The sequence below is a fragment of the Maylandia zebra genome, linkage group LG19 (genome assembly GCF_041146795.1).
Source record: "Maylandia zebra isolate NMK-2024a linkage group LG19, Mzebra_GT3a, whole genome shotgun sequence".
Taxonomy (NCBI): domain Eukaryota; kingdom Metazoa; phylum Chordata; class Actinopteri; order Cichliformes; family Cichlidae; genus Maylandia; species Maylandia zebra.
The window spans coordinates 12,274,601-12,396,809 of record NC_135185.1 but is presented as its reverse complement, the minus strand read 5'-3'; the positions used below and the strand labels follow the sequence as shown (position 1 = coordinate 12,396,809).

The 122,209-nt window shown below is 41.4% G+C and overlaps 8 protein-coding genes across 17 annotated transcripts; 2 read left to right on the top strand and 6 right to left on the bottom strand.

Moving 5' to 3' along the window:
- Nucleotides 1-4,254: 4,254 nt before the first annotated feature.
- Nucleotides 4,255-51,320, bottom strand: ldlrap1b (low density lipoprotein receptor adaptor protein 1b). Of its 4 annotated transcripts, none has more exons than XM_023153849.3 (10): nt 50,839-51,320; nt 27,271-27,413; nt 25,700-25,812; nt 21,865-21,979; nt 20,277-20,349; nt 13,517-13,612; nt 9,524-9,657; nt 9,089-9,123; nt 6,404-6,435; nt 4,255-5,393 (listed from the first exon to the last, which is right to left on the bottom strand). In XM_023153849.3, the coding sequence occupies exons 1-10, from the start codon at nt 50,921-50,923 to the stop codon at nt 5,347-5,349; spliced, it is 873 nt and encodes a 290-aa protein (XP_023009617.1). In that variant the 5' UTR covers nt 50,924-51,320; the 3' UTR covers nt 4,255-5,346. The 4 variants fall into 4 exon arrangements, with proteins under 4 accessions (XP_023009617.1, XP_023009618.1, XP_004566639.1 ...); XM_023153850.3 differs by having other exon boundaries at nt 9,563-9,657; XM_004566582.4 differs by lacking the exon at nt 6,404-6,435 and having other exon boundaries at nt 9,563-9,657; nt 50,839-51,318.
- An 8,129-nt stretch (nt 51,321-59,449) lies between these two features.
- Nucleotides 59,450-79,146, bottom strand: maco1b (macoilin 1b). Its single transcript, XM_014410612.3, has 11 exons — nt 78,834-79,146; nt 76,547-76,688; nt 71,239-71,365; nt 69,822-69,945; nt 68,796-68,974; nt 65,070-65,613; nt 63,972-64,130; nt 63,254-63,436; nt 63,038-63,158; nt 61,445-61,619; nt 59,450-61,357 (listed from the first exon to the last, which is right to left on the bottom strand). Exons 1-11 carry the CDS (start codon nt 78,911-78,913, stop codon nt 61,155-61,157), a joined length of 2,037 nt encoding a protein of 678 aa, XP_014266098.2. The 5' UTR covers nt 78,914-79,146; the 3' UTR covers nt 59,450-61,154.
- A 690-nt stretch (nt 79,147-79,836) lies between these two features.
- rhd (Rh blood group, D antigen) lies at nt 79,837-84,175 on the top strand. The gene is made up of 10 exons (XM_004566578.5): nt 79,837-80,056; nt 80,724-80,910; nt 80,992-81,142; nt 81,233-81,380; nt 81,471-81,643; nt 82,979-83,116; nt 83,205-83,332; nt 83,430-83,509; nt 83,594-83,667; nt 83,804-84,175. The coding sequence occupies exons 1-10, from the start codon at nt 79,912-79,914 to the stop codon at nt 83,828-83,830; spliced, it is 1,251 nt and encodes a 416-aa protein (XP_004566635.1). The 5' UTR covers nt 79,837-79,911; the 3' UTR covers nt 83,831-84,175.
- A 195-nt stretch (nt 84,176-84,370) lies between these two features.
- Nucleotides 84,371-90,800, bottom strand: tmem50a (transmembrane protein 50A). Its single transcript, XM_004566579.5, has 7 exons — nt 90,650-90,800; nt 89,127-89,232; nt 88,917-89,029; nt 85,760-85,827; nt 85,481-85,573; nt 84,821-84,881; nt 84,371-84,740 (listed from the first exon to the last, which is right to left on the bottom strand). The coding sequence occupies exons 2-7, from the start codon at nt 89,226-89,228 to the stop codon at nt 84,695-84,697; spliced, it is 483 nt and encodes a 160-aa protein (XP_004566636.1). The 5' UTR covers nt 89,229-89,232; nt 90,650-90,800; the 3' UTR covers nt 84,371-84,694.
- Nucleotides 90,801-92,365: 1,565 nt separating this feature from the next.
- Nucleotides 92,366-95,464, bottom strand: mgst3b (microsomal glutathione S-transferase 3b). The gene is made up of 4 exons (XM_004566576.4): nt 95,237-95,464; nt 95,033-95,155; nt 93,164-93,236; nt 92,366-92,697 (listed from the first exon to the last, which is right to left on the bottom strand). The coding sequence occupies exons 1-4, from the start codon at nt 95,360-95,362 to the stop codon at nt 92,597-92,599; spliced, it is 423 nt and encodes a 140-aa protein (XP_004566633.2). The 5' UTR covers nt 95,363-95,464; the 3' UTR covers nt 92,366-92,596.
- Nucleotides 95,465-99,598: 4,134 nt separating this feature from the next.
- On the bottom strand, nt 99,599-102,556 carry LOC143414112 (uncharacterized). Of its 3 annotated transcripts, none has more exons than XR_013094659.1 (5): nt 101,932-102,556; nt 100,988-101,121; nt 100,395-100,569; nt 100,085-100,250; nt 99,599-99,932 (listed from the first exon to the last, which is right to left on the bottom strand). XR_013094659.1 is itself a non-coding variant. In XM_076877780.1 (5 exons), exons 2-4 carry the CDS (start codon nt 101,027-101,029, stop codon nt 100,085-100,087), a joined length of 396 nt encoding a protein of 131 aa, XP_076733895.1. In that variant the 5' UTR covers nt 101,030-101,076; nt 101,932-102,549; the 3' UTR covers nt 99,600-99,932. The 3 variants fall into 3 exon arrangements, 2 of the variants coding, with proteins under 2 accessions (XP_076733895.1, XP_076733894.1); XM_076877780.1 differs by having other exon boundaries at nt 99,600-99,932; nt 100,975-101,076; nt 101,932-102,549; XM_076877779.1 differs by having other exon boundaries at nt 99,600-99,932; nt 100,975-101,121; nt 101,932-102,548.
- A 1,739-nt stretch (nt 102,557-104,295) lies between these two features.
- Nucleotides 104,296-109,464, top strand: rsrp1 (arginine/serine-rich protein 1). 4 transcript variants are annotated; one of them, XR_013094678.1, is made up of 5 exons: nt 104,296-104,526; nt 107,065-107,656; nt 107,746-108,307; nt 108,528-109,021; nt 109,116-109,464. XR_013094678.1 is itself a non-coding variant. In XM_004566575.4 (5 exons), the coding sequence occupies exons 2-5, from the start codon at nt 107,086-107,088 to the stop codon at nt 109,257-109,259; spliced, it is 948 nt and encodes a 315-aa protein (XP_004566632.3). In that variant the 5' UTR covers nt 104,298-104,526; nt 107,065-107,085; the 3' UTR covers nt 109,260-109,464. The 4 variants fall into 4 exon arrangements, 2 of the variants coding, with proteins under 2 accessions (XP_004566632.3, XP_004566630.4); XR_013094677.1 differs by having other exon boundaries at nt 108,525-109,021; XM_004566575.4 differs by having other exon boundaries at nt 104,298-104,526; nt 107,746-107,903; nt 108,947-109,021.
- Nucleotides 109,465-112,496: 3,032 nt separating this feature from the next.
- Nucleotides 112,497-121,176, bottom strand: syf2 (SYF2 pre-mRNA-splicing factor). 2 transcript variants are annotated; one of them, XM_004566572.4, is made up of 7 exons: nt 121,034-121,176; nt 120,641-120,739; nt 119,323-119,448; nt 118,794-118,911; nt 116,762-116,852; nt 114,984-115,082; nt 112,497-112,854 (listed from the first exon to the last, which is right to left on the bottom strand). In XM_004566572.4, exons 1-7 carry the CDS (start codon nt 121,049-121,051, stop codon nt 112,689-112,691), a joined length of 717 nt encoding a protein of 238 aa, XP_004566629.1. In that variant the 5' UTR covers nt 121,052-121,176; the 3' UTR covers nt 112,497-112,688. The 2 variants fall into 2 exon arrangements, with proteins under 2 accessions (XP_004566629.1, XP_004566628.1); XM_004566571.6 differs by having other exon boundaries at nt 120,641-120,742; nt 121,034-121,094.
- Between the last annotated feature and the right edge of the window lie 1,033 nt (nt 121,177-122,209).

The window sequence follows — 122,209 nt, the reverse complement described above, 5'->3', positions numbered from 1 at the left end:
CAATCAAATATTTACTGATAACTGTCAGTGAGTCTTTCACACCACTGTGGAGGAAATTTGGTTCACTGTTCTTTGCAGGATTGTTTTAACTCAGGTCCACTGGAGGGGTTTCCAGCATGAACGACCTTTTTAAGGTCATAAACAGGCCTTAAACATACTGTGAGACCTGTGTCCTTAAAAATGTCTACATTGGATTTTTTTTTTTTTAAAGTGTGAGGTTGAAATTTGGAAAAAGGTCAACTGGACGTCTCCCAGATGGCCACAGCTCACCCCACAGTACTAGGCTGAACGCATGACCGAAGCACATTGGTGAGTCGGGCTGTGGAGAGCACCTGAGCAGAGATGTTTAAAGGATGTTGGATTATACAGTGCAGGTCTAATTGGACTGTTCAGAAATGCCAGGAGAGACTCCTGTCTACAGGAGAGCTGCTGGATCCACAGCCAGGCTGCTGTTGTGCTCATTTCTAATCTCGTCCATCCCGGTTTCTCCCAAAGAAAATCATCTTCAGCTCGGCCTCCTGTCTCCAAACCAAACACCACAGCAGGTCTCACTGCCATCTTGTAAACTCTCCTTTTCACACCTGCTGCTATCCTTCTGTCACGCATTACCTCTGACAATCGTCTCCACCTGCTCCACCCATCCTGCACTGTCTGTTGCTTTGGATGGTTGACACCAGATACTGAAACTATTCTACTTTCAATACTTCAGCTTAGGGCTGGGCGATATATTGAGTTTTTTAAAAATATCGATATATTTTCATACGAGATATAAGATGTGACAATATCGTTTATATCGATATAGTCTTTGTTACGTTATAATTATACTTGTGGAGCCGCAGGTTTGCCTCTCTTTCGTCCACTTTTGTCTACGCAACTTTACTCGGCCTCCCCTCCCCCATAGCTTTACCTGCAGGCAATGACAAGATGAAAGAGGAAAATCTCCGTTAGCGAGTTACCTCGGATCGCCCCGTGCGTGGGGCTGGACGGTGTCAACGTGTTAGCGAGCTAACCGCGCTAACGAGCTAACCGCGCTAACGAGCTAACCGCGCTAACGACATGCAGCCAGGAGGGCTGCACGGCCTAAAATCCTTTCATTTTCTCAAAAATCGACAGTGCGCCTTATGTATGAATTCTGGTTGTGCTTACTGACCGCGAACCGATTTTATGTGGTACACAGCGCTCAGCAATCTGTCAAAAAATGTTTTAATATGACTTTGCTAAGCTACGGAGCTGCACCGCTTGATGGAGCCGCCTCGCGGAGTGATACGTACTGTGCTTCAACATAATATTACCGTACTGTGTGTGTATAAGGACCACAAATGGCACCTGTTCAGAGACGTGGTGCAGCTGTGAAATCTGTCTCTTTGTTATTACGCTCAGCGTCTATTAGTTTACATTTTGACCATAGCTGGACGATTTTTTGTTTTTATGGGCCTAAGGATTTTTTTTTTTTTTTTTTTTTAGGAAGAGTGTATATAATGACAGGTGTTGGATTGGCCAATTGGTCATGATCGACTCTGGCCTGGACCAATTACAGCCGAGGAGGCCGAATGCACCCGCCCCCTTGTTTAGCAATCACGTGATTTTCGCGCATTGCATGCCGGGAACTCGTGGCAAAACAATCCAAGTACCGCATCAAATGCAAGCATTTGCAGCACCGCAAAACGTTCATTCTCCGGTTACATTGCCTTCTTGTTTTTTCTTTGCCGCACAAAAAAGGAATGTACAAAACAAAAGGAGAACAATGCCGGTCCGTACAAAGACAGACTCGACGAAAAGACAAAGAAAAGATACGAGGAAAAAATCAAAGGTGTGAAAGGGTCAGACCCTTACGAGCACACAGAGTGGACAAAGGACGTTAGCATGCTGCCCAACTTTCACCACGCTCAGATTTATAATTACACGGTTCTTGGAGTGAGTGCATACACTCATGAAGTTTAGTAACTTCAGGTCACTGCAACAAGCCCAGGTACAGTTTACCGACGGATGAGTACAGGACCTTGAAATGCACCGTGTAGAACGAAAGACCATCGTACGAACAAAGGTAAGTTTACCAGTCTCACAAATCGTCGTCATAAATACACATTCGTTAACCGTTTATTAATAGGACCTTTGAGCTCAACGGTAATTAATTAGTAGTGGAAATAATTTCTGGTTCATTACAGAAATGTAGCAGTGACAATAATATTGTATGCTGTAATCGCACTGGACAATTAGTGATACAAAACAACTGTTTTATCCTGTGAATAAAAGTATATGTTTTTGTCAATGTACCATGGTAATAACAGAAGTGAAACGCAATATTGTGTCAGGACAATTCACTATTTATGCACAATAAACAAAGGAGCATAGCGCGACAATTTCTGTTCAGCGCCAGACTTGCTTGTAACCTATATCACCAGTTATGTTAAGAAAAATGACGTATTAACTACTACAAAATTCTGACCTTTGTGGGAATGCTTGGAGCAGACTAACATGTGAGCTGGAGTGTTCTGGGACGTTATATTTGGTATATCCAGACCATCCGTCGGCTCTTACTTCGGAAACATGGCTTAAAACATTTCTCTTCAACGACGTAATCCGATTGGAAAAAAAAACGATCGGCTTCCCGTGGCTGTCATGCGACCGGCTGTTGCAGTTAATAATACAACAGCTTCTTGCCATTTTTTGTGTTTCTTTTTATCACTGTGTAACTGAGTTCAATTGAAAGCCTGCACGCGCTAGTACCTCTTGCCACAAGTTCCCAGAATCCTTTGCGGTTTTACCCCTGAATGATGTCACATTTTCAATCTTTATCCTGGTGGGCCGGTCTCTAGTCAAAATGCCCGGGCCGATTTTTTGTCCCAGTCCAGCCTTGATTTTGACTGCACAATTGTGAGCTTTTCGTTATGCACAAAAACAACATTGTTTTCTTTTATTTATGGACCATGATTATTTAATAAATGCTGATAATTTATTTTTGAGTAATTTCTTCATGTACATCTACGCTGTATGTAAAGAAAAGTGCCCGTGTGACATCTGGGACACAGTGTGACTAAGAACTCTTTTTGTTCTTAACTTATGGCTTTAAAAAAAAAAAATCGAGATATATATCTTATATCGCCATCCAGCTAAAAAATATCGAGATATGAATTTTGGGTAATATCACCCAGCCCTACTTCAGCTCAATGTGTCTTCTCCTTTCTGCCTGCCGTCAACTCTCAGCAGAGATCAATGTTTTCTGTGAACATGAGAGCCCACGGTGACTCATACCTGGCCTCATCTCTCAGGCCGTCCATTGTTAATAATAATTACTGTTATAATTATTATCATCACAGTAGAAAAAGCAGTATTACACCCACTTTAACAAAACAATTTCCAAAATATGGGATATTTGATGCATGACGTAACTTATAGTTAAACAGCTTTCAAAATGTATTTAAAAGAAGAAAATAAAAAATCGGCTGTATGTTCTTGTATGTTCCACACGATGGCGCACTGAGACAGCTTCTTTTACCCAGGCGACGGCTGGAGCTCTTTGAGAAGTGGACCACACAATAAGTAAACGAATAAAAGACGTAAATACACGACCCATATTTCGACCTTTGGCTCGACGAAGCAGTGAAATAACCGAGATCCGTCTGTAATCCTGTGCGCATGCGTCTCCAAATGCAGAAAAAACATGAGGATTTGGCGCCACCTTCTGAGTTTTGCTAGTTAAATGTACACATTTATCTTAAGGAAAAAGAAACTTACAATTACAAGCTACAAGTATTTAAATATTTTTAAATAAGAGGGTTGACTCATTGAAATAAGCCGATCTGTGAGCGCGCAGTCTCAGAAACAACAAATGTTACCTGTGAGGCTCACCACCCCCTCCTTCTTGGACGCTGACAGATGTCGTCTCAGGACTCCGACAAGCAACAGCATCAAACTCTCCTGAGCGGTCATGATCATAAACTTTATTTTTAGTCATTCAATTTTTTAATTAAAATTTTAGATTTGTGCAGATTTGCCTCACGCCACTGTGCGAACAAAGGTATTTCTATTACGATGTCTACAAACAATTTGTGATTATTTTATTATTTCTTTTATCTATAAATAAAAAAATATACATGCAAAAGCAAGCAGAGTTTTATGAGCTCTGAATTAGACAAATCAGTCCAAAAAAAAAGAAAGAGAAAAGAAAACAGGCAGCAAATCCCCACAGTGGAGAAGACATGACATAAAAATAATATTCAACATTTAGATTTCAGAATAAAACGTGACACACACTGATAATTGGATTTTTATTGAAAACCAATGAATTAAATTAAATGAATATATTAACAAATGCTAAAATAACACTGGGATCCATCCCTGGGAAAAATATAGTAAACTGGTGGAGTGAACATAATTTAACATATGGTGATGGAGCGCCGCGTAACACCTGCATCCTCTCACACTGCTTGTTTTTTATAACTCTTTTCAGGTCATCTTCACCGATGGTGAAGTCTCACCGAGGGTCAAATATTTAAGGATGAGGAGGAAAGGCGAACAGAGGCACTGCATATAGTCCTAAATGATGAGGCTGACACGTGTGGACATTAAATTCCCTTACATGAAATGTGTGCTTTCGAACACGGATGAATGCAGAGTGCAAAAATAGATTTTGCAATACAAAAAAAAAAAAAAAAGAAAAAGATTGTCACTTTGTTCTTATTACACAAACACTCTCTGACCAACACATACACACTGTTTTTTTTAAAGCTTTTGGTGCCCAACAAAAGGCCGAAGCACGCAGGATTCTAACCTCACCAGTGAGTTTCCCTCAAATCCAGTTACAGTGCTCCATGTTCAGGTATATAAAACACTCACCAGCACCCTCTGTGACCTCACTATGACACAAACAGCACTCGGCTCACTTTGCACACATATACACTGCACATTCACACAAACACGTGGTGTACACAAGCACAAACACAACAGTAAACAGACACAGGAGTGACACACAGACTGCAACGCACATTAACTGACTGCATGTTTTTCTTTTTAAAAAAAGGAATAAATGGTTTGTATTGCTTTGGCCTGTTCTGTGAGCAGCCTGCTCGTGTCGCCTTCCTCCTCCGGTCACGCAACTACGCATGCATCAGAGAGAAGACGACAGCAGGGAGGCGGTGGGGAACATGGCGGATGTCACAGTGTCCGTTTCGTCACTGCAGTGTTCGGACACGTTTACCACCGGGATCCTCGTTTTCCTGGTTTTCCCTTCTTGGCCCGAGGCTTCACGTTAGAACCCCCACGTGTCTTTTTGTGCCGTGAAGTCCGACTCCTCTTGGTCCCATTTGCCGGGGGACAGGCACTCTTCAGTGCTGAAGTCCTGAGGGTTCACCCCAATGTCCAGGACCTGGGGGTTAGTGCGAGACTCAGCGAGTCTGTAGCGACAAAGGGGAAGAAAAAAAAAAGAAAAGACATTTTATTAGCGGCTTTGGTAAAACTATAGACTGTACATAAAAGATGGACATGGCTTCCATCTGAAGCTCTAAAGATGACTGGGGTGCAGGGCAGAATCGCTGAGATGGAGTCGGCAACGTCTGGAGGAAGCTCAAAGGAGAGATGTTTATCCTCTGTGCTGATAGGACCCAGTTGAGCTTGCTCGGGGTCTAATTAGGCTTCCTGGACTATTTTTGAGGTTCCACACAACTGGGAGGAGTTCCCCGCAGAGATCGCATCCGGTTTGGGAATGTCTAAGGAAGCAGTGCTTTCAAGTTCCCAGAAGGAACTTGAAAGCACTGCTGAAGAAAAGGACATCTGGAACACTTCAAAGGATAATGTCCATCTTTTGTATACAGTCTATAAAATCTGATTTTCTGTTTGCAATGTTTACAGATCTTTGATAATGGTCAGTACAGCGTGCACAAAAAACAGGAACATAAAAATGGACATCACATTTTTAATGAAAATGATTAGAAAATAATAACAATGTGGCCAGATGTGGAAATGAAACAAATCCCGTATTTGATCAACCATAACAATCTAACACGAGCTCCTCTGATCATAAACAGAAGGGCTTTTTTTTTACTTCGTATGAACGTGCCACTCTCCGTCTCTGTGTTAAAGCTGACGGATGTGAGGCAAACACTCAAACATCTGTGATGACGGCGTGGACAAAGTAGAGGAAACATCAGGATCTGTGGCAGAAACGTCCCTCATACTTTTTTTAAACAGTGAAATGGTAAAAGAGTGAAGGCTTCCTCCTCACTGTGCTCTAAAGTTAGTCGACTGGCTACCGTTCTGTGCTATGTTAATGGTTCCTGTCATGAAACATGATGCGGAGACACGTGGGGTGGTTGATCACGGCTACCCGCACAGATGAGCAGGCTTAAACAGTGAGGTTGACGACAGGACGATGAGGTCACAACATCCAGTGACATGATATTATTACCTGAGTAGGATTCAAAGCTATCCAGACTGCGGCTGAGGGTGCAAAGAAAACATCACAAGTCAGGCAACAAACTCTCCTGAAAGGCCTAATTATAAAGCAACTGGACTGATCCAGCCAGCAGAGGGCAGTGCAGAATCTCAAATCCCAACAACAGTCAGAGCTGACAACAGAGACAGTGGACAGGCTGGTGACAAATTAAAGGAAAGCTCTGAAAGCTTGTTGTGGCTCTGTTACTCTGTGTGAGGGCATCTTGGCAGCTTTGTTTAGAACCACCGAGCTCACCTTCAGCCTAGCAGGAAACACTGCTGTGCTGATGGGAGGCTGACAACACAGCGACATGAAATGCAAGTGAAAGCCACATGACGGCCTCGATCGGTTCAACAGATTTTGGAACGACACGTCCATCACTGCCCTCGAGCACCGACGAGGGGTGCTGCATCCCTTCAGTAGAACTCTGAGACTCTTTCAGACGCGCTTTTAAAAACCATCACTGTGGGAAATGTTACCGAGTCTGAATGCATGCTCTCACTTTAAGAGTGAGCGTGTTTCTGAGCTCAGTAAAAAGCACGATTATTTAGGAGCATGAGAAAAAAGAAATGAAACAAAAAGTTCAAGCATTGCTTGTTACTTTATGAACTGTGAAACATCCTGCAGTTTCACAACACTGTATACTTTGGCTCATTCTGGGGATCAAAATCGGGCCTTTAAGGGAACAATCCAGCAAACCATAGGGCATAAATTTAGCACTTATAGCAGTACTTCTGTCAGCTTTACACCCTTCTTACTGACATCACCTATGGCCATCTAAAAGATAAACTATTAAATAACAGGAAGGTTCCAAAAGAGTCATACGGATGCGTTTCTTTTATTTAAGACAGCAAAATGTCTTTAAAATGCAGAAAACCTTGACTTATCCTCTGAGATGAACCTCACTGACAGTGAAGATAGGGGAACAACTCAAAGGTGCTTTTTTTTTTTTTAAATTAAAAATGTTTACCAGAAAATACTTTGACTAATCGACATCAGGGAGACTAATATTTTTAACTACTGTCTAACAAAGTTTATTGATAACACTTTCCTGAAACAGTTCAAATGTCCTGGATCACAAACAACAAGTTTATTTAACGCATTAAGAAACTCTTAATTTGTGCCTGTGTGCAAAGCAGCTACATATGGTGCGTGTGCTGCTCGCCCCTAATAATGAGTTACAGACCCTCTGACCACTAATCTCTGCTGCTGCTGTTTCTTTAATCTGAAATAATACCGAGCTGTTTCTTAATCAGACAGAACAGTGATTAAAAAGTCACATTTACTGTGCTGTAAACAATCCATTAATCTGGAGCTTATTTCACTCCTCGTGCTAAACTGTAAACTGTAAATAACTTCATTACTCAGTGACATCCTCATTCACAGACTCATAAATTGCCTCTAATTTTTTCACTCTCTCGCTCTGACCCCTCATCAACCAGCACAATCAGCTCCTCCTGACAGACAAAGAAGTCGACCTTTCCCTCGGGGAATCCGAACTTCCAGTTAGCGGATGCATCTCTGCTGATGCTGGGAGCATCCTCGTTAATCACAGAGAGGGCAGCTAATGGTGCTAGGGTGTAATTACAGTGTGTGCAGACAAATAATCATCTGATAACGGGGCTAAAATGGCCTCTTAGTGCTTGATTACAGAGACTGAGCCGCCCATTCGCCCGCCACTAAATGAAAAGTGAGAGGATGTGAGGCCCACTGCAGAATTAAGAGGGAATGAAAAGCGGAGCCAAAGGAAATAAACGCAGTCGTAAAAAGCTGAACGAGTCTTTATGGCAGTAAAATGAAAAGCTGTAAACATTTGCAGAGTGCAAACTTGACAGCAGACCACCGCCGCTTATCAGAGAGGCCTGCCGATGGAACCCAAATTGAAGCATCGGTCACAGCGGCCTCCAGCTCCACTCTGACCAGTTTGTTGATGGTACAGACAGAAGTTAAGCAGAGACAACCGACTTCCCAGTCAACCTTGAACCTGAAGACCTCGTGTTTCCTGTGCTTCATATTCAAGTTCCTAGTTTGATGTACAGTCATGAAAACATTCAGTTTCAACAAACAGCCTCAAACTAAACAAACTTTCTCCACATTTGTGTTTCGAGGCAGTTTTCCAAGTACAAATTATCCTTTCATTTTCATTCCTTCCAAAGAGCTTTTGTTTTTTATAGCAGTTAACTATTTTTGTCCTGCATCCACTTTTTTAAATTTCGTTTTTGGTTTATTTGAACTATAAAAGCCTCGCTCGGTATGCACTCAGACGTCTGCTCTGTTGAAAGTGTCATGTGTAAATGTTCCTGTGGTCCAACCTAGTAAGATATCAGAGTTAGATTATCAGCTGTGAGGGCAAAAAGACTTTCCTATACTGCAAATAACAACATCTTCATTGAGCTTGGGATATAAATACCAAGCAATCAGTCTTCTTTTCCCCCCTCGTAGGAAATCAGTGTGTGGCAATCAAAGCCTAGAAAGGCAGCATGACTCAGGGAGGGTGTCAGCTGAGTCAGGGCCTGTAAACTGAGCCGGGGTGAGTCAAGCGGAGGGAGAGGCAGTGTTTACTACAAGTGCAGCCCAAACTACAGACTCCTGATCCCAAAACAGCAGCTCATTAGAGCCTGAGCTTCAGGGAAAACCCAAATTAACTCATCTCCTCACCTTGAGAAAGCCTCGTCCAGACCGTCCTCCAACTCCTGCCAGACAGAAAAAACACACACACACACACACACACACACACACACACACACACACACACACACACACACAGGTTAAATTCAGAGTTCTTGTCTTATGAGGTGATAACAGTCCTTACTTATTATACATTAACATGCACAAAGTCTCCTCTATGCTCTCAGGAGGTTGAGTTATGCTGTTTGCAGCCCCACACCCTCGCCAGTTATGTGATAAGGCCCGTTCTGTTCAATAGGCTATTGTGTGCTTCATCACGGCAGCGGCTCGGCTGTAGAATACACTCCTTTGAATACAACAGGTACAGTACATCACTCGGACGCTTAATCACCATTTCCAGCACGGCAGTCTTCTTATCAAGCTGAAACAGCTGAAACGTACTGACCAGCCCTTCTCTCGTCTTACCCATACAGTATTGTTGTTCTCTGTTGCGTGATTATGCACCGTAAAGGGATCCGACTGGGTCTGCTTTGTTCCTGAGTGGGTCAGCGCCGCGTTCGCTCCCTCAGCCAAATCCAAAAGTTTCCCCGTGGCGACCTCTGAAAATCAAAACAAAGTTCGTAACATTAATTTACTCCTAAAAACCACACGGGCACCTGTGATGGTCAACAAACACGAAGAAGCAGGAAGTCAAGTGGCTAAAGTGGGCACATGAGGTTCTCCTCATGTTCGAGGCCGAGGGCTGGATTGATCTCTGTAAAAGTTTGTGCTGAAGGTCGACAATGGGCAGCGACGAACACAATCATATCCAAATAAACTAAAAAGCACAGAAGCAAATTAAAAGATGAGACTCTCGTCCAACACAGGAGGCGGTTGGAACTCAAACACAGCTGATGCTGAACAGATTACATGCGGTCAAAGTTTCAAATCAACGTGCTCAGCCTTAAAAATAGTTTGTTATGATGTCATAGAGCGTTCCATCTGTCCATCTCCCACTTATCCGAAGATGTTACAAAGATCTCAGGATCATTGAACTCTCTCCCTGCTAATCCAGAGTGAGAATTGCACCTTTTTCGTACAGAACCATGACAACCTGACGAATCGCCACCTTATCATAATGGCGGTGTTTGTGCATTCCTGGTTCCTGGTGTGATCCTGGCAGCAAGAGCTCCTGTTAGGGTCTCCCATGCCAAACTGGTCCCAGGCGACACAAAGGGACCCTCAGTAGCTTCTTGGGCCATAGAGACATGGTCATCTCAGTCTCTGTGAGCACAGAAGCCCCACCCCTTTCTGTTTCTGAGGGGCAACCAATCAGAAGACAGTTGATTTAAAGTAAAGGCCATAACAGCTTGTTTGTCGGGGGCCTGTGTAGCAGCTCAGTATGAAATAAAAGCTGGTTTAAAATGTGAATAATGCAAAGAATGAAAATATGGAGCTGGGAACAGGCAGAACAGCCCCACACTTCTCTTTATCAAGCTTCTAATGCATCTCATCAATTCAGCCATATGTGGCACGTCACTTAGTGATAAGTGAGCACGCAGTAACCCCACGCCTGACTACAGCGGCACTGCTGAACTGTAATGGGATTGGCTCGTAATGGCCCTGCCTGATGATTAATGCGTGTCAATAATGTGTGTCAACACTAATTTCAGTCGAGTCTTTAGGCTAATGTCACCCTCTGAGAACAGTAAAACTACAGTAACTCTTCTAATGGTGGGATATAAATACTCTTCAGTCCTTAGCTGACCTTTTTACTAGATTTTATGCTCCTTAAGGGAAAATGGTCCCGTATAACTGAGTCAGCATGCAATAAGATTTTCATGCAGTCTGTCCTGTGTGTCAACAGAAGGCATTCAGACCTTCTGCTGTTATGAAAAAGGCAATACTGTGAGACAGACCTTCACGGGGAGGGGAAGGACTCATCTGATGATTAATGCTGCTCACTTAAAAGCTTATTTATTACTATAGTGAAAGACAGGGTCTGTGAACAAACAAGGTAGAACTAATTCATCAATCAATTACCTGAAAGGTGATTAACAAGCAAACTTTTTTTAAAGTGGATAAATATTTAAGATGATACCAAAAGTTTTTTGTTTCTTTTGATTTTAAACTGACAGTCGTCTTTTTGACGTCTAAGGTTTTATAGATCAGGATACAACAACAAAAAAATCATCTATTCTTCGATGAACAACAGCGTCGCAGTCAGGCTGAGGTCTGGATTTCGTCTGGGCCACTGCAGCACCTCCATTCTTTTCTTTTTCAGCTAATCTGCAGATTTGCTGCTGTGTTTGGGATCACTGTCCTGTTGCATAACACAATTTGGATCAAGCACATCTAACTCTGGAATACTTTAAAGTTCACGAGAGAGAAGAAGCTTTCTCCCAGTAATCCTTCCAAACAAGCTATACTTTGTAACTGTGCTGTCATGAACTTTAAACCTTAAGCGCTAACTGAGGCCTGCAGAGTCTAAGATGGAGTGATCTGGGGGTTTTGTTGGCTCTTAGTCTTTTTGCATTGTTTGACCTTGGGGTGACTTTGCTGTGGTATCCACTCCTGGGAAGATTGGCAGCTTCCTGAATGTTCGCCGCTTGTGAATAATCGTTGTCACTGCAGAATGATGGACTTGAAATTGTTTGAAAGTGCAACACTTCGCAGCAAAACCTGCTTATTTAAGACCACTGTTGATGTTTTTCCTCCTTTTCCTCCTTGGCATTACGTTCCCACACCTGAAAGCTTCCAATCAGCCTTTTATAGATGTGCTCACACTTGCTGATGATCAATTAATCGAGTACATTTGACAAGCAGCACCTGGCTGCTGCTTACCCTCTTAATTCCTACAGAAGCAGTGAGAGTTGACTTTTTCCACACTGCTTCTTGCATTTTAACTTAGTTTGATTAAAATACATGTTTTATTGTTCAGTTCCATACTTTTAGGACCAGATTAATTTGTATTACACCTTGATACGTCAAGCCCTGGAATAAGCATGTACTGACTGCACATGCTTGTTTAATGCTGCCTATCTCTTAATCACAGCTGTTTTACTTCCTGTTGAAATAAAGACTAAAGTTTTTAATTTGCTGCTTCATATCGTGTCACAGAACTATGCATAAACACTTGAGTGCTGAAACTTTTAACCAAGAAAATGATCATCATCTCCTCCATCAGATTAAATTATAAGGAAACTAAGCTCTACTTTTAACCTTGTGAAGAGGAAGAGACTGAGAGGCTGATTCATCTCCTGCAGGCAAAATCCCCCAACAATCAGGTTATGGCAGGACGTGGCATTTACAGGCCTGGCGCTGGGAGAAAGTCGAGGGTATCGTGTGTCACGAATAAAGCTGACTCACCTCCGACAACGCCACTGATCCCGAGAGTCTCTGACACGCTGCTAGTGCATCAGCCACACAGTGAAGAGCAGATAAATGTAAGAGCTCTGCTGTCCCTGATCACTGCTTCAGGGCTGGCAGCGAAAACTCCAGAGCACCGAGCTTTACTCTGCTGTGAAATTATGCTAATTTGCCTCACAGAAACGCAGTCCACTGGCAGCTAAATGACCCACCAGGGGGTCAGTAGGATAATGTTAGTCCAAAAAAAAGCCTCTCTGCTTGCAAAATCTCTGCTTTGTTGAGTCTTCTCACAGAGGATCATCTTTAAAGCCCGTGTTGACCATGAAGCGCTGCACGTGTAGCACTGCAGAGCCAAATAAAGCATCAGAACACATTTAGGGAGCTGCGCTTCTCTGACGGGAGGCCTGCTGGCTGAGCAGAGGAGCACAAAGCTGATGTTTTTAAGACTTTCCTGTAAAAAAAATGGCCACTCCAAACAAATATCGAAAGGATCGGGTCGGGACAGGGAAAGGCATGCGCAAACACAACATGCACAAAAATAAAGCATCGTATAACAACATGATGCTTTTCGTGTAATTTATTCCCTGGATGTGGACATGTATGGGATTAATAATGCCTTCAGGTCGTCTGGCTCAGCGGATGTTTAGGGTCTGATCGAACAATGGGGGCAATAGAAATGTGAAATTCTTTCATGCTTTCTAAACAAACAGGGCTGTAATTGTGCTTCCAGAGTCAGGCGGAATAACTGCATGATAGCAGTCCTTTGTTTTCATAAAAATGTCAGGGGAATCGCTGAACCAAGATTCAGTTTAATGCATCCACAATGACTGCAGTGTGGCTTTTATGTGTTCAAATTAACCAGATCATCAGCAGCACCATTATCACCGCATGTAACTGCCTTAAACAGTCACCTACTGTTAACTTTTGTGATGTTAGTGAGAAATGGTAGACTGTCATCAGCTGACCTGCAGCCTCCATGTAGGCCAACCTTTGACAAGTGGCTGAACACTCTTCCGTCCCTTGAGGCTACGATCGCTGCGACACGGAGAGAGAGAGACCGAGAGAAAGAGGAAGAGAGAAAAAGATGTGATGATGGGCGACGTGACTCACCTCCTCCCTTCAGGCTGCCCTGGCTGGCCGAGCTGTCCGACTGAGAGCTGCTGGCTCCTTCCCCATCTGAGCTCGACTTTACTCGTTTCTCTTTCTCTGAACAGAAACACAGAGCAGGACAACAAAAAGGAAAAGAAAGAAAATGAAAACAGTGCAGTCAGTGAGGACAATCTGTGATTCAGGAAGTTCTAACCACAGGGCCAGAGTGGTTGTGCTGCAAAGAACAGTTTGCCTTCATGCAGCTCAGATGTGGTTAAAAGTTTCACTCAACAAGCATACATTCAGTGTTAAATGTTCACAAATTCTATATTCATTATGTGCAAAGTGAAATATCCCAGGGCGTCTTTTGCTTCAATTTTGATGATTATCAACATGCTCCATGAGGACAGTAAGACACAGAAGGTCACTGCTGAAGAGCCTGAAAGCTGTATTGAAGAATATTAAGCAGCAAGCGCAACAGGAAAAGGTGCAAAAACAACAGAGACGACCGCAGACTTTAAATGGTTGTAAAGAACAGCTGAAGAAATTTTGAGAGCATCACACAAGCAGACTCAGGCTGGCATCACAGCATCAAGAGCAACAACGCACAGTTGTTTTCAGGAAGCTACAACCACATCATTCCCAACATCACCAATCCTAAACCAGACATTACATCAGAAGTGTTTGGTTTAAAAAAAATAAACATGATGGTTTCTCTGTGGCTCTAAATCCTCTTTTCAGATAAAAGATGCAGTTTGGAAACTGAGGTCCTGCAGTCTGGAGGATGAGGCTCAGAAGCCAAAGTCAACACAGCGTGACCCGGGAGGTTTTAGAAAGTGTCACGCTTCCGTCTGCAGACAAGCTCTCTGGAGATGCAGATTTCTTTTCCCATCAGTAGAGGAAATTTGCAGTAGTACCAAATGTGTCCGGCCTACCAACTTGTCTGACCTGAGCCCCACAGAGAATCTATGAGAAACCTCGAGGAGCAACAACTTTCAACAGAGCGTATAAATGAGCATATTTTTCAGACATTTGATATTTCAGTGTTGAAAATCATGTTTGGTTGATCTTCTCAGAATCAGAGACACTAGATTTGTGATTTTCATTGGCTATAAGCAATGATCAGCAAAAAAAAGCTTGAAAGATTTCATTCAAAGCTTAATTAATGAATATTTTCAAAACTTCTGCTGCTGTACGTTATACAATCCCCCCCCCCAAAAAAAGGAGAGAAATCTTTGAACATGTTAAGACTATTACTGAAATCATCTGCCAGCTACAGCAGGGTGTGTAACCGTAGCCTTTAAACAGGGAGCGCCTGGGTCTGTGTTTGGCCCGGGCGTTCCGCTGAAAAGTTTCTCCATGCAGAGCAACAGCTCCCTGCGACTTCCTGCACAACATTTCTGTTAATCTCAGTCCAGCAGAGCAGTTTCAGGCCCTGTATTATTCACACGTCAGAGCCACAACTTCAAACTGCATGCAGAGTTAACTGAGGACAGAAAACACTTCCTTTAGGCAAACCCTGGGTGCACTGGGTGCATGTCTGTGACGCCATGTCTCAGACACATCTTTGTCCCACTCTTTGCACGGCTTTAAGTCACACCAGAAGCATTTTAGCAGTACAGGATCTTTTAGTGTTTCATTTTCTGCCCTCCTCAAGTGCTCTGTGCAGCTCGAAGCAGAAAACTTCTGTGGGGCTTTTAATGTGGACCCGAGTAGATCTGATCGGCTCCAGGATAGCTCCTGAATAGAATCAAGGACTTTCAAGTAATTTATTAGGCTTACAGAGCTGTACTGGACACAGAGTTTGACCTGAAACAAAAGGAACAGAGACGCGACTAAATAAATCCTGGTCGATGATCTATGCGGGGGGACTGGAGATGATGGTTGTCCTGCAGCCCCAGAAGAGCCAATCAACGGTCAAAGCAGGAAACATGTTAGTAGCTGTTTGACTGGCACGTTTCTGCATTTGCAAACGGAAACATGGCTGCAGAGTGGCAAAGCTCGCTTCTAGAGGGACTCTGAAGGTAGTGCTGTGCAATAGTAGTGGTACAGATATCACACTTTGTGGCAAACTGTGGTTTTACACATAACAACAACAACAACAGCCATATAAATATTTACAGACATCAGACGGTAATTAGTCAGTAATCTGCCTGAGCTGTGTCACATACGACCACATATTTCACCAGTTCTTTGAGGGCGCTGCTGCAGCTTGCACAAGCGCATGTTGCAACTCCTCTCTGGCATGCCATTTAATGAGCAACATGAAATCTCTCGCTTCCACTGATACGCCTTTGAGCTGCATCCTTTGTTCACTCCTATGGCCTATATGTGGAGGAACAAGAGAGGATCCACCAACCCGAGCAAAGCACAGCGGCTCACAGAAATCTCTTTCCCACAACATCACATTACAGAACCGTACACGCAGCTACAAGCTCAAACTGATCTCACACGCTTTGAGTTTCACAAGTGTTTTTGAATTGTGTTAAAATATTTTAAAACTTGCTGTTTAAGCATGAATCATCAGAATTACACAACTACATGTGAAACACTGCACGGAAATCCGTCTGTGCAGAGACGGAAAGTACTCGTGTGCAGTTTGAGAAATCTTTCAATGAGCCCAGTGTCGTCACACGAGCGCTAGCATCACTCCCTGATTTTCACACCTCCGTTTATTTGGGGCCAATCACAGCGATTGATTAAGTTAAGAAAGCCAAAATATTTTTTTTGCCACTTGTTAAGCAATTCTGTCCAAAGTTTCAGTTCACAGTCTCTCCTGCTCTTTTACCTTACATGTGTATTCATGTCATACATGAGGAAAGGTGTGCATTTTCTATTCACAGATTCGTGATTGACCGCGCAGCCCATGACCACTTCTCTTCAGCCCACTGTAATCTGGTTTTCTTCCATTTAAGTGTCCGTCCTGGTTTTTGTTTGGAGTTTCTCTGCCAAAAACACTGATGCCCGCTTTCATTTATTTCGTGGATTTTCTGTTTTCGGGGCAGACTGCGTTGAGTTTTCAGTCTTGCAGCTTTGATGTGTTTCATAAAAACAGCCGTTTGTTAAGAAATATTTGTGAGTCATATCTGTGATTTGTGCATTTTCTACAGTTTCCCAAAAAAAAGAAAAGAAAAAAAGGAAGCTGAAGGAGAATCCTCGAGGTTTATCGATTCCACCGTTTTTGTGGGTCGGCAAAACATCCATAAGGCTCGATAAAATTTTTAGTTCAGTCCAATTTGATTAAATTGGTCAGAAAAAAACTAATAAAATTATCACGTTGTGAAATTTACCAAAAACAACTGCAGCTTTGAAGTTTTAAAAATGCAAAAAAAGAGAATAAAGTTCATTAATAAGAGGATTTACTTGGTCTTTTTCATGTTGTTATACAGCATTTTTACATTTCTATATACAAGCTTGTTTATTTTTTAATAATTTTTCTGCCCTTTTAAACTTATTGAGCCATTTTATATCTGTATGTTTTATTTTATTGAGTTATTCCACTTTGTTTATAGGCTGTGTTTAATGTTTTGGTTGTTATAAATCAAACTTTCAGCATGAATAAAGTTCTACAGCTCGTCTTAAAAATAGATTATAGAGCTTTATTCCCGCCTCACTGCTTGAGATGAAATGTCGCTTTCTGCTTTTCTAACCACAACTTTCTTATACGCACCGTCATTCTTGGTGCAGTGAAAATAACATTTCCCATGAGCCCGGGTCGCTTGGTAATGGCAGCCTTAGAAAAATTTCCCAGGGCACCCGTTTTTTTCTCTCCTGCAGATCCTCACGTGTGCACTTTTCAGTCGGCTGCTAAACATGGAGCCAACTCACAGATACGGCAGTTCAAAGCTTGCTGTAGTGTTTGCAGTGAATATTCTATGAAGGCAGATTTATGAGCAGAGATGGGATCTGTAATATACAGAGGAATGTGGGTCAGGAATGTGCAGAACCACGGTGGGTGGTGGTGGTGGTGGAGAGCTTGTAAGAAACAAGCAAACCACACAGACATGCGGTGGATATCTCCCTTCCTGCCCTCATCCCCGGGGTCTTGCAACTTTAATGAAAACAGACTCCAAAGGATTTTTTTTTTTCCTTCTCCCCATCTCTCTTTCTTCTTCCCTGTCACAAGAGAGCACCACGGCTTCTTTATAAAAAAATATATATATATATTCCCCTCCATAACCCCACAGAACAGATAACAACTCGTTCAATTAAGCGACTTCGCCCACATTAAAAATTCGAGGTGAAAAGTATAGAGCGAGGGAAGGAGAAGGATGGGGCGAGTGAGGCTGTACTAAATTGTACTCTTTAATATTCGACTCAGAAATACAAAAAAAGACAAACGAAGAGGCGTGAGGCGAGGAGTCCGTGGCCTTGATTTTGATGGGGGGAAAATAAAATAATCCCTCGTCAAAATGGAAATGTGGCCACAGTGGAATCTCCACAGTAAGAGCAGAGGAAGCTGTGGAAATGTTGCAGGAAAGAAAGAGGCGGCTGGATTTTCAAATAGAGCAAGCGTGCGTCTCGAAAGGACTGAATAAATAAGCACGCCGTCGCTTGAGACGGGATCAATGACACTGACACTGAATCTGTCAGGAGGCTGAGCTCCCGCCGACACACACACACACACACACACACACACACACACACACACACAATCATTTTCCTTTCTCTCTCACACACTCGCCATCCAAACACCCCTCCCTACCCTGCCTTTCATGCTTTCTTGCCCCTCTCTTCTCCTCATCCCCATCCCCCTCAGTCGCTCTTCTCCACTCCTTCGGAAAAGAACCAAAAACAGAAGAAGCGATGGATTTGGATGGAGAGGGAATAGAAAACAACTAAACTGTGCATGCACGGGGAAGGCAGGTGTAAGACAAGACGACAAAGGATAATCACAAAATTCAAAGAGCACTCACAGGGCGATACAAACGTAAAGATTAGAGAAAATGGTTGAGGGGGTGCCGATGCAGAAACTGATATTATGTAGCAAGAATTGCTCATTTACGCTGGAGTCATACGTGCAGAAAATTACATGCATGTTTCTGCTGAGCTGCAGAAACACCGGCCTCACACAGCTCTCTGATTGGCTGCCGCCTCCACGGTTCCTTTGACACTCACACCAACTGTTCAACTGGGTTTTAGAGAGGCTCAACACAACTCAACAAAAATATAAATATACTTTGTTAGCTTCCAGCTAAATTTCTATTTTCTTAATTAGTTTTGGTGGAATTTCTCAGCTTTGATGGCAGGTTTGTTGATGGAGAGTCGCAGGCAGCTTAGAAAATTGATGGATGGTTTTATTAATACCTAAAGGTTTATACATTTTTTTCTGTATTAAATGTGTACTGTTTGTGTATTTTCCCCACTGCCATCTTCCCAAGCTCAATCTTTCTGTGTTTTTATTTTTTACATTCAGAGTCAGGTCCATAAATATTTAACTTTGGTAATATTGCCTGTGTTCTCCACCACAGTGGATTTTAAATCAGACGGTCCAGATGTGGTTGAAGTGCAGACTTTCAGCTTTGATTCAAGAGGTTTAATAAAAACATGCAATGAACCGTTTAGAATTAGGGATTTTAACTGGACAAAGTTTTTAAAAAGAAACACGTTTGAACTCAATGACTTACTGAAATCTAGAACTCGTATTCATCACCAAATGCTGTGTTTCCTCCCTTGAGCCCCTCTGCATTTACATTCATGAAGGCATTTCCTGAATGTAGACTTTGACAATGATGTGCTTTCCTCTTCGAGGGTGTTCTTGACTTGGTTAGATGCTGTGCAGTTGTTGTGCAACTCTGTTTTCATGCACTTGTCTTCCTTGAGCTGTTCGGTGCATTTACTATTTTTTCAAAACTACCTGATTACAACTACTAAAAATGAGTGCTTGGAATCAACTCAGCTTTTCTCTACTTTGTCATGTAACATCTGTCACCTGTCCAATTAACTTTTAACCTCTGTGAATAAAAATGGTTGTAATTTTTAAACAGTGCAATGCTTTTATTAAACCTCTTGAATTAAAGCTGAAAGTCTGGATTTTTGATTTAAACTCCACTGTGGTTGTATGCAGATGCAAGATTTGCATCTCTGTCCGAACACTCACTGACCTAACTGTATGACTTCATGCTTTGCTATGCAAAGTGTGTCATGGGGTCAACTTTGCATGAAAAAAAGAGCCCAACAGTTAATCCAGCAACTAGCCTTTTTGCATAGTAAAGCAGAAATGCACATGGAAGTGAAGTAAATGCAAAATAAATTGCATTTACAGAGGAAAATATGGAAAATTGACTGCAATGTAATGTTAATCCAAAGTAAAAAAAAAAAAAAAAAAACATTGGTGCATTTAACAGCTTCCACATTTGAGTTATGTCTCAGTTTGGCACTTTTGTTCTTCCATATAATAAACTACATGAGAAAAATCCCACTTCCCGCACATCTGAGTCTTTATTTTGTTGTAAAGGGAACAGAGAAGATCTATTCTAGTCACCCCACCTCTGCCCCAGGCTAATCCTCCTGTCCACCCCTCCTCACACTGATACCTTTAACTGTGAGACTCTCTAACCATGACTAAGTTGCCTTTAATAAACTGAACCAGGTGCCTTTGGCTGGTGATTTCACCGCTGTGCAGGGAATCGACGAGGACATCACTCTGTGAGTGAGAGAGATCACAGGGAAAGCCAAGCAGATCTCCAGTATTTCACGTGACCTCTCTGGAGGGTGTAAAAGCCAAGAGCAGAAGAAAGAGAGGAAATTTTCTGTGGTGATGAAGAGCGACCATGCGTACCTTCTTTGGCAGCCTGCCAGAATTCAAACGCCACTTTGAACGCCTGAGCCACCGTTAGAGTTACCGCCTGGGCCTGTTGGGACGGAGGAAGAGACAGAGACAGGAATGAGGGATGAATAATACACGATACGCATCTCATGCATTACAGGAAGGAAGGGAAGGTATGGCTGTGACACAAACAGGAAACGACCATCGACATAAGAAGGATTTTCTTCACAGATACTCGGAGAGAGGGAAGAGAAACTCGCGGACAACACGACGAGTTGTTTATGCAACTGGGAGGATACGTGGCCTTTTGACCACAATGAAATTAGTGAAGGGAAGGAAGAGGAGGGAGCGGCTCTTTCGGCAGAACTCCAGGGATGGTGAGAAAGCCGAGAGAGGGATGACAACCTGCTCGCCTTTCATGCTCCCGCTCCTTTCTTTTCCCGATTTAATATTTACACATTTGCATAAATACAAGTAAAGTGTCAGCGCGGCGACTCTCAGGTCTCTGAATAAACTGTTCTTCATGTGTGGCCAGGTGCAGAAGCTGCATGTTTTACCTGAATCCAAAATTGTATTAAGGCTCTGAAGCTGCAATGTGTGTCATAGCTCACATTGCATTTATTCATAGAAAACATTTCGCAGTAGATTTCTTTGCATTATGAGAAATCTGCCTCTTTAATTTCAGTTCCTTCACTCAGGGATTACATTATATTTGTTACATTATTACATTTATAACCCTATCATGTCATTTCCTGTATCCCAGCTGGGTAAGCTTTAGTCTGATCAGCAGTGGTACTGCTGGTTACAACAGTGCTTGTTTTTTTAACAGACCAAAAAACAGATTTGCCAAAATGTTCAATTTACCTTTAAAATAAAGGGAAAGACAGGAAGTGTTTCATACAGAAAGTAAGTGCATATAAGTCACCTACACTTGTGTAAACTGGAGGCTGATTCTGTTATTTTTTGTGTGTGCCGGGGAAAAGAAAGAAACCTTCATTATAAAAACTAATTGCTATGACAGATTAACCTTTTATTAAACCTTCTCTTATGTCATTACTTGTCGAGCAGATTAGCACAATGACCCCGCTGAATAAGGTTTTCGCCTTTTTTACAGTGATGGGGAGCTTTGTCCTTCCTTTATCCACCCCAAAAGTTGTTTTAATTATAGTGTGAACATTAAGTTATGGATCAGGCTTTTTTCCTGGGCGAGCGATCCAAACCACACAGTAACATATTGATGACTAACCTGTGGATCATCTCCAATCCTGTCTTTTCTGAGGTTTGGTTTATTTTTTGCATCTTCTTCCTGCCGTACGATGGTGCCATCAACATGAACGACATCTTCATTATGCTAATGTGTGTATATTAGCCTAACTGTAGCTCAGTTGCTGGCATTTATTTATTGCAGTGCTGTTAAACCCTGTGGGCAATACCTGAGCAAACAGACATTTTATTGAAGCTGAATCTGGACTGTTTTGGGGCTCAAAGAAGAACAGGACTCAGACGTCCTGTCGCCCAGCGACAGTCGACAAGCTAACGTCAGCGACCACGTCGACTCTTCACACAGCAGGAGGCGTTTGAAAAATATCAACTTACTCACCATTTTCCTCTTAGCGCAGAGGAAGGCGTGACACTCGAGGGTCTCGTTGTGCTGACTCTGGACGATGTAGGCAAACACTTTGTCGTGCATTTTGTCCGCAGTGCAATATGATATTCTGAAACAAACACACACATTCAGAAAGCCTTTAATTTAAGACTCATCTGGGATTAAATGAAACTTTATCTGCTCTAAGCCCTTAAGCTATTCCAGAAATCTGACTTAAAACTGCACACGTGATCAAACACACACACACACACACACACACACACACACACACACACACACACACACACACACACACACACACACACACCAGCTGTGTGCAGGTACACAGCTGGACAAAGTCATAAATCTGAAAAGGAACGTGTGCAGTGGACATCTGGGCTGTTTGGTTTCTGTTACTACACACACCCACAGTGTCAACCCATAAATCACAGTGGGGACATTCCATATAAAAAACAGTTTAATCTGGAAAACAATCAGCTGCTAATAACTCCAGTATGTTTAATGATGCCACGCAAAATTTACCATGAATATTTTCCGATCTTGTAAGCCATCCGTGTTGAAATTTATGCCGTTTAATTTCAGCACTTTTGAGCCATCCTAACTTCATAAATACAGGAGATATCTACATGGATTTTTATAGGGCTGAATCGGATGAATTTAACTCCCGCTGCAAGCATCACAATCTAAAATCAAAAACTCAACTTTGTTCAAACAGGTGTCATTTAACCCTGCTGGTACCCTGTATGTTTGATGGGATTTCTGATCATTCACCAGAGAAAACTTTCAAGTCTCATATCACCGTGTGATTGAAGGAGCAGCCATCAATCTTAAAACCTCTCTTTTTTTACCCGGGGCACTTTTGGAGCCATGATTCCTTCTGTGTTCAAATAACTTTCTAATTTTCTTTTGACAAAGAGCCGTCATGCTAATAATTTCTCTAACATAGTTTGGACCTAACATATCACCCCTGAGCTAAAACTGAAGGTTCAAGAATCCTAAAACTCTGAGCTCACAGATGAGCCTCAATCACAGAAGTACAAGCCAGGAGCTCAAGAAACTGCAGCAGCATGTTCCCCTCCAAAAATTATTAAGAGTGTAAAAGATCTTACAGCAAAAATAAATAAATAAATCAGAAATGCTGGAAAAACTAGAGCAAAAATTTCACCCTGCCTTAATGTAACTGGAGGAGCTTTAATTTCACTGTATGCTGGTAAAATTTTGCATAGCTTTGTGAAATAGGCTAAAGTTACTTTAATAAATTACAAGAATTCGCCTGGACTCTGTGCAGACCATGGGGAAAACGTGCACACGCAGAAGGTCATCTTGATGTGCGAATCCTCTGCATCGTCTGTCGCTCTGGCTCGTCAGTCTCAGGTGCAGAGTACGCTTTCAAATTAAGCCATAATAGCTTTGCTCCACTATTTGATCATGATGCCATCACTCTAACGCCAAAGACTCGAGCGCGACGGCCAGTCGGGGAGGGGATACCCAAGATGATGGAAGAAGGATATAATGAATTTCTGCCATCTGTCCTTCCTTTCTCCTTCGTGCATCATCTTCACTGTGCGATAGTCACACAGTCTGCTAACCAATGACAGACATAAAAAACTTTGGAGGGGTGAAGAATCACAGCTGTGATCTGAGGAACACAACCGAGATTTACGGGCAAATGTTTAGGCGGGAGGGCGTCGGGGAAAATTGGGTGTCAGGCAAATCTGTTTATTGGCCGTTCATCTTCTTTACGTCTGAGCTCTATGCTGAGGTCACAGCTGGACTCGCCCGGTACAGCTTTTTAATTACTATAAACTATTTATTTCTTCAAATAAGCAAGTTCATAATTAACGCAGTGTTTTTCTGGAGTAGAGGGTTGGTGCTGAACAATGACGCCAACACGGACGTGTCAGCTTCCTCTGATATCCACTTGAGTTCACGTGGACATTTTAACAAGTAAGATCGCTTACAGCCTGCAACCCAACTTCTTTATGGCCTCTTCTTAACATCTCAAATAAGGTTGAACTCATCCACCTGGATACTGCAGTTACAGCTGGAGCTGGGACATGCCCATGACTTGTCTTAGGTCCTTTTAAAACAAAACAGTAGCAACCACTCCATGGACCTGGTGGTGGAGGGATTTGGGTGCCCGAGAGATGCCAGGAGCTATAGCAAATCAGTCGTGAGCGAAGAGCAGCACCAAGCTTGACTCACGAGCACGCTATAGAGACGACAACTAGTAGGTCCAGAAACCTGGCCTGCACCAGAGACACCTCAACCTCCAGGCTCAGTGAAAACGAGCCACATGAACTCATTTTCCTGTAGCACACCACCTGCGGGTGGAGCTGCAGATGTGAAGTGCTTTGTGGCAGTTGAAGGCGGACGCCTTGGAGGTCGAATCCCGGCTACTTAAACTAGCTTTAATGGAGTAAGGAGGGTTGTTTTGTGGACATAAAGGTTTATGCTGCATTTTTGGGCCTGATTTCACTTTTCAGACCTGGAAGCTCTGTTTTATATGGAGTCTATTAGTTAAATAGCGAGGGAAAGATATGAAACAAAAGAAGTTAGCTGTTCTAGCTCCACCCTGTTATTTGGCTCTCCTATCACCAGCTTTAACAACACCCACACAGCCCACGGGAATAGGAGTGTCTACTCCTGCATCTCCCCAAATCCCACAGTGTATAAATTGCTGAAAATCAGCTCAGAAATCACAACTTTCAGGTTTTCTTCAGTATCCAGTTAATCCAGTGATAACAGGACATGCTGTCAGCTCTTCCTGCATCATTTTAATTTGAACAAATATGGAGCTCGGGGCTAAAACTGTAGATCCCTGCATAATTTTCTGAAGCCCATTTCGCTCACTTCCTCCAGAACGTCCTTGGTTAAAAAAAACAAAAAGAAAAAAAAACATTGCTCACAAAAAAATGATGCAAATAAAAGAAATTCTTACAGAGCAAATGAAGAATTGATCTTAATGTGTTTGGATACACTTACAGCTTCCAGCAACACAATTAATCAGCTGAGTTTTATCTCCACCCAACCCTGTGACATCTGTCATTCTGCCTCACCCTCCCTTTGCACAACAGTGAAAATGTTAGCCAAGTTTAGTCCCCCAAAAAAAAAGAAAAAGAAAAACAGCCTGGAGATGGAGAGACGAGATTTTTAATATAGATAAATGGTGCATGCTGGAAAATTAGCTCCATCTTGCACAGCTAGGCGACAGTTGTTCAGTGATAAGCGATGCAAAATTGAGCAGGTGGGGAGACTTTCCTCTCAAATACAGGCAGAAACACGACTTGTCCATCACATGGCTCCATGATACCTTGAGAAAACGGTCAATAATTTAAATGTTGTCCTCAATCTGCCAGCTTTGAAAAGAAATTAGTGTACACAGCCCACATTCGTGCTGGGAAAAACGCTGGAAAGTCCCAACTCTCCTTGATTTGTCAACTCATATAAGTGGAATTTGAGAAAAGTGAATCCAGCTCGGGGCCAGCATATGCAAGCTCTGGCAGGCAAGTGAGCTCTTAAGACAAGTGTGTGTAAGACACATCTGAGGTAAAAGCTCAGACACACAGCTCCCGAGAGCACCGAGACTGATTAGATACAGCGCTGATAGACTCCTACCCTCCCTGCCTCTCCCACCGCCTTGGGAGCGCCACACCTCCTAACACACATCTATCCAGTGATAAATGACAGCAAGAGGCGGATAACAACTTTTGCTTTATTGTGAATGATAAAGACAAGCTTAGGGTGAAACTATTTCACAAATCCAGACAACCTGGTCAGGTCAGCGGCACACAATGTTTGCCTGAGGAGGTGAAAGAGGCAGACTGACCTGTATATGGAGACGTTTTCTATCAGCTGGTTTGAGGCACTGTCACGCAGGATGATTCCACGAGGGGAGACCGTTAACGAGACTTTCTGGAGCTTTTTTCCACTGGCTTTGGCCTGGAGAAAGGAACATGTAGAGAGAGGAAAGGGTGGAAAGAGAAAGGGTGGAGGCCACAAAAACAAAAAGAGGGAGAGAGAGTTAGCTAACAGAAGGAAAAAGAGGCTAAAACCTCAGGTGCTAATCTTCATTCAGCATGGTTAAAAATAAAAACTACATAAAACATTAAAGTGGCATGTTAGACCCACTCTATCTGGAGTGGGCTGGAACAACCAACCTATTAAATGATAACTTGTATCTCTCGTAGCAGTTTTATTCATAAAAAGAATATTTTAGCTAAAAAGAAAAAAATGTGTTTTATATCCTCAAGTTTAAAATTACTCTGAGGTTGAGATGTAGAAATGCTTTAAACCTTCCCTCCGTTTCACTTTAGTGTAGTAATGTGAAGATCATTTTAACCTGGGCCTAACTGGGCCTAACTGGGCACGGAGTTCATTTCCAGCTCCACATTTTCATTCCTGGATTTATCAAAGTAGCTTCGCATGATTTCACTACATTTCACTACATATCGTACTGTGTATGACTGTGTACGTGACAAATAAAAAATTTGAATTTGAATTTGAATTTGATGCACTGCTCAAAACAATCCTTCTTTATCATTTACCAAGGCTTGATGGAAACAAACTATTTTAGCTCTTCCACCTTTAAACATACTTGCATCTAATTGGCTGCCCATTGCACACACAAGGTTTGAATGGCAGGTGGGCGGAGCTTCTGTGTCCATCTCAGGGACATCATCAAGTTTAGAAAAAGCACCTGAAACTGTGCGCTTAGAAGAGTCTAAAGCCTGAACTTGTGGCTCTCAGGATTACTTGTACAAAGGCCTGTCATGTAATACTTCAGCCATGTTTAATATGAGCACCTCTCGTGGTTAGAGCGCCTATGTGACAGCAAATAATTCAGGGTATCATATACAATCTATGTGGTGTCTATCGTTAGACAAAAGCACTGTCACACAAACCTGTGCGATAAAGATTATTTACTTTATCAAGTCTATTGCTTAAAATCACTCAATTCCCATTCAGGAGTAAGCATCCTCTGCAGGGGGGCATTAAGGGCAGGCAGCAGATTAGACCCAATCAGAGGCTGTGACTTCATTCACCGTGTCCCACTATTCTGCCACCGCTAACTTCATTATCCACTGAGCTGCCAGATCCAATAACATTAAGCTCTCCACCATGATAAAGCTGACTGAGTCACACAGTGTCCACATACTAATTGCATCCTCCTCTAAATGTCAACCTGGGCCTCAGGGAAGCAGCCAACCAGTCACTTTTCACCGAGGTGTCGGCGAGGTCAGGTCATAACGGAGCACGCTTCTGAATGACTAAAATATTTAAGCGGCAGAGGTGATGATGAAGAAAACGTCACGTATGCTCGAGAGAAACTCATTTTCTTGGAACCGTTTTCTGAACATTAAAAAGAGATTTTAAACTACTCGTGCGTGCGTGTCTCACCGTTGCCACTATCCTCTTGACAGCTGCTGCTGAGAGCTCCTCTCCTTTGGGCTGCTCGACCATCGTGACCCCCAGATACTTGAGCTGGAACGACATGCCCTCCAGTAGGGTCTCTCTCGTGTCCGTCCAGTTCTCCGGCAGCTCTGCAACATGAGACACACACCATTGACACTTCTGCTCACCACCATTACTAGCCGTTTGCACGGCAGGCTGCAAATCCCCCCGTCAGACATGTCACCACAGCTTGCAGGCTGGCAGAACGTGTCCTTATCATGGGTCTGTACACCCTCCTTTCACAATGGTAAGATTATGCTCTTGTATGGAGTATATTACACTTGCTACATTAAAGACCGTGAGCTCAACTTAGGTGAGTAACAGGAAAAGCAAGGCCTTCAACCTGACCCTCACGGATCAACTGATTTGTTTACTAATAAACAAAACCTTAATACTAAGAATAGTTTTTGATTTAAGGGCCCTCAAGGGCAATTTACTCAGCAGCAAAACTGCACAATTTCATGTCTATGTTGTAGAGGAACAGAAACAAGCACTGGTGCCCTCCATGTTAGAGCTGTTTCCTGATTTAAAAAAAACCACTTCGGGCAAACTTTCAGTGGCGTTACCACCATGTGGTATATGCGGCTAGTCATAATAAAAGAAAAGGTTTGCTGTTCACCAACATTCAGATAGCAGACTCATGTTCTACCTATGAGTTCTTCTGTGCTTTTCAGTATCGTCACATTTTAACACTAATATAACGTAGCTGTGTGATCTTGTAAGACCAGCAGAAGAGGTTCGCAACTGTTGCTTCACTGCCTCAGATTGCAACAGTTTTCTTTTTGCATAAGACGGGATGTCCTCATCTGTGGCCTCACATTCAAATTGCATGAAATTAACAGTAGATTAAAAGCACAAAATATTCTGCTAATTCTGAGGGGGATGTGGGGAACCCACAAGGATGAATGCATAACTTTATATCATAAAATTATACATCCATTTTTTGCATCTCTTTATACTTCATCAGTAATCAAAGAAGAAGCAGCTGTAGTTTCTTTTTAATCATGCAATAAACATTTTTCCATTCATAAAGAAAAGGTGGTTTTGGCCTCACTGATACTAGTTTCAGTGTTTCTTTTAGTTTTATCTGATTCAGTGTGTGTCAGGGACAAAACCTGAGCAGTTCAGATTAGACACGACAACAAAAACAGCCGTTGAAGGCAGCTGACTCGGAGTCATGCAAACGTCCCCAAGCCTCGAGAAACATGTGCATCCATGCCTCCATAAGCTGTCTGTGATGGCGCATGTGACCAACACGAGGAGGACTAAAGCTAAAGACAAGCTTGGTTAACTGAACTGTTTTTCATACTTTGTTTTGGTGAACTATAATGACCTCTAGTTAAAAAAAACAAAAAACAAAATCTATGTGCTTCATAAGGTGCCACAAAGGCTTTACCCAGACGTCACTGCTGTCACCCCAACTACATGGAGTATTTCCATCAGTAAAAATGACTCCATCAGCAAATCTCCTGTTGTTTGGTACACGGGAGAAAAGGGAAACTTCAGACAATGAAACAATGGTGATAAAGTACCTTTCAAAGGAAAAGAGCTTTATCATGAAGCTGGAAGTGTGTAGAGGAAATGTGGAGCTGCAGTTACTGACAGCCAAAGACTTTAGTTTGTTTAATTTGCATGAATCACACATTAGCAAAGCATAACGGCAGTTTTTTTAATTACTCTTCACTGCATCTGTTCTCTGCTTTCGCACTTCAAATCCGTTTCAATATCAGTAAATACACACAATTATACACACAATTAAGCACAGCCTCAGTTTCACAGTTATCCCGTTCTTTCCCATCATCAACCTTTATTCTGTTAAAAACACTGATTACAAAAACACCTACATTTAAGGGGAAAACAACATGAGCAGCGCTGTGTAGATCATACATCTCTTGCAGATTCAAGAGGAAAAACTAGTCGCTCTTTCCTGTTTGCCACATTTCATTTATAATTCTGCCAACTCCTGACGGTGAAGCTATTCATAAAAGACGGCTCAGGGCGAATTTGTTTCGTCTTATTGTGCCATTATGAATAAAGCTTCTGCATCTGGTCAAGTAGTGCCAAATCCCCGACACCTATGTTCAACTTATGCCAGCACATCGCATTAGATACCCAACAAAGCAGAGCAAAACTGAGTAAATTAGAAACCAGCTGCATAAACAGCAGGAAAAAAGTTTCTGAGTGGAAGTTCACACAAGTAAACAACTGCTGTCACTGTTCAGCCATTCGCTCCAACAACAAACAAGCCGAGCTCTCCTTGAAGCTTGTAAAAGGTTTAGGGCTTGCCTCTGTGTGGTGTGATTGAGTGAGGGGCAGAGGGAATCCATTTCCCCCTTCAAAAGGTCCATCAGAAAACATTATCAACGACAGCACTAACCCAGGGTCTTCGACGTGATCGGCTGTCAGTGCCACAGTGTTTCTGTCCAAGATGTGCAAACAGGTGTAAGTGGGAAGAGTTTAGGCCTTTCTAAGGGCTTCAAATGTAACGTTTGTTAACCTAACGTTTCTCCTACTGGTATTGGTCTTCTCTAAAAGGAATTTCACCCAGACTGAAAATAAAAATATACAATTCAGCCATTTTTTACACCAAGTTTAATTAAATGAAGAAAAGGGATTGGTGGTGTTAAATACAGTAACACAGACTGCTTGTCTACATGCAGACTAATCGTTACGTACACTGTCACGCTCGAAAGTCCCAAATGAGCAGCAAACATCTTATTAGACATGCAGCATTTAAAAGATTCTGGGCCACACCGATGCTGAAAATACCAGTATGGGATATAACACTGTTATAAACAATAACAAGATTGAAACTTTACGTCATACTTGCTTTAAACACTTCCATTCCATAAAACTGACACACCAAAAGCCGATAGGATGATGGTCGCCAAGAAGGCAGATAGCACTGTACAAAATATTGTGATTCCAATCATTTAGAATGTTTAATGTGAGGGGTTTCTTTGACCCCATTGATCAAAATAAATAAATAAAATCACACCAATCCATTAACACTGATACTGGTGTTTAAAGCAAGCTGCAGTCTAGTCCTGAGCAGTAGCTTATGCAACCCAAAGGTCCCTGCATCAGTGCTGATATAGGAAGTGAGGAAGTCAAAACAGGAAACAAAGTGATTGCAAAGAATTATTCAAAGTTTCTGCAGAAGGTCATTTCCAAATTTCCCTCTGAGCTCCGGCGCTGATTTATCTTTGAAATGCCAGTAAAGACCAACCCACGCATGCACGACACCAGTGACATTAGTTTTGGCGCACGGCTCCCTTGGCAAGGGTGTCAGTGGCGAGCGTAAACTGCCAGTTAGGTCGAGACCAGCTGATGGGGCTTTGATCATAAAGCCCATTTCACAAGGGCAACCGCCCGTCCCTGCGTGCCTGAGCCTCCACCACAGGCTGTGGGTGCAGATGGCGACAAAGAAAAGCCCAGGCTGCGGGGGACTTGGCAGCCGCAGCGAGACACCGAGGGATGAAGCCAGCCGTGGACGGATACCATTAACTATGAAAACGCTGTGAGTTCTTCCCTTGTTGACCAGTGGCTCACTTTTACACCATGTTGGCTCGAGCCGAACTAAACAGAGAGTGAGACTGGGCTTTTTAACCGAAAACACGTAGCTGTACAGGACAGGGGTTCAACTGATTTTATTAAAAAATAAAAATTAAAAAATCGTATTGATTTTGTTTTCATTATATCATGGAGCAAAAACGGTAACTGATATAAAAATGTAGTTAATGGCACAGCACGAAACAATGTTATGCCTTTTCTGAGGAACATTTTAACTAGTTCCCATTTTGTAAATGTAAATAAGTACTTAATTTAAAAACTGCTGAACAAATATAAAAGGAGACCATTGATGTGCAAAAAACTATTTCAGTTTTCCAAAGCTTTTTGAACACAGTTACTGTAAACAGCAATTTAAGACACCATATAATTTAGGGAACATAAACCATTTGGAAACAGCTGCTAGCCTATAATATTCCTTTGTTCTCCAGCCAAACCAACCCAGTGCGAGTGGTTATGGAGAATGGTTTTTAATGGTCTAAAAGCAGCTCCAACCAAACCGACACTTAAGTAATGGGCGAGTCTGACAGTGAACGCCCCACTCCAAGGTCGAGCTCTTTGAGCTCCTGAGTGGGGGGGGGCAGATGAAGCTCTCCTGCTGAGCTGATCCTGCAGTTACATTAGTGCCTGGATAAGAAAAACACTCACTATAATAGAATCTGTGGTGGAGAATCACTAGCTGCTATTCATCACTGAAACCAAGTTACAAGGAGTCGCTCGAGATGTTTGCATACAAACGCAGCATCCATCTGTTCTCTCATGTTAATACAGTTTATTTCACTGTTAATCTGAGACGCTGTAATCTCATCTCATATCTGCTGTGCTTGTTTTTGGTTCGTTTTTCTTTTACTACCCACAGTAAGCTTTTTATACTGCATTATAAAGCCACTTTGCTGTGCTATATTCTGCTTTTATATAACTAAAGTGAATCATCGTTTAATATTTTGTTTAAATTTTACTTTTCATTGTGTTTTATTTAAGTTTTAAATTATTCCGCTCCATACTGTTTTATGTTTAACTTCCCTCCCCTCGCCTTTCCCTACCTCTCCTCGTCTTTTTCACTCCTTGCTTTGGCTCACCTTTCATTTCCTTACATTCCCTCTCCATTCCTTTTCTTTCTTTGCCTCACCTTACTTCTCCTTATCACTCTTCTTTTTCTTACCTCATCTCACCTTTTCTGTAATGGATAGAAACACAGGCTTAACCTGCACGGTCATAACATCTCTAACCTTGGATGCCTGCTGGTGTTTGTAGAAGAGACAGCGAAGCTTCAGCTGAGAGACATTCAGTGTTTACACAAAAGTCACGCCGCTGACAGGTCTGCTCCAATGAATTTCAACAAACTGTCAGACATGCTCAGTAAATGCTCCGAGTGATTCAAGGATGAGGAGAGATGCCAATCACAGAATACGCACAGGCTCTGAAAGGCGAGCCGCTGAGCCACGCGTGACCAGCAGTTCACCCTGACTGCAGGGACTCAGGAATCCCTTATCGAGGGAGGATCTGGGAAGGCAATCGTAAGACAAGACTGCACAGATAACAAGCCGAGACTTCAAGTTCAGCAGATGAGACAAATGAGAACGAAACAACAGCTTTCTTCAAAAGCTGGCACGATAGCGGTTCAAATGAGCAACTCTGGAACTGGAGCTATTTTTAGCCTGGTGCATACACCCAGAGTACTACTTCATATGCAATAATAATCCATTTTCATATTGGTCACATTTGCATTAGCACAACTAACACCCCCACCAGCAGCAGCCTCTGTGCAGCTGCGGTGCTGATTAGAGCAAACTTCAAAGGCTTCTCGGCCGGTCAGTGAGAGCTGCTCATGGGTGACACTGCCTGTAAATAAGCCTGAGAGAGCAGGTGATGGAGAGCTGCTGTTAGCTGAGAGGAGGGGGACAGGACAGGTAGAGCCTGTGCTTATCAGTGAGCACGATGGTCTAATTAAGCAATCTTCTTCAAAGGATGGAGCGGATAAATAAAGCAGGGTGCTACATTTTCGTGCCTTTCTGGGTCAGATGGTCATGTGCTGCAAACACAGCTGGTTCTGTCCAAAGGATATAAGTATAATTAGCTGCCAGTGTGTTTTCTTTATATGTAGCTCTCAGTCACAGAGGTCTAGAGACCAGCCAGTGATCGGGGAATACAAACTCTTCGATAGTAACCTGTGGCTGCAAGGTAAAAATGTGTATTGCCCAGCAAAATAGCGAGTTGATGCTGGAGGTTACTGGGAGTCACTAGGTAAAACTGGTCACGAAGACGTATACTGCACTGCTCTAAGAACCTCCTCCTTACAATGGCTTTGGTTGCAAGCAGGTTGCAGAGTTTGTAGCTTTCCTGGAAACTATGACTGACTGCAGCAAACTCACATCAACTACTCACTGAACTTGATGTGAAACTGAACAGTGTGACGCATACTGACAGCAGAGACCGTTTGCCTTCAAAGTAAAAGTTGCACCAGTAAGACACGACTTTTACTTTTACGGAGAACAGTCTCCATTTTCAGTATGCGTCTTTCGTGCAATCTGCCTGCAACCAAAGCAATAACAAAGCAGACTTTTAGAGCTTCTTTTCGACACATTTCACCCAGCAACCACTCACCAAGCAGTCTGTCTCCAGTGGCCTGTGGTTGTCTAGGCATGTGTGACGTTTACATCACGTACATTATCATACGTTTACATCATCTGCAGCGTTCACATTATAAGGAACAAAGACTGGGAAACTGAAATCTCAGCACAGGAATGGAAATCAGATTGTGACTTATAGTTACACTTTAACTCATTCATTAATTTCAATGTCCCTCCTCTGAAGTTAAATCATTACAATAGGCATAAACCAGACATATGCACCAAATGCATACCAAGGAACTCTTTGATTGATTGTCATAAAAACACAGCTCATTTTTCCCGGTTTTCCTGCTGCACTGAAAGTTGAAACAAAGTTATCCTTGGAAATAAAACAGGTTTGACAGAGTCGCCCACACAGTTCATGTTGAATCCACACATTTCTTTACATGTTTACATTTTGATATGACAAAGGTTAAAGCAACAGTATCACAGACTCGTAATAACCCTTAATAAAGGAGCCTCTGACAATCAGTCACTGAGGCGTATGCAGCCCATAATCACACAGTTCACTCTGCCAATCAAATCCTGCTGCCATCCCCTCAGTCTCTTCCTGCCTCGGACAAGTTTCAACACTCCCAGCTGCAGAAGAAGAGGCGAACCAGGAAAAATGTACTGCTGCTTCATCGCTCAACTGCTGATGTGAGAAACCTCTAAAAAAAACACAACAGCTCACAGTAAACTGAGAAGAACGTAATGTGTGTGATGTCTGGATCAAATGTTCCTGTAACCAACTGTGATAACAGGTCATTAAAGTGATGAGATTTCTGCACAAAGAGCATCTCTGACGCATTTCGCAATGTATGACAATGTCAGATTGTGTTCAGCTCACACTTCAAGCTCCTGAAATCTGTGGTTATTTCACTGAATTTCAGTTTTATAGCCAGTCTGCATATCAAAAACTGGAGCACAGAAAGAATTATTCATGACTGAGTCTTTGTCACGTCTTACAACCTTTTCCATCACCTCTGTTATTTTACTTTGTCTAATATCTAAAAGTTGAATAATCTTCCATTTATCCATCCATCCACCTTCTGCTGCTTATTCCCAGTCCGGATTGCAGCACTGGCAGTCTAAGCAGAGACGCCCACACATCTCTTTCCCAGAATGCACCATCCAGCTCTTCTGGTGAAACCCTGAGGCTTTCCCAATCTCACCAGTGTGGACATGCCCAAAACACCTCACCTACAAGGCACTCACGAGGCACCTGATGAGGAGAAGAATTGGCTCGACTCTCAGCCCCTCCTTAATGGTTTCACAGGAAGCTCATCTTTGCTGCTTGTCTCTGTAATGCTTATTCTTTTGGTCATTTCCCACAGCTCATGGCCACGAGGGGAAGGAAATCAGATCAACCAGGAACATTAATAGCATCACATTTACACTCAGCTCTCTCTTCAAAATAATTGGAGACGTTACACTAATCCTTCTGCCAGTTCCTGCTCCAGTCTCCTCTACCCGGGAACAAGAATCCCATTCCAGATAATCCTTGTCCAAATTCATTCATAAACATACAGCTTTTTCCCTCCATGTTTTACTCCAGGCAAACCAAAATGTGTCACTATTAACCATGAGAGGACGTCCGGTCCTCTTACTGTCTGGGGACAGCAGCAGCAAAAGTAAAAACAGGAAGAAGCCGCTCTGTTCTAAAGCCGCGAGCCCCCACTTACTTTTACACCTATTTGCTACATGTTGTGTACTGTGCACATATACTGCACTCATATCAGAGTAGACATATCCCAGAAAGCAATAGATACGTGGCTAGAGCAAGGTGATTAGCTTAAACTTGCAGAGTGCACCTGGTAGTTGGGTCAGATGAAGGTTAAATCATGTGCAATCACTTGGCATCAAGGGTTTGGTCTCAGTCTGGTTGATCTGGTCCACGCCTGAGTGCAATTACTGTGTTCACACCTGCATAAACAAACCCACTGGGGAGGGAGATCCATTTAAACTGACAAAACACCGCAGGAGTGAAAACACAAAAAATAGGGTTAACCTATAACAACTGAACAACTGTTAGGAGTGTAATGCTGAATCACAATATCAACATACACACACTAACAGATACATCTATGGTATCCATCTCAAACTTCCACATCGCCTTGTTCCCGAGTTATCACATTCACAAACTTGGGTGTCCACACTCCCCACCCAACCGCTGCTTGCCCAACAATCATTATCCCATCAGGTTAAATTAGAACTCATAGTGTATTTATACACTATGTCTCCGCCTAAATTTTAAGATTAGGTCTGAAGGGTTAACCAAACATGCTATTAGTGAGATATGGCAGCAAGGCCCAGCTGCAGCTGTCCATCTCCTCTAGTGGTAAAAGGCAGAAAACATAACGTGATGGTCTTGGCCGCTACTTTAAGATTCGATCATTACCCAGAAGTTTTCATGAAGTTTTAATGAAGCTAAAACTACAGAGGGAGATGGGTCCTTTTGATGCAACAAGAGATTAGGAGAGGCAAGACGGCACAGAAGTCTTGGGAATTATAATCAAAGGGATTTGGTCGATGAGCCTGTGCAGAAGTGGTAAAGCAGTGGTGATGGTGCCGAGTCTTTTGGTCAAAGCCAACACAGAGGAAGGTCAGAAAGGATGAGTATCACTCTGCTCTTTCTGGCCATGCTTCTATTTTCAGATGGACAGAGGGTGACAAAGGACAGATGGAGGCATCGAGACATTTTAAGACAAATAAAGACTGAAGACGATGAAAGAGAAAAGGGAAGTGAAATATTTGTAAAATATTTTTAAACGAAGTTAAAAATCTGCAAATGAAGGCAGCAGGCGCACGTAAGTGCCGCCTTTGTATGACAAATGTAATGGCCAATTAGGGAGATGCAACAGTTTAATCACTGTGGAAACAGCAGGACCACTCCGCTGCGCCGCGAGTGCAGACTAAATAATTCAGTTCATACGGTGGAGCTCCCAAAGAGGGAGAGAGGTGCAGCCATACAGGCACAAAAAACACAAATCACCACCAGAGCCATGCTGTCAACAGAGTCATTTTGTCACTGCGATCTATTCTGCTTCCAGCTGACATTAATAGTGTTTCTCTGCTTGAAAATGGATGAAAGCTCATCTCCAAATACAAGACATGATTGCACAAGCGCTGAGAACAAATAAAAGATAAATAACAGTAACAGTCTTTTCAGCCCGAGGGTCGCATGATTTGTGTTTGGCCCCGACAGCTTTATTAAGGAGGGCGGCCACAAAATTGGTCCCCCTCGCCTGCGACGTCAAATCAGCTGCTAAGAATGACGGAATTATTGTTCGGAAACATTTCAACTTACATCTGTAAACTCATCCAGTCTGGTTTCTTTTATCTAAAAAAAAAAAAAAAAACCCCACAACACACAACAGAATTCAAGCCTTTACCATCAGCCTGTAACTTGGAACACACACACAGGTAATTTTCTTCTCCTAGATTACTGTGAGCTATTTTTCACACGAACTGCTCCAGATGACACAGCAAGGCCACTAAATTCTGCGATCCAAAGTGTCCACATTCCAGCTCAGGTCGAACACCCTCGAGGTGATGCTTGCAATGCCATTTAAAATAACTGTGTCGAATTTTTTACAGAACTTCACGCGGTAACTCAACAACAATGTGACCTGGCTTTGTGAGTCACGAGCGGTGGGCAAAGGATAGCAATGTTGCTGTTGCTATGGAACAACAGCATCGACTGTGTCTCTGAGGTCATCTTTGTTGTGGTTGTATTTATCTGAAATGAATACAGAGAATTTCCAAAGGGATAATAAACACTACTAACTCACTCTCTAACCAGGTAGCCTGTGATTCCACATCACCCCTACGCTTGTTTCCCTTCACTGGCTTCCAGTGAAATTTAGAAGGTGTTTTACAATTTTAATGGAAGTACATACAAATGGCTCCTGCTTACAGACTACTGTAGTCAGCCTCTCTGGCCCTGGGATCAATGGTTTTTCTTTAATCATTTCCTTTTGAATATGGGTCACACTAAATGCCTGAATGAAACTATATATAAGAATGTATGCCTGAATCTGTGTTTGTATCAACTCTAGGTTTTACAAAATGCTATACAGGTAAAGTTACTGTAACTTTGGAGTGACTGAGTCAGATCTCCTTCATCTTTGTGTGAAGGAGATCTGACTGATCACAATCAGTTCCACCAGTGGGAGTTAATGTTCCAACAGGATGTGGGAAAATCCTTTTAAATTCCCGTTATTGACATCATCCAACAAGTTGTTTGCCTGTGAGTAATCTGTTGTAGTGTCAAAATGCAACAGGTATTTATTCCCCCATGTTTGCTATGAATCATTATTTCAGATTGCAGAAAGTGGGGAAGGGCAACTAGCAGCCAGTGTGACACAGTTTGGTTTGACACAAGCACAGATAAAGATGTCACCACCAAAGCAGAGTGCACGGGTCGAGCCTGCAGCACTGACAGTTTGCTCCTTTGTTAGGCTCAGAAAGGAGCTTCACAGCACTGAGAACTCTCTGCATGGTGCCGCGTGAGAGGAAAGGATCCCAGTGCACACGTCTGTAACCTCTGGACTCAAACTGTGAATGACTCATTGTTTTGGCTTGGCTGGACACACTCCGGCACACCTGCATATCTTCTCATGAGCAAAATGGGAAATTCAATCTTCTCTGCAGTTTCAACTGGTTTAAAAACACATTTTATTGTCATACAGAGGAATCTGCACAGGAAAAAATTAAAAAAATAAAAATCTGGCAACCCACAGGGTTTCAGTCTTGCTATGGTTGGAGATGTGCGTCACCCTGGGATACTGGGAAAGGCTGCACTGCCTGGCTGCCTTTTTATATGGTCCTCCAGACAATCATGGTTTAACAGAGGTGCTGTTAAACACCACTGCTCTACAGACAGCGAGGGAAGTCAAAGCCAGCTGTCAACCTAAACAAACTGGCACAGATGTCTCCTGCAAAATGTCAGGGAGCATTTAAACCACCACGATTAACATGATACTGTACAACAATTAAATAAAAAGGGCCAAACACAGCAGTTTAACAGTCAGATTCAATCTTCACAGCCCATTATTCACACGCATTATGAAAATTTATAAAAACATCACATGCAGACTTCACATGGACTGACTTTAAAAAACACACTACAGCCTGTCACCACGACGGGCCTCATTTACACAAAGTCATGTTTATAGTTTTAAGACCTGCAGGAATAATAAAAATACCCATTAATCAAAGCACATATACTGTGGTGTCCTCAATGAAAGCACACGGCCTCTAGTGACTTATTAAATAAATGCAAATACAGTGACATATTTTATTTGCCAAATATTTTATACCAAAAAAGAAAAATAACATCCAGTTTCTCATCTCCCAGATAAACTACAAATCCACAATTTCTGCAGTAGTACTTGTTCTGTTCTGCAGCTTCGGTGAGATCACTGCAGGCTCTGGTTTGAGTTAGAGTACATTCAACTGCAGGTCGTCTCTGGGGAACAAGCTGAATAAATGTCACAGAGCGCCACAGGAACAACCCAGGCCTCCAAGCCAGCCAACAGGAAAAAGAGATGGGAAGTGCAGGTACACGCTGATTGGCACGCCTTACTAAATTAGACAGGGGACTGTCCATGAGTGAATCAATCGCAGGTGGCATCATTTTTTATTTAAGTGGTGGGTGAACAGCACTATATTAACAGGTTGCACTTAAGACTACAGAGCAGATCCCACAATCCCATCTCTGATCCTTTGGGTCCTCCAGGTTGAGGTGTGGGTCCTCCAAGAATCGAGCTTAACCATCAAACTGTTCCTGAGCAGTTTGAGTCAAAGCTGCATCAGGAGACCACTGTCATTGGGGAGTAACGCTGCCATAAGACTGTGTCAGTTTACAATGTTAAAACTGTCTGAAACAAGAGCTGCATAATTGCCAGGACCAGCTTCCTCTGTAGCGCTTTGAATTATTCATCGTTTTACTTTCAGTAAAAAATTAAAAAATGCCTCACCATCTCATGCATTAATACCTGTGCTCCAATTACAAAATCTTAAACTTGTGAGAAAATAGTGTAACATGGATCCTTTGAGACCTCAAGTGACCCATATCTCTTGTGAGATGACTTTTTTTTTTTTTTTTTTTTAAGTCTCACAGCAACAAGACGTGTTCAAAAAAAGCCCAATTCCAGCGTTATTAGATTCCAATCAGGACTTTCTGGGCTAATTTAGAAACTGCTGACTGACGCAAGGAAAGATGCCTGAAGGTATAAGCAGAGACAAAAAGCCCAGAGCTTGTTGAGAAAGAAACATTCAACTTCTAAGTGTGCCCAAAATAAAAGAAAGTTCTACATCTAAGCCAATATGTTCTTTTCAGCCTTTTGATTCCAAGTGTAGAGTAAAATCATCACTCACAGAGCTGGGCATTATGGGAAAAGGCTGAGAGGGAGCATTGTTAAGAAAAGAAAGACTGAGTGTTAGTCAAAGGGAAAAACTGTGTTAGACCACATGGGACAATTATCATTGTCTGTCTCGGCTGCGTACAAAAACTGATACGCTACTATTGTCCCGTCTTCCTTTGAGCTCCAGCTTCAGTGGAAACTGTTTAAGAAATGACTGAAAACCCAGGTCAAAGACTCTAAATGGTAAATGGCCTGTATTTATATAGCGCTTTACTAGTCCCTAAGGACCCCAAAGCGCTTTACATATCCAGTCATCCACCCATTCACACACACATTCACACACTGGTGATGGCAAGCTACATTGTAGCCACAGCCGCCCTGGGGCGCACTGACAGAGGCGAGGCTGCCGGACACTGGCGCCACCGGGCCCTCTGACCACCACCAGTAGGCAACGGGTGAAGTGTCTTGCCCAAGGACACAACGACCGAGACTGTCCGAGCCGGGGCTCGAACCGGCAACCTTCCGATTACAAGGCGAACTCCCAACTCTTGAGCCACGATCGCCCCCACACGATCGAGTGGATGTCACTCTATGTGACATCCACAAATAAAACCATTAAGCACAAATGACCACAGAGGCATAAACAGACCAGTTCACTAAGGGAGCAATCGATACGAAACGAGATCAAATGAACAGTCAGCGAGGATCCATTTAGCCCAGGGGTGCCCAATCCCGGTCCTCGAGAGCTACCGTCCTGCAGCTTTTAGATGCATCCTTGTTCCCACACACCTGAATCAAATGAATGGCTTGTTATCAGGCCTTTGCCAAACATGATGGCATGCTGAAGAGATCAAACCATTTGATTCAGCTGTGTTGGAGTAGGGATGCATCTAAAAGCTGCAGGATAGTAGCTCTCGAGGACCGGGATTGGGCACCCCTGATTTAGCCCATCAGCATGTGACCTCGTCTGTCTGTCCCTGAGCTTCAAGATGCTTCTCTACTTTCATCCTCCAAACCTGTGGGTTAATCATAATAATCATAATCAATATCAGACGGTGCACGTGTTGCATGAGCGTGCAGCCATCAGCGTTTAATTTTTAGGCCCGTCTGAAACAACGTTCAGTGTGAAGGGAAGGATTTGTAGAAAATAAGAGTCTTATAATTGATGCCTTAACATTGAGACACATGTCACTCAGTATTGGCCAAATCCACTCAATGAAGGAAAGTGAGGAGATGAGAGGAGAAATGAAAGGTCATGCCAGTCAGGGATTACAGCGGATGACCAGCTGAGGCCAGAATGTACTCTCAGCGGGAATCTGGGTTATGAAAGTGATCCTTAAAGCGCTCTGCGCGGAGTCACGGCTAACAGGAGCGGCTGCACTCCAACGCAGCTCAAATCACTCTCACTGAAAGCGATGCAGTCTCCACAAAATCGAGGGATGCACGGTGCACCTTGTAGTCTATGCAGATAAATATACCACCAAATCTCTAAATTATTAAAGACAGGTTTGCTCTTACATCAGGCATGATAAAAATCCTTGAAAAACTGGTGAGAAATTTGAAGGCAAACAGAGTGTGCCTGACCCCTACATACATTACACATACACTAGGCTAATGTTACTTGATTTTTCTTATACGAGTTCAGCCTCATATTTCAACCAGCAGGTCTTTAGAACAATTTTGTGGAGTGGATTCTTGGCTTCCTCATAAATGGAAGTTTTCTCCTCACAAGGATTCATTTTTATCTCATTTGTGCACAAATGAGCCCGAGCAGGTATGAAAACAGCCCTATGTTAAAATGGACTGATTCAAATAAACATATCTAAATTAAAAGATATAACCACTGCGTTTAGAAAATGCTCTCATACGCTAAAGATCATTAAAGGTGTGATACTGGAATGTGCAATCATTTATTCATAACTGAACTTTGAAGCAAACTGGAGCTGTGTTTAAAAGGACGCCAGCATCTCAAGATTCAAAAACCATGATTACCTTATTTTTACTGTGCTTCTATCGAGTCTGTTTTGTCTTCCTTGGTGTTGTGGTTTGGACGCTTATCTGTAAAGAACAGAAACTCCACAGCCGACAGTTTCAGCAGTTGGTTAGATTGATTGCACTCTACTCCTTTGCATAGAGTTCCAGTTTCTTTTTTCTTGCTTAGGGCTCATAGCACCAAAACGCAGGCAGCTTTTTCCAGTAGCCCTCACTCAAAAGAACAGGTTGGAGGTTTTATATCCAACAACAATGTGCTGTAATTGTTTTGAAAAATCTAGGTGTGGGATGGATGGCTCATCCACAGCAAAACAACAGAATAAGATAATCGAGTAAAGTCTGCCTAAAGTGCAGATCGATGTTTGTCTTGTTTAACACATCAGCATTTCACACCCGGGACCACAGATCTACAGCATGACCCTGAAATTTATGCAGTATGCAGGTCAACCCCTCTACTAGTGTACTCTCTGCACACGACTCCAGTGCGTTTGGGTGTTTCTTTGCAGATGTCTTTCAACTTCTGGCACCAGCACAGACACGCAGATCCAAGCAGGATTGAGGAATCCTGAGGCATTTTCAGCACAGCAACAGTTTTCCAAAAGGTTTAGATTTAATAAAAAGGTCAGAGATATAAACCAAACAGAACCTGCACCAACCCGAACCCACATGTGCCTTAAACTAAAGCAACAGTCAAACCAAAGCAAATGATAACTAATCTGAAAGACATGAGCCTCCCAGGAGAAACGAGACAGACATCTTGGGAGGAAACAAGTTCATACAGATGCAAAGCAGGTGAAGTAATTTCCTGTATAAGCCTTGGATTGTTAACCAGTAGAAAAATTCAGGTTCAGCAGCCAAAATGGACACGAGGCTAAGGGCCACAGGACAGTACAGTGACTCTAGATTTTGGACTGCTGGGTGGACAAAACAAGTCATTTAAAAACACGTTGGAAGAATGTAATTATTCGCTGCCCAGTGTTTCCTCCAGGACAGCTCTGACGGGTAAAGCCAAGAAAAATTCAGGGCTGCAGTGTTGTGTGAAAATAGCTTCACATTCATAAATAATCCTCTTTCCAGTCCCACAGACTTCATATATAGAATGAGTTAATGGTAAAGAGGAAGCGTGAAATGTGAGGATTGTGCTGATGCTGAACAGGGATGGAGGGGGTGGGGAAAGGCAGGGTGTTTGATTCCTTCCTCCTGGCTGAACACTCAAAAGAGATCCATAAATCATTACAGATACACTCAGTCAAGTTACAGAAAGGAGGACTGTCTCTAGTGTAGGTGCACAGTAATGCTTGAGGACTTGTGTAGCTATTTAAGTATTACTGACACCATTGCTCGACAGATTAAACAGAAGGAGCTGTAACTGTGGACTGGAGCACTAACTGCTAACAAAGAGAAGGCTATCCAAATACACTTAATTGGTATTTTAGGCTCTCTTCTTGCCTCAAGTGGTGTTTATTAGGCACCAACACGGCCTACTAACAATGAACCAAAGCAACACTGACCATATGTCTAGACATATGGCTAAAGGAGATTACATGAACTATTTCTTTCCTCGAAGTCATGCTGTTTAGACCCAGACGTCCTTACTGGTGTCTCGGAATGACAGAGTAAACTGGAAGCACCCTGCACTGTTAAAAGCAGGTGTAAATGTGTTACATCCTATTATTTAAAATAGAACGTGAAACAAAAGACAGAGTTAGTGACTCAAGACTTCATTTTCTAGCTTTTTTGCCATAAATAGACTTATGCTTTCATTAAAAGATGCACTTTGGAGAACTAACAGTGGTTAGTCCAAAATAACGCCACATAGAAAAAGTTCTACTTTTCTGATCACAAACTCAAAGCAGCCAGTTTCACCAACACTGAATACCATGTTTAAGTCCAATAATTCATTTTCATCTATTGCCCTGACAGCATCTATTTTTAATATCGTTCTCTGGGAGAAACAGTGACGAAGCATAGTTGTGCAGCCCTACCAGCACATGCTCACACATGACCAAACACAGAAGCAGCTTATAGATACAGATCACAGTAAATCAGTAAGGATTTTACACTCCATAAAGGAAGCCAGCAGGATGTGATCTCTATTACAGCCTGGCAGATACTTTTGGATGACTTTGCACCGGGTGACCAGGGCTGGAGCAGGGATGATGGTACTTTTACAGTTTATGGAAACAGCTCGCCGGGTTTGGCTGATAACTTGGCACACCACCCTCTTACATAAACATGGGTGGTGTCTGAGGTCATGTCTTTACTCACCACACCCTATACAGACAATTATATATTGATCACTAAAATATGTTTAAAACTACTTTTGGACACTGATTAATGAGTCAGTATCTTGTATTGCATTTGCGGCAATAACTTGAAAATCTCTGACAGCATGTCGCAATTACACCAGTAAAGTCCAGACCTAAACCTGGCTACACTCACACAAGGGAAAAAACTGGTTAGAGACCCTGTTGCAACCAGGATTATTGTGACATGTGGAATAAACTTCTGATCACATTGCCTTTGAAATGGTTGTTTTAAAGAAAGGCATGTCAGGTGCTGTCTTCAATGCTATTTTGATGCATAAAGTTGGCAATAAATTGGCAACAAAACAGTCTCGTATCAGTCTGTGATTAAATGTGGTCAAGCAGACAATTGCATGCAATCTGCTTGCAATAACACAACGATTAACTAGCCTGTAACCATCTGCGTAAACAAAAAATTCATATTATTTTATAAATTCTGTATTCACAGTCCAGACAGAACCTCAGAGATCTGGAAAAATAAACAAATTCCTCCACAGTTACATGCAAACCTTCACTGATCCAACTCAGAGGGATTGCAGTCAGTTCAAGTCAGACCGCGCTTCTTTGGAGAAAGGCTGCCTCTCACCAGGAGAGATATACAGTCAAAAGTTTCAAGGTTGCCCATTTGGTTGCCATAACTACTTGTAAGTGTAGAGAAAAACATTCAATGCAATCATCAGTCACAATGAAGTTGATGTGAGAGACTGATAAACTCCAACAGAAAGCAAATACTTCAAGTTGTTCCTGCTTTATGTGAATCTACAAGCAACTGAATCATGAGACGGGTGGCTTCCTCAAACCAACAAGGCAGCTGACATTAATCCACGATAATAACAGTTTAACATGCAGTACTATCTGAAAAAGGTGTAGAAATACACATCATGATAACTTTGATCAACATCAACTTTGGTTTCCACATAAAGGTCTTAAATGAAACGTAGTCCACACTCTCACACACACAAGTCTGGTCAACTCAGACATTCGGTAATCTAGCAGTGTCAGTACCAATAACCTCAGAGGAGACAGCCTCTTGACCATGAGAAGAAAATGTTTTAGTCATATAGGTGGGGATTTCCTGTCTCACTCACACATGCACACAAACACGTTGCTTTCATGACCTAAAAAGAGGTCTAATGTTACATACCACTCTACCACCTACCAGAAAAAAAAAATCCAAACTATGTCGATGTAATGAGAGGGCAGCGCAGGAAAGCCAAGAAAGAAAGCATGCTCTTTAAAGATATGCAGGAAACGAATGCAAAAAGGAGAGCAAAGGGAACGAAGCAAGCACTGACGTCAGGCTATTCTAAAAGGCTGACGAACAGCAAGCATTCAAAGACACAGGAGCTTAATGAAAACAATAACAGCACCTGTTATGATCTACCACTGACAGTAGGAGAAGAGGAATTCAGTGTTGATGCATGCCAATGCTGTGAATAGGCTGCTCTGACAAGGCCAAGCCCACACACGGGAGGAACAAGACTGTAAAAAGGCAAAACTTTACCCTAATTGCATATACAGACTGAAATGTTGTGCCTTTAAGGCAATACAATCCAAGCCAGAGGGCACGAGGTTAAGTGAACTTTTAATTCTTACCCTGCATGAATGTCATGTTTAAAAGCAGGGTACACTTTAGAGAAGCTATCAACACCACAGGATGACAAGTTGCTTTTTACTCACAGCACCAAAACAGCCAAGTGTAAGATTATATTAACAGATTGGGGAAAAAAGGGGAAGGTGACGCATTGTTTGATCATACACAAAAACAGGAACCCCAAATAAATTAGTAATGTAGGTAAAAGAATCAAACAATATAAACAGCTGCTCTAAAAAGGCTGACTACACTGTGTGAGAAATGCCTTCAACTTAATACAAAGTTTAAAGTATACTTACTTATGTTCAGAGGTTTTTTAACCACACTAATGAGTAAAGATTTGCGTACTTGTTTCTAAAAATGTAACATATGCATTAGTAAGAACAAAGACCTGTGGTTTGAACTCTTACCTTCAAAATCTTAAGTTAGCAGTGTTATTATTTTGGTACATATTGTGTTTAGATTTTGAGTTTGGTGGATGTCTAATTTGGTTTCCAGTGTTTGTGTGGTTGAAAACAGCACAGTAACAGCCCTCCATGACCGAGTCTCTTGTAGTGATTAAAGATCCAAATCAATGGTGCTGTTCAGATATTACCGATAGCTGTACAGTATACGGGGTACATCAACGTGACAGAAAGTGAGATCTTGAGACTTATCTGGATGCGGCTTCTGGTGTTTGTGTATCCAAGAACAGTGTACAGTTTGAACGCTCCGAAATGATTAATAACTTCAGGTCAGTGCTCAGATGTTAATAAAAAGTAACCGTCTAGTGCAGGGGTGCTCAATACGTCGATCGCGATCGACCAGTCGATCGCAAAGGTAGTATTGGTAGATCGCATGGCATTATAAAAAAAAAAGATGCCAGCCTATCATCCATCCCGTCACTTGATTGATACAGGGAAGCCAGTCAGATGACAGCAGATTTTTTCTGACGCTTAGGTCGCTGCGCATGCGCAAACAGCGGCGCGAAGTGTAGTAAAACTGACAAGCTAGTCAGCGAGTTAACTCCAATTTTTAGCTCTCGGTTTTTTCTCTTAAACCTGGCCGTCAGCAGCTACTGTCCGGACTATGCATCCCTGGCTGATTCAATTCAGTGCAAGTCATCAGAGTAAACTCAGGTAATGACAAAAAATTTACATAGTTAATTGTGTTGTGAAATATTGGATATTGCGGTTATGCATGTATATACATTGTAGATATAAAGAATCCTCAATATATTTATAAATAAGTATATGTTTTGGATTTTTGTAGTGGGTAGATCATTTTGACTTGGTCATTTTATAAGTAGCTCACATGCGGAAAAAGTGTGAGCACCCCTGGTCTAGTGTATGGGACACATTAAAGCAACAAAACTTGATGTGAATTGACAGAAATACATGTTGGGCAAGATAAATGAAACAATTCTGCTTTGGTCATATATTCACTTCAAACTGGGTGGTGGCTGTGAACATCAGGTTGATCTTCTAACACCATCTAACATCAGTAAAGAAGAGCAAGCTCACAGTTTGTCATGCACAGATAGGAAAGAATAAGAAAGTGTTGTGGTAGGTAGGGCTGGGTGATATATCGAGTTTTTAAAACGTATCGATATATCTTTATACGAGATATAAGATGTGACAATATCCTTTATATCGATATAGTCTATGTTACGTTATAATTATAGTTGTGGAGCCGCAAGTTTGCCTCTTTTTCATCCACTTTTGTCTCTACGCAACGTTACTCCGCCTCGCCTCTCTCCTTCACAGAACACAACTCCCCCTCCTCCCCCATCGCTTCACCTGCAGGCAGCAACAAGATGGACACAGCAAATCTCTGTTAACGAGTTACTGCGCATCGCCCCGTGCGTGGGGCTGGACGGCGTCAATGTGTTAACGAGCTAACCGCGCTAACGCTATGCAGCCCGGAGGGGCTGCACAGCCTAAAATCCTTTCATTCTCTCAAAAGTTGACAGCGCGCCTTATGTATGAATTCTGGTTGTGCTTGATGGCCGCGAACCGCTTTTATGTGGTACACGGCGCTCAGCAATCTGTCAAAAATGTTGGAGTACGACTTTGGTCAGCTACGGAGCTGCACCGCTTGATAGATTGTCGGCGCATTACGGCTACTGAGGAGCCTCGCGGAGTGATACGTACTGTGCTTCAACGTAATATTACCGTATTGTGTGTGTATAAGGACCATAAATGGCACCTGTTAAGGGACGTGGTTATGAAGCGGATTTCAAACTCCAGGCTGTCAGTCACGCAGTAAAACTTGGGAATAGAGCTGCTGTGACATCTGTCTGTCTTTGTTACTATGTTCAGCATCTTTTAGTTTACATTTTGACTGCACAATTGTGAGCTCTATGTTATGCACAAAAACAACATTGTTTTCTTTTATTTATGGAGCATTATTATTTAATGAATGCTCATAATTTATTTTTGAGTAATTTTTTATGTGCATCTGTGTTAATAAAAGTGCCTGTGTGACATCTGGGACACAGCTTTAACTAAGAACTCTCTTTTTGTTCTTACTTTATGGCTTAAAAAAATATCGAGATATATATCTTATATCGCCATCCAGCTAAAAAATATCGAGTGGTAGGTTTCAAAAATAATTTTACTGGATTCCAGATATAGGTTGTAGTCCTCCTCCTTGGCTGTTAGAAGCAATAAGCACTCCAGCGACTGTGTTCACAAACATTACTCTAATTGTTCGGTGTATGGGGCAGATTCAAGCAAACAAAAACAGAGATGTCTGTCACTTAACACAAACACACAAACTAGAAATTCTGCTAACATATTTTGAGTTTGTGAGTTTATTCCTTTTTGATTTAAATTATTTTTTTAATTCACTCCTATTTTGTAGATTAATTAAGTATCATTTCACAGTACCCATTCATATTACATGCATCTGCTGATATTGTTGCATCCAGAGTTAGAGTATCTTCGTATGGACACTGGCTAATATATTAAGCCCACTTTATATCAATTATATTTTCTGTTTGTTTCATTATGTTTACAGTTGTGGGGTTTATTTACTGTCATGTTAGAACAGTAAAGCTGTAAAGCGAGGGGCTAGGTTAATGACCATCAGTGTGGTAGCAACATAGGAGAGTGCAGAGCTTGCTGAGAGTGGGTAATCACTCACAGAGACAAGAGTGATAAATAATGATTATATTTAAATATCAGTAATTACAGTATTTAATGCGAGATGCTTAGCTGGTGCCATAAACTCAGCTCCTGGTCCCACAGGAAAGACAGGATTATGCAGCATTATACTAAAAGCAAGGTACACTGATAGGTGCTCAAATATAATTATATCCAAAATTCATTTTAAGACAGAAGTGATCACGCCTAAAGGATGTGCCCAGTATCATGATGTAGACAAAAAAAAGTCTTAGAACTTACTTAAGCTGCTGCCTATCCCACGTGGTGAGATGAGACTTGAAAGTTCACAATCCCTCCTAACAAGAACTAGCTAACTTCCCAGAATTCAATAAATGATGTAGCTTTCTTAAATACATGAACAAATCATACCGTAAATGCGATAATAGATAACAGAGCTAATGTCTCAACCTGTGGATCGACTCAGACTCCACCAGCTTAAAGAATAGTTTTTACCTGTAATGCTTCATTTGATCAGTTTAGGGGCACCTGAACCAGCACTCCACCTGCTCCAGGTTCTGGTTAGAGAGACCTTGCAGCTCACAACAGATCTTCAAAGAAGAGCAAGGACTACTATCTCCAGCTGTCGTTCCAGACGGTGGAGCTGGAGTCTGTCGAACCACAGGCCAAGTCTCACAATAGTGAGTAGTTTACTGATGCGGACCAGAATTTTAGCATATATATGTAAGATGTAGCTGTACATCCAGCATTTTGTGTATTTTTCACCACAGTGAAAGTAATCAATGATTTCTAGCAAATTTCTTGGTTTCAGGATTACTTTATTCTGTCATGTCTACAAATATAATGCATTTAAAATGCATTTCATGGTGTGATCATTTGATTATCATTTCTACACCTCTGAAAGACCGTTACAATCTTAAAGCATTAAAAAAGGCTCCTCAGGAGTTCTGCCAACTTTTCTCATTTTTAAAAACATCCAGATAAAACTCAAAACCTCTGAAAAAGACTTAGAGGTGTGACCTCTGCCACAGATTCCACATGGAGGGGAAACTCCATTATCAGCTGAGCTGATCGATTACTCATGGAGGGGTCTGCGTAGCTGCTGCCCGATCGCATGTGGAAGGACCCTGCTGATTGTGCATCACTCCCAAAACAAAGCATCGATTGGTCTGGCACGTGTAAGCACGGTCAAGCCAACAGCTCCATTGTCTGTGAAACAAAATAAAAAAAAGCCAGAGAGGCATGGGGAGCAGGGGGTAACCCCCCACTCTTTGTGCAAGGCAGCTGAGCATGCATGCAACGATTGAAGAGCATCGTCATCATAGTGCATCCTAAAGACACCTCCATGGTGTTTGAAGAATCCCCCCTTTAACACAGCCTCCTCATTTTTGTGTTTCCCAGTGTGCATCGCCTAGCAACAGAGTGAGTTGTAGGGCTTGTAAAGGCTTGCCAGGAAGGAGACCGCTCATCTCTCCGTGCCTGCTCCTGCCTCCTTAAAGTCCAGATTACAGTGTTTTAGCTCCCACCGATCCTCTCCTGCACGTTTCCGAGCGCGTCTGAGCGACGTGGCAGGAAAAACAGCAGCACTCCTCAAACTTCTGACACGTTTTGTTTGCGCCCCTGTTCCAAAATAAACTCAGCGGAGTGGGCAGGGAGCCGGCGTGGAGGCTGAACTTGTTATTCCGAGCCTCACAGGGAGTCAGTTTACGAGCTGCGGGGCGCTGCTGTCAGTTTCAGTGTCAAGTTAGTTCAATCCCCTCACTAAACGTTTCCTGATGTGAAACTATTCGGGTTGCTAGGTGTTCACGCCACTACGACAACTGTAGCTAGGTAACGCTCGGAGACCACCGGTTTTACAGTTAGCTACTTGTGGAGGCTAGCTCTTCTTAGCCAAGTTAGCTTTGGTGTAGCCAAATTAGCACCAGCTACTGGATAACACATGAGTGCAATGAGACGGCGAATACTTACTTTTATGTCTGCCCGCACCCCAGGACTGTTTGGCGATGCTGGGGCTCCGTATAATTGCCCTTCCGGCGGATTTCAAAGCGTCCATATCGTAATCCAAAAGTGGGGCAAAGAGCCCGACGAGCGCCTGTGTGTGCGTGTCGAAACACTCCGCTCGGTTTAAAACAAACCTCTGTCGTTCAAACTTTGTTTCAGCTGTTCTTCTCTCCCCTCCTTCGTACGACTAGCTCTCAGCCGACGGTAAATTACCATGTTCGTCCCCCTGGGCGGTGTTAGTATGTAAATTAACCGGATAAGGTGCGTGACGCCCGCTTGTGGAGTCACGCGAGTGGGTGAGGTAGTAACAGCAGCCGCGGCGGCGCTGGCAGCCCGGACGGGCGGTGCTAGTGTTATTCCTGTTAATAACGCCCTCTAAGACCCGGCCTACAGTTTCTACTGTCCCCCCGCGTCTTCTGCGACGACTGACGTGATCCTCCGATCGCCGGCTGCTCATAAGGGGGTTCAAAAATATGGTTAGGGGGCCAGAAGCGGCCGTCAAAGGCACCCAACCCGGCCCACAGGTCCTCTTTAGAAAATGTGCAACTTACAAAGCAAGAGGTCAAAAAATTTGAACTGTATTTTTGTGTTTTTATAGCCTTCATTCTGACATACCGTAAGAAGACAAATGGCATATCTGCCTGGCGTACTATTAAGGAAGTAAAAACAAACCATTAAACTGTCAAATTTTATAGCCAGTTGACCTGGAATGTCTAGCTGCGTGTCTCAGGCAAAATAGTATAATTTTACTATTTGTGTATTCAGTACGGGTGGTGTTTAGAACTGCAGTGTACATGTTGCCAAATGCAGTGGTCTGATTGGTCACATTTGTTTATTTGGATTGGAAAAATCGCTTCTTATTGTTATTAGTTTATTGTTAAGATCATAAAATCATATATTAATATTCAAATATTTGCATGAATTTTAAGTGTCCAGTGTGTAAAGGCCTTTACAGTGAGTCCACAGTAAAAAATAGAAAATCTTTGATAAATAAACACAAAATGTAAGTTTTATAATCGCAGATAATGAGCTCCCAGTACCTTCCTTTTGTTTTTGCATTCTTCTTCTTAAAGATCAAGCCCAAAAAGTCATGCTGATGGGGTTTACTACAGCAGAATATGTGACACATTACAGGAAAAGCCAAATGAAGACACATACGTGCACACACAAACAGCCAAACAATGACACAAATTGAGATAGATAGATAGATAGATAGATAGATAGATAGATAGATAGATAGATAGATAGATAGATAGATAGATAGATATGGTGTCACTTCACGGTCATTTTACACTCCACACTCCTTTGCAGAAAAGTTTTAATGGCGGTGGGGCATGCTGGGAAATATCTCACTCATACTTCCTGACCTTGCTCCCTGTCATTTGTGCAAAATGCTCACAAACCCGGGTGACTTCCACTACGCAGCAATTTATTAGGTTTTTTTTGGCAAGTGGCTTACAGAGTAATTAGCTGGGGAAGTGGTATTTTAAATTATCTTTAGCAAGCAAAACAAAAAAAAACCTGTTGCTGAAAAGAGGAAGGAGAGAAACGAGAAGGACGAGTGCACCCCTGGGACTTTGGACTTGAGCTATGACTCTGTGAGCGTGAGGCCTGAAAGATGAAGCTCTGATGGGTGAGTCATCTGTGTTTTTGTAAAGGACTGAAACATTGTTAACACATCAAGTTAAAAATATATACTCATACTTTAAGGTGTGTCTGTGTGATGTGTCTAGATGTATCTGGAATGAGGACTTCTGTGACTGAGTGACAGGGAGTGTAGAATTATTAGGCAAGTTGTATTTTTGAGGAATAATGTTATTATTGAACAACAACCATGTTCTCAATGAACCCAAAAAACTTATTAATATCAAAGCTGAATGTTTTTGGAAGTAGTTTTTAGTTTGTTTTTAGTTTTAGCTATTTTAGGGGGATATCTGTTTGTGCAGGTGACTATTACTGTGCATAATTATTAGGCAACTTAACAAAAAACAAATATATACCCATTTCAATTATTTATTTTTACCAGTGAAACCAATATAACATCTCCACATTCACAAATATAAATTTCTGACATTCAAAACAAAACAAAAACAAATCAGCGACCAATATAGCCACCTTTCTTTGCAAGGACACTCAAAAGCCTGCCATCCATGGATTCTGTCAGTGTTTTGATCTGTTCACCATCAACATTGCGTGCAGCAGCAACCACAGCCTCCCAGACACTGTTCAGAGAGGTGTACTGTTTTCCCTCCTTGTAAATCTCACATTTGATGATGGACCACAGGTTCTCAATGGGGTTCAGATCAGGTGAACAAGGAGGCCATGTCATTAGTTTTTCTTCTTTTATACCCTTTCTTGCCAGCCACGCTGTGGAGTACTTGGACGCGTGTGATGGAGCATTGTCCTGCATGGAAATCATGTTTTTCTTGAAGGATGCAGACTTCTTCCTGTACCACTGCTTGAAGAAGGTGTCTTCCAGAAACTGGCAGTAGGACTGGGAGTTGAGCTTGACTCCATCCTCAACCCGAAAAGGCCCCACAAGCTCATCTTTGATGATACCAGCCCAAACCAGTACTCCACCTCCACCTTGCTGGCGTCTGAGTCGGACTGGAGCTCTCTGCCCTTTACCAATCCAGCCACGGGCCCATCCATCTGGCCCATCAAGACTCACTCTCATTTCATCAGTCCATAAAACCTTAGAAAAACCAGTCTTGAGATATTTCTTGGCCCAGTCTTGACGTTTCAGCTTGTGTGTCTTGTTCAGTGGTGGTCGTCTTTCAGCCTTTCTTACCTTGGCCATGTCTCTGAGTATTGCACACCTTGTGCTTTTGGGCACTCCAGTGATGTTGCAGCTCTGAAATATGGCCAAACTGGTGGCGAGTGGCATCTTGGCAGCTGCACGCTTGACTTTTCTCAGTTCATGGGCAGTTATTTTGCGCCTTGGTTTTTCCACACGCTTCTTGCGACCCTGTTGACTATTTTGAATGAAGCGGATCTGAACAGTCAGCCAGCCAAATTTGCCCGGTGACTTTTCCATCTTTGGTTGGCATTGATATGGCTGTGAGGATTGTAACCGATGTACAGTTTCTTGTAAACCTATTAAGTTCAATTCAATTTTATTTATATAGCGCCAAATCACAACAACAGTCGCCTCAAGGCACTTTATATTGTACAGTAGATTGTACAATAATATATACTGTAGTTTAATCCAAACATGATACAAATAAGTTTTTCATCCAGGTTACCAAACCCTGGATGAAAAGCAAAAATGTTTTTTTTGTTACATAAATGAGTAAGTTATAATCTTATATATCACCACTGTGATTTTTTTTTTTTTTTGCACTAATCTCGCTAAAGTTGTTAAAGCAGGACCCAGTAGTATTCCCTGAGGAACTCCTTTCTTTAAAACAATTTCTTACAATGTTATAATCTAAAAGTAAACAAAGTGTTCTCAAAAAGTGAGCGCGCTCCTCCATCCAGCACAAGTCTAAACTGCAATGCTTTATTGTTGTGAGGGATAAATCTGTGCCTGTTTTTCATTTTGCAGTCATGCCAACACTTTTAATTCCTGTTTTGCACAGAAAGCCCAGTCATGAACTTTTGCAGCACACCACTGACATCCATCAGCCACATGCAACACAAAATGCCCATCTCAGCTTGTATTTTGGGCTAAACTGGTTTTCACTAGAGGTGGTTATTAAAGTTTAAACACAAGATTTTACTGCGGCTAATTTAATGTAACCTTTGACCCCATATCCTGCACTACAGGGAACTGTTGCAGTATGGAGGAAGTACGTGGGGGGGGGGGGGGGGGGGGGGGGGGGTTTCTCCTCAAAAAGGACATTTTGCATCAGTGAATCTTTGCTTAGATTAGAAAGCCATCTTTCCACTGCGGATCTGATAATAATTCTGTCTCTACAGAAAATTTTGGTGTCTCAAGTTATTTAACACAATTTTCTTTTATTTCTTAGCATGAAAACTGATTTTCTCATGCAAGTGACAGAAAGTTTTGAAGCTGGAGTTCTTAAAGCTGTGGATGAACCAGTAGTGTTCCCTGAAGTACTCCTTTAAAATCATGTGAACACGTTCGTTTTAGTACTTTAGTACTTCATATTCCAGCTCAGTTTCAGAAAGAAATTCTTCACATTTCTTCTAAAAGTCAGATCAACCACTACTTAACTCTAAATCAGAGCTGTTAAACACATTTTACATCATAACTTACACACTGCCCAGTTTGATCTCAAGTGGCTCAGATGGGTAAAATAACCAATAACCTTGTGGTTATAAGCTAATAACCTATAACCACTTCCAACATGTTCCGCTTTCTGTCAGGGTAAGGAAGTTTAACTATATGTGTCCATATTTAATGTCTGAGATTCTTAAAAAGAAGAAGTGCAAGTTCAATAATACGCCCATGTTTTTAAATAAAGAAATGCCACTAACATAAATCAAAGAAAATCAAATTTCCACACAAAATAGTGAAAAGCAGGAAGTGTTCGTCATGTTTTGGTTTATCTCTTTCTTACTTTGGTGTAGTGTGCCAGGCCACAAATTGTGTCTTTGTCAGTAAGAAAGGCAAAACAAAAGGACAAAATGTATGTCCTTCTTTGTGATCTTTTCACATTTTTCAAGAAATCTCTTGGGTCGAATTGGACCCTTTGTTGGGCCAGTTCTGGCCCCCCCAGGCCACATGTTTAACCAATAGTTAATAGTTAAAGGTATGTTCTGGGAATTTTCAAGGACAGAAAGAGGCGGTTATAAAGAGTATCATAAAGTAGCCTCATAGTGTGTGTTTCACTAAATCAAACTGATAAATCTGAAAACTTTCCACAAAATATAAATCAAGTCAGTTCATTTGTATAGCACCAAATCACAACAACAGTTGCCTCAAGGTGCTTTATATTGTAGAGACCATACATTAATACAGAAAAACACAGAAACCCCAACAATCAGATGACGTGATCAAGTGCTTTGGTAACAGTGGGAAGGAAAACTCCCTTTTAACAGGAAGAAACCTCCACAGAACCAGGCTCAGACAAAATTCAAAAAAATATACTTTTTGGTATAAACCTGTAACTGGCAGTGATGCTCAAGAGTGCATTTAACAAACCTCTATGACCTCTGACCCTTTTATTGTTCTTCTTTGGTTTTCTCCAAAGTTAGCTCCATGGATAAGACTTCTGCGAAGATCCAGCAACAATTCTGGCATTTGAAATTTAAAATTCACCCTTTGTGACCCTTGGTTTTATTACACTGGTCAACATCTTTTCAGAAGCTGCCTGCTTTGTATATAAAATAGGCGATTTCATATGTACTTTTTCCTGCTACCAGGAAGGTCAAATCCAAGGCCAAACAGAAGAAGTCAAAAGTCAAACAGATAATTGCATTTAGAATTCATACAAGACCAATGTCAACACAACAGAGTGGCCATGTGAAGATTAGTACAGGTAATGGCAATTTCGGCCATTGCTGCAAAAACTCAGAGGTGTGTTTTAGTCATTTCTGGTTTCATTTAAGAAATGATCCAGGAGCATGCCATCAAAACTAAACCAAACCACAAACTTTAAGCATTATTTGTCTTTTTCATTGACTCAAAAAAGTACCTTCAGATGCATTATGACTGTAGACTGGTGTAATCTTTCCTTGTGATGAAAAAACCCAATTTGAACACTTTCTGTGAGAAAGTGAAACCAAAAAGTGGAATCTTTTTCTAACCTCAATCATTTTTGAGGCCCAGATAAAATACAGTGCAGAGCATCTCTAGCAAACATGCTGATTGACATTAGGAATGTTGTCTCATATTGGTTCCTGTAGTCGCAGAGCTACATTTCTCTGGTGAGTTTCACTGAGCTTACATCACCGCCCTGTGTGTGAATCACTCGAGGGTTTGGCTCGCAAAAAAATCCAGCAGTACCAGATTTCATGGGAGATGACAGTTTAACTGGCCACAGCGTCCTCAGGTGCAATCTAAAGCTCAGTTTTAAGTTACAACACAGCATAAAAAATAGTTTCTAGAGAGACTGATCACTGCTTTAAGTCCCTCTGTGCTCAGGCAGGTGAATTCCTTTTAAATCACTGTTTCTTTGTTAGCAGATACAACTGTGCCTCCATGCAATGGGACAAAGAGTGACTGTAAACTGAAGCATGCAGCACGAAGCCTGGCTTTTAAGGAAGCAGCAGTACTAGTTGGAGAAGAAAGATCAGAGAGTTTCTGCCAGAGGAGAGAGAAGACGCATGTTTTGGTTCTTCACTCTGAAGGTGAGTATAAGAGCCAAAACACACACAGTTTAATTATACATGAGGACAAACACAAGTAAGCAACCCTCAGAGCAAGCATGGGAGTGTTTCTGCTGCAAGCTCACCAAAGCTTCAGTGATCGTCTGCAAAAATCTTTTTCTAATCCTTTAGGGTGAAAGTGTTTTCAATCAAGAAAAAAAATGTCAAACCGAGTAACTCAAGAGAAGCTTTATCTGCATTTTATCTTATTTATGCCTCCTTCCCTTCAAACGGGAGGATTAACTGTAGATTTCAGATGCTTAATGGCACTGTGGGCAATTTCTAATGATCATAATTTGCCAGTTCCACGTTTGACCCTGTTAAACAGGAAGTGGAAGAGCATGGAGCAGATGGGTTTAAAAACAGATTTATTACCAATCTAAGCACAGTTAGTCTCAATGCACGGGTTGATCAAACATATCTCAGGAAGCTTGGCACGTGACACTTCCTGAGAGGGCGTCTGTTTGAAATTAGGGGTGCTTGACATTGACAGCGGGAATCTTAACCCCCACAAACCTCAGAAAGTGTCATTCCTGATCTGAATGAACTTCCAGGGCCAAAGGTCAGGAAAGCAAAGGCATCCCTCACGTGTCCATATTTAGGTAGAGAAACGACTCATCCAGTCCTGCAAGAAATGATCATTTTAATGACCAGCTTTTCCCTCTTTTTGTGGCCAAAGAATGTCCATCTCAAATTATTACCATAAATAAGCATAAATAATAATAACCAACTCTTTTATCAGAATAAAATGTGATTTATGGTCTTAAAAAGAGGGGAATATAATGATTATTTGCAGAGTGAATGAGCAGAACTCGTGTGGAGAGAAGTGATCACTGATCAGACTGACACTGCCTTCTAGTGGTAAAAGGGAGATGGTGCATTTGGGCAAACTCCAAAATAACAAAGGGGCCACAGCAAGTTTTTACACTGTTTCTGATCTCTCAGCCTTCAGTTTTCTGTTTATTAAATCAAACGCTGCCGTGTTGGTTTGAGATCATGTAACTGAAGAATTTGCCGTTCCTTTCCTTTGAGAAACTCGGGTTGCTTTGGCTCATCACCCGTTCACACTGGCAGACATACATGTGCATGAGCAGCTTTTCTCCTTTTTCATATAACTCTGGTACAAGTTCATCTTTGTTTCATCCCTCCAAATGTTCTTGTTCTGAACTGTTTAGGATTTTCTTTTCCTGGCAAAGTTTAATCTGTTCTTCGTGTTTGTCAGTGTAACCAGTGGTTTGCACTTTTGTTTTTTCCCCCATTCATGAAGGTATCTTTTGACTGTCCACTTTGACAATGATGCAACTACAACATGTTTGTCTTTACCAAGGAAATAATTCTGTGATCACGCACTTTAGTTTTCTTCTTCTTTCTTTCGTCTTCCCATATGGAAAAGAAAAAGTAAAAACTTACATGATTTACTCATGAAAGTGGCCACTTTCTCATTACTTTCATATATTCTTTTAGTAAGTATCCAAAACATACAAGTTTCATTATATAATTTTTCAAGGTATCTTATATCTGTTTTCATTCTTGTATGCTTTTCATACAAGTTTCGCACAAGACAGATACAAACTTTATAAGATTTATATATATATCTTTTCCATATGGGTTATCTGAGTTGGTCAGTGCATTCAGACTCTTAAATTGGTCCTTTCTGTAGTTCTTCCTCTCATGTTGGCCTCTCTCACTTGCGCTGATCTCTTTGGATGTCATAGTGAGAATTCAAGTGACCTGGAATCGACTCCCGATCATTTTATCTGCTTAATTTGTCATGAAATGACAAAACTGAACTCACCTCTCTGTCAGACCCCCGTCAGTCTAATGCCTGATCCTCTGAAAAATGGGGGACTGTATATAATGTCTGTGATTCCTGAACAGTTTATGCAAAACTTTAATTAAACCCCTTAAAGCTGAAGTTTGCACTTAAATCACATCTTGATTGTTTGGTTTAAAATCCACTGTGGTGATGTAACAGAGGCAAAACTACAAAAAAAAAAAAAAAAAAAAAAGCTCCAAATATTTTTTGTGCAGATTGCTGTGAGTTCGACTAAGAGGGTGAAAGTGTACACCTTTAAAAAGCTGCATGGACCCTCAGAGAGATTTTTTTTTTTTTTTTTTTTTAAACAAATACGCAAACTGATGAAACTGAGGCAAAGTGCGCCTGAAGAGCACACAGCAGCTTCGAGGTTTAATATTTTAAACATCGAGAGATCGAGCCGAGGGAAACTGACATCAAAGCTGTCAGGTTGGTTTTACCTCTGCAAACACGTTAAATTAACAACACCAAGAAGAGAGAAGTCAGTTTGCAAGAAAAAAAAAGTTTATTTCTTGTAAACCTCACAGAGCGAGAGCGCAGCCAAGGTCAGACCTGGAGGAGGGGTAGAGAGGGAGGGTGGGGGGCAACCGAACTGTGACTTTGGGCAAAGAAAACAAAAACAAAATCTATTCTTTCCACATTCAGCTGAACAAACAACCAACTAAAATGTAAATTTGTCACAACATTTTCCAAGAAGCCAATGACAGCAATCTGAGCGAGTGAGAAAAGAAAGAAAAAACAAGCGTCTCCATACACAGTAAGGTGAAAACCACACGCACAACAATGACGGTGAAACCACATCAGACTCGAGAACTTCCTTCTCTCCCTGCGGGAAAACTGCGAGAAGAGTAGAAACAGGAGGAAAAGAAAAAGCAGCCACTCGCCAGATGCTGCAAATACGGTGACATTCACGAACTTCTAGTCCCTTACTGTCAACTATACACCTTCCTCTACTACACCACAGGTCACCACTGCCCATAGACTCCTTAACAGAAACCGCTGTTAAAGTGTTAGCCAATGCATTCACAGTACATTCTTCAACACAGGAATTCCAGTCTTGGCACACAAACCAAAGTGGAAGTTAATTAAATTAACTCAACTCCTTTTTTTACATTTTTTTTTTTTTTTTTACATTGCACAGTCCATCTTTACAGTTTTCCCTTTCAAACAGCAACGTGTGCTTTCCACAGTGAGAAAAGAAAAGAGGGGGGCAGCAGCTAAACCAAAGCATTTGGGGGTTCGTCTGTCAGAGTGACTCGAATATGTTGCTGTCAAACATATCTGATTGATTTTATTACAAGGCTGCCGTCCAGAGAGCACAACGATCAACAAATCTGTGTTTTTAGTCCCACTAAACTGATCTCTTCCAGCTTAGCCAGATGCTTCAACGCATTCGGAAGGTTCGGGCAGCATCTCATTAAACTCATGTCCTCAAGGCACTGTGATCATGAATCGTGATGCAGGATTATGCAGAGCAGTGGAAAGCAGACTTGTTTCTGCAACTGGGTGTGGGAATGAAGAGGGAAAACCAAACTGCTGTCACTTTTTACCCCCTTTCAAACAAAAAACAAAGAACAAATCCAGTTTAGACAGCTTAAAAACTGTTTACCGCCAGCACATCCCCAACGCAGCTTAGAGCAGGGTCAATTTGGTGTCCAAATTGTTTTTTCTTTTTAAATAAAAGAGGTCGAGTTGGTGTCATGAGTGCATTACATTCCTCTGATGCTATCTCGGGAGAACAGCTGTTAAAATTAATTTGGATTACAAGTCAGGCTGTAGAATCAAGGAGGGCTCCGTTTTCCAGTTTGTGGAGGGAATGATAAACCCAAAAAGAAAAGAAAAATACAGCAACTGCTCCCCGGAGGTGAGGAGTGAGAGCGATCCTCGATTCTGTGAGGTTTCACTAGACACTTAAAAGAAAAACTGGGGCTTCCTAGCTGATGTGGGATTTTCAAGTTTGTTTGTTTTTTAAGTTTTCTTTTGTTTTAACTACAACAAATACAGTCACACAATACAACATCCTTCTGACCTGGCAAGGAGAGAACCAAACCAAAAAACCCCCAAACAAAAACAAACAAAAAAACCCTCAGGTTCTCAGCCACGAGGTTGCGGGCCTGCAGGAGCAGTAAAAAGGACAGGAAGATGGATGGCGAGGTGGAGAGGGGGGGGGGGGGGGGGGGGGGGGGGGGGTTCACTTTTTGAGAGGCTGGTAAACGGAGGCGTTGGGGTCCAGGCTGGAGGGATTGGTGTCCATAAACTTTGAGGAGTAGTGGGGGGCCACGGGGGTCATGCTGCTGGTGTCGGCTGTGTAGGAGATGCTGGGCATGACGGCCATCACTTCTGCTATCTTCTGCTTCAGGTCTTTGATCTCCTGGTCCTTCTGCAGGATCTGACCTGAAAACAGATTTTAACAAGTCAGCCTGAGACATTTAAAACAAAAACAAAAAAGAACAACTCTGAGGACTGTGAACTTTTGTGAACCTTGTGCGATCTCCAGCTGCCTCTTGGCGTCCCCGAGTGCAGAGAAGAGGTCCAGTTTGATCCTGGTCTCTGCACTCAGGCTGTTCTCCAGGTGCTGGGTCTTGTCCTGCATGGCTGACAGCGCTGACATCAGCACCTCTGTGTCTTTTTCGTTTTCTTTATATTTATGAAGCTCCTAAAAGATGGACAGGGAAACAGTGGGGGTCAGGAGGGGAGTGTGTTTGCAGAAAGGGTCAGCAGTTTGGAGGTTTTTCACACCTGATATTCCAGCAGCTTTTTTTGTGGGACAACTGAAAAGATCCAACAAGTCACTTTGTTATGTTAATTCCAACACAGCTCAATGGATGTTTGCGAGGAGGCACACTTAGGCTACGTCCACACTAGCCCGGGTAGATTTGAAAACTGTGTTTTCATCTGAAAATGCTCCACGTTTTCACACAGTTGCGCGTCCACATTGAAACGGGTGAAAATGCTTACGTTCCAGTACTGCACATGCGTGAAACACAAGAAGATTCGACCTGCCTCATTTCTGTCTGCCGTTTATTTACTTTCCGGCTCTTTGAAACGTCGTGGCAAAATGTTGAGGAAAAGCACCGAGTTTTTTTAAATGGACTAATAATGAGGTCGAGTTGTTGCTGCGAGTAACACAAAAGTACAAAGTTGCAAAAGCGAGACAGAGTTGAAGAATTTGAAGAAAAGCTATCTGAAGCATGTACAGACTGATATTAGTCTTTAATAGGGCTGTCAAAATTGAGAGCAAACAAAACAACTGCTGTATAATGCCCTCCGCTATCTTAGTTTCATTGGTCACATGGCTGCATCATATGACTAACATGCGTCATCGTTTTAGAAAGTCTGCGTTTTCACTGTCCACACTGCAATGTGAAAGCACCGTTTTCAAATGCATGCGTTTTCAGGAGCGCTTTGAAAACGCTGCGTTTTCCATCAGCGAAAACACAGTCTCAGTGTGGATGGGAGGCCAAAACGATAACGCATATATGTGGACTTTATTATAACTTTATTATAGATTTAACAGACCAGGCTAGTATTTCTGCTGCAGTCTTTTATCACCCTGACACTCAGAAACATCTAAAACTTTATAATTTCATCCTGCACAAAATGTCTTGATGCATTCTCAATCATCCAGTAAAGTAAATCTCCAAAAGTTGATTCTGTTCATCTGGACGTAGCGTTTTGTGGGAGAAACGTTTAGTCACTCATCTAAGTGACGTCTTCAGTCTAGGCTGACTGCAGTTTTCCCCAACCTTATAAACAGTACATTTGCATAATGACTGAAACCAGCCCACTGAAGGAACAATGAGATGAGTGACGAAACGTTTCTCCCACAAAACGCTACGTCCAGATGAACAGAATCAACTTTTGGAGATTCTGCACAAAGTGCTTCATCATGACAGACGTTACATTTTGCTTCCTCACTTCCACTTTCCTGTCGCACTTTTCAATGATGGCTGCTACCAGACCCAAAGCAGAAGTGGCCGTGCACACAAGACTGTAAAAAGAAGCAAGTGAAAAGACCCAAGCCTCTGATGGACTCATACGTCAAACCAAACAGTGAATTTCTCAAACCTGTACCTGCACTTTTAACTCAAGCTCTCGGATCTGGTCCTCCTTTAGCTTGATGTCCATTGTTAATTTCTTGCACTCCGTTTCTAATTCGGTGATCCGCCGCCGTAGCGTGTCTGTGCACTCCCCTCTGAGAGCAATGGGAAACACAAAGAATGGTGAATGACCCTCGAGGCCCACAGCAAACCACAAGTAACAGAGCTGGTGAGCCAGATGTGTACACACCTGGATGCTGCTGCTAGTGCTACTGCTCTGGCTGCTGTGGCCTCCTCTAACTTCTTTCTCTTCTTCTCCTCTGAGAGCTGCTTCTCGGCGGCAGCTCGGGCCTCCTGCTCCACTTTGAGCCTCTTCTCCAGTTGGCCCACTGTCTGTTTGTCCTTCTGCTTTGCCTGCACAGCATTATGGAGCCTACAGGAGCACAAAAGCCACAGAGCAGCTTGTTAGCACAACAGGAAGTGAGACCCTAAGGTAAATGGTAAATGGACTGGTTCTTATATAGTGCTTTTCTACACTTCTGAGCACTCAAAGCGCTTTACACAACTTGTGCATTCACCCATTAATAAAAGCGCATTTTCTTAGTGCTTTCACACACACATTCATACTCCGATGGATGCATCGGAGAGCAATTTGGGGTTCGTATCTTGCCCAAAGATATTTGGCATGCAGACTGGGGGAAGCCAGGAACCACCAGCCTTCCGATCAGTAGATGAGCTGCTCTACTGCCTGAGCTACAGCCACCCAGGACGTCTGGAAGGCAAACCTCAGAGGCAACCCTACCAAACATTTACTGTAGATTTTTAGGGGACTTTTATTTTTATTATTATTTTATTAGACAAAACCTAAAGTTCTCGATGCAAACCCCCACCGCGCTCCTTCACCCAGTTGTTTTCTTTATGTTTGTTTGTTTTTAACTCTCCTCCACGATGGCAGCAGCACCACTCACTTGTTCTGCAGCAGTTCGTTCTCCTGCCGCAGTTGGCCCAGCTCGGTGCGTATCGAGCGCTCGGCGCTGCCCAGTGAGCCGATCTGGCTGCGCAGGTCCTGCTCCACCTGCCGGCTGGCCTGTAGGTCCGCCTTCAGCTTCTTGACATCCTGCTCCAGTCTGTCCCGGGCAGGAGCATGACAAGAGGTGAGAAACACACAGAGGTCACGAGAAGGAAACACAACAAAAATCAAAGTTTGAGAAGCACAGCAACATTTAAATTCAGGTGCAGTTAAAGCCACAGCAATAATAAAATCAAGATGATTGAGGAAAAAAAAACATTTGAGAAACCCTGCCCTCTATCTGTGGCTTTTATTTTTCTCATTCCTTTACACAAGGGAACTTCTCTCTAAAACCTCTGACTCTCCTCCTAAGTGAATGAAGAAGGCGGGTTTCTTTTAGTCAGTGGGAAGAATAAAACGAGGGTCAGATGTCTGATGAGGAGAAAAGAACAGGACAGTTCAACAAACGTGCAACGTTTTGAAAAGTGGCCTTAACTCGTAATCATCGTGAATAAAATTTTTGCCATTTTCAAACTATTTTACATGAAACCATGGATCACAGGGAGATGTGTTAATATCAGCAAACCAGTAAAAAATCATTTTAAAAATTATACAAAACAAGCAAAAAATAAATAAATAAATAAAATATAGTCAGGTCCGTGAATAACTGGTAAAATAAAGTTTTCTTCTGTACACCATCTCAGTGAATGCTAAATGAAAAAAGCAGGAAGTTACTGCATATGTACACAAATGTTAATAATCTGTAAACAGTTAATTTGATGCTTTTGTTAAATCCCTTAAATTAAAGTTCGAGCTCGGCACTTCGATCCCAGTTCTGCCTCTGGAGATAAAAATCAGTTAGTTGCTAAACTTTTTACGAGACAACCTTCCCTGATTAATGTTCTGGAGGCTAAAACTGAACTCGGCTGAAATAAACCTCATAAGCCGCTTTCCCTCAGTGTCGGGCGAAATCCTTAAAAGAAGCTTCACTCCTGATATCACTGATGAGGTCAGAACGGTGCATTTATGAATATAAACCATGTCTGTGTCTTCTTACCGAACCAGTGCTTCCGGCTTGCTGAGCTGGTTGTTGGGGATGCAGTTGTCGGTGGGGTCCCTGTGGGAGCCGCCCGACGTTCCTTTCATCAGTAGCTTGTGCTTCTTCTCGTTCTTCCCCGCAAACAACGACGTGGGCGTGGGGACGCTGCCGTTGGTGGTGCTGTGGCCGCGGGGCGAGGAGTTAAGCGCCGCAGTGTTGCTGCTGGCATTTTTGCAATTTTTGGAGGACGACGATGAGGAAGAAGAAGAGGAGGAGGAATTGTTGTCCTCTTTAAGGAGCAGGTTCTCTGTACTGCCCAGCTCTGTGTTCAGTCTCTTGTTATTCATATGGTTCTCCATATACTCCATCTCCTGGAGTTTAGAGTCCACTGATGATGGCAGGATGCTGTTATGCTGTTTTTTAGCTTCCCCTCGTCCCTCTTTCCCTTTTTCTCTATATTCTAGCTCCGGCAGTTGTGCCAATGTCTTTTTATTGACTGGGGCGCCATTCTGTGACACTGGAGGTGTGTCCACTTCAGATATACCTTTAGCTGCCGTCGCCGCTGTGGGAGCACAGAAACACAGCAATGTTTATGTGAATATTCATGTGTATTAGAGGTGTGATGGTACGTAAATCACAACACGTTAACCCTCAGGGGTCAAGGGTAGAAATACTTTTGATTTTATCTTCATATTTAACCTATAAACCCATTTACCTTGCTGTGTGAGAGACTTTGGACTATTTCGACAGACTGTATTAACACAATGGACCGAAAATGGCACAAAAAACGAAATATATTTATTTTTTTTTACTGTGAAAACCACAAACATGTTTAGTGAACTAAACCTGACTTTAAATGCAAATATACAATGTAAACTTCAAATATATGTACAAACCTGGCTAACGGTTAGCTAAAGTTAACTACAACAATTTACATTCAAATTCAGTCAGTTCTTTCAACTACTTACAAAACAATCAGGTAAGGCTGTTTGACATAACGATATATATCGGATGACGATATGAAAACGTCTGTCATTTCCTAGTTTGCCTCGTGGTGTAGCAAAATAAACTGTTTACAGCATCGTTTTGATGGTCACTGTAGAATTTCTTAAACTTCTATCTTTGTCTTATATTTAAAATAACCACACTACGGACGGACAAGCGACTGTTTTTATGCGTTGTCGTTAGCAACAACGACGGTAAAACCATCGCTTGGCTCCGCCATCCGCTTGTTTATTTTCCACATAAATTTTTCAAAATAAAGCTGAAGATTCTGTTGAGATTTTTCAAAATAAACTGAATCACGTGAAATAGTATGTAGAGTATTTACGGGCGAGAAGCTAAAAAGAGCCGTCAGGTGCTAGAAAATAAACCTTAGAGCGGGCTTTTCCCCGCAGCAGCACGCCGTGTAAAAATGCTCACAAAGAAAGTTGCGGCAGTTTCAAATTATTTAACACTCAATTCCAGGTACACAACGCCCAGCTGAAAACACTTCACGTAAGTCGACTTGCCCGAGATTCACAGAATTTACAGAAAATATTTTATATAAAGTAAAATGTTTGTGATATATATCGTTGTCAGGACGATAAATGTCTTATATCGGGATATGAGATTTTGGTCATATCGCACAGCTCTAAAAATCAGGCGTCGCAATAAGATTCCACACATATTATTTGCACTACTCCCAAAATAATAGTTCCTGTCCACGACAAGAGAGAGGGGGACATTGCAAGCCTGACACCTCCAGGGTGTATCTACTCCTGATGTCCACCTGGAGACAGCGTTTACATTTCAATCTGTCTCCAGTGGCTTTCTGGCCAGAGTCTGTGACATTCAGCAGCAGCCGCATTGTTTTGACACACAAAACAAATTAAAAAAAAAAAAAAAAAAGTCCACATTACACACCGACTACACACTGCAAACAATTAAATGTCACTAAACTCTCAAATCTCAAAACTCGTCTCCCTTTCACCACTATCATTCCCACAATTTTCCCCTCTTCCTCAGCAACCACATGGTGGTGTTGGCATGTAATTTTCTGATTGGTTGATGCATTTTTCACCAATAGTAAAAAGGCTATCCTTAGAAAACTGTTATACAGTTTCTTCCTGCACCAAATGAGACAGTTTTCAGGAAAAAGCTGAGTTTAAATTATTTATCGTAAGTCTGGTTTATTGGCCTATCAACAAAATGTAAAAACTGGTACATAGTTTGAAGTCTGCACTTTCAACACGTGTTTAAACAGAGTCTCAGTGAGGCTGGGTCTTGTTGATACATAATCTTAAATCTGTTACGTGATCTGGACACGCCGGCGCATCCGTCGACTCCAGAGGGTTAAAAGTCCATTTATGTCCAACAGATCGGTTTTGCTCGACCCTCGTATATTTTCACTGAGCTCTAGCTGAGTGACATGCAACGGCTACAAAAATTCAGGCAAAGTTAATAGCAGCAGTTCACCTGCATGCATGCAGATGAACATGTGTGCTCATTAAACTCTCTCAATGCTTTCATTGAAAGCCTTTATTTTTAATCACAGAAGCGAGTGTTGCTGTGGTCGACCTCGTTCTTGGCACCGCCTCTTTGCTGCCTGCGTGTTTGAAACTGAACTTCTGGCCTTGACGGTTTGTACTGTAATTTGCATTAACTATGAACATACTGCACTTACTCTTTACCTGTTACATCATCATTATATAAAGTATATATGCAAGCCTCCATATGTTATATCTGAAACAGGACTTTCAGTTACACCTGTGAACACTGACAGCAGGCTCAGGTGTTTTATTTGTGAAAAAAGTGACTGTGGCTACGACCTCACATCGTTTTCACACCAGCTCCTCACACATCTGTCTAATCACACCCAATGTGGTGACTGAGTGGAAGGAGTGTTTATCTAAACTGTGAGGCAGGTGCACATGTGACCACACACTTTGGATAGAAAGGGAAGACGTACGATTTATTTGACTGAAATGATTCATGAGAAACAAATGAGAGCTTGACCAAAGCTGTGATTAGAAAGGATGTTCAAAATTATATGAAGAGGATCAAACCTCTAAAACTAAAATCGGCCTCCATGTTTCACAGCAAAAATAAAAAAAGAACTTTGTAGTCGTAGAGTGGAGCCACATTGAGCCATACAAGCTAAATCACCAGACAGACATTACATTCTTTGCTCAAACTACCTGATAGTACCAGAGCGCCAAACACATGAACCATTAAAATGATAAAATGGAAAGTGCACTGCAAAATGGAAATGTTGTTTTTATCTGAATGACTGAAGCACACTGTTTAAATCTAGACAAGACTTTACCTTTTCATCCATCTTTACTAATATTATAGCACTTACTATACATCTTCCAGGTGGCAGAATTCAAATAAGTAAAACTGGAACAACTACTCGGCTGCCCGTGTTCGCAATGAAGCGCAATCAAGGCGTCCACACGGGAAGTGATTAGCAGCCCAAAGAGCCAACATGAAGGGACTTCAAACAACAGTGAGTGAAATAACCCCTGGGAATACAAATTTCAAGGTGAGAAACTACCAATGAAAAGGTCACCTCTGTCAGCTATCAAACAATAAACAACAAGGGAATCACGTCCTGTGTAGACCTGGAGACCTAACCACTTAAGCCATGAACAATCGAATCACTGCCTTAGGGCAGCGAGCTAACAACCACAGCATGGACGGAGTGAGAAGATAATCAAGGACATAACGAGATTTCTGCATGTGTGCAGGTTTGAATCTTACCTTCTTCGGCTTCGCGCTCTTGCCTCTGAAGCATCTGTTGCTCTGGAGGCAGAGCCTGCTGTAGAAGCTGCATGTAAAACTCATTCTCCTTCTGCACCTCCTTTTGCTTCCGGAGGCGCATTTTATAGCTTACATAGCTCTTGAAGCCGAAGCCCAACGTGACCACGGGGTAGCCGATGCTACGGAGACGAACACAAAACGCACATTCATGAGGTCACTGGGCACAGATGAAGGGTTACTACAATTTTTTACTCCAATTTTTTTTTCCTAATGAAAACAATTAAAACAGTCAAAATATGCTTATGCAGACACTAATGTACCTCCAAGTAAAATCTATGTGTGGGAAGCACTTTGTGACTTCAAAAATCTCTTTGCCAACTTCATAAAAAGGGGAAAAAAGTTCAAAAATAAATTCACACAGAAATACAAATGCAGGTATTTGGTATTCATCAGTGACAATAATAAATAAAAACAGGACCAGGATTAATTTATTTGGACCAGTCTCATATCAAAATTAGAGTCGTCAGGCTTTGTCATTTGCAGGCATTCTTTTCCTTTTTCATCTCACATACTCACACACGGAGACACCTTACGTGACCGTAAGTTGAATAAAAGCTTCCCGAGAGTTAAACCTGACTGTCATCCTTCTACTTTCTCACTTAACTCTGACTGAACAGAACAAATTAAAAATAAGAGTCACAGGGAGCCTGCTGTCAAAGATCAGTGCAGTCCTGGAAACACCAGGAAAATGTGCAGACATCTGCATACAAAGACTCTTTAAGTGTAAGCAGATGAATCATGCTTACACGTGTAGACTTGGTCACGTGTCATGTTTAAAAGTACACAATAAGGCACATTTAGATGTATTGTGTACTTTTAAACATGATCTTAGTGGTTTTATGTACTGAATGAAGCAGTGTGAACATTATAGTTCATACGCTTATTTTTTTTCATCTTTACCTAAAAAAATATCTGTTAGCTGCGTTCAAGACAGTGAACTTAAGCTGTAACAGAACAGTGGCTCACCAGTGTGCAGCAAAAGGGCGACATAGGTCCACGTGGAAGTTCTTCAGGTCTTTGAATCTGATGGCTGCCTCGATGTACACAAAGAGTATCCATAGAGACACGGTGGGTAGACAGACCCCCCTCTCTGAAAAAGCAAAGCAGCACAAAGATGTGAGAGCATGACTCATTTACAAAGCAGTAAATATTTTTTAAAAAAAGTGCCTAAGGCGTCAACTTTTTGTATTTATTTGAGTTTAGGAGGTTTAGGAAATGCTGAAGTAGAGGCTCATGGTTCAACACAACCAGTGTTGGACGAGAAGATCAACAACCAAAGACACCATGCTGAACACTAAAGCGTCTTCCCCTCACAGCTTATTAATTTAACACTGATATCAGAACAGGACTCTGTATCTGTGGATACCTGAAGGTATCAGTATCGGATCGACCAACATCTCAGATTCTTCCACCCAAACTCTGAGACAATATCATAATTTAAGGATTCATTTACAATTTTAAACATTTTCAGAAGTGCAAAAAGCACGAACTTTTTCATAGAGAGGTGAACACGGAAAATGCATAACATGTTGGTCGGGCTTGTTGAAGAAGGAATTTCAACAACTAATCAATGTCATCAGCATGAAAATAGATGGGAATGTGTTTGTAGCATCACATTTTTATGGAAATGATGTCAGCCATTAAACCCCCCCACCCCAAGCATACAGTTTATATGTTTATGGACATGTTTGTGAATTGTTAACTGCACATAAAACAGTATAGTACAGTAAGATTTCCAACATGGGGTGGTCAGAATACAGACGGTAACCATTGTTTCAGGGGCTCTAAACACTGATTTCCCACTAGGCTGTGGAGAGCTGGGGGATATTAATACTCCTGTGATGTCCTCTCGGTCTGAATGTCACTGGTGAGTACGGCTGGAGAGCTCAGAAAGCAACTGGGAGCCAGTTTCAGTTCCCCCGCCCCAAATTGGCACTAACATTTCAATCTGACACCCGGCCTTCGGTCAGCTCAGGGGGACCCCGCTAAATCAGACTGACAACTAATCCTCAGAGGCCAGCTTGCTTACACATGGCGTGCAAAATTCTCAGAAACAACTATTTGTAAATACAACGACAGAGAGTAACCGAGAGTCGCACAACGCCTTCACACCTGCTTTTCCCCTGAAGGGACGGTTGTTTTTAAGTGGTGATAAGCGTGACTACAAAGGATGAGTTATTTTCGCAGTTCATGAGTGAATGATTTACAGCACACATTTACATCCCGAGGACAAAAAAAAAAAAAAATCCCAAACAAAAGGAAAGATTGTGATAAAAATATGGTCAACCAGCATTTATTTAAAAATGGATTTAATTTTTTAAATATTACATTTAATTTTTAAACATACAAAATATCCCTAAAGGTCAACACTGCATAGCCTTACCTGTGTGCCAAACATACTGCACCCACACGTAGGTACTGGCAGCAAAGAACAGCCATTGCACTGGGATGAAGAGGAGGCAAATGATGTCCGAGGTAAACGCCACACACACAAAGAATACTGAAAAGGCCTGTTGGGCAGAGGAAAGGCGATTATTACCAACATCGCAGGCAGAAGAAGAAGTGTACATTATCAGATGTTTCATTAGAGAGGCTGGTTACCAAAGTTTTCATAGTTCATTTTACTTTTTCCCATTTAATTGCTCTTTTTGTGTAATTTTATTTTTACCTTTTTGAGCCCTTTTGTCTCGCACCTTATTTATTAGGAATTCCCCAACTTGTTGGATAAGTAAAGCCTGTTACCTTAATTAAAAATGTGTCATCAGTGGTAAATGAATGACATTTTTGGTTCTTTCTTCTCTGTGAGAAGCAAACACTTCCTATCCGGCAGCACTGATAATGGCCCCGAGGCTAAACTAAAATTATGATTTCACGTTAGAATAAGGAGATTTGGGACAGAGAAGGGCCCGCAGGCCTGATGAGATCTCTGCTGTTTGTATGTGAGAGGAGCGCTCTGATCCTAAGAGGCAGCAAACAAGATTACTGATAAGAACAACATGTTGTCTTTGAGATTGTAGCAGGACTCGACTGCCTCACATCCAGGGAACTGACACTTTTATGCTGATAACCTGAAAGGCTGTTTTATTCCTCACTGCTCTCACCTGTACATCAACCCAGCTAACCACATTTTCCCATCAAGTGTCTGACACTTCTCCTGGAGTGTGGTTATGTCAGTGCTCATTTTACCATCTTTTATATATATATATATATATATATATATAAATAAAACACCCAGCACGCCCCTGCGGGCGGTTTATCCTTCAAGCTCGGGTCCTCTACCAGAGGCCTGGGAGCTTGAGGGTCCTGCGCAGTATCTTAGCTGTTCCCAGGACTGCGCTCTTCTGGACAGAGATCTCCGATGTTTTTCCCGGGATCTGCTGGAGCCACTCGCCTAGCTTGGGAGTCACCGCACCTAGTGCTCCGATTACCACGGGGACCACCGTTACCTTCACCCTCCACATCCTCTCGAGCTCTTCTCTGAGCCCTTGGTATTTCTCCAGCTTCTCGTGTTCCTTCTTCCTGATATTGCTGTCATTCGGAACCGCTACATCGATCACTACGGCCGTCTTCTTCTGTTTGTCTACCACCACTATGTCCGGTTGGTTAGCCACCACCATTTTGTCCGTCTGTATCTGGAAGTCCCACAGGATCTTAGCTCGGTCATTCTCCACCACCCTTGGGGGCATCTCCCATTTTGACCTCGGGACTTCTAGGTTATACTCGGCACAGATGTTCCTGTACACTATGCCGGCCACTTGGTTATGGCGTTCCATGTATGCCTTGCCTGCTAGCATCTTGCACCCTGCTGTTATGTGCTGGATTGTTTCTGGGGCATCTTTACACAGCCTGCACCTGGGGTCTTGCCTGGTGTGATAGACCCCAGCCTCTATGGATCTTGTACTCAGAGCTTGTTCTTGTGCTGCCATGATTAGTGCCTCTGTGCTGTCTTTCAGTCCAGCTTTGTCCAGCCACTGGTAGGATTTCTGGATATCAGCCACCTCCTCTATCTGCCGGTGGTACATACCGTGCAGGGACCTGTCCTTCCATGATGGTTCCTCGTCTCCCTCCTCTTTCTTGGGTTTCTGCTGCCTGAGGTATTCACTGAGCACTCGGTCAGTTGGGGCCATCTTCCCAATGTATTCTTGGATGTTCCTTGTCTCATCCTGGACTGTGGTGCTGACACTCACCAGTCCCCGGCCCCCTTCCTTCCGCTTAGCGTACAGCCTCAGGGTGCTGGACTTGGGGTGAAACCCTCCATGCATGGTCAGGAGCTTTCTTGTCTTTATGTCAGTGGCTTCTATCTCCTCCTTTGGCCAGCTTATTACCCCAGCAGGGTACCTGATCACGGGTAGGGCGTATGTGTTGATGGCCCGGATCTTGTTCTTACCATTCAGCTGACTCCTCAGGACTTGCCTGACCCTCTGCAGGTACTTGGTGGTTGCAGCCTTTCTAGCGGCCTCTTCATGGTTCCCATTTGCCTGCGGGATCCCCAGGTACTTGTAACTGTCCTCTATGTCTGCAATGTTGCCTTCTGGTAGTTCAATCCCCTCAGTTCTGACTACCTTCCCTCTCTTTGTTACCATCCGACTACACTTCTCCAGTCCGAACGACATTCCAATGTCATTGCTGTATAGCCTGGTAGTGTGGATCAGTGAATCGATGTCTCGTTCACTCTTGGCATACAGCTTGATGTCATCCATGTACAGGAGGTGGCTGACAACTGCTCCGTTCCGTAGTCGGTATCCGTAGCCAGTCTTGTTAATGATCTCACTGAGGGGGTTCAGGCCTATGCAGAACAGCAGTGGGGACAGAGCATCTCCTTGGTAGATCCCGCACTTGATGGTAACTTGTGCTATGGGCTTGGAGTTGGCCTCTAGTGTTGTACGCCACATCCCCATTGAGTTCCTGATGAAGGCTCTTAGGGTCCCATTGATCTTGTACAATTCTAGGCATTCCAGTATCCAGCTGTGGGGCATTGAGTCATAGGCCTTCTTGTAATCAATCCAGGCAGTGCACAGGTTGGTCAGTCTGGTCTTGCAGTCTCGGCTGATTGTTCTGTCTACCAGTAGCTGGTGTTTTGCACCTCTGGTATTCTTGCCAATTCCTTTCTGTGTCCCGCTCATGTATTGACCCATGTGCCTGTTCATCTTAGCCGATATGATGCCTGACAGGAGCTTCCATGTAGTACTGAGGCAGGTTATTGGTCGGTAGTTGGAGGGGACCGGTCCCTTCTTGGGGTCCTTGGGGATCAGGACCGTCCGGCCTTCAGTTAGCCATTCCGGGTGTCTTTCGTTAACTAGCAGCTGGTTCATTTGTGCTGCCAGACGCTCGTGGAGTGCAGTCAGCTTCTTCAGCCAGTAGGCGTGAACCATGTCGGGCCCTGGTGCTGTCCAACTCTTCATACTGGAGACCCTTTCTTGGATATCTGCCACTGTGATGGTTACTGGACCCTGTTCAGGGAGGTCGCTGTGGTCTGCCCTCAGATCCTCTAGCCACTGAGCATTGCCGTTATGGGTTGCATCCTTCTCCCATATGCTCTTCCAGTATTGCTCCGTCTCCAGCCTTGGTGGTGCTGTTCTCTTATTGTTCCCTTGCCACTGAGAGTACACCTTTGCTGGTTCTGTGGAGAACAGCTGGTTTATTCTCCTGCCTTCTATCTCTCTGGTGTACCTCCTCAAGCGGCTGGCCAAGGCTGTGAGTCTTTGCTTGGCAGTTTCCAAGGCCTCAGGTATGGACAGCTTACTGTATTTCTTAGGCACCTTATTTGTCGCACCTTTCTGCAACATATATATATATATATATATATATATATATATATATATATATATATATATATATATATATATATATATATTTTTTTTTTTTTTTTTTTTTTTTTTTTTAAATCTAAGGTTGTGCAATTCACACCAAAATCTACATTCAATAACAAGAATTCTCAACGCAACATTATTGTGCATTCACTTTTTTGCTATAAATCCATATAAACACTTTTCTTTAACAATCAGACACACTCCTAAAAAAACATTTTGGCAGGTCAGCTTTAACCAAGATTGTCGGAGGAGCAAGTTTTGGTTAACAAGCTAAAGGAATGATCAGTTGTGATCTCAATACTCATCAAAATGAATGTGATTCTGATTTTTGTTTTAGCATCCCAGGTTTAATTTGCTCCAAAACATAGAGCCTGGTCATAGTTTGTGGTCTGCTGAACTTTAAAACCTGTACGAGCTCTCAGAGTTTATCACGAGTTTCTTTGGGGGATCAGAATGAATAAATATTCCTCCATAACTCACACATGGGACAAATATGACGTGCTGACCATCACAATCCGACCACCAACATCCAAATAGGAAAACTAAACACATCCCAAAAACCTGTGACAGACTCGAACTCCACCTCCTTGAACTGCAGTTTGTTGCAGCAGAACTTCAGAGAAGCATGCGAGTGGACTCAAATGTTCACATGTGGCAGGCAACATTATAAGAAGTGTGCAAAAATTCTTAAATTCGCAAAAAAAACTAGGGGTAACTTATTTTGTTTATGCTGAAACTTTTCCCTCACTCCATTCATTAGAGGTCCCCAGACACCATCACCAGGAGTCTTCCTCCAGCCAGTGGCTATGTTCAAAGGCAGTCATGTTTTCAGTGTGAAAAGCTTCTTCTCCATCAAGCACTGATCAGGTTTCTCAGAAAAATGTTTGGCATCACTGTCAGTGTTACAACACAGTAAAAATAAATAGAGTGCCCTTATGTTTTCTAATATCCCTCTACTACACACTGTCCATTATGTTGTAATGAATTCAAACACTCTTCCACAATTAAAACTCATTTAATTCACTAACAGATAAATCATGTGATTAAGAGCTGGTCTCAAGGGGAAATGCAAAAGTAAAAGTGAAGCCATTTCTGATCTGGATAGCTATGCGCTGCCAAATGAATCGGGCAATATGACCAACTGGATAGCAGTGAGTCTCCTGCTGAGTCCAGCTGGATGAGCGGTTTCTTGTTTTCGTTTATCCTCCCACAATGAACGACTACTGTCCAATACGGTGGAGTTGGAGTCTGTCACAGGGTGAGAGTCCCTGCCGACCACTGCTAGCTTTCCAAAAAAAGAGCGTCGGTTTTGTCAACTAGTGAATCGATACTATGCCATCTAAGATGGTTGAAAATACACAAACAAAAACAGACAATTCACTGAGAGACTGAGACTATATCAGTGAGACCATGTGCAGGAAGCACTCACCTGTGTTTATAAATATGAAATATTACACTGAGCTATCTTTACACAGTGATGCAGGTCCGAGTTAGCGACACAGGCTAAATACTCCAATGACTTCAGTTCTATCATATCTATAGGTATGGCCCTGTATTCGCACACATCAGTGAACTGAACAAAGGATTCTGGTTCCCCAGAAGTTTGGATTAAAAAATATACGAAGTCAGGCCTTTGCAGTAGCTGTTCATTAACTACAGAGGAAATTGCCCCTACATATGAGGCCCCCTCCATCATAAGACCCTACTAAAACCTGACTGAACACCCATTTTTGAAAAATTCTGATTACTTTTTATCTATGTTACTTTTTTTTTTAATGTGTGGTACTGTTTTATTCTTTTGGCTGCAAATCAGACTATGTAAATTCTGTGCATCTTTTCAGTTGTTCAGTGTGTAGTCCATACTTTAAGTCATCTACTCACCAGCCCCTGGTATCTAAAGGAGTCGTACACGCTCCGGATGAAGAGCCAGAATGGCCAGAGGTACTCAAACCTGAACTCAAGTACAAAATCTGCCAGTAGCACCAGTGCCCAGACCACCAGGAACTTCAGGTACAGGAAGGTACTAGAAATACATTTACAAACAAAAACAAAAAACCCTGAATGACAGAAAACTGTTTTCCAACACAAACACACAAGAAAATTTAAGAGTCTAGACTGGTAATGACATTTGTTGCAGCGTAGATTTTCTCAAGCAAGTATTTCCATAAATGCACAAAAAGCAATTATGAGTTTATAGTTATTAGTTCACATCAGATGCACTCAATAATAGTGAGAATAAAAACTGTGAGGAGGTACAACTGCTCACTTTCTTGTTTGAACAAAAACCACCAGAAGCACAAAAAAAAAGCCTGACTAAAGCTTCCTATCTCATGGCTTCAGCTGGACAACAGTGCCAAGCAATTTAAAAGAGGCACTTGGAAACCAAATCTCTCTTCTGCCTGCTGTGACAGAGCAAAGAACCTGAACCCCAGGCAGCAAGAACATGTGTTTGATTGTGGGAAAATATAGCCAAAAAAAAAAAAAAACCTTGATAGTGCCTACATGTGAAAATATAGTACTGAGCAAAAGTCTAGAGCCATCCCTTCCGGATTTATATTTTGCTAGGAAAATGGGAAAGAAGTGTAGCAATTTATTCTTCAACACAGCCTGGACGCTCTTCAAGAAATCCCTGCAATTTCTTAAAGCAGCCCTCAGAAATAGTTTTCCAGGCTTCCTGGAGGAAAATCAAAGCTCTTCTCTGGATGTTGGCTCCCTTGTGTTCTGTTGTCTCTCATAAGACAATCCCACCATGCTTCAATCATGTGGAGGTCCAGGTTCTGGCGAAGCCAATCCATGACTGCCCTGGTACACTTTTACTGGATGGGCAGTCTGTCAGGGATAACTGTCATCCTGAGAAATGAAGCTGTTGCCACTGATCTTAAGTACAGTTCTAGTGTAATTTGGCATATCTCAGCCTTTTTGCCCCATTTTTCTTCCTTAAGAACGGCTTCTTGGCAGCCACCCTTCCACTGACAGCATTTCTGACGAGGCTTCAGCCAACATTAAACGATCAACTGAAGGACCAGATGCAGCTCTCGGGACTGCATCTGGTCTGCATCTCATGCTTCTTTACAATTTAATTTTTCTTTTTGCCAGTTGTCTGTAGACACAACACTGGTTCAGTTAGGTAACTATTTTTTTCTTGAAGGATTCATAGGTCAAGATTGGAAGGCATTCCTCTGAACATGGTCAAGTAGAAGGACTGGACTGAAAACGTGGGGGAAAAAAACAAAAAAATATAGCCAAAGTGCAAAATGTTTTTAAACTAACTTCAGAAAGCCTGGAGAACTATTACAAGTACATCTGGCTCCTTGGACGCAAAAAAAACATGAGGAGTGGCTCAAGACTTTTGTTTTGCCTTGGGCACAAGAAGTTGGAAGACGATTTCTCTGCTGACAAAGACTGTAGGAGAATGAAGTAAGATGTGTACCTGGAGCTGAAGATTTGGATATGACATCGGTGCCACACTGCAGCAGGGATATAAACACTGCTCTAACCTCTTGCTGCTTTTATCCTGCATTTGCTAGAGACCCAGAAAGTGGCCCACTGGGGGTGCTCTGATGTCGGGGGGAGGCACCTGTTCAATAATTCAAACATTGCCCCACATTTCCAGGTCCTCATGCCACGTGTGTAAACTAAATGGCCTTTAACGTTAATATGTATGAAGCCACACACAGCTGGAGACTGGAAGCACAGCCAAGCCACTGAGAGCTGTTAAAAGCGAGTGACAGCAGCCTTATCGACACGTTTGTGGTTAATGTTACACCACTGTCGTTGAGGCTCATGTGATGATGTTGGCAATAATAAGCTGGTGGACCTGCTAACAGCGAAGCAGCTAACTTTGGCACCTTCAGCCAGTGACAGCTGACTCTGGCGCACAGTTAACACCCGGGATTCTTTAGTTATCATGAAAAAGTCAGCTGCAGTGTAATTCAATTAGTAACTGTGCTATGGAGCCGGAGTCAAAGCTCAAAACAGGCTGTTTTGGGGCCTAGCGCTATAGTTAGCTTACATGCTAGTGTAGCATATAACGAAAACATACTAGAGCTAGCTGCCTGGCTAGGTTAACAGGCTGTCAAGAAGTGGCAGCAGCTGTGAGGTTAGGGAGGCGTATTAACGCAAACAACCCATTCATTTCCCTTCGTTGAGCAGGCTCCGTGTAAGTTACCTGCCGTATATCCCCTCGGTGATTCGGTTCCGTTTTAACGGCCGTCGGAGTTTGCTGCAGTCCGCATTGCGCCGCTTCATCCTCCTCCACTTGGCTTTGGCCTTCGAGTACCCGCCGTAATCTTATCCAGTTTTCTTGCGTGTGCGGACAGAGATAATAAATAAAGGTGCTTGTGATATATATCGCTGTTGTTATTATTTTTTTCCCCCACTTGAAACAAAGAAATAAATAAATGACTATTCGGGGAACCTCCTCTTTTCTGTTAGCGCAGGCTCAATAAGCCCAGAGCGCGTTGTGTTTTACCTAGTGTGGCTGTCAGACGGCCGGTGCGACCAATCACCGTTTCCGTCAAGGACTCCTTTTTTGACAGACACACAGAAGAGCCAATCACTGCCCTCAGTGGCTGCTCACTGAGCGCTCATCACCGTTTGTGGAGCGTCTTGGCGTTCAACCAATCAGATTGTTGTGAACAAATTGGGCATCCCCGATCGGCCAATTAACTGACAGCGGGGGCGGGTATTTCCCTTATATGTTTCTGCCTTTGGTTTATTATGAGGACTCAAATATGCTGTATTCGGGACAAAATTCCCTTTGTGCTTGATACAAAAACATCCAGTCCGACATGGGGGGCGGCGGGGTATTTATATCACGGCCTTTGTGTGTGTTTCGCTGACTGACTTGCCCCAAGGAGATGAATGCCATTTATGCTTTGTTACCAGGTTGAAATAGTGTGCATGCGTGTGCGGCAAAAAATGAGGGCCGCAGTTGTCTCTGCTTAAAAAGTGAATTATTTGTGCCTTTTAAAATTATTATTATCTATAGGGATATAATAAAGCTTCATCATGCTCACTTCCTTATGTTTCAAAATATTCCCTCAAATACCCCAAATATTTCACTTATCCCCACAAACAGTTAGAATTTTTTTAATTTGATTCAAATCTATTAGTACAGCTCACGCTGTCTTGCCAAGACGCTTTCATGCGCAGCAGCTGATAAAGAGGAGAAGCTGCGTGCTGTGGGGTTGCGCCCGTTTGTCTGAGCATCAGTGTGAAGAGAAGTTGTGCAACAAACATCTTCAATGCCTCCTCAGTACGCACCAAGCCTGCGCTCTCGTCTGGCACCCTTGCTGCTTTTCCTGCAGACTGGGTTTATCATCATATTTGCTTTTTACACTGAAATCGAAAGAAATGGAAACGCTGATGACTTCAGCAAACGTTACCCAGGTGAGTTTTATTTTTGTGAGCTTGGAAGGGGGGTGTTGAGGTCAGATGAGGTTAAAGATGTTCGTGTTTACTTTGATTAGCTAATTCATGAAGCAACTATCTTTTAACCCTTGTATGGTGTTCGGGTCTGTGAGACCCGTGTTCAGTTTTTTTCAAAAGAAAAATTAAACAATTAATTATTTTTTCACGTGTAAATGTGTTGTGTCTTTCCACTCACTCCACTTGATTATAACTGATTTATTTATAACATTTTATATAAAAGAAAAACGAGAAGCACATTAATTCATAAATGTGATGTAACAAAGGTAAAGGGAAAAAATTAACCATGTTTGCTGTTCATATGTCTTGTAATTGGGATGAAGTAAACATCTGTTGAGTAATTTAACATAAAATTGTTTGATAGTGTTAATTTGGAAAGCCAAAACTCTAGCGGGTCCACCAGACCCATGAACACTGGCTGAGTAACAAAAATACGAACACCACACAAGGGTTAAACTAACTTCATGTGCATGCTTTAGTGTGCGAAATAAACACACTTCAGTCCAAGAGTGTGGGGAGGAGCTGCTGTTTGTTGGTCATTGATAAGCCCGTGAGTAAATGTGTTGTGTCCTCAGCTAAAATTCAGCTGTAACTGTTTATTTTTGTGCCTTCTCTTCTTCTTTTTCAGAGTTCCAGGATGTGAATGTGATAGTGATTCTAGGCTTTGGCTTTTTGGGCACTTTTCTAGTGCGCCATGGTTTCAGTGGCTCCGGGTTCAACCTCCTTGTGGCTGCCATGGCCACCCAGTGGGCCCTCATACTGAACGGTGTGGAGTCCTTGTACTACAGGGGAAGGCTCAGGATAGATCTGAAAAGGTGGGAGGAGACGGTTGGTGCAGATAATTTCCTCTAAAGGAGCTTATATAAATCAATTTAACTGGAACTTGTTTGCTGTAGCTTGATAGTTGCTGAGATGTGCACTGCCTCAGCCCTCATTTCAATTGGAGCTGTGCTGGGGAAGACCAACCCAGTCCACCTCATCCTTATTGGACTGCTCGAGGTGTCAGGGTTCATCCTAAACAAATGGCTTCTGCAGTTTCTCCTGAACGTAAGCCCACGTTTCACCCTCATATCATATCTTTAGATAAAGTGTATTCACATCGATATGCCGCTGCTAATGTTTTTCTGGTCCTTCTAGACCCGTCCTCTGATCAGCATCATGATGCTTCACATCTTTGGGTCCTTGTTTGGACTCATGCTGACAGGGACACTTTACCGTAAAGGCTCAGAGCAGCGATTTGAAAAGGAGAAATTTGACACAAAGATGGGATTGTTTTCCATGTTAGGTAACAGCTTTCCCAGATATCTGCTGCATCATTTGGCTAATTTCCACTCTAGTGAATCTGTGTACAGCTGAATCTGTCTCTCCTCTCCAGGGACTGTTGTCCTCTGGATGTTTTGGCCCAGTTTTAACTCTGTCCTCGTGGATGATCGGACTCCTGGGAGGAAGCTGGAAGCCGTGTGCAGCACCTACCTGGCCCTGGCCGTTAGTGCTGTGACAGCAGCTGCGATGTCTGTGCTCTCCAACCCCAAGGGAAAACTACACCTGGTATGACCTGACACTTGATATGTTTGCACATTATTATGAGACTTTATGTGCAATGTCAACATAAGGTGTCCAGCATAAAACTTCCCCTCTGTGCCAGTAGACAGACTTTTACTGGCCCACAAAAAGTCAGTTTGAGTACAGCTAACTGTTTTTGCTCATTTAGCTTTAAAACTAAAGCTAAAATAAATGCAGTGGACCAAATGCTGTGCTGCTCTTTAGACTAACCCCTGCTACCTGCAGGCATCTCTGTTAGAAAGAGAGACATATGGTAGCAGCTGCTGGCTTAAAGCAACATTAAAGTCAAGATCTATCAGTTTATCTGCTTTCATTTTAGCTTTTTTCATTTCTACTCTCTCTGAACAGCTGAAAACACTGCTTTTCTTCCCATTTAAACCATCCCCACAGGAAGGGCTTTTATTAATATTTTAATGGGAAAATGCCCTCATCTGCCACTTTATTAGATACACCTTGCTAGTGTCAGGTTGGACCACATTTTCCTTTATAAGCTGTCTTAATTCTTTGTGGCACAGATTCATCAAGGTGCAGGAAACATTCTTCAGAGATATTTTTTGGAGACCATTTGAGTTCAGTGAACTCATCGCCATGCTCAAGAAACCAGTTTTAGATGTGCAAGTTGTGATCATAAAGGGATGGACATGGTCAGCAACAACACTCAGGCAGGCTGTGGCATTTAAATGATTCTTAGTTGGCACTGAGGGGCTCAGAGTGTGACACCGTTACACTCTGAACAGCTTGTGTGGACTGTAGTCTCAGTCTCCTGGCACCTGGTGTGATCTTCTGCTGCTGGTAAAACCATCTGCTTCAAGGTTCCACGTGTTATGCATTCAGAGACGCTCTTGTGCACACCTGTGTTGTAACGAGTGATATTTGAGTTACTGTACTGCCTTTCAAAGCATTTTCAGCCAGTGGGAATCCCCTTTCTTTTTGACCATGCCTGCATGTTTGAATGCACTAAACTACTGCCATGTGATTAGCTGATTATATATTTGCATTACTGAGCAGATGAACAGGCATACCTAATAAAGTGACTGATGTAGAACATTATTTTTGTCAGTATTTTATTTTAAAAATGAGGACTGCAATTATCAGCACCTAAATACGCTTTAAAGCCATAAGTGGTTTTTGATGTTCTGGCTGCGTTAACACAGAAACCTAATATATGACAAAAATGAAGTTTATGTTATTCACAAACTTTTGGTGGACTTATTAAAAAATTGGGGTTAATTTAAACACATTTTGGTGTTTATTAAAATTTGCAGTGCAAGCTCAGCTTCGTCACCATGTGAAGCACCTAAAAGTCTGATTTTCTTTCAGATCCACCTGCAGTCCTGCATCCTCGCTGGTGGCGTCGCTGTCGGCGTCTCCATGTCAGCAGTTCGTCATCCTTGGGAAGCCATGATAATCGGCTTTGCTGCTGCCATAATATCATCCATTGGATTCCAGTATCTTAAGGTTTTCCTCACCCCCTCCTAGACGTGGACATTTGCCTCAAGCTTGCACAGTCTGTATGATAAAACTCAGCTGTTAACTTATTTCACAGATCCACATGCTGCTGGCATTTCAGTGCCATGACACATGCGCTATCTTAAGCAGTCATGCACTTCCTGGTCTACTGGGATGGATAGCGCATCTTGTCCTGCAGATCAAAGACTCAGATGATCACACAGTGTAAGAATGAAACGGTCCCGTGATGTTGGACTGCAACACGTAAAAGAAGGAATACCCTGCTTAATTATTTGTTTTTCTTTCCTTCTTCTTCTGACAGAGCGATCCGGTTTGCTGTATTTCACATCTGTAGTCTCCTCATCACCATCGCTCTGAGTGTGACGCTGGGAATCCTTACAGGTACAGTATGCCTTAACCTCTATTCCAGCAGCAGGTACAGTCAGTGCGCCGTCTTCTTTATAAGTTTCATCTCCTTGTTTGAAGGGCTCCTTATCAGGTTGAAGTTTTGGAGACCACCCCAGTACAAGAATTGCTTTGATGATCAAGCCTTCTGGGAGGTATGCAGTCATCTTCTTTAATGCTTCCCTTTCAATAATTAAAGTCTGAAGATATTTCTGACATATTTTCCACCATGCTGAACTTTAAAACCTTCACAAAACCTTAAACAGACAAAATGTTTTCATGTTTTTGCAGTTTTCTCATCTGGCTGTGCGCAAATAAGAAGACGAAGACCCCTGTATATAATTTCACACTCTCTCCTGACTTTTATAAAATAATGTAGTGGGATATATTTTTTTGTGTGAGGGAGGAAAAAAAAAAAGGAGGATAAAAATCGGGAGTGAGGAGTGTCAGACTGATTTACTGCTCAGTATGTTTTTATTGCTGCCATGGCTGTGAAACACTGCCCTGATGCTCTGGGTGTTACACAAGCTGAATGGACAGATGTTGCATTCAAATACAAAGTCGCAGCACTGAGAGGACACCCTACAGATGTGAAACCTCTGTCTGCCAGAGGTCAGCACTGTGGCTAACTGAAACTCAACAATAAATCTGGATTGCTGCAAACTTTCAGAGCTGATATAGTGTTATTCCTGGAAAATTACAAACAACCCCCCATGGTTACATTCAATGAAACATGTATGTGTACACATCTACGAAAAATCCGTCAGTTAATATTTTGTACCATAACCACTTATGGAATGTGCGCTTGGCAGGCAGGCTAAATTAGGGGATGCCATAAAACAAAGGAGATGGAGACAGTTTAGTGTCTTGAAGCTCCCAAAATACACAATTTTGTTTATGCATAAGTAAACCATTTTAACAACATGGCTACAGAGTCCGATTGCAAATAGACATGCCACATTTGAAAATATTCAAACTTTAAAGAAATCTATGAAGATTTGTGCTTAATTATGATTTAGCTTTTATACAGCAAACCAGATAAATTAAACATGTTAATCTGAAGGCTAAAAAAAAAAAGGAAATAGTTTATATATAAAGTGAATACCCACTGAAGCATACAGTCTCATACAGTATAGAAAGCAGAGTGTATAACTGTGGACATGAAGAGACACGCAGAGTTCATTACTGCCAGAGATCCTCTGTACGACCAAACTTGAACACCAAACCCCTGAAGAGGAAAACGATAAGATGAGTGAAATGTTTTCATTGTCCTGAAACGGACGAGAGAAAGAGGACTCAACAACTCACCCGAAGAAAATGAACGCATTTTGGAAGAAAACAGCAATTCCAGGGTACACAGTGGGCTTCTCTGCAAAAGACGCAACAGGTTTACGGCGTCAGTTACAGCATCACGCCGTCACAGCTTTGATCCAAGAGTTCCTTACTGCAGCAAACATCCCTCTAAACAGCCTCATTTTCACCCAGCAAACAGTGACGCGTGAACGTTATCTGCCTATCCTAACACAGGTTGCACCGCAGACGACGTTGATTCACTCAGACCATCTCTTACCAAGCGACAAGTTATTCAAATTATCACATTAAAGAACGCATGCCTTTCTCTTTTTAAATACACACTTCATAGCTGGGTTATGAAACGGCTGCGTACAGACAACTAAACATCGATGAGTCCAGGTACGCGGACTGTATAACTGTGTAATATGACCACAGTTATGCTGTTTATAAATACAATTAGATCTTTTTAGACGGGGACACTTTTGTTTATAGCTTTGCCTCTGCACGTCACTACGTGGAAATATGGCTCCAACTGGAAATACAAATTATTTCCATTATATTCATTCATATTATAACCGAGGTGCCAAAGTTCCCAGTCCAAAGTTTCTACAGTTGAAAACACAGCTGAACACTTGGGCCAAGTAGAAAAGTGCTAAGCAGATAAAGTGGACTCACGGGGCACTACAAATCCTCCAAAGAGAATCCACATGGAGGCGATGAGGGAGCCAAAAGCCAGCATGAAGCCGATAAAGAGCCACACTCGAGCACCTGCAAGTAAAAGATAAGAAAGGGCGGAACACTGAGTGACGTGGTGTCGAGCTTCGTTTACCACGTTGGGTTTTACTGCATGCGCAGATACACGCCACAAGAACAGTAGAAAGCATATCTGAGACATTAAATAAATAATCGCTAAATGAAAATAGACAACCTGTCGTCATCACAGCAGACACACACCTGTCTGTCCCATGCAGCCTTCGCTGTAGCTGTCTCCTCTCACTTGGCCATTTGAAACAGCATTTATCCTAAAATGGAAAAAAGCAGAATGCAGAATCTTCAGATGTTACAACCCGAAAAAAGTAACATTAACTAATAACTGTTGGAGCAGAAAAGTTATTTATAAACCCTATCCAGGCCAGTTAACTCTGTAAGTGTTGTATAAATGTGTTTATTACATGCAAACCAAAAATTCCTTCATCCACCAGCGCTAAAATCCTCCATGGTTCTCAGAGTGTCACACATGGGTACTGTCAAGTCCCGTCTTAAAGCCTTAAGATGAGGCTGCTTTCTGACTTGATTAGGGTCAAAGTCTGGCTTTTTACAAAACTGTATGCATCGGACTGAAGGTTACAGCACTGTGTGCAGAGAGATTTCACTATGATTAACAAAGTGTTGAAAAAGAATCAACATAAACCCACTAAACGTTTGAAATCTTTCTGAGGACACGTTTCACAAGGAGGACTCACAGGACTCTAAAAACACCCCAAACTGATTAAACCTGTTCAGGTGCTCGTGGGTAAGAGTCCTTTTTAAACTCTTCCTTGACTTAATGCATCAGTAACATGGACATGTATGTTATGGAGTATATAAAGTTATGAAACTGCACAGAGGAGTGGTGGAAATACATCTTGCAGGGAAAAAAGGCGTTAAACCTTATTTTGGGACAAAATTACTCAATACTTGAAGCATTTATATTTGCTTAAACTTGAAACATATGTCCTTTTGTGTGTTTTGTGAAAGCGAGTTAGCAAAAACAGAGAAGCTGAAAAGAGAGTAAGGAATTATTGTGACGACAATCCAAGGTCAGAGAGAAAAAGAGTACAGAGCTGTGTTTCAACATGAAGTTCAGTCTTCTTTTGTAAGGTTTATAACAAAGAGAGACAGGATGCTGGAAAAAGCATGAAATAAATTGGATGATGTAACAAAGAAACTCTTTCACGGAATCGAAGAATAGGGAAGATTAGACCTCCAGGCAAGGGGTGACTCCAGAAGCGTATATACAAGAGAATACAGCACAGCTACCACCATATGCCAGAGAAAAGGATGGAAATGGTTTATAAATACATACAAATGTGGCTGTGCTGAAGAGAATTTAGCCTGAAAGCAGTGTTAAGACTAGCAGTCATAAAGAAATAAGCAAGAGTGATTATTTTGATGAGAGTACAACCTTGAGTTACAGAAAAAGTAATATTTAGGAACAGGATGCAAACACGGCACTACCAGCGGCATGTGTAGTTACACAGGTTACACACAGTAAAGCTCCAGGGGGGCAGGAGAGAAGTTTTGTCATTAATCCATTAGTGATGACCTCGGACATGAGGAGGAGGGAAAACAGCACGTCCGAGGAGCTTATAACAGGTTATGGAAGAAACTCCTGGGACATTAAGGAACCATGGCCGAAAACACAACAAGCACAGTCCGAAAAGGACCGTTCAGAGGGGGCAGCAGGTGCATGCAGTGTGGAACAGAAGCTCATAGTGCAAAGTATCACTGAAGTGTCACTTCAGCCTTACAGTGCACATTGTGCCACAAAGATAAACTCCAACACCACAGTGCGTGGGGGATCTTCTTGCATATGGATTGCCAGTTTAGTCCAACAGTCCCAGTAGCCAACTTTTTTTGAGCTGGGCCAATATAGTGCGGAGATCTGCTGTATCTGGAATCTGCAGGGATATTGATGGAGTTTACTACCCTGATGGGCACCAAATCACCTCTACACATCTGCCTAATGGCGGTTTTATTTTTGCTGGACCAAACCTGCCACCATTCAAACATCCAGCTGGGAGTGCAAGTACGATTACTATGAGGGAAGTTGCTACAAAAACATCCAGGTCGATGAGGACATACAAGATCAGGAAAATTGAGTAGATGGAAGAGCAGAGCACAAGATGAGTGATGGTGACCGGCCACAGTCCTTGAACCAACTCAGGGCCCTGCTGGACCACAGAACTGGGGACCAGCTCATCGGCCTTGCAACATCTGTTCACTGCTGATGAAGTGGACTCCCCCGTCTTAACCACCATGACAGGCAGCCAGCGATCTCAAGGAGGGGGTGTCGAAGAGACTGAGATCCCTGGGCTTATCTTCATCCAAAAGTGGAATAAGAGGACTTAACATCCAGCCTTTTTATGGTTGCAGTGATACAGAGAACTAAATCATGCTTAATTCTAATCAGAATATAATCAAGAATAAATGTAATCAATACAGGAGTAAGAAAATGTAGTTTCAGTAATGTAATGACCCTCATGCTTGACTTTTTCACCCAGATTCCAGGAGCATTGTTATGACCACGGTGCACCCTTTGCTCTGTGTGTGTTAGAGTGAGAGCACCAAACAGGCACTGTGTAAAAAAGCAGAAACACTGTGGACTTACGATTTAGAATTAGAATTTGCGTCTGTTTCCCCTTCTTATTTTTTGCTGTGCCGGGGTATAATCACAGAGGAATTGGAGAACTTTTTTCTGCATTCCTACTGGATTATATCGGCACAGACTGGTGTAAGTGGTCAGGATGCGGATGTTTCCCTCTATCTCCCTCATCTCAAAACCAGCAGTAGAAATCAGCATGATCTCAGAGTACAGTTTGTTCATTGAATTATTATTATCTTACTTGGATTTTGCTTTGCTCATGTTAAATTGCTGAAATAAAATATGCTGCATTCAAAAAATGTAAATTCTGGGCATCCCCTTTTTAAATTTTTGTGAAACCATAAAGATAAAAAAGAACCAGTTCCAGACTTCCTGTTTTGGAGAGATCTCTAAATCCACACTATGAAGCTAAAGTTGTCTCTCTTCACATTCATTTAGCTATTGACACTTTTCACATGAGTGACACGTATGAATTTAACTCACATGTTAACAAATGTCTCTGAATAAAAAGATCAAAACTGGTATCACTGTCACCTTAGACAGGGTCATCAATCACTCTTGAAAACAGAAAGGGGCAACAACCCCCGACTCCCAGTTATTACGTGACTAAATCGCTGTTGTTGGTTTTTTTTTAAGGTCATGTGACATCAGCTCTACTTCCTCTGTGATATTACGCATGTGATTTGGAAAACCTGCAAGTTGAGCTTTAAAGCTTCAGAAACACCAAACAGCTGCAGTCTGTCTTACATGAGAAAGGCCACGGTAGCGATGACTCCACAGGTGTGATATGCATGATGAAATTCATCCTGTGCCGGGTATTTCACTGCAGCATCAATGATGATCCACCAGCCGGTGAAAAACTGCAAAAACAACATCCCCGGTTATGTAAATATGTAAAATCTTCTATACAGATTTATATATATGTCTTTATTGTTTTGAAGAAATCAGTGGAAATACCAGGACTCCAGCAGCTATAGAGGCAATTGTGTTTCTTCGCTCTCCCCAGTCCACATTACACTCACAGTCTCCGCACCGGATCCCGTCCAGAAATCCCGACATGACTCTGGAAAAAAGTAAATGTAGGTGTAAATCAGGATTTGAATTAAGAGAAAGGCAGCTCAGTTTAAACAGTCTGAAAAAAACAAATAACATATCTTTTTATTAATGTAAAATGTAAAATATAAATATTACACATAAAAATCTGTTAAAATCAAATCAAGTCAAACCTTAAAAAGCTGAAGATAATACAATGAGAAGGTGAATAAGAAAAAAATCGAAATAAAATAATTCAATTCAATCATAAATACATATTTTCATAGAATATATACACTGACTATAAAAAATTTAAAAGTTCAGAAAAGAAAAACTATAAAACCCAACAGGCTAAAACTGTTTGTTAAATATCAAATAAATGTATTGAATTAAGGAGGTCAAGAGGGGAAAAGGGGCGAAACAGTAATATAATTTTTTTTTTAAAATGTTCAGTATAATGAAATAAAATACAAATAGCAAAATAATGAAATTGGTAAAAAACAAAAACAAAAAAAATTATACAACTGAAAATAATACACAAATAACACCGGACAGAACAGTAGCTTGTCCAGGAGTAGATTTCAGCTCCCATTGACTTTTGATGGAGGTGTGGAGGACACAAGTACTCTGGATTTGTCCTGAACCTCAGGACTCGTGGAAACCTACCTACTCAAATAATGATGCTAAGCCGTCTACTTTAGGTTCAATAACTGAACATCAACGCTCTGGCTGTTGCCACAGCTACTAGATTATTACAGCGTCCCTGGAGGCCACCGTCTGGAGAATGCATAACAACAATGACACAGATGACTCGTTATGTGACTCTTAAAACAGTAAAAATAGGTCACTGAATGCAGTAAGGAAAAGTGTCTCAGCAAAATTTCCACCCCATTGTGTACAGGAGGAACAGCTGATTTATTAAAGTTTAAATAAATGATGACATCACACTTTCCACAGCCAGCCAGGTGTATTCCTGACTCCACTAATGTAAGTGCGGGCAACATGAAAAACAGCTGTTCATTATGCTTATTTCCAATAATCAATAAGCGAAGTCAGAAAAGTGGACTGAAATCTGACACAAAAATCCATCAGTGCGCAGGCGCCGTACAGTAGGCTCGTGCTCGCGCACAAACACCAACAATACTGTAACTCCACATTTATCCCGTTTAATCGCCACATGCAATATCCATTAAGCCCCTAAAGGGATGATAATAGCAGGTATAAGTTTTAGAAACTCAAACAATGCTCGTGTGTTTGATTAAAACCCTGCGCTGTCGCTTTCTTTTGTTCATCGCTTTGGTACTAGCAAACATTTCCTTGAAGGTTTCTTCTCGCTACGAAGTTGCTGAAAAAATACCACGAGCCAAACGACAGCGGTGGGAACGGATAGAAACACACATCCCGACAGTGTTACCCGTTCCTCGTGCCATTTTCAAAGGAATTCCTACCTTTTATTCTCGCTTTTTGGTGTGTAAAACCTTTGGACAAACCCGACTTTGCTTCCGACAGAGGTTCGTCATGCACATGCGCAGTCAACCCACACCCTTTTCGATCAAAGACGCTGTTGATGTTGTTGCCTTCAGGAGCAACGGATAAAGTGTGAATTTGTAAACATCTCTCCTTTCTAATTCCAGTTACTCCTGACCAGTAAAATTATTGCATAGTAGGTTTCTAAATAAGTGCAATTAATATAAAAAGGATTCACAGTTTCCCATTTAATGACTCATTAATGACACTAGTGTTTCTGAAATAAGGTTGGCATCACATCTCTACAGTACCTGCGCATTTTAACACTGTTCATCACTCTTTGCACAGCTATTGAGCGGGCTGAACAGGATCCTCTGGAGGACCAGGACCTGTTACTGGGCCGCACATTTGGCACACTTATATGCTATTTATAATATAAGGGAATGATATGATATGATAATAATCAATATATATATATATATATGTGACATATAAGTAGAATTGTGGCACTTTATTCTAATACAATAAAATACTTTACATTTCTGTCCACATTTCTTTATATGATTTAAACAATTAATTGCAAAAGAATTCAGATTCAGAGTTCATACAAAACAAATAAAGACAACAATATCCCGTTAGGCTTATTTTACCGGATTCCAATAAAACAGTTAATCCTACTTTTTTCCTTGTGTCACACAGCTCTCCCACTCTTTATTCCTCTGACTATCCTTTTTAAAATCACAGCGATGCTATATATGATTCCAATAAAACACTGGAATCATATATAGATGTACTTTATTTATTATTGGAATAAAGTACATCTTATTCATATAAACCATTGGAATCATATATAGCATGACCTTATATATTTTACTCATTAATCTCCTTGTTGTATGATATTTTGATTTGGGTTTATTGAACTCTTCACTTCTTTTATCTTTATTTAACTGAGCTCCTTATTTTGTTATTGTTGTGTGTGTGTGTGGGGGCGGGCGGGGGCATAATCTTTCTGAGCTGGTTAAATTTGTGTTATTGAGAGACAATTATTTCGTGTTTTGGTGACTGTAACACACTAGTTTCTCAGTTTTTGGGATAAATGAAGTACATCTTATTTCTTTCATCCTTTGTCTTCTTTCATTCCCAAATTAACCTCCTGAAACCTCACGTCGTCATATGAGAATATAACATTTTGGTTTCTCTGCTCCTGTCTGTTGAACAAAGTATCTTACATTTTGTTAAACTATGGCAAAGAGATGAGATGTCTTAACTTCCAATAATACATCTCAGTTTTTATACATCAAAGGAACCCCTCTGTACAACTATATGGGCTGTAACATTTTAACATAGACAAAAAAAAAAGAAGAAGTTTTATTTAGCTTTTAGTGTGCAAAATGAAAGAAAACACCCCACCAGCTCATCACCTGGACTTATTCCCTGTCAATTAAAAAAAAACATTTTCTGTGGTAATTCTATTGTACAGTAGTTATAAAAAAAGGACTTTATTATCTTGGGCTGACCTTGGTGGACTTGTTTCTCAGGATGTAGATCATCTAGAAGCCACTGACTATGGGCTCGAACAGATGGGGGATTTGCGCCTGATACCTCATGTGTGAGTCACATGACACGCTCTTTAGCCCTGCTGCCTCTGACACTCTCAGTGACCATAATCTGTACTACCTGAGTGCACGCAGAATCCATTTAAGGCTGCACCATCAGACAGCATTTACTTTATTGATGACTATTGTAGAATTTTGATTACATGGAGTATATAGTCACAGAAATATCAGAATATCAGGTTAGTGGTTCATAAAAAAGGTTTTAAGTCGTATATAGACAGTTTATAGCATAGTTTTGTTAAGATGCAATATTGTTCACTATACACGAGCAGATTCTTCAGTAAGATGGGCAAACACAAGATGACAGTCATCTTAGAGGAAGCCGAGCAGCTGCAGGGCAACAGATATGGAGAGAATGATGACTCCGAAATAGCCAATGTAGCCGTAAGCACCGTTCATCCTCTTGGCAGGATCTGCAATAAAAAGGACAAAGTAAACATTGATCAAATCAGGATTATACGAAGAAAACGAGGCTAAACTTTTCTGTCTTCTCTGAAGTTCTGAACACATGATCATTTAAATGTTTTGCTTCCATTAATAATGCAGATCATTGACTTCTTAGCTTAGTAACTTTTCACCCATATGTTATCAAATGTAAATGATTAAACAACGTAGATACTGAGCAATAAAACTGCTCAGACTATCACAGGGCTGTAACTCTTGCAGCACCTGGACTTCAGCTCTGAACATCTGTCTAACTGCCATATCATGCATATTATGACATGGCATAATTGTAGACACCAACCCAATGTAGACATTACTGATTGTGGTATTGATTAGGGGTTAATACTAACATAACTCTGTATTTATTAATAAAATATTAACGTGAGTGTATAAATTTTACGTATCATGACTCCATTCACTTAATTTCAGTCTTACCTCCTGTGTAGTAGCCCCAGGCATAGGAAAACCTGCTGGTCACCCAAATAACCCCCAAGACAGATGCTGACAGCTGGTTAGAAGCGCACACAAATAAGAGTTAGAAAGAATGGAGGAAGTCAGGAGAGTTTCCAGATGAGGGCACAGCTGCCCCTCACCAAAGCCGCTGATATAAAGTACACACAGAATCATTACATTACTCATGAATTCAACTTAAATATAGATTTAAACTACTTTTATTTTATTTAAATATTCCTGTTGTGCTACTTTCAGCACATTATAAAGCAATATCCTAAAAATATAATGAATTATTAAAGATATGACCATCCAGCAGAATATAAAGTACAATTACTTCTACCTGGAATATTAAACACAAGTACACATTAACGAATCGATAATTATCCAGTTTGGGTCCTACACACCACAGATTCACACATTGCATTCATATCATTTTATTTTTATATCCCATCCTTTCTCTTCTGTTTATCCTTATCAGGGTCACAGGGTGAGAGACAGGGTACACCGTGCCAGTCTATCACAGAGGGACAGACAACCATATGCACTCACATTCACATGGGCAATTTAGAATCACCTATTTACCGTACCCCACTAAGTACATGTCTTTGGACTGTGGGAGGAAGTCGGAGGCCCCGGGGAAACACGGGGAGACCACGCAAACTCCACACAAAAAGACCTTCTTGCTATAAGGCAACAGTGCTAACCACCATGCCACTGTGCTGCCCTTTTTTATATTATTAATTAAAAATGCCTTCATTGGGTTTGTTAAGGCATTAAAAACTACCAGGTCAAGGTCAGAAAAAGATTGCAATTTTGGTTAAAATAACAATCGCTACATGTGCTGAAGCCCTTTCATGAGGTATTTCAACATTTCACCGCTTCGTCTGGAAAACCATCATATAAATATATGGTGATTTGTGTCCATGAACATACATAAAGATCACGTCTATTTATTTATTTGAGATCATTTACCTCTATTCAAACACTCCCCCTACTGTCATAAGTGTCTAAATGCCTTCTTGTCTCTCTTTCTTTGTCATGCACTCTCACAGGTATCAGGGGCTCTAACAGGTTCAGTGAGGTCTTTGAGTAACCGCTGGTCTTTGGCCTGGATCATTACTAACAAACAGTTATCAAATAAAGTAACAAACCAAGCATATGCACAGATTTTTTTCTAAAAAGAAAAAAAAGAGACAGAGAGTGCTCCACCAGAGTCTCCACTCCACAGATGAGTCTGATATGTGCACTGAATTTTTTATATTTAGTAATCTGCTACAATAATCTGTTTTTCAAAAGCACTGAGCCTGCAAATACAATTCTTCTGACATCTTTAATTGTGCTCACTTCAGCAGCTACAAACATTTCACTTCCTCACTGACATCTCATTATCGACCACTTAAACTTTCTGTAAACTTACTTTCCTCTAAGGATCTTCCCGCTCTCTGCACATACATCAAACCTGCCTAACAGGATATTTGCATGCTATCTATATATCGTAAACCGTTCTTATGTGATCTGTAGTGAGATATCCCAGATTTTTAACCTAATTAACATTATTAGATTTATATTTTATAAACTCTGTTTATTTATGACCATAACTTCTGTTTTACTGTGCACCCCCAATCCACCACAGAGAAAAAAAAGTCGTGGACACACCCCTGTGATCGAGGAAAATCTGCTTATTCACTCTGACACTAACGTTTGAACTAGACTGTTATCTGGAAAAATCATGCCAAAGTTCACGCGGGCGTGTTCCTGCTCGGCCCCTGACCCACTGCACTAACACAATAAATGCATAAAACAAAAAACTTAGTAGTGAAGACTGATTTAAGTGTATATGATCAAATTTACCGGGTAAACAAGAGCTGCGATGGTCTGGAAAACCAGCCACTGAGGGTACACTTCCAGGGTGTTCTGATGCGCCCTCTGGATGCAGTTAAAGACTTGCTCCTTGTCGCTGTACATGGTGGGATACTGCAGAATAAACAGCGTGAAATAAGCCCGAGATGCAAATAAAAATCACTTCAGAGCGTGCAGTGTTCGTTTTTCACTTACTTTCACGTTGTACTTCTTTCTGGCTCCCCCAACCTTAACTGCCAAATACCCCAGCATGATCCAGCTGTACAGGTACGTGAGGATAACATATCCGAAGTTGGATGGCAGCACGGTGAGCGGGTCCATTTTCAGCCTGCGATCAAATCAGGTGAACAGCGAGGTGTGCGCACGCTCCGCTTTTATAACGCAGGAAAGAGGAGGAAGCGACAAAGTAAACAGTACTGCTAAGTAGACGTTACATAAAATTTCGCGAGATCGCCCGAGACTTCCTTTATTTGCATTTGAAATGCATTCACGACTTCACTTTCTCCCAATGACGGTACAGTCGTTAGTTTCTCCCTTTTAAGCCCTAATCAAATACAAATTATAAGCCTGCAGGCTTACAAGATAGATAGATAGTTTGTAGGTATAGCGATATAAAATTTCAGATTTTATTAAAGGTTCTCAAAGTTTAGTCTGAAAAAGTTTTTGTTAGTATGTAAAAAATTTGAGACTTATGGGGTCATTTTTTTTTACAGGAGAAAAAAGTTTCTATACCACATCTATGCAAATACAACTGCTCCGATTTTGAACCAAAAATAAATTAATAAATAAATTGCAAAGCATAACACTTTCATAGCTATAACAATTAAATAAATGCTGTCTCACCTTTTATAAATTTAATGCGTTTAATGATGCTGTACAAAAGGTGATCTTCATACCACACATATTAATAGTATGTATCAAAGTACATCGGGATGGGACAACAGTTTAAATTACTTTTTAGTATTTGAGTAATTTAATAAGCATGGGAAATATCCAAATTAAGTGTTCAAAGCTGAAAAATAGCCTACATTTAATTTCCTTTTATACCATAGTCAGCTGGCAATTTTGAGAAGACAAGAGCAGGACGCAAAAGAGAGCAGTCAAGAGAGGCACGTATTTCATGCTGATAAGGACAAATCCAAAATTACACAAGTAGCAATGCCAAGGAATACACATATTCAGAAATCACATGGAGCTCAAGCTCAGGAAACCCAAGACACACAATTAAATGGATAACACAACAAAGGGTGCAGAAATGCTCAGGTGATATACACATACAAGAAGTAATGACTGAAATAGAACTAGGAGTGTAATTAAAGATAGCTGAAAACAATGAAGACAACAAGCCGAGGAAGTAAAACCAGACAAGTTACAGGAGACCAACAGCTACTGAAATAAAACAGGAATTAAGACACAACAAAACACAGGGGAAGACAGAATCACACAGAAGCAAAGTGAAAGACAAACAGAGCAGAGACTGATGTAGGGATGGTAACTAAAAGTAATGTGTGTATACCAAAACCGCAACGCTAGAAAATGAACCATAAAGACAGAAAGCATCACAAAATAAACAAGACTTGTAAACAATAACCCCATGAATAGAACTCTAAATACTAATTTGAACGTAGACACACAGAAAATCCAAACAAAAAGATAACATAAAATATAAGACATAAATGACAGACTGTAGAGATTCCCTCAGGGAGGAATAATTAAACAAAAGTATTGTTAAGGTTCGGTTCACAGTTCTGTAAAAAACACAAACATGAGTCCTCCTCAGAAAGGAACCATAAATAAAACTGTGTCCACCACTCAGGGATCATAACATATTGGAATAAAAAACGCTTTGAGTGCTCAAGTTGAGTAGAAAGGCATAGTATAAGTACCAGTCAATTTACCAAATTCATTTTACTCTGCATCACAGTCCAAGCAATGATTCCAACACTCAGCATCAACATCAGGGAATATATCACAGTTTGAATAGAAAACCTCCACCAGTTAAATGTCTGTGACACAGAGGAACAGGAACAAATCTTGGTACTCTGGGTGTTTGAGCTGTTTTCTGATAATACAATGGAGAGAACTTTAAAAAGTGCATTTTGGGTAAACTTTCATCCTTATGTATTCCAAAAAAGGCAGCATATGAAAGGCATCGTTTTAACCTACAATTGTTACCAGACTCATCTTCTAGTCCTCCATCTCATGATAGAGGAAAATCCTGTATTTATAACATAAATAAACATCACATTTCACTTGGGCTTTTATGAGAGAGCAGGGAGGTTGACTGGGTCGTTAATGAAGCTGTAAGGTTGTGAAATTATTTGCATAGGAAACAGACAGTAGAGGTGTCAAGCATACGGTAAATGATTCCTGCCAGTGATAACAACCTCCTGACCTCTAGAACAGGGGTCACATGCAGCTCCTTGGGAAAATAAATTATCAGAATTTATTTGAAGTGTATTTTATTTGTGTCAGTTCTTTTTTTTAAAACGTTTTTTTAAATTGTAGTTCTAATTTTTTTATTTATTTATTTTTTTGTCTGTGAAGGTTCTCATTCATCCAGGTCATCGTAGTCAAAGGAGCTTGCAAAGAAAAGCGTGTGGACTTCTTTAAGTTGCTTGAAGATGTTTCACCTCTCATCCGAGATGCTTCTTCAGTTCTGAAGCTCCTTTGACTATTTATTTTTTTGTTGCTCAAAATAAGCATATCAAGACTTTCAACCCCAGGGAGGCCAAGTATGGAGAAATGTCAGGAAAGAAAAATATCTGAAGAAAATGAAACATTTAATGATGCTCGGGCAGATTCATTTCAGAATCATCAATCCCTAGGGGAAATTATTTTGGTTACAGTGCTCCAGTATAAACAGTAACAAAGAAAGACAATACACTAAGTAAGAAATAGACACAATATATACAATATATACATGACTTATATAGATATAAGTCACTTATTGATAAATAGCTGAATAAGAAGAAGAGCGTGTGCAAAAAGGGTGTAGCTATTGCAGTATACAGTGTCTTAAGTGGATGAGTTGTACAGGGAAATGGCCACAGGCAGGAATGATTTCCTGTGGCGTTCAGTGGTGCTTTTTGATACTCAAGTCTCTCACTGAACGTGCTCCTGTGACTGACCAGCATGTCATGGAGTGGGTGGGAGGTATTATCCAACATTGTCTTTATTTTTGGACAACATCTGCCTCTCCGACACCACCTTAAGGGAGTCCAGCTCCATCCCCACAACATTACTGGCCTTACAGATCAATTTATTGAGTCTGTCAGCATCAGCGACCCTCAGCCTGCTCCCCCAGCATGCAATAGTGTAGAGGATTGCACTGGCCACAGACTCGTAGAAAATCCTGAGCATTTGCATTTACTTCTGATCAGAGTGGCCCACCAGTATGCCTAATTTGTGTAGAGAGATTGGCTAACAATAAAATGTCAAATGTCGCAAGACATTTCCAAAATAAAAACACAGCCTTTGCAGAACAATACCCGGAGGGAGAGAAATAAAGCTGAAGAACTGAAGCGGAAGGCTGATCTGAGGAAAAATCAGTTGAAGAAGTGGATGAAGTCTGCAAATTCAACTATGCAAGTTTTATGGCCATTTAGCAAATAGTCAAGCATGGGAAGCCGTTCACGGAAGGAGAATATATGAAAGAATCATTCATTAAGATTTCAGAATGGGTCTTCAACACCTTCTAGAGTCTAGAAGGTGTTGAAGACCCATTCTGGTTGAAGACGCAATGATAACTCCCATTCAGCTGACTGATAATATCTTAAATTCAATTACACTGGATGGCCTTAGAGAATGTAAGCAGATTTTTAATTGTCTTTTGTCACTTTAACAGCCTTCCTGCTGAGAAAGACCTCAGTCATGGCCTGACAAGCAACGGCAAAGTACAAAAAGCCAAAAATAAACCATTAAAATACAATTTAAGAAGCCAACAAAAACAAACAATTATTATTCCACTAAAAACCATAAAACTTATTGGGTTTATACTATTAAATGTGGAAATAGTGAAATTTGTCATTTTTTATTTAAAATAAAATTTCTCTTTTATGTAGGACAAAGTTTGGATAATTAGTTTCAAGGCCTTTTTTGAAATTTTGTTTTATTTGATTTACTCTTAAGTTTGAAGATGTGTGCTGACTGGTTTCTTTGAGTTTCTGCAACACTGTTAGACATTTTATTGTATTTTTACAGCAACTTACTGGCAACACTATTGCCAGTAAGTTACTGTAATTACTGATCTACAGTATCTTTACTGTTGTGATGTTTTACAGTTCAACCACTTTACTGTAAACATATATTACAGTATAACAGCTTTACTGTAAACGTGGTTTACAGTTAGAAAGACTTACCGTGATTAAGTTTTATAGTATCACTGTACTGCAAATGTGGTTTATGGTATAACACTGTAATTGTGTACAGTATAATTTGTTTAGACTGTAATTGTGTTTTACAGCAAATAAAAATAATGTTAACATTCATATTCAATATAAGAACATTTACAAAAACAATATAATTCAATAAAGTAGTCTCAGAATAGTGAATTAAACCAACATTTATTGTTGATATTTTTTTTAACAAGAAAAACATTTTTCAACTGAATAAAAACAATGTCAATAACCAAAATAAATAGAAGCGTACATGAAAACTACACAGTCCTTCACCTTTCTGTGTCTGATTTTTTTAAGGAAAACAGTTTTTCATTCCACTAAAAACAGGTCAAACCCACCAGCATGAACATTAAATAAACTATTACAATTGTAAAACAAAAATCATTTACAAAATGTAATAATTATCAGTGGGTCCCAGGAAATAGAATGTGACATGGGATTTAGATTTCCGTTACCAGGATGGTCGGGTTCAGCGTAGTCTTTATCACCACCTGTCAAAGACACATCATCAATATTCATGTTTGCTCAGGTTATTCACTTGTTCACATCTGTCTGAGATCATTCATACTGTTGTATGGATGAGTGTATAGTATGTATATAATTATCAGCTATGTAAAAGATATTATCATCTCTGTATTCTTACCTAGTTGGAAGTCCTCCATTCAAACTCAGAGAGCCGCTGGAGGAAGGTGGTGATCCGAGAGCTGATGCTTGTAACCTTCCTCTTTACGACACGATCTGTCTTGCAGCTTGTACCAAGTTTTGCAGGGCATTTTGTTCCCATGTCTGGATTGATCCTCACAAAGAACCTTTTAACGGAAAAAAGGCTGCTTTAATTTCAAAATTAAAACATACATTACAGCAATCACCTATATGTTTCTGCAACTGTAGTCAAGCTATCACATATATTTCATTCTTAAATGGTGTAAGCTTTAATGGTGTAAAGTATTTACCTCTGTATCATCTCCTGTGTGATGGACGCTGACTCCTGATACTCAAGGTTGAAAACGTAGTATGACGCAAAGAAGACAGCAAGGGTGCTGGCAAAGTCATGCATCTGCTCAGGCTCATAAAATACCTTGCCCTCCAAACTGATCATCCAGCGGCTTGCAGACATGAAATTATTCCCTAAAAACAGACAAGAGTCCAATAAGACAATGTGCTCACCGTTACAAATAAGGTTTCCACAAGAATGGTGGATAGCAGGCCTCACACTGTACAAAAATAGAATCCACACAGTTTGCTGCTATTTCTCTTATTATTTATTATGTAATGAAAATTATGATCAATTACAGGAAAAAACTGCCTAATGTTTTGGCATTTTGGCCTGTGCTGAAATGTTAGGCTGTTTTTTCCTGTTGGTCATTGTGTATAATAAATAAGAGAAACAGCAGCAAACTGTGTGTATTCTATTTTTATACAATATAAAACAGACAAACCCCTGTTAAGTAAGTTGTTGTGGGTACAAATACCACAATAATTACATAGATTTTTTACAAAAATATTACAAGAGGATTGAAAGTATTTACTTACCAAGCGCTATTACCCTTGGTGTGATGGGTAAGGTCATCTCTCTCTCAACAGACATCTTGGTGGAAAAAGCCTTTAAAACACAAACACTGAGGCTACATCACACTGTCAGCGCAGCCAGCAAGGGCAGGAGAACAGCAATGCACCACACTGGGCGGGAAAAGACAGAGAGACAATTGTTAATTTAATGTTGCATTTATTTAACCCTTGAAAAATATATTTACATAAGTAAATAAAAGAAAAAAAACACACAACCCATCTTTTCCAGAATAATTCAACTAATTGCTCTTTTGACCAACCTAACACAGACGTTACATGGTTTTCCTATGAAAAAGACCCTGGAAGACGTTGTATTAAAGGGAAAAAAACATGCTCCCCTTCCCACTTAAAAAAATAAATAAATATTAAACTTAGGTTGGAGTTCCTCACGCCACCAACCTAATGTTATATTAACTTTTTAATGTTGTGTACTGCAGCTCACACAAAATTAAATAAAGCAGGCTAACCTACATGAGCAAGCTCAAAACTGGATAAGATTGTTTTAGCAGTCTCTAAATTTCCAAAAAAAAGTTGTCTTTCTTTATTCTCATTAAATGTGTATTTTTACCTGCTGCTTTAGCTGAAGCTAAATGTCCCACTGTTAGCATGGCCAGCTTCTCAATAGTCATAGAACAGAAGCGCAGGAGAACAATGCACCACACTCGGCGGGAAAAAGACAAAGACTGTCGTTGCGCCTGTGTTCTTCGCCCCTCCCCGTGGAAAATATATATCTAAATATATATTTAAATAAGAAAAGAAAAAAAACACACACAACCTATTTTTTCCAGAATAATTCAGCTAATGTGCTATTCCGACCAAGCTAACACCGATTTTAAGCCCCCTCCCCCCACACACAAAAAATATATATGCTCTTAAGAATTAATAAACGAGTATGTTAGGTAGGAGAGTCCTTTGCATTACCTTATGACGTCCCGTTTGCAGTTTCCACACAGAGGCCCAACAATAACGAGGTGCAAAATCTTTTGTCCTCTCGAGCATATCGTAATGAAGAGTTAACAAAGTTGGACTGTCTTTCCTCTCCTGTCAATCACTGGATCACAGGTCATGTCAGTCAGGATATGGAGTGGTGGTTGGTAGAGGTAGGTGGGTGGGCGGGGCCAGCATGCATTCAGTGTGTGTTTCACTAAGTTGGGTTGACTAGTTCCCAGAAGAGTTCTGTACATGTTGCACGTTCAGTAAATGAGCAATTCAGTTACTGCTCGACTGAGAAGCCTCCGCCAAATTATTACAATATTCTCCACTGACTGAAGTTCGCCTTTGGCAACGCAGTGGCAAGCACACATTTGCAGCAGCTGTGCATGTGCATACAACTGCATGCAGCAGATTAGATGATCAGAATTCTTGAACCTTACACACAGGCAAGTCCCCTAAAAAGTCAAAACCATAATACTTTCACTGGTATCATACTGACAAATGGCATAGGTTGGAGGAAAATCTGGAAATGGTTGGCAGTGAAAGAGTTAAAATGTAATGCACTATTGCAACCAACCACTGAAAGAGTAAAAATGCACAAACAGTATGATGAACCATTCAAATCACATAATACAGTAGCACTACTGCTAATGTGTTAACGGTAGGTATAACTACTACCGCAATTTTAAAAAATACAGTAAGTAAATGTAAATAACCTTAATATACCCATAATGCAAAGCAAATTACAGTAATTAACTGTAGAAATGTTTTCAGGTAAGTTACTGGGCATTTTGTGGTATTTTACTGTGAGAAATACAGCAAAGGTTAACAGTGAACATTCCTTTACAATGTAGAAAAACTAATATAATACTGAAATTGCACCTTTTTACCCAGATATTTGAGTTCTTTAGACTGATAGAAAGGGGAAAAGACTTGATGGCCAATGCCCCCCCCAAAAAAAAGCGAAAAAAAAAAGAAACAAACCAAAACAACGAACAATAGGAGGACAAGCCAATGTGGGTGGGGTAGACGTTACAAAGAGGCAAAGCTAAATGAATAACAGAAGAGAGATTAGCAAAATAAAACACGGGCAATAGTGAGGAGGGAAGATAATGACGCTGATAGGGAGACATCAGAAACATGGGAAAGTATCAGTTACTCAACTCAACAAATACTCAACAAGAACAAAGACACATTTGATTGAGTTATAGCAGCTGAAGCTTGGCCCCCCAACATGTTTAAAGGATTTCCCATCCCTTATCCTAAAAGAAACCTCGACTGAAACAAGCAGCTATCAAAGTAAACCAATACCAAAAGACCTATAGCAATATATAACATTATTTGAAAGGATAGGTTAATGCAAATCATTGCAACTCTTTTTTAGTCCAACAAAATGGATGATGCTAAGTAAGAACTGGGTTAGAACAAGTCGTAAATTTGTAATATCAAAATAATTCCTCTGCACTTCACGGATTCCGTTTTCTTCCCGTATAATAAATGCAGTTAAATTTGAAGTATTATGTAATCCATCTGGCCATTTACTGGCTGTTTATGTTGAGTATCAATGAAATGATATGGAGAATCACACTGATGTCTAGTCTATGTTTACTCACCACTCAGACTTGTAATACAGCAATAACCTGCTGATGCTGTGATGCATCTTTTATCCCTTTATCAATGATAATGCTGCAGATATAATGTAATCTTTCAGGTCTATGTGAATTTTCTAGAAACTCCAAACTGCCCCCCTCCCTTCACCTACCGCATCATGCTCTGCTATTTGCTGCAGCAAGCTTTTGTTTAAATGCAATATAATGAAATCATAATCGTTGCCGAATTCATTTGTAAACTCTATCCTGCACATAATACACTGAATACATCCATCCTAATCTTTGCTCGGTATCAGGATTAAACTCCTCTATAAATAATACTTAAATAATAGCTTTTACTGCATCTCAGAACTGCGTGTGCAGCTTTTTCTGCAGCACTGAGGCCTTCAAAACACAAAACCCTCAATGCGCCTTTTTCTCAGTGGGTTTATCGGTCGCCCTGAACGATTTGATTATTTTCACCAACCGTATCAGTTACCCGCTGAATCGGTTTCTTTTACCTTGTTTTTAACCTATACTGATTGTAGAAACACAAATATGGCACGATTCATAAACAACGATTAAAGGAAGAATGAATATTGCGGAGATTTAAAAAAGCAGAAGCCGCTAAAGGGAAGATAACTCGACTTATTTTGTTCCTAAAAAGAGTCGTTAAGCCCGCGAGTCATTCAAAAGAATCCAATCGTCGCGAACATCACGTGAATGGAAATTTCCAGAAGCAGGTTTAAAGCCCGCTGCGGTCTCTCCCCGCCTACATTAGAGTGACGACGGTGGAAGAGTGAACTTCGAGGAAGACGCTACGGTCGCTTTTTTTCTGAGCTAATTGGCTACAAACCAACAAATTCGAGCATTTTGAGTTTCTCTGACAGCTTTTCGTCTTTTGATATACTTCTGGGGGGCAACAATTTGCCACAGCGTTTGCCCTTTGAATCGACTTCAACAGAAAGAAGACCTTCTAGTTACAGTCGAACTGGTAAGACAAACATCGCCGTTGGCTTTATTTTATTTCTAAGTTAGAGTTACACGAAACGGTTTCAGATTAAAAACAAACAAACAAAAAAGGTTGTGACTAATGCAAATTGAGTGATGTGGATAAGTTATTATTTGCGAATGTTGCTCAACGATGGAGACGCGTTAGCTCAGGGTTACGTCAACCTGGAACTTTCCAGTTCAAGCCGGTTTAGCCGGTGAGGTTACACAACACTGCTTTGCTCACTAGGGGCAGCAGAGTGGTTATGCAACGGTTATGCTGTCTTTTAATAGACTTTAACCGCTGACACACGTTTCTAACACAGAATGTAACTTAAAGTATTCCTTTTATAAGCTGTTTAATGTTCAGGGAGCAGTTTTTAGTTTTAGCTTGCCTTGAAATGTGATTTACCAGTAGTCTGCAGTCGCGTTTTGCTCTAGGGATCTTTCTCTCTAGGTCATTGAGAAAGTGGTGGTAATGCCACATTAAAAAGACTTCGTTCCAGTAAAGTATTTAAAATTACTGAGGCGTGTTGATCACTTAACACTAGATGTACTAAACCTGCACAAATTTGCGTAACTTCCCTCAATCCAACACCTACTAGAATTACTGGCTTTTTTATTTTCTGGTGCAAGTTCTGAGGTGTAAATCACCCCTGCTGAGATTTTCACAGGTCGTCAGCTCGTTTCTCCTCCAGCTTTTGTTGTGCCAACCACCCATTATCCTTGAGGTCTGCAATGTGCCAGGCCTCAAGGATAATGGATAATGCATTTGTTTACTCAGAGTAGCTCAGATCCAAGACAGGCCAAACCTCTGTTACAACCGTCACAAATGTCTATAAAATATCCCACACATTGACTGATCTGCAATTATGAAAGGCACACATTCACACCTTCCCTGACTCTCAGCACAGATCTTCCATTATTCCATTGTGACTGTGTATGTGTATGACTGGCATTGCATTACTACAGCACAGCGCTGTGCATAAATGCAGACCGACCAGGCGGGAGAATCACACACACATCAGGATGGCCTCCATATCACTGCCAGCAGGAAGAACCTCTCCACGCAACAGGCTTTGCCTTGCTTCAGGAAATGGACGAAGCAGACTGATGATGGAGAGGTTTCATTTGTCCAGCAGGCCACTGATATCTCCTCAGAAGAATCTGAAAAGGAGACGGAACAAGAAACCAACATGCCTCCACGGAAGAGGAATATGTCCACAGTGCATCTCCTTACTTGGGAAAGGACCCCAGTGATCAGAAGGGAGAGAGGCTGGCAGAGAACGTGGTCATGAAACTGTTTTTGTTTGATGGGAGAAATGTCACAATGGACAATTTCTTTACTTCACTGTCACTGTCGCACAGACTGCTGCAACGCAAAACGACGTTAAGGGGCACAGTGAATAAAGTCTGGCGTGAACTTCCTCAACTTGCGCGGATGTATTCCGTAAGAGCAGCAACACGCAGGTGGCCAGTAGCGGTTTTCTGCAATATACTGGACCTGGCGGTGGTGAATGCCTACATTTTGTACAAGGCATGTACAGGGTGGTCAGGCAAAAGAAGATTGTTTCTGAGTCTTCTAGCTCAGGAACTTCGTTGCCGATTCATACAGCACAAGGAAATATTAGCACAGAGGCAAGCTGCTGCAGCTGCTGTGCCAGGGACTGTAAAGACAACGCAGTGCAAGAGAGCCGCAACGGGAATCGCAGCAGGTTTACCTGTGCAACATGTCAGAAATTCACCTGTGCCAAATGCAGGGATGATGGACACTGGGTCTGCAAACGCTGTAAAGTTTGAAACGCTGAAATAAAACAGACTTGTGTACCCATATATTGTGAATGTCTGTCTTTTGTATCGATTTGGTAGGAATTTCTGAAGGTTGTAACAGAGGTTTGGCCTTGGATCGGAGTAAACAAATGGCAATGTTGCGCACGCAGCAAATCGACATTAGTCCCACAAGTGGAAAATCTGCATTGTTATTGCAGAAAAGTGGACAGTGCAAGACAAAAGCAGCAAAAATAAAAACTGTACACAGAGCACAGTATAGAAAGTGCACTATACAAACGTCTGGAAACATAAATATGGACGTGTGTGTGTGTGTGTGTGTGTGTGTGTGTGTGTGTGTGTAACTAGACTTTATGCATGTTATGTAAGTTGTGGCTATATAAATATATGTACTCTGTGTGTGTATGTATGTTTATGGACAGGCATGCATGAGAAATATTGCACATAAAAACTACCATAGTGTATTGTAGGTTGCAGGTAAGGAAGGAAAGTAGCTTTGCAGGTAAGGAAAGACCAGAATCTCTCCTGGTTGGGGGGCAGGGGGTGTTTGCACAAAAAAAGCAGGAGAACAATGGAGCTGAAGGCCTGTGAAAGCAGGGTGTTGGGTTCAGGGGAATTTATGCAAATTTGCGCAGGGCTAGTAAATCTAGTAGTAGGGACTTGCACCAGGGGAGGAGACAGGGGGAGGGGAAAAAAAAGCTTAGTAATTTTAGTGTTCTTGTCGTTTTATGCAGGTTTTCTTTTCTCTTTCCAGCCTTTGACAGAAGACCAGATAATGGCCAAGGGAACAGGCTCTCATTCCGAAATGGCCCGTGCTCGCCAGAGCGATGGCCTCAATGTGATCTTTGACCAGAAAAGCCCCAGGTCATCCCGATCCTATTCCATATCCCGCTCTGTGTCCAGGAGCAGCTATGACAGCAGCCACTCCTCAGGCTCTTACAGAGGGCGCGACAGACGCAGACGCTATTACAGATCATCATCTTCATCGTCCTCATCTTCTTCCAGGAGCAGGTCTTCTCGCTCCAGGTCACGCTCCTACCCCCGCTGCCACAGACGCTCCTCTCGCTGTCGATGTGACGACCACAGCAGACGCAGCAGAGGTCGTTCTAGTCATTCCCCACCCCGCTGTTACAGGGCCCACACTCGCTCATTCAGCCGCTCGCCAGCCAGATGCTCGCATCGCAGACGGTACAGGTCTCCCTCCAGGTCCCGCTCAATTTCCCGATCCAGGTCATCCTTCCGCAGGTCCAGGGGCCGCGTGAGCCAGTATCGATGCAGATTTTCACAATCCTCATCCAGGAGCCGATCCCGATCTGTTGGACGTTCTGTCAGCCTCAGTCTGTGTGGTAAGCTCTGTAGTTGATGTCAGTAGAAATTGGCAGCAAGCAGTAATAATGCTCGTATTAAATGTCTTCATTTGGTTTGTGTCGAGCAGATAAAAGGGAACTCCTCGAAGCTGCAAAGGCAAACGCCATGAAGATTCTGGGAGTGGAGAAACTGGAACTTCCTGAGAGTGTGAAACCAATCCTGTCAGAACCCGAGCGTGAGCCAGAGAAAAGGGTGAGACACGGCTCCGAAAAGACCGCAGCACAGGTGAGTGTGGGAGGAAACGTTACCTGTATGTGGAACCTGCCATTCACTGAAGGCGGAGCTTTTAATACTCTAAAGATTTTGATGTGCATTTTCTTTCCATATAAAGACGAGGGATATGAAGAAGCTTAGAAATATCTCCTGTGCACAGCAGTGCTCTCTAACTTTTAATCACAAGGTAGAGGTTAATGCATTGTTTTTAAATGATTCAGCACTCAGACTTTATAGCTGTGACTATATTGTGGTCTGTGTTGTTGACTTTCCTGTCTTGTTTAACCTTTTGGACCTTGAGGGGAACACATGCTCTTTATTTATTCCTGTCTTCATAGATGACATGACAGTGGTCTCCTTCACTCATCGGCACCTGGGATTAAAGGGCTGTCATGTGACTTGGGTGATAACAAAATGTACTCCTTGTAATCTTCACAATCTGCATTTTCTCCACTAGAGGCCAAATAAATGCAAATGTAGATGTCACATCTCACATTTTAGATACTTGCTAATTGCACACATAGATGCAGCCAACTCAGATGTGTTATTACTGATTCACCTTGTAGAAAGGAAGTAAAAATTTGATATTACAAATGTATTTATGCTTGCAGTTGAAGTGGGTTGTTTATTTAGCAGAGCCCTCCACTCGCTGATGGAGCGCACGTGTGTGGACTGCATTATAGAGCTAAAAACAGATGAAGAACTCCTCTCCATATACCAAAGATAAGTTGGTACACATGGTGTGTGCTAAGGGGCTGGGAAAGCTGCGTGACCACCATTCTGAAACTGTATATTTTTCTTTTTATTATTATTTTATTTTTTTTAATAATTTGTTTTGAGATTCTGTTTCAAGGTCTTACCTTGAAGCTTGGATTAAGTGTTTGGGGGTTGCATGAGAGCTGTAGTTTGTTGAAGTTATACCTACCTACGCAGTAGAAAAGCTTAACTGTGTTAGAAGCAGTTAATCTAATATGACCTTCACAAACTGTCAAAGCTCACTCTGCCTCCAGTTTGGGGCTTGTGAGTAACTACTTGTTGTCCTTGTTTTTCAACAGGGCACACAGGAGGAGCCTGATGACGTCTCCAGCCCAAGGTCGTCCCAGAAAGGAAAAATTGCTTTCAGCATTAACGTAAGTGACCTAAACTAAAGTGAGTCTTCCTTTGTTTCACACTGCTCTGAATCACTCGTGATAATAAAATAAAATAAAAATTGTTTGTTTTCAGAACTCTGTTGCTAAGCCAACAGCTGCAGCTCCTCCTACAGCAAAGGTAACTCCCCGAGTGGACAGCGTAGAGCGTAGGAAGCCCTACGGCCAGTGGATCCCAGTCAGATCAGGCCAATCCTCGAGTGCACGCAAACATACCTAAACCCGCACTTGCGGGGCAGAGCACATGGACACTGTACATGCTGTATATACTGTACATATGAGATGTTCACACATCGGTGTTTTCTTGCAGATGTTAAAGATTTGTGGGAAGAAGTGAAGAATCGTTCAGGTGGGATTATTATTTTTTTTTTGTTTCCTTGTGTTTTTTGTGATGTTTATAAACTCAATAAAGTTATTTCACATAATACTTGTTTCTGGACGTCCTTTCATACGTGAAGATGCAGCAGTGCCAAAGAGACTTGTGTAATTTCTTTTTTTCCCCACTTAAACCCCCAAGGGTTTAGTAGTTGGAAATCAGCTGGAAAGTGACCTGCAGTATCTGAAATAGCCACATGGTGTCAGCATTTCCACTGCCTGCAAGGTTGGTTATATAAAGGCCTGCTTCCAGAAGGTTCCTGACCTCAATTGTCAGATCTGATTTGTTCAGCTGATTCAAGCAGTGGTAACGCAGATCAAAAAGTGCATCTCCAAAACCTTGAACATTAACCCCTGGAGGGTCTTAAGGACATTTATTGTCTTTTGAATTTTTAGTTTTAAACCATTTTCACTGTGTTGAGTGGATTAAAGCCAAATTTGTCAAAGAATCTTTTTTTAACTTTTTTTTTTTAATTGTGGTGTAAATTCATTAAATTAGCCTAAAATGGCTAAGCTACAGCAATGCATCCACCTTTATGCCTTTGGACAAAAATTGTCCCATTGAAACCCATTATAAACGCTATTTTTCACGCCAGAAAAATTAAGGTTTAAGGGATCGTCAGGTTTCCACCTTAGGTTTTGTTTTTAACTAGAGACCTTATAGTTGTAATTTTTTTATTTGTCCACCGAGTGGCGCCCTTGCTTCACATTTGACCTCTGCTCGAAAACAGCGGGCTGCAGAACTGAACTGCGGGAAAGGAAGTCTGATTTCCGGCTTGCATCACCGGCTATGCCCGCTGATCGGGCGAGACCAATCCGTGGATTTTTTTTTTTTCAATCAACAGGAAATGACGTATTTGTTGTCACGTGGTATGGATGTGTCTGCTGGAGAAAGGAGTCCCACGCAACATGCCCCGGTTCTTCGTCGCAACTTACCCCGGGAAGAGGCACTAATTTCGGCCTAGAGGACCAGCATTGACCGCCTGGAGACTATTTTCGGTTCCGGAAATTTTTTTTTAAAGTAGATCGAAATTAATTTTGGTGCCGATCTTTGGACCATCTAAAGGCCTAATTATATTAACTATCAAATATTACTTCAAATGTTTTTTTTGGAAAATATTTAGTTTTTTAGGTTTTTTTTTAGTTTTTTTGTAATACAACTGGGATTTAAAGGGTTAAAACAACGAAAATATAATTAAAACTTTATATGAATATTTCAGGGAGAAGTAGTTTTAAAAGACTGACCAATTTAAAGTGAAAAAAAAATTTAATATTTAATATTTTTATTGCACTTTTGGGGAATTTGCATTTTTCATGGATTTTTTTAATGTGCTCCTGCAAAAAAAATAATGGCAGGTCAAAATTCATTTTGGTGCCAATCTTTTGTCCATCTGAAGGCCTAATTATAATAACAATCAAATATTACTTCAAATGGTTTTTTTTGAAAATATTTAGTTTTTTTGTTTTTTGGGGCTAAAAAAACAGGGTGCTCATGTAATGAAACTGGTATTTAAAGGGTTAAAACAACGAAAATATAATTAAAACTTTATATAAATATTTCAGGGAGAAATAGTTTTAAAAGACTGACCAATTTAAAGTGAAAAAAAATATGAATATATAAAGTTTTTATAGCACTTTTTGGGGAATGGACATTTATTGTCGTTAAGCACAAAGGTGGATGCATTTTTAAGACGCCTCCAGGTGTTAAAATTAAATCTTTTAGAACAGTTATTGGTAAATCTGTACCTGTTGTAACATAGCATGACATGACACTTCCACTTGTTCTGTTTTAGCCCAGGTTAACACCTCTAGTTATAATGCTGTACATTTACTTGACTGGGCCTGACTTCACTAGATTTGGCTTCCAATGGGTAAGACATTTTTGTAGTGTAGTTTTTCTTTTACACTGCAAAGGGTGATGGAGTATTATCATCCTGCAGGGTAGGCACCATGGGCAGCCAACTTTGAATGCAAAAACTTTCTTAAGGGGATGTTCTTGGAGCTACATTTTAAATAGTGGTGTTGGAGAACAGTTCAGGATGTGCCTAATGTATTTCAAAGTATGTTTGCACATGTATTTAATATTTTTCCTGGAAAATATTAAATACAATATAAATAGTGCGATACTGGTAAATCTGAGCTTGATACTAAGATATTCAAAGGTGGATTCACCGCTTTGAGCGCCTTACTGCCAGACTAAACGTCTCTGGCTGTAAGCTGACTTGTAATTGTGATTAATGACTGATGGGAGATACTGCTGATTACTTAGTACTGACACACAAAGCAAGCGTTGAGCTTGTTTTAACAGGAAAAGGTGAGAAGACAGGTTTATCCTGACATTTCTGCGTGACTCAATGATCCCCCACCTTTATGAGCAGACATTGGCATCAGTTGTGCCTTAGTTTTAAATCAGTATTGCTTTATAGGACACACCAACTGTCGGTTGGCTGTGAATGAATCAAAAGTGTCAGACACAACTGAATTTATGCAACGTTTCTACAGCCAGTGTCCTCAGGCTAATCAGATAAGACTTCTTAAACCTGAACACCAACAGCAAGTCAGATATCAAAAGGAAAATCTGAAGACTTCCCCTGCTTTTTATCAGCAAAACATAAACATGCATTGTGTTTAAGAAGATCTCATAAATTTAAGGGTCTGACTCATCCAAATAAAATAAATTTCAAGTAAGGACACATTTCATGTCATTTAACCCTTCTGGCTCTGTCCTGTCGCTGCTTATCCAGTAGAGGGCACAGTGACCCTACGTTCAGGCATGGAAAGCTGTTTGCATGTCTGCTCTGAAGTCACAAGGCTTTGTGTTCACATATCTGCTCTGGGGAAGTTAGTGGCAAGATGCAGATGATAAAAGCGATAAATTGAATTGCTGTTGCTCCGTGTCCCGTTCTCTTCGTGCACCTACGCTGAAACCCTGTTGGCTGACATTCTGTGCTAAACATGCCCCCAAAGAGATTCAATGGTGAGCTAACAGTTCATTCTCACGCTCAAAATCGCTCTCGTCATGAGACCACACACAGAAGCAGCCACAGGAAAAAAAAAAAAGCACAACAAGTGTGCAAGATAATGAGATAATTGGAAGTGGTTTATTAAAAAATAAGAGTTCAGAGACAGACTTTTCATACTGTACAAGTAAAACAAATTTTTTTTACATATGTCAGCTCAAAAACCTGGCAACACTGCATTTTCGCTCATAAACACAGAGACTTTAAGCAAGAAGGAAAAAATAAAAAGCGAAGCTCTAAAGTGACCTGACGCTCTACACCGCTGTGCCCCTCTCCAGGTTTTGCTTGATCTCTGCTGTGTATTTGCCATAGAAACGCTCCGCCTTCTTGTTGAACTTGGCGTTCCTCTCGTTGATGTAGTCGATGTCGGCGTCGTCGTTGTAGGCCCTGCGTCGGCTGTACTTGGACCGCTTCTCAATCCTGACACAAAGCAAAAATAAAAGCAGCTTAGAGACATTTTCATAAACTGGCGTGGCCTCCAACTGTGGCAGATCCAATAACAATAACTGGCTGCAGGCAATAATTTGGAAGCATGCATTTTTAAATTTGGCAAGCCGAGTAGCGATGGAAAACCTAGCGCACATACTCGGAGGAAAATACTGTCAATTTGTGAGCTCCTACTCCTCATCCACCGTGTCTTCAAAGCATTGTTGTGCGTCATACCCTGGCAACCGAATCCTTGTCTAATGCCCTGCAGTTGCATCTCCAACACAGTCCTTCGACTGTCTTAAATATAGAAGAGCTTGGGGGAAGACCGGGGTAAGAAAAAGGTCAAAGATTTCTGGAGGAAAGAGAAAACCTTCAGCTGAGTGACATTAAAAGTGAGTGAGGCAGAAGGTACTGTTAGACCTCTTTGTCTCGCCACCTTAAAGTAGCCTCCAGTGTGGTTATCATAAAGCTTTGCAAAAGCATCACACCATCTGTCTGACATTTAGCCGTGCACACAGGCTGTTCAGGTTTGACAGTTCCCCGACTATGACCCGGTTCCACCATCACGTGACCTAGTCGGTCACTTACAGACTGGCCAACACTCATTTAATCTGTGAGATCTCCGAACTTTATTCAACACAGTTCTGTCTGAAAGTTCTGAACTGAAAACATCTGCAAGGCTCTGCAGGTCTGCTGGAGAATTTCAAGGGAGGAGACATCCAGTCACTGGCTGCAAACAATTTTCAAAACACCCCCAAAAACCAATGTCATATTTGAACATTTGAAATACATAAAAGCATCATAGCTCATGGATGTCACATGTGATGTTATGATTATCATATCAAGAACCAACGGTCACTTATGAGACGAGCAATGGCTCGGTCACATTAACACAGGGTGGCAACTTTGTTGCTATTATGAAACACTGGTGGTTTTGTTGTCACCGCACTGATTTTTTTCCACATTCGGAGACTGACTACAAGCAGCTGCAGCAAGAAACAGGTCACCCAGAGGCTGAAGACGTTGCATGCTCGTCAGTGTGAGGCAACCCATCTACAAACAATCGCAGTTGGACTTTGTACAGTCATGGAGTTTGTACAGTCATTTCACCAACGGGTGCATCTTGTTTTTGATGGATCTCAAGTGATTGAAACTACATCACGATTTCTTGAGGCATTTTCGAAGTTCTGTTTCAAATCTCTGAGGTTCTGGAAGTTTGATGTGACTTTCTGTGTCTGAAGACAAGCAACAAATTTCACATTTTTTAAAGTCAATTTCTGTATTATCACAAACAGACTGCATGTAATTGACCCTTTACTCGTGGGCTGTAAACAAACAAACTTTGTCTTATTACCATAAAAGTTGCTTTGAACACGACACCTGGTCCCAGTCTTCTGAAGCAACTATTTTGCAGTATCTTGATTGTGCTCCGGTCTCCAACCACTGTTTTCCTCGGTGTGACTGCAGCACAACGGAGCTTTCATAGGCAGTTAGCAGCCCGCTGCTTGTCACCAACTTATTGCTCAAACTTTCTTGTCAAATTGCACAACCAATCACCTCCTCTTCCTGGCATAACAAGACGTGACCCTGCCAGCTTGGTTACGGTTATGTTCAGTTTAGCAGGTTGAACTTCCCAGTATTTGAAAACTCAGTTTAAACCTTGGTCAGAAGGTGGCAGATAATGAACTGCCTCCTATCCTCATTTGGACCAGAATTTATGGTCCGGGGTTGAATTCTTCCACTCAGAGATTGCCTCCCATTGCCTTTGCTTATCTTCACACTGCGTTTGTGGTGTGCCAGCATTGGGAAGCAGGGATTTAACTGACATGAACCCACGGTCATCCTGAGACAAAACAAACATTTTGTGCAGCTTTGATGGTGCAAACCAATCATAATAACCAAGCTTTAACCAAATCAGTGCTTGGCTTTTCTTCCACACAGCCACAGGTGGATAAAATTCTGTTTTACGTCACATGCTTGATTTTGTGTAACCACAGAGCATCAGTGGGTACAGAGGTTTATCTTAGCGGTCTGCCCCGTGAATCAGGCTGGTGTAGATATAAAATTAAGAGATGGTCAGAAGTGGATAGGGAACTGCTTTCGTGAAAAGTGTGACTTACTGTTTCTCAACATCCTCCACCATGCGGTCAATGCCATCCTTTGTGGGAACATGGGTGCCGTAGATCAGGCTATTGGACGTGGGGTGGAAGTCCTCACCGCTGTGGAGCACCAGCAAAACAATTAGAAATGCATAACCACAGATAATCGGCACTTTAACATTCCTAAATCCACTTTTCTATCCCATCATTGTGATTATGCACATCCCAATGAGGGAAGATGATGTCGCTTTGGGGCCAGTCGTGATGGTGCATCCTTCATGGTTCTGCATGTGGCGGCTTTTACAGTCTGGAAAACACCTCCAGGGCAGTGAATTCCTCTCTGACCTTGGTGCGCATTCTCCACATTAAAAAAAATAAATCTTTAAATTATTTCTGGAGTGTGCAGCTAAGTTAACATATCGCCCAGGGAAAATCGGGGATATGTGAATTAATATACAGAAAATGCTTTGCACACACATGATGGTGGGCGTTATAGATCAATATCACCAAGCTTCATTTTCTCAATTAATTTTACTTGACTGGAAATTTCACAGTTCGGGTCACAGAAAGACCTCCTCATGCATCATTTTTATTACACTGTTAGAGGAAATTCGTCAAACTAACTCCCAAGGACATTTCTTCATAATTTGAGTAGTCTGTGTAACCGGATTAATAAAGACTCCAGAAGTGCTAGTCAGTTAAATGTAATATTTATTTTAATCAACGTACAAAATCTAACTTGCAACATACGTTAGTTAATAATAATTGGATAAACTCATTAAGAAGGCCAGCTCTGTTCTGGGATGCACCTTGGACCCAGTGCAGGTGGTGGGAGACAGAAGGACTCTGGCCAAAATAACACCTCTGATGGACAGAGTCTCCCACCCCATGCATGTAAATGCTGCTGAACTGCAGAGCTCCTTCAGTGACAGACTGCTGCATCCTTGATGCATGAAGGAGCGTTTCTGCAGGTTCTTCCTCCCTGCAGCTGTCAGACTGTACAATCAGAACTGCTCCCAACAAACACAGATGTTTACATCAGCGCTGTAACTTGCACTATTTTATCAACCGATTCACACTATAACCAGATTTTGCCTCTTAACTTCATTTAATTTAATAATGGTACAGTACTCTGTTTTTGGTAACCATTGTCCTTGATGTAAATATGTAAAAATTGTTTATGTTTCTGTTCTGTGTCTTGTATACTGTTTGTTTGTATATGTGTCTTTCTTGCTGCTGTTATACCCAAATTTCCCCATCTGGGACAATTAAAGGATTCTTTTTCTTCTTCTTCTAGTTTTGGTTCCAAGATGCAGTGATGCCCTTAATGGGGGTTTTACTACAAAGATGCGCCAGTAGTAAATCTGTAAAACAATGAGCCTCGTTTTTGTCGCTCCAATTCCCTGTTTGCTCCCTGTCACATGGTGATGTGCCAAAAAAAAAAAAATCAATGTCAGCTGCCATTTTGGCGTTGCTTCGGCCAGTTTGCACAATTTTTGGTAGGAGATTGATGTGGTGGTATTGTCCAAGCGACAGCAACTATTGCTATACTGCAGCGACTTCCTGTGTGACGACGATGAATGCCAGTGGAGGGTGTACTGGGAACGCAAACGTCCCCAGTTCTGTGATTTTGAGTCTTTGCAAACAAGTTGGTGCCTTCCAGGCAAACTAAAGAAGCTTTCAAGTAAGGTGCTGTGTGCCTCTATATCTATACGTTCATATTTCCCCTGCCAGCAGCCACTCACCACCTGGCTGGAGAATACAGAGGTTGCTTGGGGTCTGACGGAGGCCCAACTCACCTTTCCTCCTTTTGCTTCTCGTAATTTTCCATGTCTGGCCTGATCTGCTTGGTAAGCCTCTGGTACTGCCGGAACTGGGCTTCTGCATATCCTGTAGTCCATCATGTGTGCGTTTGTGTGTGAGAGGAGGAAAGGAAAAAAGAAAAAGAGTTATAATTAGTGGAACAAACAGCAAGCAGGCACGAGGCTCAGCAATCACAATCTGCGGCTTGTTAAGGAGGGCTGAAGAGGCATCTCTCCACCTCAGCCCCCCCCCTCCCTTTTTTTTTGAAGCCCCTCTGCTGATTATTTTCTCCCCAGAGGTTTTAATTCAGGGGAGGTTTTGATGCCACACATGGCAGCCATATTTAGGAGACACAGCAAATGTTTTTTTCCCAGCAGATTAAAGCAGGAGCAGTCTGACACGGTAAGGCCAGGATCTGTGTTCACAAAGCTTCCTGATGCTAAAGGTTGTTCCTAGTCACAAAGATCCTGGTAAAGATAAAAGCTATCCACAAAGGCATTCACCTTCTATTCCAACTCTTCCAATAGGAGCTACACTAAACCTTGCCATCACTGAAAAAGTACAGATGGTGTGATGAAAAGTAACGGCTACCAAACAGTCAGAAAAATCCAACCAGCACCAAAATGGACAGAAAGAATGGTACAAATAGCAAAAACAAGCATTTCCATAAGAAGCTGGCTCCCTACATTTTGCTGTAATGTCGGCTCAAAGCATCTTTCATTCATCTATGTCACTCGAATTTTTTGTGATAAAGAAATTGGAAACTAAACAGAAGACGAGAATCACGGTGCACCACTTTCTCAAGAGTAAATTAAGTTAAGTAAGTATCTAGTAAATGATTGGACTGAGGCTCTTTGGCGTGACAAGAGGGTTGCCCACGGCTAAAATAAAGCTGTTTGATCTGATCACCTTATAACATCTGCAAAAGGATTCCTCAGCCAATACAATCATTAGACGTGGTCTATTTTTACACCGTATTAAACATTGTTCAGCAATCATGCTGGACGTTAAAGAGGATGAGAATCATGCAATCAGATTAGAATTCTTTTAGGATTCAAGCTAAATAAGGTGGTGCTGTTAGCCTGAGCTTCAAACTTGATTCAAACAGACATTTTTTGGTAGGCTGGTGACAGTCTGGCTCTTCCAAAGAATACAGGTCAGCTGCAGAGTTTCTGTGTATGCTGACAAAAAGTAAATAGAAGGGTGTGCTCCTAGTCTCCTTAGAAAGACCTAAGAGAGGTCTTACATTAGCCTAGAAAGTACCAACAAGAGGAATTTCAGCTTATAAGTGATTTAGGAATTTTTTTATAGCAACTCTGAGCAAAGAACGGACTAAAAATGTTACATCCATTAGGAGGTGAAGCTAACATTGTTGCTAAATATGACATATTTAACTAAATAAATAGTGGAAAAAAATATCTTAGTCTTGGACATAATGAAGAATCACTCGCTGATATTTGCTTCTATACATTAACTCAAATTTCCAGGAGAAAATCATTCAGCTTTTACCAGCACACTGAAGTTCACTGCCTGTAAAAGCTTTTTTAAGTCTAAGATGTGAAAATTAAATGCATCGTGAGTGCTGTGCAACAGTCTATGATCACTCTGCTGGTTAAATCTGGGCAGACCTGTTACATTTTTCCTGCTGCCAAATATTTTACTGACACCTTAACATTACCGTGTAGGCGAATATGAGCAAATCTTTAATGGGATCGACCACAGATTTTTGTCGCTGTTCACTATTTCCTCTTTGTTTTTTTTAAGTGCCAGCGATGACACTAATACAAACGCAGGGTCATGTTGTGGCTAGTTTCTACAGCTTTGCAACCACTGCTATTATGATGGCATATTTAACCAATTAGTCTAATAACCACACTATAAAATGTTAGACTGCACAAGTAGATGATAAAGTCATCTGTCACTCATCCTTCTCCGACTCAACTTTCTAACACATTTTTTGCCATTAATAAATAGAAGAATAGAGTCATTAGAAAATAATCTGCATCTGTCTTTAGTGGAACAACCGACCTGCAAATCCTGTGTCGGGATTCTTTTTCTTCTTTTTCCTCTCCCACCTCTCTGCATCGTCAGCAGTGATGTCCAGCAGTTTCACTCTGTTATAGTCCTCCCCACGAGCAGCACACTCCTGAATCAGTAATCGATACTTAATAATCAGCTCAAACTGGGAAAAATTCAGCTGCACCACCGCAAAACTTTTAGATATTTTGATTCTAGTAAATCCAGCATAAAACTGCCACAGTATTTTTGGGTGATGCGATAACACGTTATGTTGTGCTACATAGAAGAGAAACAGAATTTTCTGACAATGCCTGGAGGTGATTCACTTTAGACTTTGGGGCAACTGCACTAGTGATGATATGAGATTGACAAGGATGCAGTTAATACAGCTGTCGTGGATACCTAAAAATCACTTTAAGAGTCCTGGTGGGGATTTTGCATGTTCTTCGGTATGATGGTATTTAATTAGCCTGAAATTAGGACCAGTATATCAGTACATCCAGTGTACCAACCCAGGACTACAGAAAAACTGAAATACCTTTTTCTTGTCATCTTCAGCAAGCTCCCACTCCAGTCGGGCTTTCTTAGCCTCCCAGTTTGAGGGCAGCTTCAACCTCTTGTCTTCCTCCACGACCTCCTGGTGATTGAGCTTACGTGCTTCATTCTGCAGTGACAAATAACACAAATGACAGGTTTGAGGAGAAGCTGCATGAAAGAAAAAAAGGGAAAAAACTAAAATACAATACACCTGTAAACCTCTATACCTCATTTCATGGGTCACACCTGGCCCAATTTGATCAAAATGGGTAAGAAAAGTAAGAGTAACACACAGTACTTATCTTTAGAAGATGTTTACAGAGACATCTTCTGTTATAGTACATTAACATATCTACTGTTGGAAACCTACAATTCAATAACAATGTGTTTTTAACTTGTCGTTCAGTCCTACAATTCCCCAAAACACGCCTTTAGAAGTTAAACTTTCAGCAAATAAGCTTTTAAAAAAAACGGGGGGTTTTTGTGGGTTTTTTTTAAAGCTTATTTTGTGGCAAAATTTCAAAGCAATATTTAGACTTGGCAGGTGATTCTTTATGCCCTGATTACTCTCCAAATGCACTGGGGGGTGTTATAATGGCTGCATGGTCCTGATGGTCCATTGCTAGTGATACCAGCAGCCCAAGCTTAAAAACATTATTTCCTTACTAGAAGAAAAGTTCTTCTCTTGTAAACAAGAACCGATGAACAGCCTTAGATTTTCTTTTAAAAAACAAATATTCAACAGCAGATCTCACTTTATCCACATTAATCACACCATCACGACACTAGGAGCAGCAGTGCGTTTCATTGAAAAACTGGGTTAGTTAATGACCTTACTGCAACTGCCATCCATTGGGCCGGTGTCACACCAAAAAGTGATTGCTGAAGTCTCTATCTGTGATATATTTGCTTATATTAACAAATATACTGCAGTGAGCAGGATGTGCTAGTGAGTTTTATATAAAATAAAGAAATTACCTGCTTTGCAAACATCTTTATGACTGCGTTATTGTCACTACCCTGTATGATTAATCAAGTCCTTTTTTGCCCAATCTTTATAGAGCTGTTGTGCTTGTGAGCTTCTGCTTTGTGACAGGAATGTTTTTTCGGGCTCAAGATGATTCGATATCATTCGTGAGAGATATGTTTGAGATATACTGGTCATATTCAAGCTTTGTTTTTCACATGCCACTGGTTTGCACACTACAGTGGATCGATTCCGGCCTTTGGGACCCCAATTTGCTGACCATGCGGTTAAACATGAGGTTTCTGTGATTTTACGATACATTTGACTGAAGCTTTGAAGTTAAACAGCTCACCCGTTTGAAATGCAGCTCTCGAAATTTTCGCAGTCTCGCTTCTCTCTTCTGGGACGTGACAGTTTCAGTCGGCTCCTCTTCGGCAGTTGCAGCAGACCCCTGCTAACAAAGACAGTTATCAATACAAGTAAAACGTTTTAATTCAAACTGTTCAATGAAGAAGAGACGCCTGAGAACAACTGACAGTCAGAAAGCTAACGCTTATTAGCCGCTAAATTCCCGTTAGCCTCGTACACAAAACACGACATTTTAACCAACAAACACGACGAAGAAACACAACTTCTGTCAGCAAAACGACACATCGCAATCTAACGAGTTACATCCATCTACCGTATCCACTATCCATAAAAAAAACCCTCAATAAAATACAAATAACAAGGAAAAAGCGCTAACCTCGCTACAAGACGCCATTATTGTGGTATTGATGCGGAAGAAAACAGGAAGTTCAGCACTAGCGCCGGATATTACGTACAAGAAGAAAGCAACGCAATTACAACAACAAAACGTAAATAAAGCAAAGATAATCGATTAATTGCTGAACAACATCGGTTCATATAACGGCAGAAATCAAATATGATATAATCTCAGCTCCACTTTCAGATCATCAACTTATTTTTATTGAAATAAACAACTTAACAACTAAATTTTAATGGACGAGTCACTAAACTTAATAAAAATAATATAATAATATAATAAAAAGTAATACAAATAAATAAATAAATAAAATACAGAATTTATAGAATACAGTTATTATACAAAATTCACGTAGGAAGAATTGATGAAGATTACGAACTTAGAAAATAGTTTATAAAAGCTCCAACAACATAAAAAAAAGAAAATCTATCATTAGAAGAACAGACAAATCTAAAAGATTTACAACTTAGGTATAAAAACATTTATATTTCAAGGGCTGAAGGAGCTTTTATTCATTACTGAAAAAATGGCTAGAAAAGGAAGAAGAATGTATCTTTCTTAAACTTGAAATAAAAAGGAAAAAAAATATTTTTAAATTAAACGTCAAGAGTAATATAACTGAAGACCATATTCAAAATTCTTCTTTAAAAACAAAATCAGTGAAAAACTTTAAGTTACTCCTTTTATGGACTCACTTAACAATATTAAATAATCATGCAAAGATTTAAGGGGAAAAATTAAAATTCTCCTGGCACAGATGGATTAACTGTAGAGCTTTGTAAAGATCTTTAAGAAGCTATCTTTATTTCTTTATAAAGTAAGCACAGAAACTGGGAAGCATGGGTCACTTACCTCTATAGTGACTCAGGGACCAGTGTTGGTGTTATGGATGGGCCTCAGGGGTCCAAGCCCATCCAGTAAAGTCAGTGTGTCGTTTCAGCTGAATGGTACTCAAACACTTAGTAGTGACTCATACAATTTGGGTGATGAAAAACATGAACACCCATATCACTGATAAGTGCCGTGAAATCTCAGTTTAATTATTTAGCTCACAGTAATTCAATACTTTTGCACCGGTCATGGAAACCAGCATGACTGAGTGGATTGGTCGATGCAGGTCGCACTTTGGGAAGTACGACTTCTGTCTCTTTGAAA

Coding starts and splice junctions, on each gene's coding strand:
- ldlrap1b (XM_004566580.4), bottom strand. CDS start 50,923: ATGGACGCTTTGAAATCCGCCGGAAGGGCAATTATACGGAGCCCCAGC. Junction 27,414..50,838: donor GGGTGCGGGCAGACATAAAA/GTAAGTATTCGC, acceptor CTCATGTTGCAG/AGCTGCCGGAGAACTGGACG. Junction 5,394..9,088: donor CTGGACGAGGCTTTCTCAAG/GTGAGGAGATGA, acceptor TTGTCGCTACAG/ACTCGCTGAGTCTCGCACTA.
- maco1b (XM_014410612.3), bottom strand. CDS start 78,913: ATGAAGCGGCGCAATGCGGACTGCAGCAAACTCCGACGGCCGTTAAAA. Junction 76,689..78,833: donor ACCGAGGGGATATACGGCAG/GTAACTTACACG, acceptor ATGTATTTCTAG/TACCTTCCTGTACCTGAAGT. Junction 64,131..65,069: donor AAGCCGGAAGCACTGGTTCG/GTAAGAAGACAC, acceptor TGCCCGGGACAG/ACTGGAGCAGGATGTCAAGA.
- rhd (XM_004566578.5), top strand. CDS start 79,912: ATGCCTCCTCAGTACGCACCAAGCCTGCGCTCTCGTCTGGCACCCTTG. Junction 81,381..81,470: donor GGGATTGTTTTCCATGTTAG/GTAACAGCTTTC, acceptor TCTCCTCTCCAG/GGACTGTTGTCCTCTGGATG. Junction 83,510..83,593: donor GACGCTGGGAATCCTTACAG/GTACAGTATGCC, acceptor CCTTGTTTGAAG/GGCTCCTTATCAGGTTGAAG.
- tmem50a (XM_004566579.5), bottom strand. CDS start 89,228: ATGTCGGGATTTCTGGACGGGATCCGGTGCGGAGACTGTGAGTGTAAT. Junction 85,574..85,759: donor AGGCTGCATGGGACAGACAG/GTGTGTGTCTGC, acceptor TTTTACTTGCAG/GTGCTCGAGTGTGGCTCTTT. Junction 84,741..84,820: donor AATGCGTTCATTTTCTTCGG/GTGAGTTGTTGA, acceptor TTTCCTCTTCAG/GGGTTTGGTGTTCAAGTTTG.
- mgst3b (XM_004566576.4), bottom strand. CDS start 95,362: ATGGACCCGCTCACCGTGCTGCCATCCAACTTCGGATATGTTATCCTC. Junction 95,156..95,236: donor GAAAGAAGTACAACGTGAAA/GTAAGTGAAAAA, acceptor TTTATTCTGCAG/TATCCCACCATGTACAGCGA. Junction 92,698..93,163: donor CTGGGGCTACTACACAGGAG/GTAAGACTGAAA, acceptor TTTTTATTGCAG/ATCCTGCCAAGAGGATGAAC.
- LOC143414112 (XM_076877780.1), bottom strand. CDS start 101,029: ATGTCTGTTGAGAGAGAGATGACCTTACCCATCACACCAAGGGTAATA. Junction 100,570..100,974: donor ACCAAGGGTAATAGCGCTTG/GTAAGTAAATAC, acceptor GTCTGTTTTTAG/GGAATAATTTCATGTCTGCA. Junction 100,251..100,394: donor ACACAGGAGATGATACAGAG/GTAAATACTTTA, acceptor TTCCGTTAAAAG/GTTCTTTGTGAGGATCAATC.
- rsrp1 (XM_004566575.4), top strand. CDS start 107,086: ATGGCCAAGGGAACAGGCTCTCATTCCGAAATGGCCCGTGCTCGCCAG. Junction 107,657..107,745: donor TGTCAGCCTCAGTCTGTGTG/GTAAGCTCTGTA, acceptor TGTGTCGAGCAG/ATAAAAGGGAACTCCTCGAA. Junction 109,022..109,115: donor AAATTGCTTTCAGCATTAAC/GTAAGTGACCTA, acceptor GTTTGTTTTCAG/AACTCTGTTGCTAAGCCAAC.
- syf2 (XM_004566571.6), bottom strand. Junction 116,853..118,793: donor TCCCGACACAGGATTTGCAG/GTCGGTTGTTCC, acceptor GATGGACTACAG/GATATGCAGAAGCCCAGTTC. Junction 112,855..114,983: donor GTGGAGGATGTTGAGAAACA/GTAAGTCACACT, acceptor GCTTTGTGTCAG/GATTGAGAAGCGGTCCAAGT.